This window comes from Microcebus murinus, chromosome 2, assembly GCF_040939455.1.
Source record: "Microcebus murinus isolate Inina chromosome 2, M.murinus_Inina_mat1.0, whole genome shotgun sequence".
NCBI lineage: Eukaryota > Metazoa > Chordata > Mammalia > Primates > Cheirogaleidae > Microcebus > Microcebus murinus.
In genome coordinates, this window is record NC_134105.1 from 43,314,363 (window position 1) to 43,436,258 (window position 121,896).

At 43.6% G+C, this 121,896-nt stretch overlaps 1 protein-coding gene across 1 annotated transcript; it reads right to left on the reverse strand.

Annotated features, from left to right (window-relative positions):
- Positions 1-26,022: 26,022 nt before the first annotated feature.
- On the reverse strand, positions 26,023-104,982 carry PLPP3 (phospholipid phosphatase 3). The gene is made up of 6 exons (XM_020289188.2): positions 104,262-104,982; positions 64,861-65,018; positions 51,035-51,315; positions 50,579-50,636; positions 40,014-40,190; positions 26,023-27,933 (listed from the first exon to the last, which is right to left on the reverse strand). The coding sequence occupies exons 1-6, from the start codon at positions 104,398-104,400 to the stop codon at positions 27,808-27,810; spliced, it is 939 nt and encodes a 312-aa protein (XP_020144777.1). The 5' UTR covers positions 104,401-104,982; the 3' UTR covers positions 26,023-27,807.
- Between the last annotated feature and the right edge of the window lie 16,914 nt (positions 104,983-121,896).

Consider the following 121,896-nt stretch of genomic DNA (forward strand, 5'->3'; position numbering starts at 1 on the left):
CTCCCAGCATTCCTCTCGGGACGTGGCAGAGGGCAGAAGGCCCACAGCACAGCCAGCAGACAGCGGGTCACCAAAGGTAACAAAGGCCTCCTCTTGCTCTGACGTTCACTGTAACTTTGATCCTGGCTGTCCACGTTGCCTAACAGTCCACCGTTCTGTCCTGGGACTCTGCACCCTCTTCAGGGCTATGGATCCCTATCTAGAGAGGTCAAGGTCAGATCCAGGAGTTGCAGTCAGCCCTGTCCTTTGTGTGAAAAACTTATTCAAGCTTACAAAACATTTTGGGGTGTAATATCTCAAAACTGGTCTGAAATCGAAGGCATGTACTCATTCATCCTCCTATGCCTGTTTCCACTCTTGTGTTCCTAATGAGCAACACTGATATTCACCCATCATTCAGCTAGAAAAAAACTCAGTATCTCATTCTACCTCTGTGTCAATCCCATATTCAAATGATGAGCAGAGCCAGCTGACTCTACTTGAGAAACGGCTCCCCAGCATCACTTCTGATATTCCTGGAGCATCTGCCCTAGCTCAGGCCTCATCACTGCTCTGGACCTTCTTATTGCAGCCGCCCTTCCCTCCCTCTGCCAACCTGCCCCACCTGTGGGGCATGACCTCCCTGCACCATTCACCTGGGCAGGTCAGTCACCTGCTCCAACTGCTGTGTCCCTATTTCCCTTGGGATATGTCCAAACTCTTTATCAGGGAATCTCCTTTCCTCATCTCCAGCCACTCCTACCTTTCATCTTTCTCTTCTGCAGCTCCAACTTGCTTGTAATTAAAACAACATGGTACCATTTACCATGGTACCCCATTCACAGCCTCATGCTATTTCCTTCCCCTGGAATGCCCTCCTTCCCTCACCCTCTCCCACCCACTGTCACCCGCCTAACTCTTGCTCATCCTCTGGGGCTCAGCCTAGGCATCACCTCCTTGAGGAAGCTTTGCCAGACCTCTCTCACCCCAACCCACCCCACTGGTATCAGTGCCTTCTCCATGCTCCTGTGGCCCCTTACAGCTGCACTGTGCACCCAGAGTGACAGTCACTTGTCCACGTGCCTTTCTTCTCATTTGACTGTGAGCTTCCTGAGGGCCGGGACTCTGTCTTGCTCATCTCTGTATCACCTGCCACTAGCCAAAGCCCTGGCAAGAAGGATGAACTGAGTAAGTGTGTAAAGAATAAGTGAATGAAGGAATGGCTGATAGACTCGATCTGATTTATGAGGGAAAGTGAGGAGTCTAGCATAACTCCAGGTCTGAGGATACAATGAGTTGGTAGATCTGGATGCTTCTCATGAGCACAGGACATACAGAATGAAGGAAAGTTTAGGAAGCAGATGGCTGCCCCTGCCAGGTAGAGGCATTCAGTAGGCAGTTGGATCTATGTACATATCTGGAGTTCAGGAAAGAGCTCATCTGGATGAGAGAGATAATTTGGGGAATCTCTGCAGTGGGAAAATTCTCCAGAGAGGGTCTAGAGCGAGAAAAACGGCTGAGGGAACCCTGAAGACACTGGCACTAAATGGTGGGGGGAGAAAGACGATCCCATGCAAACTCCCACCAGAAGGGAGGTGCCCAGAGAGGCAGAGTGTGGTGTCACCCAAACCCAGGGAGGAGGGCATTCCAATAAGGATGACCAGAATTTTTAAGTGCAGCAGGCACAGCAACCCTTCTTAAAGGAAAAGCAAGGCCCTTTATAAGCTAGGTCCTAAAGCAAGGCCCTTTATAAGCTAGGTCCTGGCTGTATTTCCTGCCTTTTCCTCTCAAGCTGTGGGTTGAGAGGAAAGCCTGTCTGCATGACTTCCAGTTCCCTGCATGGGCCACACCGTTTCACCCTCCTCTCTTTGCTCAGCCATTCCCTCTGCCTGCAAGGTCTACGCCCACTCCCCCCAAAATATTAGACACACTAAATACCATATTTAACTTTTCCTCTTGCAAAACCTTCCTCACCTGCCCCTGCCCAGTGGAGTGAGCTGACCACTCCCTCCCCTGGGCCTCTGTGCTTCCATGAACTTGGCTGTTACAATTGCAGGTGTTACACCACCTGCAATACTGTATTTTCATTCACGTGCCCATCTTCTCCATAGATTTGAGTTCTCTGGGGGCACAGGTTGTTTCATATATTTCTATCATGCCAAGACAAGATGCAGGGTCCTCCATAAAGTCGAAGTCTATATATTTCACGGAGTAAAAAGAACGAATGAAGGACTTTGCATATCAACATCAGAGAACAAATAAACAGAAGTGCAAACTCAAAATCTGGTTGGTCAAAGGTTCCTCTCTGTAGGGTTTTGGTTAACTGAGGTTCCCTTGGAAATGCTTGAATTAATATTACACAGGACACATCCCATGGCTTTTGCCCTGGCCTGTGTGAGCTCCCGAATGTAGCTGCAAATTAACTAAGCTGAGTGGGAGGGAGCACCTTCGGGCTTCTATAGAAACATCCGTTTGCCTTGAGGCTGCCAAGCTGCCTTTCCCTTGCCCCCACTGCACCCAGGGTGTCTCATAAACGTTAAATAATCATAATGGCCATGCTCAAGGGGGTGTCAGTGGTCATAAAAGCTAGTTCTTATGGACGCTTCCCTACTCTCTTGGTGGGTGGTTAGAAATGGAGCAGGCCCCATAGCCAGAGGTCTCCATACAGGCTGCATCTGAGAGACCTATAAGCTTGGGTGGCAAGAAGGAGCTCCAATCACAAGCTGGGACGCCCAACCATTCATTGAGAGAGGAGGGCCACCCACACTGTGCCTTCTGGAATCCATTGGTGAGTCATGGGCCAAAGATTATGTCTTCAATATGGGCCATCGGGCCTGATACCGAGGCATTTCCTGCTAACAGCTTAGGGGAGCTGTCCTTAATGAGGGTGATGACCTGTAGGTCCAAGAAACAAAAAGATGAGAGGAAAACCAAAGTCTCATTTACACCTCCTGGGACATGGCTTCCCTGGCCTTTTATGCTTGATTCTATATTCTCCAAGGCCTCAGTTTATATTCAATACATCACTCATCCATTGTATTCATTAATCCCGTGGTCATTAACTGACCACCTGGGCTAGATGTTAGACATACGACATGAACAAGACATGGTTCCCACCCTTATTGGGTCAACCATGGAGAGACGAGAGACCAATTCCTTTGTGATGTGCTAAGTATATAAAGCCATAGAGGTATGTACCAAGGGGAGAAAGGGTTATCAGGGAGGTGACATTTGTACTAAGTTTTGAAGGATCAATAGGATTCCCCCAGGCAGGTACAAGAGAGGAAGGACGGTGCCAGGCATCCAGGGGGTGGAGGAGACATTTGCCACAGTCAAATACACAGTGAGAGAAGTGCTGAAAGAAGGTCCAACTCCAGGGGAGTCTGTGGAGTCATGCAGTGAATAACCTGGTGGCCATGTACCCCTAGTGGCCCTAGGCAGGAGACCTGGGTTCAGTTCCTGGCTCTGCTATTAACTAGCTGGTTCATGTTCTACACACTTCTCAGTCTCTTTAAGTATAAAAAAGCTGGACTGGATGGTTTCCAAATATCCTCTCCTCTCTAGAGTTTTCTGTGAGTATATGAGTCCAGGCTGAAATAAAATGACTTGGAGTTGGCCAGGCCTGGTGGCTCACTCTTGTAATCCTAGCACTCTGGGAGGCCGAGGCAGGAGGATTGGTTGAGGCCAGGAGTTTGAAACCAGCCAGAGCAAAAGCGAGACCCAGTCTCTACCAAAAATAGAAAAATTAGCCAGGTGTGGTGGTGCACACCTATAGTTCCAGCTTCTAGGGAGGCTGAGGCAGGAGGATAGCTTGACCCCAGGAGTGTGAGATTACAGTGAGCTATGATCAATCGCACCACTGCACTCTATCCTGGGCAACAGAGCAAGACCCTGTCTCAAAAAAAAAAAAAAAAAAAATGACAGAGTTAAAGCTTGTCATTTCAGGAATGAATTAGGCATTGTTCTTGGGAATGAGACCTTAATCATTCTCCCAACTCTTGTTTTCTGTACATTTTTTATACAGGTTGGTTTAACATTGAGGCACAGACTATTAGAGCTAAAACTGAAGATCATGTAACCCAAGCAGTTCATTGCTGAGAAGCTGAGGCTTGGAGACAGAAAATGATTCACATGGAGGCAGACAACAAGTTGGGTCAGGACCAATTCTCGATCAGGATGGAAGTGTTCTTTGTCCCAAGCTAAATAGTTGTTAAGTGACCTCGATGCCCTCTGAGAGATTTTAACCTCCCTGGCCCAAGTTTCAGATAAATAAATAAATATATATATATATATATATATATATATATATATATATATGTGTGTGTGTGTGTATATATATATATATATATATATATATATATATATAGAGAGAGAGAGAGAGAGAGAGAGAGAGAGAGAGAAGCAGGAAGCAAAACCAGCATCCCATCCTGAAGCATAATGTTGCTAATGCCTCCTGCTAGTGGATCTTCCCCCTCGCCTCCTGGCCAGTCTGATTCCACTTTGCTGACTCCCAAATGGCAGGGCATTCAGTTGACTAAACCTATAGACCGAGCACCAAAGCATGCCTCCACCTGATAGTTATTTGAAATATCAGAAGGCCAAGCTCTTTTGTTCATAAGTAAATCAAATCCATGGATATATTCAAGTTACTTTAGACATATGGTCAAAATATTCCAAGTACCATTCATCTACCCAGGCACCAAACTAGCAACCCATGTGTGCTTCTAGCTACTCCCCTTCTCTGTCCCCTGCTCTCATTTAAGTTCCAAAACACATCCCTCTCTCTATCCCTACTCACGTACCTCAGGGCCACACCCCTTCTTACCTGGGCTATAGCATTAGTCATCCACCTAGACTCCCTCCTCCCACCCGTCTTCCCCATGCTGCCCCCCAGAGGATTCTGACTCTCCCCTGCTCCAAAGCAAATCAGGGGTGCCCCATGTCTATCAGATAAAGCCCAAACTCTTCAGCCTGGCTTGCCACGCCTTTGTGACTTTTTCCCACCCGCCTGTCATCACCCATCTCCCAGCCATTCTCCCTCTGCCTTCATACTCCACAAGAATGCACTGTTATGACTTACGGTTCCACAAATATATTGTGCTCTCTCAGGCCTCCCTACCTTTGCTGGGCCTATCTTTCCTGCCAGAAATGCTCCCTCCCCCAGCCCCCCAAATCCATCTGCCTTGCATTAGTCTGCTCGGGCTGCCATGACAAAATACCACAAACTGGGTGGCTTAAACAACAGAAATTTATTCTTTCACAGTTCTAGAGGCTAAAGTCCATATTCATGGTGCCAGGAAATTCAGTTCCTGGTGAGGGCTCTCTTCCTGGCTTGCAGACAGCCACCTTCTCCCTACGTTCTCCCATGGTCTTCCTTCTCTGCACAAGCATCTCTGGGGTGTCTTGCTTTTCTTTTAAGGACGCCAGTCCTATTGCATTAGGGCCCACCCTTATGATCTCATTTAACCATATTTTTACTTTCCTAAAGGCCCCATCTCCAAATGCAGTCACAATGGGTGCTAGGCCTTCAACATATGAATGAGGGCAGGGGGGGTAATTGAGGCCATAACACCTCCATTATAGCTCTTACCTCTTACCTCTATGTATTAAGATCATATGTTTTCACATCTGTCTCTTCCACTGGCTTTGGAGGGAATTTGATTTGGAATGTCTCTGAATCTGTAGCTCAGTTAAGACCAGTCCAAGTTTTGTAAGACTCCAAGGCTTACAAAATGTGGTGGTCCCTCATTGGGAAAAGGATTAAAAATTAGTTGTAGGCCAGGCACGGTGGCTCACGCATGTAATCCTAGCACTCTAGGAGGCTGAGGCAGGCGGATTGCTCAAGGTCAGGAGTTCGAAACCAGCCTGAGCAAGAGCGAGACCCCCATCTCTACTAAAAATAGAAAATTAGCTAGGCGTGGTGGCACATGCCTGTAGTCAGTCCCAGCTACTTGGGAGGCTGAGGCAGGAGGATCGCTTGAGCCCAGGAGTTGGAGGTTGTAGTGAGCTATGATGACGTTACTGCACTCTAGCCAGGGTGACAGAGTGAGACCATGTCTCAAAAATAAATAAATAAATAAAAAGGCTAGCAGTCATTTAAAAAAGAAAGAAAGAGAAAAACAAACAACAACAACAACATACACACACACACAGCACAAAACAAAAGAACACAGAAAACCCTCCAGGTAATAGGCGGAATAAAACATAGGAAAGCCCCAGAAATCTGACATAGTTTCACAGTGACCAAGACAGCACATTTATCCACTGCTCAGCAGCCCCCTCCTTGCTCTCCGGGGAGCAGAGTGTTGCTGGGGTCTGAACCAAGGTCTCACTGTCACCAGACAACTGCAACTCCTGTCAGGCCCCGGTCTCCTCCAGCTCAGAGCTGAAAAGCCAGTCCTCCAACTTAGCTCTGAACTCTTCACCGCAATCAATTAACAGAGATCTCATCAAAAACCCCAAGTAAGTTTGTTTGGCCTGACCTTGGGGATTCTAGTTAAAGAGACATCACTCCTCCTGGAAGAATCTATCATTTGCAAATGGCTCACACGATGGCTGAGGAATTCAGGGAGCCTGAGCCTGCCTCTCAGCACTCCAGAGCCGAGAGGGACCTTGGCACTTGGAGTCCATCTTTCACTACAGAAGAGGAAACCGAGGCTCAGAGACAGTGAATGACTTTCTCGAGGTCAAATAACTTTGTTATTACTGTTGTTAAAAGGGACTTTTAGATTGGTCTAGCTTTCTGCACGGTTCATTTAATCCTCACACTTGACCGTATTAGTGACTGACTCATAGTTCAAGAAGAGTTTCCCAGACCTTGTTCCAGTTCCAAATTCCACTTCGTATGCACTGTGTGAACTTGGGACAAGCCACTTCACCTTTCTGAGCCTCAATTTCATCCTTCACAAGACGGGATAATGACATTTATCTTACATGAGTGTTATTAAGATGAAATGCGGTAGCCTTTACTTAAAGCTGTTACTTTTAGCTTCATAAATGTCTGTTTCCCACCTTCTTCCTTTCTTCCTCTTTCCATTGCTTTTCTTTCTCCTTGCCTCCACGCCTTCTTTCTTCCCCTGTTCTTCATACGTACTGTGACCAATGCAAAGAGTTTAACACAGGCTCCTTGCTCAAAGGTAGCCAAACTCCAATTGGCCTTCAGTTTTCTCACCTATAAAATGTGAAAGTGGGACTGGGTGATTTCTCCAGATGCATCCTCACCCGGCCAATTTCCCTGCGGTAACATGTGATCACAGGTGTTCAGCACAGATTCCTGAGCACCTCTGCACGCCAGCTCCCGAGCTAAGCTGCACGGATCCACACGTGTGCATCCCTGCTCTCCAGGAGCCCACAGAAACACTGCAGCTGAAGACAAGGGGGGAAAACCCCACAATAAGCATGAAATTTATATAAATATTTTAAAGAGTTTAGAAGTCATGTAGAAGAAGGAGGAAATAGCCACGTCAGGGTCCAGCGATAAGTCAGCCAAAGGGGGAAACCCAAGAAGTACTGTAGTTCTTGTCTGATTGAAAAACAAGAAAAAAATGCTAAAAGGAAGTGCAAGTTCATCAGCCAGGACAGACTATTTCTGGGCACCAAACTTTCTTAAGAAAATCTAATGAATACCAGCTACTCGATGTATTTGGTCCTGTGATTAAGCTTAGTGGGGAAAAAATTACAAAATCATATGAGACTGGGGCGGTGGGGGGGAGAAAGAGAGAGATAGAAAGAAGGAGGAAGAAAGGAAGGAAACTAACTTTGGTTTATACTTCCATGTCCTAAGTTCCATGCCAGGTCCCTTCACTGGCATTATTCCATGAATGAAAGAAAAGGAGGAGAGAGGATGGAGAGGAGGGGAGGGAGGAGGAGGAAAGGAGGAAGAGAGGGAGGAAGAACGGAAGGGAAGGGAAGGGAAGGGAAGGGAAGGGAAGGGAAGGGAAGGGAAGGGAAGGGAAGGGAAGGGAAGGGAAGGGAAGGGAGAACAAAGAGTGGAAGGAGAGAAGAAACCTGTGAGATGGATATTACCTTCTTTTTAAACATGAGAAAACTAATGCCTAGGGGTGAAATGCCTTGAACAGGCCACCCAGTTAATAAGCAGCAGAAGTAAGATTTGAAGCCAGCTATGTCTGATGCCAAAGCCCATGCTTCTTTCAGCATATCCTAATCACCAGGGCAGAGTCTGGTCTATCCCCCAAATGATGGCATAATGGTAAGGTACAGTCTGAAGAGCCATGGCCAGAATGTCATGGGAATGGGAACGTAAAGAACCACAGGAACAAGAGCCTTGCCAGGTGCCCACTCAACCACACCACCCCCATGATTATCCACAGAAGATTAACTTGTCCCTTTGCTATTTACTGACTGAGTTAACCCTGGGGAAGTCACCAAATCTCTCTGGGCCACCAGTTGCCCTATCTGGAAAATGGGTCTATAATATCTTTCATCATTTGAGTCAGGAGACTGGATTAGCTAAACTCTTTTTTTTTTTTGAGACAGAGTCTCACTCTGTTGCCCAAGCTAGAGTGCCGTGGCATCAGCCTAGCTCACAGCAACCTCAATCTCTTGGGCTCAAGTGATCCTACTGCCTCAGCCTCCCAGGTAGCTGGGACTACAGGCATGTGCCACCATGCCTGGCTAAGTTTTTGTATATATATTTTTAGTTGGCCAATTGATTTCTTTCTATTTTTGGTAGAGATGAGGTCTTGCTTAGGCTAGTTTCGAACTCCTGACCTCAAGCAATCCGCCCGCCTCGGCCTCCCAGAGTGCTAGGATTACAGGCGTAAGCCACCATGCCTGGTCAGATTAGCTAAACTCTTGAGATTCCTTCCAGCTTTAAGCTTTAGATTCTACTCACATCACAGAATTTCAGACCTGGAAAGGACTTTAGAAATAAGTGTTTGTCAAGCTTGAGAAATGTCTAGACCATTGTGGCAAAGATTTCTATTTGCCCCCCTTATCTTTCCTCTTCTTTTGCATAGTGATTGAATTTTTAATTGGTCACAAGACTGTCTAGCTAAAGAGATTTTGTGGCCTCCCTTGCAGCTAGGTGTGGCCATATGACCAAATTATGGGCAGCTGGATGTGGAAAGAAGTGATGTGTGCAACTTCTGCCCCTAAAAAAAATGATGGGCTCTCCTCTGTCCTCCTTCTTGCTGGATGGAATGCAGACTTGATGGCAGGAGCTGCAGCTGCAATCTTAGATCACAAGACAGAAGTCATATGTTGAGCACTGCAGAGCAATGTGATAGAAAGAGCAAGGGTCTCAGTGATTGTGGAGCTTCATTCTAGCTGCACCACCTACCTGGACTTTACATTTGAGAGAGAAATAAATTCCTAGTTGCTTATGTCATTCTCTCCTAACAAAATACATCCCTTTAAAAAAAAAAAAATCACAGATTCCCCAGTATGAGAAACGCACCACATGGAAAATTAAATGCTAACACTCCAGATGTTTTCATGGTGCTGCCACAGTCATAAATAAGTACAAATTCAAATGGAGCCGTGAAACCTCTCTATAAATGGAAATCGCCTAGGTAATCCAGATTGTTTATAATGAATGGGGAGAGGGTTGGATAATCATTTCAATGTTACACAAAACTGTATAAGTTATTACAGAATTTTTAAATCTCTCTCACCCCTACCCTGAGGCTGGGGGCCCTTGGAGCCCAGTCAGAAGTAAAATGATCTAACCCAATAGCGTCGAATACGTTCCTCAATGACTCGAGGACATTCTGGCAGTGGCAGAAGTCCTGAGAGGAGGAGGCAGGATGAGGTGGAGGCTGAAGCAGCAGCAGAACCTGGTCCCCACCCTGCCACTCTGCACTGCTGTTTTCACCTTGTTTAGATGCCGGGGTTGCACGGAAGCATCCAAGGGTCTCTGCTGTTCAAGTTGAGTAAGTCTCACCTCTGGTTAAAAGAGGAAGGAGCTAGCGGCCAGAAAAGGGAAGTGGCTTGCCCAAAGGCACACAGTGAGGGGAAGGCCAAGCTCCCCATGCCTGGGAACCAGCCTCTTTCACCTGAATCAGACCTAGTGACCAGGCCAGATCTGGCTTCTAGCCTGGGAGTAACCTACAAGGCCTCCTGCAGTCCCTCAACCCATCTTTACCCCGTAGACAGAGCTTCTCTTCTGTTGGCGACTTTTTAGATGACTCTAGTCTCCATTTGTATTTCATCCAGAAGAAGAGCCTTTACCACAGCAGGGACCACAGCCTGAGGCTGAGCTGGTAAATTCCTAAGCAGGCGCCAGGAAGCCAGGTGCCACCCAGCCTTCTCAGCTGACTCCAACAGTTCCTGTGGCACCATGACCAAAGGTCTCTTCTTCCAGGAGGGGTCAGTTAGGTACCTGGTGTCAGGAACAGGCCCCTGGTTCCCAGGCACTAGTGTTGGTCACTCAGAGTAAGGCTAAAAGGGATTATTCATGGGAATGGCCCAGATGTTCCCAGTTCTCAACGGGCGTTTACACACATGATATCATTCAGGGGCTTGTGCAATGTTAGAGGGAAGGTGGGACATAAATTAATATGCCCTCTGGCAGGTTAATATGACACTGGAGGCCACCAGGATCTCACTGGAATCAGGGCATTTCATCTATTTCATTCACTACAATTTCCCTAGTGTTTATAACATTGAACTCGGAATGATGCTCAATAAATACTTATTTAATGAATGAGTAATAAATGGCCCCTACCAATCTTCCTAACTCATGTGTCTTCAATTCTCCCATATACCACACACTCTACCTGCTGGTCACATTGCACCATGTGCAGGTGGCCAAGTGTGGGAAGCTCCTTCCCGAACCAGCCAAGCCTGCAGTTGTTTTGCACCCTCTCTCCTCAGCCTGAAACGGAATCCTCCACCTTTGCCTTCTATTGGAACTTTATGTCTCCATCTTAACATTCCAGTCTGCAGACTGTTCACCAGTCAAGAGTGACCAGCCGAGGGGCCAACTAGAGGTGAAAAAAAATCTTTACTTGTGCTCTGCTTGCCAAGTGGGGGCATCCTGGCAGAGACCTGCAGTAAACCAGAAAAAGGGGTACCTTTTTCAAATTTTCACAATGGCTCTGCAAGAGCTAACTGGCCATGTTGACATAAGTTCCTCCGGGTGGCCTCTGTTCATACCCCAGAGCAGTGGAGGGTCCAGTCACAATCTCTGGGCTGGTGTATCTCCCCCAGGAAGCTGTGAGTTCTTCCACAGCAGGGGCTGTCTTGTTCGAAATTGTCCCAACATCAGTACCATGCCAGGCCCACAGCAGGGTTCAAGAAATGTTTACTGAATGCCAAAGTGAATGAATGAATGATGACTGAGGCCTAGAGAGGTAAAGGGACTTTCCCAGAGTGACACAGCTGGGACAGCTGGCAGTGCCAGAGCTGGCTGGAGCCCCTACACCTCCTGAAATCTAGTCCAGAGCTTCCCTCCACAGTGGAAGCCCTCCTTCCAAATATTCCTTCTGGAAGTCAAGTCCTCAGAGACACCTTCGTTAGCAGTGCGGACAAGCCAGATGAACACAATTAATTTTGAGCACGCTCATGCATCTTATCCACCGGGTCACTGAGGGTTACTGGCATACAGCAGTATTTAAGGAGACTCATTTTTCCACCCCCAATTCATATTTCTGCCTGCTCGTCACTCTTCACCCAGATTGAAGATGTGCTAACTAAGTTCCAACAGGCCCTGTGCCTTCAATAGCAGGCTGTCTTGACCTGGCTTTGTCCCTTAAGTTCTTAGCCTGCAAAGCTAAACAAAACTTGCTTTACCAAGTAGCCTTGCTAAAGAGCCCTCAGAGCCAAAAGCAACTCACATTTTGGTCTTTTGGGATAATGTGATCTGGATCCTACGGTGACATGCTGCATAGGAGCAGCGGGGAGTGTGGAAAATCACCCCACTGGCCGCAGGGAGACCCCAGTTCCGATCCCTGCCCTGCCACGCACACAGGGAGGCATTTAGGCAGGCGATTCTCACTGGAGAAGCAAATGAGACTTGGCCATACAACCAGACCACGGCTAGAGCTGCTTTGCCGGCGGAGGTCAATGCTCCCAAAGCAGAGCTACCTGTGGAAGATTTGAAAGCCCATCAAGAAAAAGAGAATTTTGATTGGCTGCACTGGATAGAAGTAAGGCGAACACAGGCATAGTCGCCAGTGCCAGCTCCACCACTTTCTCTATGACCTTAGGCAGTCATTGGACATCTCTGAGACTCAGTTTCCTCATCTGAATAAAGGGATAAAAACTCATAGGGTTTTTGGTCATGCCCTTGCTTTGTGGTCGTAAGCTGCCAACTGCCCTCTCCGGGCCTTCCTTCTTGCCTTCTCTACTTACGCACTATAGCAGCATAGGAAAGAACACAGACTCTGGGGTCTGCCTTGCAGCATGGTCTTGGGTAAGGTACTTCTCTTTGTCTATTTTCTCCTTCATAAAATAGTGTCTACCTCATGGAGTTGTTACAAGCACTAAAAGAGACAAAAGTACATAAACTGCTTGGCTCATTGTTAAGTGCTAAACAAATGTGAACTGTCTGACATTGTCACTAAGTTATTAAGACCACATTAAAGGGCAGAGTACCTGGGTCCTAGTCCCAGTGTTGTCGTTTTGTGATCTTAAATAATTACTTCTTCTTTGGGTCTTGATTTATGTCCTCAGTAAAATTAAGGGTGGGAATTCCCTAAAAGTCTTCCAGTTCTGACATTCTGTGGGCACCAGAATCTCTGTCCCTTTGAACCTGCCACTCCCTGGGCCTGAAATGCCCATCTGTGCTTGTGGAACAGTGTAACTTCCTGTGGGGATATTTCCTGGAGTCACACAGAAACAAACAAAGAAGAAACACCATTGTCTTCTTCTACTGCTTTGAGCATTTACCTGGACACAGCACTTGTCATTAGTTTCTCTAGTTCTCTCCCCGCCCCGCAAGCGGGGTACCTCTGGAGGGCATGGCCTGGGTGGAGCAGCAGAAAGTGCCTGGGCTTTGAAGGCACATCTGGGCCCCAAAGGGATGGGAGGATCCATGGATTATTGAGTCCCTGCTGGCTGACGAATGTTGCGGTTGGAGTACTGATTTTTCTTTTGTAAATATCAGCCGAGATATACGTGTATACACACACACGCATCTGTGTGCATGCACACTATATATAATGTAGTGTATATACACTACATTACATATACACCTATATATATATATACACACACATATACATACATATACACCCAAGATCACTTTCTGACTCCCCACTTCTCTTCCTTCTTTAGCAGCCTCCGCCGTGGGTTTCTCGGCGGCGGCGGTGTCCGTTTCCTGGGCGCTGGCCGCTCTACCGTTTGGGTCCCGTCGCGCCGGGTCTCCACCCCGTGGCCGGCCGCCGTCCCGCCACCGGAGGGCAGAGCCGATCGGACGCTCGCGGCGCGGCGGGCCCGTCCCTGTCCGCGGCCGGGAGGGCCGGAGACCCGGGGCGCGCTGGCCGCGGCCTCCCACCCGCGCGGGGAGCGGCGCCTTGTTCCGCGGGCGCTTGGACTCCATTCTCCGGGTTTGGTTCCAAGCCGGGGCCTTTCAGAATGCAAATGCTGGCTGCTTTTGTAGCGGCGCGTTTGTCTGAGAGCGCTGGGTTGGCCCGGGGTGACATCACAGCAAAAGGGTTTTGTTTTGACTTTTTAAATTCTTTCTAGGGGGAGCGCGAGAAGCCTGGGGGAGCTGGGGGCGCAGAGCTCCCCAGGGGAGAGGCCGCGGCTTCTGGCCCGTCCTGGTTTGGAAAGGAATCGGGTCTGAAGGGTGTTGGACATTAACTCTCAGCGGCGGTGGTTTACCTGTGGGGAGGCCTGGCGGGCGGAGCTTTGGGGTTTCCAAGCTGCTCCCCCGACAGCATGCAGTCCACTAACACCTTATTTCCAGTTAGTTGCCTTTGTGCCACGCCCTGGGGACATTTCTGAGGAGAAAGGCAACTTCCAGCTCTTTCGTGTCACTGCCTCTCAGTCTCCCCTCCTGGCACCTGGGTGTTCCGGGCACGTCATCCTCACCTACCCCAAGAGGTAGATAGTACTGTGTCCGTTTTTCAAAGGAGGCAGTTGAGACTTAGAAAATTGAAGTGACTTAGCCAACATCACCCATCTCTATTGCCATCCCTTGTTTGTTTCCTCAGGGTAAAAGTCCATGTTCCATCATTTTTTTAATTATTTGCACTCCCTTGCAAATTAATTATTTGGCTCCCTTGCCACTCGCACACAACAGTGGACACATCTGCCAATCCTTAAGCTTGTTAAATGCAGCTTGGCTGTCCCCCTTCGCCTACACCTGCCCGGCAGAATGTGGCAGAGAAGCACGCAGCCTTGCTGATTGGTTCCAGTAAATTCTTGACACCAACCCCAAGTGGGAACCTAATGTTGCCTAACAGTGCTACTACATTTTCCGAGTGGATTCTCCCCCACTCTTTGTCTCAAAAAAAAAAAAAAAAAAGAGTCTCTTGCTCTGTTGCCTGGGCTAGAGTGTCGTGGCATCAGCCTTGCTCACAGAAACCTCAAATTCCTGGGCTAAAGCCATCCTCCTGCCTCAGCATCCAGGGTAGCTGGGACTATAGGCACACACCACTGTGCCTGGCTAATTTTGTTCTATTTGTAGTTGTTTGGCTAATTTCTTTCTATTTATAGTAGAGATGGGGTCTCACTCTTGGTCAGGCTGGTCTCGAACTCCTGAGCTCAAGCAGTCCTCCCACCTTGGCCGCCCAGAGTGCTAGGATTACAGGCGTGAGCCACCGAGCCCGGCCTCTCCCACTCTTCTAAACAAATATTGCACACCTTCTCTCTCCTCAGCTCCCAGCACCTGCTCCACCACTCTTACTCACAACTGCTAATCTTGCTCATTTTTTATCGAGGAAATAAGCCAGAACTTCCCCAAGCCTTTCCCATCCACCCACCCAATCTAATCCTGGTTTGCCCTGTGCCCACCCTGTGTTCCCTCCGGCCTATGACTATGCGTGAGGTCACTGTCTTGCCCAGTTGTAGGCAGAAATCCTACTTGGGCACCATGCCCACACCCTTCATGGCAACCCTCTGAGAACCTCTTCTGTCCTGCACCGTCGCTTTTCCCCATTCTGGGTTGTTCTCCGAGGCACACAAACATTGTGTCATTTCTACTATCTTTAAAAACAAAAGCAGACGAAAACCCTTCTGGCTCCATACCTTCCTCCAGCTCCCTACCCATTTCTCTGCTCCCGTTTGTTTACAGGACAACTCATCAAGAACTGTCTACACCAGTGGTCTTCAAACTTGTTTGGTTCACCTACCTGCAGTGCAGAGGAAGAGAATTTTGAAAATATTATATACTCTAACACACATTTTTAAATGGCATCTAAAACTGTTCATTATAAATTTACTTCTAAGATCTAGGTGCAGCTGAATCACCAACCACATACTCTGAATTTTGTCATCATTATTATTTTTAAATGTGGGAAAATACATGTCACATAAAACTTACCATCTTAATCATTTTGAAGTGTACAGTGAGTAGCATTAAATATATTCACATTGTTGTGCAGCCCATCTCCACAATTTTTTTCATCCTGCAAAACTGAAACTCTAATCCCATTAAACAGTAACTTTCCATTTTCTCTTCTTCCCAGCCCTTGGAAACCATTATTCCACTTTCTGTTTCTATGAATTTGACAACTCTAGATACCTCACATAAGTGAAATCATAGGGTATTCGTCTTTTTGTGACTGGCTTATTTCACTTAGCATAATGTCTTTAAGTTCATCCACGGAGCAGTATGTGTCAGGATTTCTATCCTCTTAAAGGCTGAATAATATCCCATTGTATGTATAAGCCAATTCTAAATTTTATTTCACACTGAGGTGAAGTTTTTTGTTTATTCAACAAATATTTATTGAGCACCTACCATCTTTGTGGATATACATGTCTGGATGTACATTGTGAACCAGAAAGACACCAACCTCACAGTCTAACATAGATTTAAAAGGATGCCCACTCTCTTGCCTCATCTTTTCATCCATCAAGCAAGTGTCTGGGTCAGAATATCAAGTTGGCAGCTCAGTCCCAGTATTCCAGTCTCAGTCCCTGAGACTCCCAGCTCCACCCTCTGTGCCTACAACACATCTTCAGATCCTTCCCCGCACCGCCTCAAACCTCTGCCTCGCCTTTATTTACTCCCTCTTAATAGCTGCAGATGTGTCTGTCTCTCATGAGATTGTACACCCCTTTGCAAATAAGAAACAACTGTGGTTGAGTTCTGTATCACCAGTGCTTTAACAAGGTGCTTGGCACACTCTCGGCCGGGTGCGGTGGCTCACGTCTGTAATCCTAGCACTCTGGGAGGCCGAGACAGGCGGATTGCTCGAGGTCAGGAGTTCAAAACCAGCCTGAGTGAGACCCCGTCTCTACTAAAAATAGAAAGAAATTAATTGACCAACTAAAAATATATATACAAAAAATTAGCCGGGCATGGTGGTGCATGCCTGTAGTCCCAGCTACTTGGGAGGCTGAGGCAGGAGGATCGCTTGAGCCCAGGAGTTTGAGGTTGCTGTGAGCTAGGCTGACGCCACAGCACTCACTCTAGCCTGGGCAACATAGTGAGACTCTGTCTCAAAAAAACAAACAAACAAAAAACAAGGTACTTGGCACATTCTCAATAGTTGATTTTTAATGTTTACTCCTAAAGCTGGCCTTATTCATTTGTTTTGAATTATTCAAATAATTCAAAATTTAAATTCAAAATAATTCAAAAAATTCTTGTTTGCCTACTATGTGCCAGGCCTAGTTCTAAGCGATGGGGCTATACAAAAACCAAGACTAGCTTGATATATACTCTCATGGCACATTCTAGTTGGGTTTCAGGGAAACGACAATAAATAAAAACAATAAGAGAGATACCAGACAATGATTAGAATAAGGTGCAAAAGTCTCAAGGGCTAGCTTTATACTGCTCTATACCTGAAGATCAGGGAATTCCTCTTTGCAGAAGTATTAGGTAAGCAGCTATTTGAATTTCAAAAAGGATCCAAGGAGAGGAAGGTCACAGGGAAGAGCATTTTAGGAAGAAGGAACAGAGAGTACAGAGGCCCTGAAGCAGGAAAGTTATATTGAAACAGGTTAAAGTCATATTATTTATTTTTTAAAGATGTACAACCAAGTCTAGGAAGTATACAGTGATTTGCCCACCTCTCATAGAAGGGGTAGCTAGGCTGGGAGTTGTGTATAATCAGAAAGTAGTTATTGGATTTAAGGGATTTTCAGACATTTATCAAAGTAGTTTAATCCTCTGAGCTATAGAAGAGAAATAGACTAGGACAGGCCTCGTGGCTCATGCCTGTAAACCTAGCACTCTGGGAGGCCAAGGTGGGAGGATCACTTCAGGTCAACAGTTCAAGACCAGCCTGGGCAAGAGCAAGACCCTGTCTCTACTAAAAATAGTAAATATTAGCTGGGTGTGGTGGTGTATGCCTGTGGTCCCAGCTACTCAGGAGGCTGAGGCAGGAGGATCGCTTGAGCCCAGGAGTTTGAGGTTGCTGTGAGCTAGGCTGATGCCATAGCACTCTAGCCCGGGTGACAGAGCAAGACTGTCTCAAAAAAAAAAAAAAAGAAAGAAAGAAAGAAAGAAGAAGAAGACGACAAATAGCCTGAGTGAACTTGTTCCAAACTAAGCCCACTCCTCTCATTCTATACTCCCCCACTGGGCCATCTGTCTCATCCCCTTCTTGTAGCTTTCTTTTTACCTACCATCTCCAGGTTGACTCCTGAAAGCCTATCTCTAGCCCAGATGGCTACTGCAAACTAAAAGTTCTAACTCCCAACTAGAATGCAAGTCTATTCTATTTTATACATTGCTATGTGTTCAAAACCAAAGCATTGTCTGACAGTCTGGCACATTAGCTGCTCAGTAAATATTTTTGAATGAATGAATAAATGAGCTGCAGACTTATTTATCCAACTATTTACTGGACTTGTCCACCTTAAGGTCCCGTAAACCCTTCAAATTTAACACATCCAAAATAGAATTCCAGATCTCTACCACTCCCTCCTCCAAACTCCCCTTTCCCTTTTTTCCTTCCTTCTGAGATCAGTCCGTACTCCACTCAGTTGCCCAAGTCAAAAATGTGGACATCGTGTTTGATTTCTTTTCTCTGTTTTCACCTGTATCCAACAGGTGATGAAGTTTTCTCAGTTCTAACTCTTTATATTTCTAGAATCTACAACTGCTTCTCTATCTCTTTTGGGTGTGCTTTGGCATAAACCTCTTTTTTTGTTGTTTTTTTTTTCTTCTTCTTCCTTCTCCTCCTCTTCCTCCTCCTCCTCCTCCTCTTACTCCTCTTCTTCCTCTTCCTCCTCCTCCTCCTCCTCCTCCTCCTCCTCCTCCTCCTCCTCCTCCTCCTCCTCCTCCTCCTCCTCCTCCTCCTCCTCCTCCTCCTCCTCCTCCTCCTCTTCTTCTTCTTCTTCTTCTTCTTCTTCTTCTTCTTCTTCTTCTTCTCAGAAATTACAAATAATCCTACCATGCAGAAGTAACTACAGTTTTGTTTTGGATTTTTTCTTTTTTTTTTACAATTACTTCCAGTAGTTTGGTTGTGCAAATAGAGATTTCTTTTGCTTTTCCTTCTCTCTTTTAAACCAAAACTGAATTCTTTTCTGGCTGAAATTACTATGAATGCTTTCCTATACCCTTAAATATTGTTGAATACATTGAAACACTTTAAAATATTATATCAATTGAATATATTATAATTTGTTTAATTATTCCTAATTATTTAACATTTAGATTGTTTCTAATTTCATTATAAAATAGGCTTAAATTCTTATATATAATTTTTGTCATCTCTGATTGTTTCCTTAGAAAATTCCTAGAAGTAAAATTATTGGATCAAATTATAGAAGGTTCTTGATAGTTTCCCAAGTTGCCTGGAAGTAACTTTTTAAAAATGCAAATCTAATCATGTTAGTCTCTCTTTAAAATTTCTAAAGATAGATTTTTGAAACTAGTTCAAACTCCTTGGGTAAGTGTACTGCATGAGTTGGCATCTGTTTACTTTCACTTCAGCTTCTACCACTTCTGCACATGAGCCTCAAACTACCTAAAGGATCATGAAATGTGTCAGACCTTTGGACAGGATTGTGTCCTTTGCCTGGAATACTATGTTTCCTTTTCTTTATCTAGCCAACTTCTTGTTGCTTCAAAATTTAGCATTAAGCATCGTCTATATAAAATACATAATAAAATATCTTCCATTTAAATGCTTGCAGTGAGTCAATCTCTATGCTAAAAAAATCGTTTCATTTAATCATCACAGCCATTCTGCATAGGTATGTTATGTCCAATGTTCAGCTGAAGAAATGGATGTTCCATTAGCAAGTGGCTTATGTAGTTAAGTGATAGAATGGAGATTTAAAGCCAAGTTTATCTAACTCTATGCCCACGTTTATCAGTGCGATATACTTCCTCTGATCTTCCTGTCATTTCGACTCCTCTGGATTTTGCATATCATCCTGGGTTTACCTTTGTCTTTCTGTTTGTCCATATGTTAATCTCCCTCATTAGACTGTAAATTTCTTGAGGGCAGGAACTACATCTAATTCACAACGTAGGACTCAGTGAATATTCATTGGACTGAATGATGAATGAATAAACAAACACTGGTTGCACTCAAAACTCTGACCTCGGTTTTCCTTAATTTCCTTTGCTGTCACTGATGACGACTTCATGAGCTTGTCTCCTTGGGGGATCACTACTCATTTCCTCTATGTCTCGATTCATGCTGGGGTCTTCCAGCAGAGCCGGGTGACATCATGGTCATGGAACTCCTCTGCCAGTAAAGGTGGGCCCCAGATGGCATCCCATGAATCAAGCAGAGAGTACACAGCAGAAAGTTTCTGTCTGCCCACATGTGCCAGAGAATAAGAGGAAAGGAAATACAGAAATAGAAGGCAGAGGCTTAATGGGATAGAAAGAGGCCCGGGTGTACAGCAGGAACTGGCCTTAAAGGATTAAAGAGAAAATGAAAAGTGAAAACTTGGCACATAAGCTTCAGTTGGATTTGAAGAGATCAAGTTTATAGGAGCCATTGTTCACCGAGGCTGTTTCTTTGGTGTCAAAACTCATTCCACCCCTCCTCCCAACACCTTGAACCCAAAAGCAGTGTGGTGTTTACTTAGGTACAATGAATTCCACTCCCCGTAACAGGCACCTTCCATAGCCAGAGTTTCTCACTGAGAGCTGCTTGGACCACATATTCCATGGTTTGGCCACTAAAGTGGCAATTATCCTTTATTTCTCTTCTCCACTCTCACCACAAACATTGCAGCATCTCCACAAATGCCACCTGTTTTGTGTCACTCACTCAAGAGAAGCAGAGTGAACATACACATGCACACATATACTTAGACATACACACACAAACACTTGCACACACATCCAATCATATATTTGCAAATCCATATATATTTGCACATGTAATTAAACATACACACACACACTTTCACATATACAATAAAGGAGGGACTCTTCAGTCATCTATTCAATCAAAAGGTGTTTATTGAGTACTTACCCTGTGCTGGCTTTGTGCTCCTTTCTAAGGAATAGATAGAGGATAGATAAGACATTGCCAATGTCTTTATTCATTCAATATTCTTTTTTTCCTTTTTTCTACTTTTGTGTGTGAAGGATCATTCAATATTCTTTTAGTGCAGTTCACTCACATTGTATGTACAAGAGTCTGTTCATTTTCATTACTGAATAGTATTCCTCGTGTGAATATTTAACTCCACTATTTAGTTGGCCACTCAGTTGTTGATGGGGTTTGGGTTTGTTCCAGTTTTGGATAGCTCTGCCATGAGCATTCCTATACATGTCTTCTGCTGAGCATACATACTTTCTTCTCTTGGGTATATATTTTAGAGTGGAATTTCTGGAGCATAAGGTGTATGTATTATTGACTTTAGTAGATACTGGCAAAGTTCTCTAATGTGAATCTACCAATTTTTTTTTTTAATTTATACAAGAATGTCATAAGTATGCAGTGACATGTCATTGTGATTTTAATTTGCATTTCCTCACGACTAAAAAGTTGAGCATGCTTTTGTTAGTATATGTTTATCTCCCACTTGTATATTCTTTGTTATAAAGTTATAAAAATAGATTATCCACCATTTTCTTATTATTTATATACCATTTTTGGAATCAAAAGAAAACTACCAAGACCTACCTGATACTAACATTTATCTCTGATCATTCATTCATTCGCTGTCTTCTTTTTTCTTATTTCAGCATATTATGGGGGTACAAACATTAAGGTTACATACATTGCCCTTGTCTCCCCTCCCCCCTTGAGTCAGAGCTTCAAGTGTGTCCATCCCCCGACAGTGTGCATCACACTATGTATGTATATATTCATGTATATATACATGGATATATATATCCCTCTTCCCCCCTCTCACCTGCCCCACACCCGACAAATGTTTGTTTTTCTTTTTTTTCTTAACATTTTGGTTACATTTTATCATTCACTGTCTTCTTTTAAAATGCTGTCGGGAGGATCCAAATGTGATTGCATGCACTTAAGTGATTTAAAAACTGTAAATGGTTGTTAAAGGCATATTTATCACCACTGGAAGGGTTCATGCAAAAAAAAATGGCATTCTTTTTTCAGGGTTGGATGTTCTAGAAGGAATGCTAACACAAGGCAGCAAGAAGGTCCACCATGGAGAATAGCAAAGTCTTTCTGACTCATTCCATTTATGCTATCACAAAACTTCATAAAGGTGCCTCCTCCCATCCACACCAGTATTTATTTACTCATCTGTCTCTTCTCCTAGACCTGCGTTTGGCAGAGCTCTTTCCATGCATTTTGTTGAGGCAGAGGAGTGATGTAAACAGTCTTTGGCCCTAGGCGGATCTCAGGGAAGGTATCCTTAACAGGATGGGTCCTCCTGCTGAAAACTTTCCCAGCTTCCTATATTCTTCATTCGGAATGCTCCTCTCAGTTCATAATTACACACTTGGAATCGGATCGTTTGTGTTCCCCTCTCGACTATAAGCTCCTTGAAGCTGGGACACCATTTTATCCACTATCCTACCTCAAGTTCCTGGTACACAGGAAGTAATTAATAAATATTAGTCAATAAGTAGCTGAAATAGTTTGGGTCTGAATCCCAGATCTATCCCTTATTAGATGTGTGAATGAAAACAGGATTCTTAACTGAGCCTCAGTGTCCCACTATGTAAAATGGGGCTAATCCTATTTACCTTGTTTCTTTCCCCTTTTTTGCATTTTTTTATTGACATATCATGGTTGTACCTATTTTGGGGGTACATGTGATATTGTGATACATGTAAACAATGTGTGATGATCAAGTCAGGGTAACTGGAATAGCCATCACCTCAAATATTTTTTGTGTTGGGAACATTATAATTTTTCTCTTCTAGCTAATTTGAAATATATAATAAATTATTAATTATAATTTCCCTACTGTACTATCCAATACTAGATGTTTTTCCTTCTATTTAACTGTATTTTTGTACCCAATAACCAACTCCTCTTCATTTCCCCCCAAGTCATACCTACTTTTGATGAGGGAAACCCCCATCTATTACTTGGCCATCAGGCACCAGCTACCCCTACCCCTCCAGAAGACCCACATCAGCATAATACTAACCTGTTTCCTGGCCCATCAACTAGTCTATTGCCTGGCATCAGCGTAACACTAAAGCTATTGCCTGGCGAATCAGCATAATATTAACCTGTTACCTGACACATCAACTAACCTACACCTGATACCCCACCCCTCAGACCACCCCAACTTAATAAAAGTGGGAAAAATCGAGTAGATGGTGCTCAGAATTTGGTGGCGAGGCCCCTCTGAGCCCACCGGCAAATAAACTGATTCTCCAACTCTCTGTGTGTTCTCTTGGCCCGCTGTAACACTTGCTGTAACACTTTAACAGCTGTTTCTGAGGATTTAAATGAAGCAAACCTCCTATAAGTACCCAGGCCAGTCATTTGCACATAAATGGTCTTTTGAAAAGATTTTGGGATAAGATAATGAATATATGAATTCATTCTCACTGGCAGAAATCTTATGCAGATTTAGAGCTGGCAAAGATTTTTTTTCTTCTTCTTATTTTACTCTACCTTGGAAAAAACATAAGTCCTCACAAATTCTGAAAGAGAGGGACAATGTTTTACACTACTTGTATCTCAGCAGCCTGTTTAATTGGGCGGTTACCAACAGTCATGTGACTTTTTGATCCGGATGCTGATTAATTGGTTCAATTATCAGGAACTATTCAGTGCAAGGCAGGAAGGCAGAAATTGGCCAAGAGGGTAAGTAAGACTTGCTTTTGCCCCTGAAAATCTTACCATCTTGATACAGACCTTTACACATGTAATTTTGGTACACAGAGGTAAGAGGTCATTGATGTCTGCACAGCATGCACTGAGCCAAGCCCTGCAGGGATGTGGCTGGCAGGAGGGCACACCTGAACAGAATCTGCAAGTTCCTGGAGCAAAGAGTGGGCATATTTCTCAAACTTTATTGTGTCTTTCAGTCACTTAGGGCTCTTGCTCAAAGGGATTCTGGGTCGGGGAGTAGTGGCTCACACCTGTAATTCTAGCATTCTGGGAGGCTGAGGCAGGTGGATTGTTTGAGCTCAGGAGTTTGAAACCAGCCTGAGCAAGAGCGAGACGCCGTCTCTATTAAAAATAGAAAGAAATTACTTGGACAGTTAAAAATATATAGAAAAAACTAGCCGGGCATGGTGGCCAATGCTGTAATCCCAGCTACTTGGGAGGCTGAGGCAGGAGGATCGCTTGAGCCCAGGAGTTTGAGGTTACTGTGGGCTAGGCTGACTCCACTCTAGCCCAGGCAACAAAGTGAGGCTCTGCCTCAAAAAAAAAAGGGATTCTGATTCTGTAGGTGTGGGTGGGGGAGGGTGGCTTTCCAGGTCTGTATCTCTCCCAAGCTCACCAGGGATACAGATGTTGTTAGTCTGTGGACCACATTGTGAGAATCAAGGGGCAAGGCAGACAGAATACCGTTAGCAAAGAGGCGCGAAAGCAGGTCTCATAAGTCTCTGTCAAGGAACAACCCAGGGCTCAGGGAAGTTAAGGAACTTGTCCAAAGGCCATCACATAGCCAGTAAGGGGCAAGGACTTTGACCTGGGTCTGACTCCAAAGTCCACATCATGCTGCTCATCACAAGGGCATAGATATTGTGGGGTGCAACTCCATCTTTCCCTTACATCCCCTTGAAATGGGATTATTTCTTCCTGAGAATAGTTTAGTCTGTCAGGTGCTTTTGGAAAAGTTGAATGGGAAGACCAGGGAGGAGCATCACGAGACTTGGGTTCTGGTCTCCCTGTTCCTCCACCCCGCGCACCTTCCCTCTCCCACCTCCTCCAGCAAGTGTTATTCTGTCCCTCTGGACTTTTGTTCCTCAGACTCAGAAGTGAAAACTTGGACTCTGGCCTCAGAATCTCCCTGGATAGCCCGGGGCCCAAAGGTGCATCACCACTTAACAGAAAAAAGCTGAGAAACTGCTCAGCTAGTCCAGGAGCCCCAGGGGCTGCTTTGACTAGCAGCAAAGGACAGGCTGACCTTAATGGCGAGAGAAGAAGACTTGAGCCACTCAGGTTTATTTCTGGGCCTTGAAACCAAATGGAGCTTGCCCAGCTAGGTTTTAAAATTGCTTGGAAGTGATGATTCCTTTTTTCCTTCCACTTTCTCCCTCTTTGACTAGGAATGTCTTTAACTGTTATTCTAGGCCTGTCCCATCACTGAATTTTGGGAGCAGATAACTTGTTTCTCGAGTTTCATAGGTCCGCAGGTGAAGAACCATACCTCAGGGTAGATTAAACCCAGACCCTCATCCTTACTTAATTTGGATGGTTTAGTTTAGATGATAAGATCTGAGATGTTTGAGTTGTTAAGGTTTAAATAAAATTTTGGATTTTGAGTTGCTGCTGTCGTGTGTTGGGACTTTAGGGTGAACTTATTTTGCATGAGGTACAGATGTGAATCTTTGGGGGTCACAGGGTAAACTGTGGTAGTCAGAATAGTGGTCCCCCAAAGATGTCCAGGTCCTCATCCCTGGAATCTGTGAATGTACGCCACATGCACAGGTTAATTAAGGTAGCAGATGGAGTTAAGTTTGCTAATCATCTGACCTTCACATAGATGGATTATCCAGATTACCTGAGTGGGCCCCGTGTACATCACCAGGGCCTTAAATTTGGAAGGGGCACAGAAGAGGAGAACGAAAGACATGGCAGGGGGGACTCGGCCCAGGGTCACTGGCAGCTTTGAAGATGGAGGCAGAGGGCCGAGGGCCTGGAATGCGGCTGGCCTATAGACGCTGGAAAAGGCAAGGAAACAGCTTCTCCCCTAGAGGCTCCAGAGTTGCCAAATTATAACATGTTGTTTTATGCCACTAAGTTTGTGGCGATATGTTACTGCAGCCATAGCAAACTAATGTAAGACCTGTCCTGCAATTTACTGTTCTAGGATCTTAGACAAGTCATTTAATCTTTGCATTCCTTGGTGCTCCTTATTTCTCCAAACACGAGCTGTTGTGAGGCTGAAAAGGAACAAACAGGCAGAAATTCCCGGCACCCAGGTGCTCGATAATTGTGAATTTCTAGCTTCCAGGTTGGAGCAACACAAGGAAGGTAAGCAGGAGCCAAACGTTCTCAGCTGTTCTCAGCGGTCCTCCCTTTGATGTGGGCTGTGTACAGGCCTCCCTCATAAGCTCCCAGCACACCTTATCTAGACCACTGGCTCCTTATCTGCCTTCGGTGACCCACAGCTCCCTCCTCCCTGATAGAAAACCCCCCTTTAGAATACAAAAGCTCTTTAGAAGAGCCTGAGATGAGAGTAGAGCCAGAGCCTCAACCTGCAAACAGGCTTGCAGAGATGAAAGAGCAGAATAGACATCAGTCTCCACACTATGACCCCTCCCCCCATTTCCCATTGCAAGACCCAGGAGAGAGGCCAGCCCATTTAAAGAGGCCACCCCACACACCTGAGACAAACATCTCCTAAACACATCACGCTTCCAATGCCTCCATTAGTTGTGTTATGAGCTTTTATTTAAAAAGCACATTTAATACAAGTATAGTTTTGCAGATACAAGTTTTCACTTCGTATGCTACAAAAGTCTTTGAATATTATTCTCTTTACAAAATGGAACCTTACAAAAATACTGACAATTTAATGTTTTTATACAGTTTTCTCTAGTTGCAGTTATTTCTTTCATTACAAAACAAATGTCTACCACAGAACTACATTTTAGTTGATATTAAAAAAAAAATGAACTCAATGCTTTTTTAAGCAGCTAATGTAAATAACACAGGTCGAAACACAGTTTATAATCATAGTGGATATAGCTAAAATTGTTTCAGAAATAATATTTTACATAGTTAACTTTTAATGTTTTATACATTATTTATATAATATTTATATATAAAAATCATAGCTTGCTATAAGTTGAAATGAAAGGACGGATTCGGTAGTAAGGATGTGCATGTGGTTGATCCATATGGTTACGTGTAGCCCTTTGAAAGGTTTGCATCCAAGACCTAGAAGCATTTCTTCCTTCCTCCCTTCCTCAAAGGTTCAGTAGAAGGGATTCCTATCTACCGCCTACAGGGAGACCTTGCTTGAAAGACACGGATAGAGGATGAGAAAAACTCTCTACGGAGATTGAACCCCTGTGTTCTGCCCAGCAGAACCTACCAAGAACTGCCCTAGGGGTCAACCCCAAGACGATAGTGCTTTACACAGCTTAGCAAGAGCGACTCCCACAAAGACCCTCAGCTCTGCGATCTTGAAGGGCAGCCTCTCGAGCATGAGACCGCTGCTACTCTTGGCCCCTTCTGACTTGGAGCAGCCAAAAGGTTGGTTCCTTTTTCACTCTGCCCCCTTCCCTCCCCCATCTGTTGTACAGAAGGCTGCCTTCCATCAGCCAGTGGCAGACCGTGCGCCTTTGCTCATCCTCGGACCCTCACAGGCAATCCCGGTAGGCACCCGGCAAGGATGTCAAGGGAGAAAGTCTAACCCTCTCTAAGAGCGTGCAAGTGCCTGGTGACTGATGTGCACACAGCAGCATCCCGCAACGGGCATCTCAACGTCACGGGATGATGCGTCCAAAGAAGACACGTGAGGGCGCGTGCCCCCGATTGCTCCGGAAGTTGTGCTATTTGTGAAGTTCGCTCATCCACAAAGAGTCTCCTAATCACTAAAGTGAGGGACCGCGGCTGCTGGCCTATGGGCTGGGGAAGTGATGAGGCCTTAGCACTGGGCATCTGGATTTGGGATCTGATCGCGTGACTGAGCAAACTTGCTCTTTCCTTATATTTAAAAAAACAAGACTTCCTGAACCAAAGTCACAGGAGAGAATAGAAAGGGATGGACAGAGGGACGCAGGACGGGCACCCCTCCACGGCTATTTTCTCAGCTCAGTGCTATTTCTGGCTTCGTGTGCTACAATGTGAATTTGCGCTTTTCTCACAGGCCTGGGATTCCTCGGGTCACAAGAGGTGACCAGCAGCCTCTACTCGAATCATTTTAGTGTTTGTTCCTGAACAAGCCTGTGTTCACTAGAACATGAACACTTAAACTAATTGCACATCCAGGACTCTGGCACTTGGTGTTAGTTTGCTGTTGTTTCCACATAGGTGAACACTACCTATTTTGGAAGGCCACAAAGTAAAAACTTAATTTTTTTCCTTTAAAAAAAAAAATCAGTCGGGCAAAAATTTTTCCCTACATTCTACTGTCTGATGAGATTGGAGAGCAGCAAGAACTTGCTGTCAGCAGTCATTTTACTAAAACAGCTCAGGAGGTGGGCAGCACCTACACCATGTTGTGGTGATTGTTCCTGTCAATAATGTCCACAGGTGAGAGGATCTCCTTTCTGATAGTAGGAGGAGGCAGAGAGAGGCTCGTCTTAGTCTTGAAGAGGTCGGACACGAAGAACACCTAGAAGCACAAAATCAGAGATCCAAGTCAGTAACTGATGTCTGGGGTCTGAGTACAGGCAAGGGCGAAGGGAAGGTGCCAGGAGCACAGACTTAGGAAAAGGGACCCCACGTCACAGATCTTTGAAAAGCAAAGGACTATCAAGATCATACAGTTTAACTCTTATTGTACAGATAGGGAAACCGAGGCCCAGGAAAGGGCAGTGACATGCCTCGGGCTGCACAACAACCGTGGTAGGCACAGAACCCAGGCCCGGGGACTCTCAGGCCAGTGGCCTGTATCTGCCACCCGTACTTCCTTCTCAGGGCGCATAAACAGCAACGAAAGATAAGTTCCTAAGCACAGGAAGTAAGTCATAATTAGTCACAGTCATTAATTCACTCTACTTTCCCTTTCCTCGCACAGGAATCCTGGGTGTAACCAAAAAACATCAGCCAATATGAATTCCTCTCTGCAGGGGCTGCAGTAAGGAAGCGGCGGTGACCACGTTTTCCTGAAAACCGAGTGGTATCAACCATTTGATGGGGGTCAAGGAGCCAGAGTCTCGTTACGGAGGCGGTCAGCAACTGACCCGGAGGAAAGGGCGATGGAAAACCTCCTATCGCTCATTCCCAGCGTCCTTCCTCCTGCCAGGCATGTGACCTCACCGAGTCTTTCTTAGAATCACGGAGAAACATTTATTGAACAACCCACTTGCAAGGGTGTGAGGGGTGGCTCCGGCATAGTTCCTGTCTCAACAGCTTGTGGTGAAAGATTCAAGAACTTGACGAGCTACCAGAGTAAGAAAAATTTATGCTTGATATTCGATGGCAAAATAAACACGCAGACATCCACTGGAGCCATTTAGCAACAGGAGCCTGTATTAAATAACCAGAAGCGGCAGCTATCAGTCATGTAATTTAATAGGAACCACATGGCTGGGGTTCGAAACAGGGACTAAAATACTTTCAAAGTTCTTACGTCCAAAGCTTTCTGAATTGAAAAGTTTTTGTCCTGCAGATGGTAATGTGCTCGCTAATAAAGATAGCGCTGGGACTTCATTCTGGCTATATTGTAGGCATGAAAATGAAGTTTCTTAGTTAAGACTTCACCAAAACTAAGGCTCTAGCATCTAGGGCCCGGCCACAGTAAGGGACTTGAATTATTTGTTAAACCAGTTTCCACAATGTCCCTTCTATAGTAACACAGGAATCAACAACGTGCCACAAAGTCACAGCAAGAAACTGGTGACGCTGGTTACCCAGGGAGGGGAACCGGATGGCTAGAAGACACAGGGGAAACACAGACTTACTGCTCACTGTAAAACCTGTTGTACCTTTGGAATTTTGTACCCATTACTTATATTGAAACATTTAATTATTATTATTTTTTTATTTAAGAAAAGATAAAAGAAAGCTAGGCTGTCTGTATGCTACTACACGAAAATGAAAGATTAGTCAAGAAATGTAACATTTTAATACATTTGCAGCCTCGGTGCTATTGAATGCACCATTTTGCAAAGGAAAATATTAAGGCTTTCTTCCTTTCTTTTCCAAGGAGGTTTTGAACAGTGATAACTGTGGTATAGAAAGGTTTGTCTCCTAGTCACAGTCAAACTTGAAAATCAGGAAAGAAAAGACCTTATATATACAACCTCCAGGAAGCTCTAGGCTCCCCTGCTAGAAAATCCTTTATAGGGGGTCTGGGAAAAGATTTTCAACTGCCCCCAGTGTAAGGAAATGCTAACAGACATGATTAAAGTTCAATGTGAAGATAATTACACTTTGCAACACTTCTCTATCCCAAACAGACCCCTCTTTTACCCTGTTTCCCCGCTCCCCGTGGCTGTATTTCCTACTACACGAAAACGATATTATCATCTGATGGGTGCAGTGACATTGTCACCTCTACCTCAAAAGTATCCTCCCTTTTCTCCTTCACTTTGTCTTGGAGGAAGAGGTTTTGAGCCATGCCTCCATCACTGGCTTGCAACTCTACTTATTCCAGATTAGTAGCTAGATTCATGAAATATGAGTTCATACAGCCCTACTTTCTTGGAGATCTCTCTCCCAGACTCCATCCCATCTGCCAAGGGCAAATAAAGCAGGGTACAGCCCCCTCTTCCCCAGTAAAAGACTGTCAAGAGCTTGAATAACCTATCACCTCAATCTACTTGCTTTATTTCCCAACTTAATTTTCTGGGCTTCTGACCACACTACACGTTAGCTGTAAGATGGGAATAATGTACTTGAGAAAACCTAAACCTTCGTCTAGTACAAAGGCCAATACAAGGTGTTCCTTTCTCTGATGCTCTGGACACCAGAGTAATTACTGGGGCTGGAGCAGGTTACGCTCTCTCATGTCTCCAAAACTTTGCTTGTCAGCCTTTCTTCCTACATAGGAGGCCTCCTGAGGGTGGAGCCCCGTTCCTAATCAACCCGTGTCATCCATAGCACAAAGCTTTGGGCCTTGCACAAACTAGGAGCTAAATACATTTTTGTTGTGAAATTTCTAAAGTTCTCTCTACTTGCTGGGAAGCAAGCACTCTGGCCTTGGACCTCACTGACTGACATACAACTCTTATGGACTTCAGGAGGAACCACGGATTCAAACACCATGCACACAGCCAAGTGGCAAGATGAAAAGCTGAGTCCGGTCCCATGGAATCCCACTTTAAGCTGCATTTCGCTTTCAGCATGGCTTGAGGTTACACAAACACTTTTGGGGGATCATGAAACATAATCCTGTCAAGACTCAAACAGGGCTCAGTGTTTTTAATGTTTGAACAGCAGAACACAAAAAGAACTAGTAAAAGTAAAAACTTCTTCGGCTTGGAGCAGTTCCATTTCCTATAGAAGATGATCTCCACCCAGAAAGAAAACCCAGAGGCCCAGGCAGGGAAGGAGCTATATAAAGTTAAGTCGCTGTCTTAGGTCAATGGAATAAACCCACTCCCACCCACCAGCCCTACTCCACAGATCTTCTCTGCTATGGGAAATAACACATTATACAGTAAATACAGTCTCAGCAAACAAGAAAACTATACCATAAGCACCAAGAAGAGTTCTAAGTTATACTGCCCACGACATTTGCTCAATTCTATTTCTCTATTCAAGGAAATTCCATTTCTTTGAATTTTATAAATCACTTTTTTATTTTCAGCTACTCAGGATGCCAAGGCAGGAGGATCATTTGAGCACAGGCGTTTGAGTTTGCTGTGAGCTAAGCTGATGCCACAGCATTCTAGCCTGGGAAACAGAGTGAGACGCCTGTCTCAAAAAAAAAAGAAAAAAAAATCATTTTTTTTAAATAGAGGAATGCAATCAATAAACACTTATTAGACTCCTGCTATGTGTTAAGCTCCACTCATATGAAGATGAATATACATAAGACAGAGTCCTTTACCCCTCGGGAGCTAACAGGCCAATGAGGGAGAGAGCCAGGTACAGACAGACAGACAGACAACCACAATTCAGTGTATTAAGGATTATGGTGGGAGCCACGGTGTTAAGGAAGCACAGAGAATGTGTTATCCCACCCGGATTAAGAGGGTGGGGAGCGAGCCTTGGAATGCTTGTCCCGGAGGATGCATATTTGAGCTTAGCTTTGTAGGCTAAGGAGGAGTTAGCCAGGTGGTGCATGCCAGGAATGTTGTTACAGGCAAAGAGAACAGCGTCTGCACAGGCACAGGAGTGAGGGAGTGAGGCACGTTTGGGAGCTGTAGGAAGCTCAGTGTAGTGAGGCCAGGGCGGTCGATGAGGCCAGATCTTGAAAAGCCTCCTAGGACACGTTAAGCAGTTTAGACCTCATCCTTTTGGCCCTAGGAAATCATTGTCAAGGCTTAAGCAAAGAAGCATCATGTTGGAAAGACTCACATTAAGATCACGTTGGTATCTAAAATGGAGAAGGAGTCAGAAAAAGTGCCATGAGCCTAGAGGCGGGGACTGTAGAGTCTAGAGGAGGATAAATCCTGAACAACCACCATGTAGTGAAGACAAGAAGGGACAGAGTCTGAAATGTTGAGGATAGGACTGGCTGACAGCGGTGGTATATATGTGTATTTAAAACAGAGTCTCAGTCTGTTGTTGCCTGGGCTATAGTGCTGTGACGTCAGCCTAGCTCATAGTGACCTCAAACTCCTGGGCTCAAGCGATCCTCTGCCTCAGCCTCCTGAGTAGCTGGCACTACAAGCATGTGCCACCACACACAGCTAATTTTTTCTATTTTTAGTTGCCTGGCTAATATTTTTTCTATTGTAGGTGGGTATGCATGCAGGGGGAGGCAATATTTTTCTTTCTAGCTGTTTTCAATTCTAAACATTTTTGCACCTGTTCCCACAAAAAACTTAAAATTTCAGTGACTATGTTAGGGAAAAAAGTATACCTCCACTTTCCACTGCTTTGTAATATTTTGGCTCCCCCTGAAATTGTCTTGGGATGGTGATTCTGACCTTCTCCTTGGTCAGGATCCCAGGGTGGTCTCAGGGTAGAAGCGGATCTAATTTACCCAAGCACGCCAGACAATGCAATCCTTCCTTCAAGAGCAAGAGTACTCACAAATAAGGCATCTCTAAGCTATAAGAACCCCATTTACTGTGATGAAGAGATAAGAAAAAACTAGAAAAAGGAAAGAGGGGGAAAAATAGGAATAGCCCTCTCTCTCGTAACCCTACTGTCCTCAGTAGTATATTCTATTGCACATGTTTGCTTACATGTCTGTCCTCACTAGACTGGTCTCAAGCTATTAGTAAATTCCAACATTAATTTATTGGACGGTTTCCACCAACATTTTAAAAGGTTAAACAGAAAATACTAGAATGTCTCACACATAGTAAGGGCAGGTCTGATTTTGTGAAATATTTGTTTTAGTTATCTGTGGTTTAGTTTGGTTTAGCCTCTATTGGGTTATGATGTAAAATGTATTTCTTCTTATGGATCACGGTCAAGTCTTAGAAAGCTATTGCACAATTCTTTAAGAAGCAACTCCTTTTAGCCTTAAGGATTCCTTAAAACACAGCATAGTACTGATCACACAATATACATTCCATCAACATGTTGTATGTGCCAAGCACGATGCATCTTCTGTTTGCTGAATCATCAATCCAAAAATCATGTAAAGTATTATCATCCCCGCCACACAGAATAGGAAAGGTGGGAGTGAAGTGAAGTGACTTGCCCAATAGGCCTGACTAGCAAGTGGCAGGAATACAACACCCCTGTCTGAGCCTCTGCCCCATCAGCCCGCCCATATCAGTGGGGGAATAAGAAAGGAGGTTTTTGAAGTACAGTTGAACAACACAGGTTTGAAATGCACAGGTCCACTTATACGCAGATTGTCTTCTGCCTCTGCCACCCCTGAGACAGCAAGACCAGTCCCTTCTCCTCCCCTACCTCCTCAGACTACTCAGCGTGTAGACATCGAGGATGAAGACATTTATGATCATCCATTCCACTTAATGAATAGTAAATATGTTTTCTTTTCTTATGATTTTTTTTTTTTTGAGACAGAGTCTCGCTTTGTTGCCCAGGCTAGAGTGAGTGCCGTGGCATCAGCCTAGCTCACAGCAACCTCAAACTCCTGGGCTCAAGCCATCCTGCTGCCTCAACCTCCCGAGTAGCTGGGACTACAGGCATGCGCCACCATGCCCGGCTAATTTTTTCTATATATGTTAGTTGGCCAATTAATTTCTTTCTATTTATAGTAGAGACAGGGTCTTGCTCTTGCTCAGGGTGGTTCGAACTCCTGACCTCGAGCAATCCGCCCGCCTTGGCCTCCCAGAGTGCTAGGATTACAAGCGTGAACCACCGTGCCCGGCCTTATGATTTTCTTTATAACATTTTCTTTTCTCTAGCGTACTTTATTGCAAGAATACAGTATATAATATGTATAACATACAAAATATGTGTTAATTGACTTTATTCTATCATTCAGGCTTCTAGTCAACAGTAGGCTATTAGTAGTTAAGCTTTTGGGGAGCCAAAAGTCATATGCAAATTTTCAACTGTTGCTCAAGGTCAAATGTACTTTGCAAACTGTAGAGTACCGTAAAGATACTGTTATCACCTATTTGGGGCCAAAGCTTATTTTAACCTTTGCTTCCTTGACTACATCCACATTCCTGCCCACCTAAGCGTGGGGCCTGGGGTGGCAAGGTCAGCCTCAGGGCCTACTGGGCAAAGAGCTGGGCTTTTGCAGGGCCAGAGGGACTTGGAAGGTCATTGCACCATTCCCCTGTGCCCAGGTAGCAATGGAATAAATCTAAAAAGAATAGACGGGAATCTCCCCTGTTAGAGAAGGAAGAGCTCTTCCAAATTCATGACACGGACCAAGCATGCTTGGAATTTACTGTTTTAGGCCTTTGAGATGGAATCAAGAAACCGGGGATCTGGTTCCTACTCTGCCACTGTGGGCCCTTGGGCATGTCCCCCCTCTCTCTGCCCCGCAGCTTCCTCTTGCAAGGTGGTCACCACTGAACTCTTCCTCACACTGGTATTCCTGCTGGTCTCTTTTCCCAAGGTCACCCCACTGGGGCAGAGACAAAGAATGCCCTCGCCCTTCCCTGCATCTGGAGGAAGATTGCAGCACACAAAAGAGCAACCACTGGCTGAGCCACACCCCCGGGGAAGAGGAAAACCAGGAAAAACTCTGCTGTGTGTTTATGAAATTCACGAGCAGCTGCTTCCTCTGCTGAACCCACAGCAATGGCGGCCTGGCCCTCCCCTGACCCCTCCCAGGGACCCCTAATTTGCCATCTGTTAGAGGGTCAGGGAGGAGGTGACCAGATATGCAAGTTGTCACCAGACAGGAAATGAACTGATGTCTGTTCCTTAGTCCTAGCCCCTGGGTGAGTCCAACTGTAGAGTTCACATCTTTGGTAGGAGTGACTTTGTGCAGGTGGGAGGGGCTGGCAGAGTCAGTGTGTGCCTGTGTTTGCATCCATCTGTCGTTGTGTGTCTGTGGCTCTGAGTTCTGGTAAGAGAGAGAGACAGACAGAGACAGAGAGAGATAGAGAGAGAGAGACAGACAGACACAGAGAGAGAGAGAGAATATGGATGTCTACATGTCTGGGTGTAACTGGGTCTGCCCACGTGCCTCTCAGTCTATCCGGGCTGTGGCTCTCTGCCTCTGTCCATGAAGGTATATATTGTCGTGCAGGCCCGTCTGACTCTAAGTGCCTGTGTCTTCGTGTTGAGACCATGACACTGTGTAGGTTTTCCGTCTGTGCTGTGCTTCATTGTCTTCTCTTTCTGGGAAGCAGTCAATTAGTGAGCAATGGGGGAAGAAACCATACCCACTCCCAGCTGGCATGTGATTTTTGTCTAGACAAGTCCGCCTGCTGTGACAGGACCCACCCTCAACAGCCCGGGGTAAAAGTGCTTGGCTGTCACAGCCTGTCACCCGAGGCTCTGCAATGACTGGCCCAACATTCTAGGGTAACACAGGCACCAAAGTCAGTCACTACAAAGTCAGCTGCGCTGTAGAAATTCTGTGCAAAAAGGTCACGGAGCCACAGGGCTTCCAAGTTCAATCACAGATGAGGAAAGTAGGCTCAGAGCGGGCGTGTGTGGCCTGAAGCACAACCTGAGTCATCATTCACCACTTACCCAAAGCTCCTCCAGCGCCTACTGCCAACTAGCCTCTGAACTAGGCGCTCAGAATGAACACCCAGGAGGTTAACCCCTGAATTCTGCTGTAAGGCACCCCGCAATCTAGTTGGGCAGACAGACATGAGCGGGCATTCTACAGGACAGACCTGAAAAGCCACGGCAGGAAGAAAGAACAAAGGGCCGTGGAAGGAAGTGAGACAGCGCTGTCTTTGGGGACTGGAGAGGGTGTGGAAGCTGAACAATGTCCCCCCAAACATGTCCACGTCCTGTTCCTCAGAACTGGTTAATGATGTTACCAAACATGACAAAATGGACTTCGAAGACAAGATTAAGTTGAGGATCTTGAGAAGGAGAGATTGTCCTGAGTTATCAAGGAGGACCCAAGGTAACCAAAGGATCCTTATGAGCAGGAGGCAGGTGTTCAGGCGTGACAATGGAAGGGAGGCCAGAGTGAACGAGACAGATTTGAAGTTCTATGTGCTGGTTTTGAAGGTGAAGGAAGCAGCCACAGGCCCAGGAATACACGCAGCTCCAGAAAGCTAGAAAAAGCAAGGGAATGGATTTTCCCTAGAGCCTGTAGGTGGAACACAGCCCTGCCAACACCTGGATTTTAGCCCAGTGAGACCCATTTTCCACTTCGGACTTCATAACTGTTAAGGAAAATTGGGGTCGTTTTAAGCCACTAGGTTTGTGGTGATTTGTTACAGCAGAGGCAACTGAGGTTTCATCAGAGATGAGGTGAAACTGGAACTGCGCCCCATCAAAGGGGGACAGGTATCTAAGGTAAGCACGCAGGGTGTTGGAAAACATGGAGAAGTCTGGCGGCGGGTAGGGAGCTGTCCAGAGATGAGGCCCTTAGAAGCCAGGGTCTTGGAGCACTGGCTTCGTGTCAGGCTGCGGGGACTAACTCCAGCTGCGCTACCCTCTCTCCGAGAGACTGAGCTCTCAACAAACGTCAGCGAATGTTACACCTCAGTTAACAGCAAGTCCGCAGAGGCGTGGCTCAGGAGGTTACCTGGCAGAGTGGGAAATGGATTCTGGGTGTCTTGGCACCCCATGCAGTGGCTTTCGTACCAGATCGTGCTGTCTCTTTCCCAGGCCTCCTAATCTCAGCTGATGTCTCTGCCATACGTTCATGAGTAAGGGGAGAACCCGGCTTTTGCCAGGATTCCCTGGGACAGCCAGCCCCGATTCTTGGGAGAACATTCTGCTACATGGCACAGGCAAAGCAGAGGCCATGGACTCCTGCCCGGAATGTGAGAGCTACTTGCACAACTTGGGGAAAAACCCACAAGGCAGACACCCTTCATTCTCCCCACAATTCCCTCTCCTGGGCACCTGGTGTCCGCATCAGATGGCCTCTTGGCTCCTCACACCTCCTCAGGGACCAGCCCATCTCTGGCTCAATCCAGGGTCCTGCGCTTTACTTTTGTCTTCCTCACAGTCAAACCCTAGACAACAGAATCCTGATATTGTGCAATCAGAAAAAAAAAAAAAAATACACTGCCTTCTTTTCTCCCAGCTGAGTAGTCACAAACTTTCATGCTGAGTAGCCACAGCTTCCTGGCCCTTCCTTGCCCTGGCCTCCCAGATGGCTTCAGTGAAATGAATCGGCCAGTGCTGTGACTCTAAGCCAAGGGTCCTCCTGTGCACCAGGCTGAGTGTTAGGTATTTGAAGAAAAGTGATAAGATCGAGTCCCTGGCTTTGCATGTTCACAGCTGAGTGGGCAAAGACAGGGAAAGATATTCATCACCCCTTTCCAAACCATCTTTACATTGCAAAACAGGCTTTCAAAAGCAAAGCAATAACTGGATCAGCCCAAAGCATTGGGAAGGACCCCGTGCACACTTAAATGATACTCCCTGAGCAGGTATCTATGACAGGTCAACTCCAACTGGGCCTTCAACTTCAGCGGCCTCCCCTCCTTTCAGGGTGCAGAGGGCATAGCTTTAAATTGGCTAGAATCTTGGGGGCAGCTGTCTACTACCTCGTTGACCTTGACTTGAGTTATCTCTCTGAGCCTGAGTCACTTGATTGGTAAAATGGCCAGAGGAAAATGGCATTAAGTGGCCAGTAGGAGACAATGGGAAAAGCATCTAGCACAGAGCCAGGACCAAATTCCTATCCCTTGCTATAGTCCGTGATAGCCAAGTAGGATAAAAGTCAGCCCCTCATTTCACTCCTTGAAAACAAGCCTTGGTCCTCCCAAACACTCTGCCTAATTGCTCATTGCCAGTGCACTAGGGTATGGAAGAGAGGAAGGCTAGGAAGGATCCCCCCCACCTTTTAATTTTTTTAATTGGGGGTGCAGGAGACTCCAATTAGGGCAGTGGCGCCAAGGAGGAAACACAACAGCAGGCCCCCTCGAGCTGTCCTCCTGCTGAGAGCAATGCTCAGAAGGGCACAGTCAGCAAAGGGTTACTCCTTGGTGCAAACACCCATCCCCCACTGTCACTTCACATTAAAGGGCCAGGTACCAGAGAACAAGCTGGCCAGTGACAGCTGCTCTCATTAACGGTTTGCTCCCTCAATTTCTTTCCCTTCTGGCCTTTACTTGAAAAAAGAAAAGAAAAAGCAAGCAATGAAGAAAGCCATCAAAACAGCCCATCCTGGCTGGACCCGGTGGCTCACGCCTGTAATCCCAGCTCTCTGGGAGGCTGAGGTGGGTGGATCGTTTGAGCTCAGGAGTTCGAAACCAACCTGAGCAAGAGCAAGACCCAATCTCTACTATAAATAGAAAGAAATTAATTGGCCAACTAATATATATATAAAAAATTAGCTGGGCATTGAGTAGTATGCCTGTAGTCTCAGCTATTCGGGAGGCTGAGGCAGGAGGATCGCTTGAGCCCAGGAGTTTGAGGTTGCTGTGAGCTAGGCTGACGCCACGGCACTCACTCTAGCCTGGGCAACAAAGTGAGACTCTGTCTCAAAAAAAACAAAAAAACTCCAGCCCGTCCTTAGGCTAGGATTCCCGTGTCACAGGCCCGCACACAGTTCAGATGCTACTTTCTTCGTGCTGCCCACTCTGAGGGCTGCAGCTCCTTCTCCCTCTTCTCGGCCACTGCACACTGAGCCCGGCCCTCGCCACCAGCTGAAGCCCCCCCACGTCTCTGTTACAGCCCCCCATTGTACTGCCACTCCTGTGCTGGGCCCGGCTGTGCAAACTGCTGGAATGGGATTTCCTTAGGAGCGAGGGCTGGGCCTCGGTCATCCCTATGCCTTCCAGACAATGTTCCCTATAGCGCTCTCAAGAAAGGGTGGGTCAGTTCATGGATTCTAGCTTTTCGCTTATTAAGCACACATTTACTTATTCTGAGCTAGGATCCCAGAGTGGCCTTGGTAAGACAGGAAGAATGACATCTATCTATGTTACATACGGTCCCTGCCCCGTGGAACTTACAGCCTAAAGGGAGACACGTCAGTAACTTCACTCCAGCGTGGTGACCGAGGTCACACAGGAGAGGGGCAGAGGCTGTGGTAGGGAGGCACAGGCCTGCAGCCAGGCTTAGAAACCAGGAAAGGATAAGAAGCTGGTTTAGATCTCTCTATTCGTAATTCTTACTGTGAATGAGCAAGGATAATAGGAACGACAGTATGATCTACATGTGTGGCGCTTAAACTTCCAGCCATTCTTGTGTGGTGCAATTCCTGCCGGACTGGTGTGAGCTGCCCTGGGTAGGGTAGGGCCCAGGAAGGCACAATGGATCAAAGTAGATGCTCGGTCATGTTTGCTGATTAAGCCCCTTCAAACTTTTAGCAGGCAGGAAAAGCAGAGCTTACCGATGGAGATGCAGACAGGGAGAATGCCTTATCCCACCTTTACTGGGAGTTAGGGATGAAATACATGAAAAGGTAACCCATCCATTTGGGACAAATCAGCATGTGGCCCATCCCAAGTTCAGTCTCTAGGGAACCCTGTGACTTGATATGCAAGGACATCAGCTGGGGAGATGGCTTAAGGTTCAGCCAGCCTCTTCTCCTCCAGCCAACACTTAGTCTAGAGTCTGATCAAGTTACCCCAAGGGTCACAGAGGGAAGGGCAGACATTGCCCAAGAAGCTGAGAAATTCTGTTGTCTACTAAGTGTCCACCAAAGTAGCATGTGAGCACCATGAGTCAGGAGACTTAGATCTGCTACTACATTGACATGTGACCTTGGGCAAGTTTCTTCCCCAAATTTCCTCATCTACAATGTGAGCAAGTTGGAGAATATCTAAGTTCTCTTCCAACTGCAATATTCTGTGAGCCCAAACCTTCAGTGTTGACAGAGAAGAGGATGTACAGAACCTACAGGATCAAAACTCACAGACTGCAAAGAAGCAGGAATTATTCTCATTTTACTGTAAGGATCTAGGGCAGGGTGGCTTTTCTGATATCAAGCAGAGAACAGGAACCAGGGTTCCCTGGCTTTGGTCACTGAGCTAGAAATATTTAACAAGCAACAAGCAAGAGCCCAGGGCTCTGCTTGCATACTGAAGACAAGAGGTTACTTACTATGCAGCAGGCCACCAGGGCTCCTTGGGCAAATCCTGCCAGTACATCGCTGGGATGGTGCTTGTGGTCTGACACGCGGGACAGTCCCGTGTAGAAGGCCATCATGATCAAGGTGAATTGCAGGAGGGGCCGCAACAGGCGGGCACCTCGCCAGGTAAAGCGGGCTTGCAGGTATAGCTGGAGGGAAGAGACAAGAAGAACAAACACTAAGTGACTTCCCATTCACGTGCACTAAGACCCCAGGTGGACACATGCTATATTTCTGCTAAATGGAATTATCCACACCAAGGGCAGCATTTAATTTTATATGACCTTAAGCCAGTTATTTAAATGCAACTTTGTCAGCCTAAAAAATAAGAAAAAATAGTTTATCTAGGGAGATACACTAGGGAGAGCCAACCAAGATAATACATGCAAATGGCCTTAGCACACTGCTCAGCACATAGTAGGCACTTAATAGATATTAGTTTCCTTTTATCTTCTTGATTGAAACTAATTACAGAATAATAACCAGGATTAGTAAAGGTTTCTTTTTTTTACAATTGATGACAACTTATTTAACAACATTGGGGTGTTTCGCTGGGGATTACGGTTGTACAATCCCTATACTACCTGCATCTGAGCATTGCCACAAAAATGAAATACCCAACAATAAAGAAAAATTATTGTGAGATTCACAGAGAGATGCTTCTGCTTCACAAGAAGGACAAGTTTCTGAGTTACCGCTTGCAACTGTGGATTTTGAATTCCAATATAAGGAAACACATAAACCAACCAGACAATGCCAGAGAACTTTCAAGCAGAGGTTGATGGACAGTGGACTGGGTGGGGTCAAAGAGTAACCTGAAGAAAAATGGAAACAAAAAACAAAAAACACCTCTGGCTGAAGCAAAGAAGTTGAAATGACGTCAGCTGGGCATTGTCCCCTCGGAGTTATCTGGCTGCAGTTTCCGTTCTAACCTCTGGGCACAAGCTACTTCCCAGGTTCCTGTGGGAACTTGGGAAGTGAGGAGGAAGAGGCGAGGAGACAGGAGGAACTTCCCACTACAAATCAAAGCTCCAAGCGGCCAGGAGAAAGGGAGGACAGCGGAGGGGAGGGGACCGATGGCCTAAAGATAGACCCCGTGTGCAGGCAAAGGCGTGACTCTGCCCTTCCTGAGACAAAGGGACACTTTTTTGGGGGTGAGGAAAGAAAGAGCAAGCAGCGGCCAGTCTCAAGGAGACAGAAGAGTGGACGATCCTGGAGTCACTCTTGGCCGTCGTACAGCGCCCAGGACTGACTCCTCAACTACTCGGAGAACTATTTCAAAAAGGCTAGGCATGGAAAACATCAGCGACTTTATAATCATTTTAAACTTATATAAATGCATTTATTAGAAAATCTAAGAATAACAAAAACCTGGTAAGAGAGACCACATTGATTTTGTTGACGGTTGAACAAGTGGTAAAATTATTAATGGTTTTCTCATCTATAAATAATAGTTAAAAATCTAAAACAAGAGAGAAAGTCATAATAATAATAGCAAATATGATTAAATAAATAATAATTAACTGAGCAAGAAGTGCATGGGGGCCTTTACCAAGTGAGAGACACAAAGGACAATTTGGATAGAAGGCAAGCTAGAATTTTTATTTATAAGAACACTCCACTTTTAGATTCAGAAGTTGATATGTAAATTCAGTTGGATTCCCATGGACATCCTAAAAAGGGTCAATTTCTAAGGGGAAGGGATGCTTGACTTGAACCCTAAAGATGAATGGGTGTTTGCTGGAGTGAAGGGGACAGGAGTGAGGGGTATATATTCCAGACAGAGGGATGACTTTGGGGCTGGCCACCAAAGTTCCCATGAACTTCAAACAGTCCAAGATAAGTGGAGAAGAGGGTGTATGGGGGGAGGGGTGATGAGAAATGGGGTTATAGAGTCCAGCAAGGGCCCAGTTCACAAAGGACCGTGGGTGTCAAAGGAACTTGGCCTCTGTTCAGTAGGCCAGTCTTTGCCAAACCAGATTCCAAGGAATATTGCATGGAATATTAGGTGTGATTAAACAAGATTTGTGAATGCTCTATACTAAATCCTTATTTTTGTCACTCATAATGCTTATAAGATTACTAAAGGCTCTAAGAAGTCCTTGAGGAAAAAAGACTTACTTGACTTTTAATCACTATTTTCACAGAACACCTACCTATTGAATCACAATTGGAAAATGTTACTGCAAGCAATGGTGAAAATTAAATGGTTTGAAGCAAGGCACTGAGTATCATAAAAAACTAACCTGAGTGTTTTTTAAGGGCTGTAGGCAAGGTTGGGTCACAATAGGCAACACCAAAGTCATTGAATCCAAAGCTACAGCTGAAGGCTACTCCCTCATTTCAGCTGAAATGAGCCACCAGTGGCCTCTGCAAGCATGCATCAAAAGGTCCCTTCCATGTGGGAGTGGGGATGGAGATGATGGTGGGGATGGAGATGATGTTGGTCTAGCTCCAACTCAACACAAGTCTATGGGACAATGGCAAATTCAAGGACGTGGAATTATCCATCTGCAGTGTGCCCACTAGGGTCTGGCCTTCCTCCAGCTATTCTTGGCAGTGGACAGGGGTGGGGTGGGTAACAGAAACAGCACAGGTTTTAATCAGAAAAAAACCTCACTGTGCCTCAGTTTCTCACATATGAAATAAATGTAACAACTACTATCTTCCAGACTGGGTGTGGGATGGCTTGGTTGATAAACATAGATGAAGAGGATGGCATGACATTCTACTCAATAAATAGGTGATTTTATTTTTTAACCACTTTTCATAATTTGGACCTTGTAGCCTCAAGATTTGTCTTATTTCCCCTGCTGGAAAATCTACAGCTTCTTAGAAAATGCTTGTTACAAATCCTCCAACCCTTGCCCTGCCCCCCGTATGCAGACTTGAGGTCATAGGCCTTGGAAATCAGGGTGGGGCAGAGGAAGGGTGGGCTTCCCAACCGGACAAGGTCCACATCTCCCCTTCACTGACTCAGATACTTAAGGCTGCAGCTTAATAAAAGAAAAAAATAAATACAGGAGAGGAACTCAGGAGAGAGGAAGAGAGCAGTCATCAGAATAACTCCAGGAAGGGAGTGCTTATGAATGAGAAAGGAGCAGGCGGCCCTGGGAAAAGAAGTCCTTTGGGAAGCAGTCAGACTTGGAATTGCAGTGGGCAGATGGGAGCTTGCTCCCAGATACACATCAGTAACTAACACATTTGAGGAGGAACACCTCCAGGTCAGGATTGGTGTCTACAGGTAGGGATTTAGGGGATAGTACAATAAGAAAGTGCATTTTGGGGTGAGACAGCCCCGATTCCAGTCCTGGCTCTGCCACTCAGTAGTTGTGTGGTCACTTAACATCTCTAAGCCTCAGTCTCCTTATCTGTGAAATAGACAGAATAGTATCTCCTTCTCAGGGTTGCCAGGACCAAAGGAGGTAACACCGGAAGACCCTGTCTGCCACAGGATGAGCACTCAAGACACTCTTGAGAAATCTAGGTTACCCTTTTGCCTAGGTAAATGAGATTTGCTCAATGACCATGGTGATATCACCAAACCAAGTTAGTTGCTAAAGAATGAGATTGCACAATGACCTTCCACTCAGTGGCTTCATCTGATTTGAGAAGTAAGCTGGTGGCAACAGGCTTTGAGGTTGATCAAAGGATCTAAGAACGCCCTCCGCCAATCTCACTGCTAAATGGAGTGGCTTTTGCCAGTTCAGAGCCCAGTCACACGAGCTGTTCCAGGCCAGAGAGGTTTGGGCCTCACCAGGATCACTAAGTACGTTCTGGGTCCTAGGGACAATGAGTAACTCTGGAGGTTCCATTCATTCCCACTCAAAGGGCCAAGTATTATCTTACTCAAGAGAGAAAGCCAAACCCTGCTGACCAGACGGTGCCATGCCCCTATCCTGGACCAAGGAGACTTTCCCAGCCTTAGAACACCTGCAGGGGCTTCAGCAAAGACCCAGGCACCCTGAAAAAAGGTGCTTAGGAAAAGGGGGAGCAGAGTGGGACGAAACCAGAAAGTGAAACTCACTTTGACCTCACACAGGCTGCTGCTGGCATGCTGCCTAATCTGCGTTCACTTCCCCATCTGTGTCAAGGTGTCCAGGCTGAGAATCTGCCCCGGGAACCCACTTCCCAAACATCACTGCAGAAAGTGTCTGATTTGCACTCAGAGCAACTAGACTGGAATCTTTTCTCTGCTACATACCAGCTATGTGGCCCCGGACAAGTCACTCTGCTTCTCTGAATTTCTGTTTTCTCATATAGAACGTAAAGAAAAATTTTTTAAATGTATCTATTACCTTCAAGACTCTATGAAGGACACAGATATGAATAAGCTCCTTCACTAAAAAAGCGTATAATCTTAAAGACCTTTTCTTGCACAAAGATTTGCTTCCAACTGCTAAAATAAAACTGTTGAGTGTGGATATGATAAAGATTACAGTAGAACAGTGTATGTCTGCCTCTCCTCCCCACAAATGATGCATGTGAAAGTCCCTGGCATGTGGAACTCACTCCCTAAGTGGAGTTCTCTTCTCCTTCCTGGTCCTACCTTCCAAACTAGGGTCTTGTGGAATTCCAACAAAACCTCCTTACAATGGTCCGACTGAACGTGAGGCCCTCCTCTGGTCTGAGCCAGCAGAGTCCGATGTGTGTGTGAGTCACACGCGTGCTCTTGCTGAGTCATTTGTGTCTCATTACACGATTTGCATACTGGTGGAACAGGTCTGCCCTGTCCTCTCACTTCATTTCCATTGCTCTTGGGACAGCCCTGCTAAGAGTGAAAAGGAGGCTTTTGTCCTTCCTTATGTCCCTGCCTACCCTCTTCCTGACACCCACAGCCAGAAACTTTCTCCCTCCTCTAATCTCCTCCACGGCTCCCACTGGGCTCTGGTCCATGTGCCCGGTGGCTCGGTGGCTCACAGACATGGTGCAGACCCAGAACCTCTCTCTGGAAAGTCGTTTAGCAACTTTCAGGACAAAAAGAATTTTGGATTGACTTTTCTCCTCCTTTGGAAGAAAATCGAATCTTGTCTTCTGTCACTATGAGGAAGGAAAGAAAACTGCCCCTGTTCTAGACACTATGTTGGGTGCTTTAGATGACATTACCTGCCACTGTCACAATAATCCTGTGAGGTGGACACCATCGTGCCCATTCTACAGATGAAGAAACTGAGGCTAAAAAAAGCCATACCACTTGCTGAAGGTAGCACAGAGCCATGATTTACACACAGTAAGTTTGCCTCTGAGCCCACACTCAAAACTGGTTCGAAACTAGGGTCCTGTGGAATTCCAACAAAACCTCCTTACAATGGTCCACAGAACCAGTTTCCTTGGGGGATTATTGCTTTGCACTCAGTCTGGGTCTTTAATACTGGACCTCTGTTTTTGGAGAAGAGAAGCAAGCTGAGGGCACTAAAGGACAACGTCTAGGGGACATTTAGAACTTCAGGCTCCTCTAATTCACCTGCCACACACTTTTATAAACGCCCACGTCTGAAACGCAGGTGTACAGCTTTTGCAAGAGAGTAGCACAATCTCCGACCCGATCTTAAGCAGAGGGGCCTCTGTGAACTGACTCAGTATGTCTCAGAGTAGAGGTGACAGCCTCTCTCTCTGTGCTCCATCCCCTCAGCCCATCCCTAAGCAGAAAATGCATCCAACTGCTTTTGCAACTGTTTACTTTTCTTGCTTTGCACACAAAATTATAAGCCCTTTTGTGGGTGCTCACACAGGGTCTGACAGAAAACAGGTTCTCGGAAATGGGTGGACATGTAGATGGGTGAGTGAATGAGGTAGGGAGGGAAGGGAAAAACATCTGGTGCCGTGGTTTATTCCCCTTGGAAACAACAGTCTTGTTCCTGCAAGGGGTTTCAACAGACCAGCTGCGGGTATGCCCTGCGGGTACACCAGCCCCCAGGCTCTGGGATGCCAAACAAGTGGAACAAAACCTCAATGACTAACAAGCAAGGAACACGGCTGTCAGAGTACAGCCACTTCCCTGTTTCCTTGGCACCCAGCAAACCCTCTGACACATAAACCATTCTCACGGGACAGCACAGTAAAGAGTCAATAGGTAAACAGGTCAGTAAAGAGGCAGCAAAGACCTTCCCTCCACCACACAGACCCTTAGCGATCTACTGAGTCAGTGATGACGAGACAAAACAATTCCGATTGGAATGGAAAGGAGCATGGCCTGGGAACGTCAGAGTTTCATTCATCCATCAGATATTCACTGCACACTTACTAAGTGTCAGGCACTGTTTTGGGAAGTGGGATACAGTAAGTAGTGGATCAAAGACAAAAAAAAAATCCCTCTACACCCCAAGAAATTTACAATTTAGTTGAGGGAAATAAACAAGCAAATGAATATATAGTATGTCAGAGGGTGAGAAATCGGTGGAAAAAGTAAGGCTGCAAAGGGGGTTGGGGGTATAGTATCAGAGGAGGAGGCTGTCATTTTAAACAGGTTAACTCAGGGAAGACTGCTCGGACTAGTGACCTGAAGAAGGTGAGCGGGCAAGGTGCAGATTCCCGGGGCCACAGCAGCCAAGGAAAGGCTTTGACACCAACTGGCTGCTGCCTCATCTGAGTTGCAAAATGAGGAGCTGGGGCCCATGATGCCAAAGGTCTTTTCCACTCTCAAGCATGCCCTCTGCTCCCTGCTTCCCACCAGCCATCCAAGCTGTGCTGCACCGAATGCCTGCACTTCTCCAGGTCACCATTGTCCCTTTCACCTGGGCACCTCTCCTCCATCCTCGTGTGACTAACTCTACTGGGAGCCTTCCCTGGCTTCTGCCGCCTTCCACTCCCGGTTAGCTTGGGGGCCACAATTCTGAGTATCTATGATAAACTATACGTCCCCTCCCGCTGCTGCACCATGTACCAGACTATTATCATCGCCCGCTGCTGCTCTAGAAGGAATCCCCCAAGGGCCGTGACCATGCCTCACTAATCTCCACATCCTTATCTTGGTGCGTAAGTCACTCACTAAACATTTGCTGCATGCTGGATGAATAGGGAAGTTCTTTGAGGGCAGGGCCCACATCTGACTTATCTCAGCATCCCCAGAAGATAGCAGAGCACCTGGCACAACAGAGGAGACGCCAGGTGTGGTACGTGAATTGGTACCTGTCCTGGTGTTGGCATTTTATCCAGACAACCATGTCAGCCTCAATCCCTGACCAGGGAGGTGGAGGGCCAATCCAGATGTGGTCCTCTGGGGTTGAGGCCAGGACTCAGAGGCAGAAAGCACAGTTTATGCTTATATATGCTGTGGGGTTTTGGTTGTTGTTGTTTTTTTTTTGTTTTTTTTTTTAGAATTTGCATTAATCTCTAAGGAGTCTAAACCTTATCCTTAAGCTTCTGTGCCCAGAGATACTTTGGTGTTTGGGGCATGGTTTTTCCAAGTTGTGCATTTTGCGAACGAATCCCGATATGGAGTGCCTTTCAAAGCCATGTAGGCTCTAGAAGTGGCTGCCGCTGGAAGCCCTGGAGCGTAGATGGCAGGTGCTTGGGGTCTGCCGCTCTCTTTGAATTTAAGGGTAATGTGGCATAAGTTTGTCCCTGATGATTTCTTATCTTTCTTTATTTCAGCACTTTGGGAAGTTCAAACTCCTTTCAAACAGAGCTGTAGAGATTGAGAGATAAACAGACTCCGTCTGATCTCACTGTTTCATTTGACAGATGGGGAAAATGGGGTCCAGAGAGGAAAAGTGGCAACAACTCTGCCAAATACACATGCTCATCTCCACTTTACAGATGAGTAAACTGAGGCTCTAAAGCCAAGTGACCCGCTCATGGTTCTATAGCCAGTAATGGACATGGCCAGATTTGATTCCACATCAGTCTGACTCTAAAGGCAGGAGGGGGCAATGCTATGGCCAGCTGGCTCCAACGTGATTCTCCCCAATGCTCTGGGGAAGCTGTGAATCACAGGCTGCATGAACCAAAGCGCAGGGTGCAGGGGCAGGGGGGTGGGGCGGGCAGAAACTATTTGCCCAGTGCCAGCACTTCCTGAAGCCCAACATGAAAGCACTGGGGGAGGGTCTAAGGACTTCTTGGACAGGCTGCAGGATTTCCCACCTCCTCTGGCGGGAGCAAGGGTGTTCTTCAAACTTCCTTTAGAAAGTTTTGCAAATTGGACATTACAAGGGCTGGGATTTCACTGTATTATCACATAAAAACAAGCCCTGGCAAAGAGGCACTGTTTGCATTTTTTAGCTCTTATTTTCAGAGGTTGTTTTAGGGCAAGATAACCTTAGAGCTAAAAATAGAGCTCTGTGTGTGTGTGTGTGTGTGTATATATATATATGTTGTGTGTATATACGTGTGTGTGTCTGCGAGTTGTGAATATTTAACGTGTGTGTATGTCAGTTCCAAAGGTGCGGGTATGTGCATGACAGAGTGGTGGCGTTGGGGGTAATAATATGCTTAGGAGATGAAGGATTAAGAAGGCCTTCTTTTTCTCCCTCTGCCTTCCTTCCCTCTTTTTTCCTCCCTTACTTTCTTCCCTTCCTTCCTTTCAGCAACGTGAAGGCACTAGAATTTTTCCTCCCTCAGAGAGACGCACACAAACAAACCTTCAATCAAAATCTACTCCTCACCCGTCACCCCGTGAAGGTTTCTGGCTGTTACCACAGCTGGTAGAGAGGTGACGGTGTGGTTGGAGAGGGCAGGGGACATCTCAGTCATTAAAACAGAAGGAGAAAGGCAGGCCTCCTCCAAGTGACATTGAAATTAGGGCCAAGAGGTTATATTCTTTAAGTTTATCCTGAAGAGGTTTGTTTTTGTTTTCATTTTTTTTTTTTGTGGTGCAGTACAATGAAGAGAACATATAATGATGTTCAAATCATAAAGACTAGTGCCTTTAAATACCTTTTCCACCTCTTACTGACTGTAGAACTTTTGTGACTTCACTTTTAGATACAGGTTTGTTTGTTTGTATTTGACAATAAGATAATCAAAACACACACCTCATCAGGTAACCTGAGAAGCAAATGTTGTCACCTAATTGACCAGCACATGGAAGGCTCCCAAACTCGATAATGTCCTCACCTTTCAGGCAGCTGTCAAGGACACAGTGCCCACTGTTGGAGTCAAAATAATCCAGTATTTTTCTCTCGGAATAAAATGAAGGGACATGAAAGAAATGAACACATACCCAACTTCTCAGAGCACCTTTACAGAACACTGAAATTACATTTTTAAAATTGCTTCCAGCCCTGGGTAAAATATACACACGGAGCAGGAACCTAAATATCTTTGCTAAATTATTCTTTCGAAGAACAAAACAAAAATAACCACGCACACACACAAAAGAAGAACGAAGGGAAGTGCTATTTATGAATAAATAAAATCCATGTTTAGTGTTTTCACAGGAGGGGCCCACCTCTCAGCTCTGCGTCCTAGGCAACTGGAAGCCCAGAGGCCTCCAAACTTGGAAAAGATTAGGAAAAACCAAAACAAAACAACCTCTCTGCTGTTTTTTTCCAATTCCTAATTATGTTTTTTTAAAATACGTTGAAATCAAAATGTTCTTTTCCCAAACAGCTTACGCTGCTCTGAGCTACGTCTGACCTCGTGGCACCTTCTCACTCTGAACTCCATCAAAGCACCGAAAGCAGGAAGCGCCTTGGCACAGGGACTCGTGCAAGGGGAGAGGAAAGGCAGGGAAGCCCGTAGGTAACTGACAAAGAAAAACACAGACCAGCGCACGGTCTGCATGGCAGCTGGAGGGAGCGGGCCCTTCCCGCACTATCCAAGCATCTCCAGGAAATCAGAGCAGACGCAGCCTTGGAAAGGGCAACATGGCAACCACACCACGGTTCCACCACTAGGTGAGGGACAATAAACATGCCGCTTAACCTCGCCAGGCCTTGGTCTCTGGAGCTGAGAAATGGGGACATGGATCTCATACTTCACAGTGTTGTTAAGAGGTCACATGTTCTCATGAATGCATAAGTATTTTGCAAAACTCAAAATCACTGTAAGTAGTCAGGTAGTGATAATCCCTAAAGTCCTTTCATCAGGAGAACATGAAGGAAGGCTGACTCGGTGAACACTGCAAAACATTCGATCAGAAGGCCTGGATTTGAGCAACAGTTCTGGTGCATAAGTAAATTTTGGCAGTTCACTTGAATTCTCTGAGCCACTCTTAGCAATCTTTTCCCATAATAGAGATAATATTACTTAAAAGGTACTCTAAGAATCAAGTGAGTTCATGGGTTTTCAGAAAACAGTGCTTGTACCATCAGATGTTATACAAGTGTCTTTATCACTTTATTATTTCAAAAAGGGGCCACAATCCTTATCAAGCAGCCATAGCAAATGCCATTTTTATTTGAAAAATGGGACAGTTCCTGGAAAGTAAAACAACCTCTGCTAAGGCAGTGGCAGAGCTCGGAATGAAACCTAACTTTTCTAGCTAACTTTTTCAAGGGTTTCACAGTGAAGTCTGTCCCTAACTAGTCTGAGGGTTATGGGATCAGAAGTTTAAGCTGGGGCTGGACCCCACTAGAATCAGAGGGAGGGTACTTACCACCAAATACAGCATAGTGTACATGGAGAAGGAGGCATGGCCAGAGAAGAAGGACTTCCTGCAAGAGCAAGAGAGGGCCATGAAAGGGCCATATTCACATCCCTGATACACACTTGTCCGTCTGTCTTCCCTCCCTAGACTGTAACCTTGAGAGCAGGCACTGTGTCTTGTTCACTTTTGCATCCGTGGTAGTAGTGCTTTGGACACATGCCTGGAACATAGCAGGCATCCATGAATTCATGAATACACAAAAGAATGAATGAATGAATGGTCTTACCAATGCTATATCGTAATTATTTATTTACATATCTGTCTCAATCGTTTGACTGTGGGCTCCTCAAAAATAGGGACTACGCCTTATTCACCCGCCTACACCAGAGCCCAGCTAGTAAGTGCTCCCCGAACTATACTGTATTAAAGGGGCGCCTGCTTTGGCCTCGGGGAGGCGTGTCTCACCTGGCTTCCTGGACTTTGCTGTCATCGCCTCTGCACCTGTAGTTCTGAATGTAGCCCTCGGAGCAGTTGATCTGGCTGAAATCGGGGTTGCAGACGCTCAAGAAGTGAGGACGCAGGCGCCCTATGGACACTTTGGCAATGTCCGTGAAAGACTGGCTGATGGCGCAGCCGAAGAGGAAGCAGCCCACCTGCTTATAGAGAGCCGCCACGTAGGGATTCTGGATCGTTGACCGGGACTTCTCCTTCAGGTAATAGATGCGGTAGAATTCCCCCGTGATGATCTGAAAGGAATCCGAGAGGGAAATCAAGACAGATGCTATAAAGGATATCTAATGACATAGGAGAATATTCAGTATTTAACTTTAGGTTATAATCTATAAAATCCCAATTTCTATTCAAGAAGTGCACAGACACAAATAGGCACAAGGGGAATGATCAAAAGTTTTAAAATGATTGCTTTATTTTTTAAAGTCCTATGTAGCCACATAAAACCTTTGTAACAGGAAAAATATACAATCAAATATATTTATATGTAGATTTTTATTTTTAAAGAGAGCGACAAATAAGATGTTAGATGTAGAAAAAAATGTTAGATGAAGAATCGTGGACATGGATAAGGGCGGCCAGGATGTCAGGGGGTCGGACGGGTCTGAGAATATCTTGGATTCTGGGATTTGGGCTAAAGAGTCCCCAGCAATGATCTGGCTCTACTAAGTGTCTCAGGCGTCGCGGCAACATCACGTAGTGGTGGAGGCTTCCGTGTGAAGGCGTGAATACGCCACGGCCCAGTCCTGGCTCGGCCCAGGCTGAGAGCCCAGGCTCGGCCACCTGGCTGCTGTCTCTCAGCAATAACCTAAGCTCTCCAAGCTTCAACCTCCCTCTCTGTGAAAGGAGTCCACTCGCCTTGGCAGAGCTGTGGGTTTAAATGTGATAACCAGAATGGGAAATGACCAGGACCATAGACATGATGCTTTTATTTTACTTTTTGGAAGTATGGTGTGATGAGTAGGACACCAGTCTAAAGACTAAGAAACTTTTCATATAATACCCTTCAGTGTTGTGAGTTCCCTCACGTCAGCCTGTGTTGTCTTCTTAGATCCTAAAGGACAGTGAATAAGTCTTGATTTTCACACCCTGTGTCTACTACTTGATGCTTAAGGGAGATTTATCACTATAAAAAAAATTTTTAAAGCTACCAATTATTGATTACCTACTATATACCAGGCATTGCTTTTATATTCTTCATTTCATGAAATCCTCACGACAACCAAGAGATGGATACGTTGAGCCTCAGAGAGGAAGTACCTCGCCCGCAACTGCCTGGCTTTGTGTTAGGAATGGGGGTCTGCTGGTGCTCTGTAAGGCCAACGCCTATGATATATGTCTCGGTAGCGGATCGATTCCACCTTAGTGATGTCCAACCACAGCCCGCTGCCCTTGTCTAAACTCCGCAGCACAGTCCTGGCCACTTCCTGGTTGCAACCGCAGCCCAAGGACAGTGATGGTCAACTCATCACTCACCACAAAAGTCCCTTTCACACTTCCTCATGGGGCAGGATGCGGAGCCACGCTTGCCCTTTCGGAGAGCAGAGAGCATGTTCACGACCACAAGGGAAGCAATAGACAGACATATCCGGACACTCCTTTGCAAAGGCTCCCGTTACTCTTTTCCAGTGGGGGAAGGCATCGAGGCTCGGGGCCTGATCAAGGTCCTCGAGGGCTCCAGAGTCTGGGGAAGGACAGCCATGTAGGACGGAAACACCAGGATGAGCAGGTGCAAGAGTGAGAACGCTACGACCACTGCCAATGTTCACACTGGGACTCTGTTTACAAATGCTTTATATCTGTGAGTGCTACACTTTGTTTTCCCAGACCTACTGAGTATGAGTCTATATCACAGGGACATGGTCTAAGGCCAGTCTAGCCAGCATCCTGGCTTAGCCAGTCCCTGAGAGAACAGAACTAATATCTGACCTTGCACAGGTGCTCAGAGACTATTGGCTGAAGGAACAAATGAATGAAAGGGAGCAGGACAGTAGTCCTCAGACTATTGCAAAACTGGAAATATCCCCTAAACATTACCAAGAGCTCTTTGATAACACGTTGTAGAGATTAAAACAAGAGAAGCATGGCAAGTCATTAATGAAAGGGACCATTATACATGGAAGCCACTTAGGTCCAAATTAACTAACATCTAAAGATTAGACCCAGGTGTACTGACTCTGCCCAGCATTCTTTCCTGCGTTCATGATCTAATTCCCCTCTTGAACCTGTTTATACTTTTACCCTATGTAACCTTTCAGGCGAACAAGTTCCAGATGTTTATTACCACAACTATGTTCTTTTACACTTTCTTATTCTTCTTTATTTATAAATCATACTCATGTGACTTATATGTAGGGCAAAGAACACTGAACCAGGAGTCAAGTGGCCAGGGTTCGAGTCCCTGCTCACTTAGTGAATCTGGAATAAGCTGGTTTTCCACTTGCAGAATGAATGCATTAGACTCCGTGATTTATTACTTCATAATTGCAATGTCATTTATTCTCAATTCTCCTGTGCTACCTCCACCACCAGCCTGCCAACCAGGCAAAGGTAATAAGCAAGAACAGAGGAAAGTTACTCCCTGGAAGATGATACCACGAGCAAGGAGCAGAACCAAGGCCCCAGGCAAAATCCTTGCCCTTGGGTTCCTCCCAAGTTCCCTGAATCACGGACTAAGAAACAGACTTAGCTTGAGCATCAAGCAGCACGATTTCCTGTTTGATGCTAAGATAAAGAATGCCTGGGTTTCCATTGGAACTCTGCATCTCTTGCATGAATTTACTGATTAATCTCAGATGAGTCACCTCTCTGCTCCTGTCACTTTAGAGAGAAGGGGTTTATTACAACTCAACGACTCTTCAACTCTAACATCCCATCACTCTAAAATTTCAATTTTCAGTGTCATGGTCTTAAGAGAATAAAGTGCAAATTAAAATGCTTCTTCCTCTCATAGGAAGACAAAGAGGTAAGGAGAACATTTTACGGTACCTCAAATTCCTAGTAATGCGAATAATGGCAGCCATCACTTACATTTCTTTTGCACTTTAGTTTCATTTAATCTTCTCTATGAAGAAGACATGTCCATTCTACAGATGGAAATACTAAGCCTCTGGGAAGTGGTGACTTATCTGAAGGATCTGACGCTAGTAAGTGACAGAGTTAATTAACAACAAAGCCCAGGTATTCTGACTCTCACATTCAAAGACCCACAGCAGACTGCACTGAGATGATTTTATTATTTCTATATTTCCACTGTAGAATAGCAATTGCAGATTTTTAAGGAGAGGGCCAGGCTGAAGCCATTTAGCAGGCACATGACTCCAGGACCACATGGCTTCTGGGGCAGCCCTGACAGATTTTGGAGTTAATGAGCAACAAATTATGTATTTTCTCTGTCCCTTTGTACAGAAGGGTTGGGGAGTCGACAACACAGCCATAAATCATCATTATGAACCAGCCGGACTGGGCTTCTTGTAATCCTAACCCTTAAAAGGCCATTTAATGAAATTCGGGCTGTGAAAGGCAGCCGGAATACCTCACCTCTGCAGAAGAGACGAAGGCTTAAATTGTTCTCCGACACGTTGCACACCTAACTCTGGAGTCCCAGATTTACTGCTTTCGGACTTTATTCATTACTCACAATGTTTTTATTCCTGGGTAATAAAATAAGCTCTTCCCTCCCCCTTCCCCTACAAAGGCTCTGTCCCCAGCCCCAGATTCCAGGCCCCTGGAGCCCTCATTTCTGCCTCAGTCAGCAAGGTTCTGATATGTAAATTTCACTGCCCAGAAAAAATGCCTTCCATGTTGATCCCTTTCTGCAGCAGCAAGCAATAGATTCTGGGGGCGATGGCAAGCTGCCAGGCAAGCAGAGGAGAATTCTCCCCTACCTGCCTTTTAAGGCACTTGGCACAGAATCTGGAAACTAATAAAAAGGAAAAGCATTGCAATTAAGCTACAAGGGGACAGAAAAGGATCCGTCCTTGCCCACGAATGGCTGCAGTTTGGAGGGAGGTTGTCCCCAACTGCAAGAAAGCTCCTCTTCTTGTCTTTCTGGTGAAAAAGAGCTCAACTGTCCACATATTTCCATAAATATTAAACTGTTCTGGGAGAGAAAAGATGAAGAAACATTAGGATGGACTTTTGGGAAAGGACAGAGCAGGGGGTGGTGAAAGAAGCAGAAAAACCTCCGTCTGAATCTTGTCTATTACCTTAGGCAAGTGACGCCACCTTTCTGGGCTTAGATGTACTCACCTATAAAATATGATTAATAATATCTACCTGGCAGGATTGCCAGGGAATTCAGTAAGGTGATATGCCAAATGCCTTGCACCCATCAGGAGAGCCCTGCAAAAGTTAAATTCTTTCCCATTTCCATAGAAGAAGGGGAAAAACAAAAACAAAAAACTAACGCATACTTTGTAGAGAGTATCTCTTCCAAAATATTTTCCAACAGGGCCTTAGAAGAGAACATTCCAAATGGAAGAGTCTGGAAAGTGCCACCCCCCACCAAGAGAGAACCAGAAAATGTGTGGATGGATGATGTTGGTTTTGATCACTTTATCTAGGATGTCTTTTTCGGGGAATAAAACGGAAGAGAAGTCTAAACCCAACACAGAAAGAACAACCCTGCTGTACTGCTCTGTGTTATTTTTAACGTTCCACTCTATTATTTATAAATTATCCCAAGAAAAGTAATATTTTTGCACATAGTCTCCAAAAGGATTGTTGAGACACTGAGAACTCATCTTCTTCCCCTGCTAAGTCTGAAGGACAAACTTCCCTATGTTCTGATCTGCTTTAATAGTAATATTAGCACAGACCTTGACAGCTTACAAAGCACTTTCAGATCCACCGTGCTGCGTGCCTCTCACAACACACGATGAATTCCTAAATTGTTACCTACACTTTACAAATGAGTATGGTGAAGGCCAGAGAGGCCAGTGAATCAACCTTGATCAAAAATGAGGCAATGACAAGCTTGGACCTTCTCATCCTAATTCCTGAGCCCTTCCCGATGGCATCAAGTTGGCTTTTCCTTAGAAGTCCCAGCAGGCAACAGTGTCTATGTCTCCAGCAAGACAGACATACAGAGAATACCCAGTAAGGTCCCGTGATCTTGCAAGTCCTTGCACATCTAAGTCCTTGCTAGCCACAGAGGGCCAAGTTGTTCTTTCACTTCTCAGTTATGTAGGTTGATGAACCTCTTTCTGCCCGGAAGAGATTCATTCAACAAACATTTGATGATGGAGAATCAAGAAGGGAGAATCATTTTTCTCAGTTTATGTCTCAGTTCCAAGGGAAAGGAAAAATGTAAAGTATCTGGGTCCTGTTTCTAAGGATGAAGATAGAAGTATGGCTGTATTTTCTCTGGAGCTGAATGCTCCAACTACTGCAGAAAAGCATGATACCTTTAGTGACCAGAAATAATGGATTAGGAAGTTAACATTTGATTCTTCTCTCACCTGGGTATCTTTTTTTTAAATTTCAACATATTATGGGGGTACAAATCTTAAGGTTTCAAAAAAAATGCCCTTTTCCCCCCTCCCCCCACAAGTCTGAGTTTCCAGCGTGACCATCCCCCAGATTCACCTGGGTATATTTACCCTATTATGCAGGGGATCAATGCCTCATAGAAAAGGTAACAAGGACATACATCAGTCCAAGGCCACCAGTGGAGTTTCTGGGCTTTATGGATAAGTCAAAACTCCAATATCTATTAAACAGAATATGGACAGCAAAGAAGCCAGAGGGAGGCCGCAGGAGCTATTTATGGTCGAAATCAGCAGTGGCCACCCTGTGTCTACAAGACTTATGAAGAAGATGGTCTGAAGCATGAAGCATCATTGTTTTCCCAAAAGTCAGGGACTCAGAGCCATGGGCCTCCTAAATGGCCAGCCCTGCAAGTCCATGCAAGAATCTCCTGGCTCTTTTTTCTGCAGCATGGCCTACTCCCAAGCTCTTACTCCTTTTTGACACTGAATTTCCTGGGCGTCCTTAAAATCGCATCACCATGTTTTTCTTTCTGTTTCTAAACATGTTTCTCCTTCTTCCAGTGGTTGCATATCTGCCTTCTACCCCAAAAATGTGAGTCTTCCTTATGGTGGTGTCCCTGGTCTTCTGTTGTGATCTCAGCTGCTTTAATAGCTTCAATTATTATCTCTCTGAAGATGACCTCCAAAAGGACATCTCTCTCTCTCTCTCTCCAGCCTACCTCTTACCCCATCAGCCCTATTCCAATCTTCTGTTAAATCTCCCAACTCAAAATCAAACTGATGTTATTGGCATGCCAAACTAACCAAGTCTAAGATCACACCCATTCCAACTCCAGCCCAAACTTCACTTCTCTTCCCTCTATTTCTACTCAAGATGCCAACAGGCATATAACTGCAGAGATGTGGAATCTTAGACCCCTTCCTGTGCCCGATCCCACTATTCATCCTACTTTTGCAAGGTTTTCTCGTATCCGTCTTTTTCTCTCTATTCCCCTTGCATGGCCACCACTGTGGTTCAGGCCTCATCTTTACCTGGGTTAGGAAATAGACCGAGCTATCTTAAAATACTCTCATCTATCTCTAGCCAATTAATCGAAGTAAAAATTCCTTAGTGTTGAAGGACCTTCGCAATCTTGCCACAATCTTCTTTTCCTCCCGTAACTTTGCTCCCTTTTACTCTGTTTATCCAGCCAAATATTGATAAGTCTGCCCTGCATTCCCTGAAAGCCAGTTGTTTCAGAGTCTCTGCCATTGTTGAAGCAATCCCCTCTACCTGGAAGACGGGGATCTCTGATGAAAATCCCCTCCACCCTTCAAAGTAGAGCTCAAGTGGCAACTAAGATACTAGGTTAGAGTTGTAGGTCTTTCACTTACGAGTCTTGGACAACTGAACTCTCTAAGCCTCAGTTTCCTTATCCATCAAAATGAGGATGATGACAGTACCAAAAATGAAGATTATGCCAGTTCAGGGTTGTAATAATTAAATGGGATGCTCAGTGAATGATGATGATGATGATGATGATGAAGACTTGGCCTATGATAACAGCCTTAAGTGATCTTCCTCTGAACTCTCAAGCAGTTCATTTATATCTCAGACGATCTACAGTTTTTGACATGTTTTGTCCTTGAAGCTCTCACCTCCCTAGCACCTACCACCATGCACGACCCTGCCTGTCTTCTTATTCTTAGACTAATTCTTTCCTCTCCTTGAGGGTCTAATAGTGTAGTCAGCCTTATTGTTGCCCTGCATCCCCTCTAGACCACAAGCTCCAAGGGCAAGATCTGTGGTTCACACATCAGCTGATAGGCCAAGGTGCCTACCACAATGCCGGCTTCACCAAACATCTACTTAAATACAGCAGGTGATCGATCGCCTTCTATGTAAACCACTGATGCACACTGTCGATCCCAGGCAGTTATCTGCCCAGTGGTTTAGCTGTTTTATCTTCCTCCATACATTTAGCTCTCGCAGGCCAATAAGTAAAAGCTTTTTATAGCTAACTAACTAGAGAGCACTCTGCATAGCACCCAGCATACAGTGGGCCTTCCATCAATGTCTGTCAAAGCACTTGGGTTTGAAAGCCAGACAGACTTGGGTTTTAATTCCTGCTCCTCCACTCACCGAGCAGAGTAACTGCGAACTAGTCACTTCACCCTTGACAGCCTCTGCATAACCCTCCTTTGTGAAATGCGGTAGAGAAGAGGGTTTAAGATAAGGCATATTCGTTTCCAGTCCATTAAATAGCTCATAAATGTTACCCGCTTCTCCACCCTATCCCCAACAGGCACTGACTGACACAGAATGCATCTCTCGGTCTCCTAAGCATTACCACTTGGAACGGAGAATATTGTCACCTTCATGTTTTACATGTGTTTCAAATAGTCACGAGTCCCTAAGAGCTATGCATAACTAAGGAAGAACTGCTACTGTTCTGCGTGGTGAGCAAAAGGAACAAATGAAATCCTACCTAGACAGTGCAATCTCAAAGGCTGTGTCTGTTAAGTCACAAACAGATGCCCCTCCTGCCATCCCTCCAGGGATAAGAAGGTCTCAGAAGAACTCTGCAGCCATCTGATCAGGGGACAGGACAACACAGTTGCAGGATTAACGTGGCCTCTCTCTGTTGGTGGTCTCAGTAATTGCACAGATGCAGTGGATTGTAAACCAGGGGACTGGGTCTCCCACTAACGCACCACTGCGCCAGCACAGCTTCACTTTTTTCAGAGTTGAAAACTCGACTAACCTTTAATGAGGAGGCAATGTTGGGGAACCTTGTTTTCTTGGCAGGCCTTCTCGCAGATAAAGGGAGGTGGGGGATGGGGAGGAGCTAATGAAGTCCAGATGTGGGCAAACTGAAGCTTGATACTGAATAAACAAGGCTTGGAGGTATGAGCGCTTCTTCTTGTCTCTCCAGCAAGAAATCTGCCTGTGGTACAGAGTGTTCCCATGTGCCTCATGGAGCATATTTAAGATTTTAGGGAAGAAAATAGGATATTTTTCCCTGCTCCACAGATCCTCTGACATCTTCTGACCTAATGCCCCCAATTTACAGCCTCTTCATGATTTTTACAAACATACAGTGAGCACCAAGGTCTGTGCCTTGCACTAGCAATATCAGATCGAATCAGATCCGTCCCGCCCCTGTGCTGCTAACAAGGTAGCAAGGAAACAGACAAGGAAATAGACACGACTATTCAGCACAGTAACTGCAAGGTCAGAGGTGGGCCCAGGGCTCTCTAGGACCTTTGGAAGGTGGGGGAGGAGGCAGCCAAGGAATTCTTCTTGGAGAAGACGTCTGCTTGGTATTTATTCAGTGCCTACTGTGTGCTAGAGGGAAAGACCTGGCCTCTGTCTTCCAGGAACCTAACGTCTGGCTGGGGAGACAAGCCCTGTACACCAATCACACTACAAGGCAGGATGTATTAAAGGTGCCATCTGCCTGCTCGAGATGGGGCAGCCACTGGCACTTTAGTGACACGGGACAACATGCAGCTCGTTGAGCTGGAGTTCACCACTGTGTCCCTGGTCCTTGACACACTACAGGTGCTGTTAAGTCAGTGGGGAAGGCAGACAGGCTGCGGAAGGCAGCAGTAGGGTTATGACTTAAAAGGCCCCAGGAATCAGAGGACCCCTAGTCTTGCCTGCCACTAATTAGTTATGGAAGAGTCACTTAATATCCTTGAGTCCCAGTTGACTTAGCTCCAACATTCAGCCTCCCAGGATTACTACCAGGTGCAAATAAGAATGTGCACATAAAGGCCGTTTTGTAAACTGTACATTACAGAAATAAAAAGGATAATTCTCACTGATCACACACACTTGATTTGACAACCAAAACAAGCTTGTAGAGTTGGTGAACTACTGTCACCGATGTGCAGAAAAGGAAAGTATAGCTTCATGGGGTTCAGTGGCCTGCCTGAGGTTGAAGCACGAGTAACAGAATGAGTTAGCACAGAAGCTGGGATGCGAACCTAAGTCAGATGACAGCAAAGTCTGAGCTCTTTCTCTAGTTAGGAATATTATTACAGAAGTCAGATTCCAGCAGGGTCTGGGATAAAAAGGAGCATTTTTATGGCCCGAGGGAGAGGGGAATTCACCCATGATTCACCCGCGTTGTCAATTCCTAGATATTAAGAATCTATATAAATCGCTTTCTGGGTCTGACCAAGACAAGCACTGAGCCCATGTTTATTTAAAAAGAATACTGAACATTTTTTCCCTATTAAAATCTTTGCCCATAATACTCTTCTCAGTAGAGTGCAAGGCAAAACTGAGAGCAGGCGAGATAGGAGATGATATTTTACTGTTTGCCCCTAATCTCACTGCTGCTAGAGTCATTAAGCCTTTGCAAGGCAGGGATAGGAACCCTTGCTTTGTGGATTTGGAAGGAATTCCTCTTATGCTATAATTCCAGAATCTGAGATACATCTGAAAAAGAGGTCAAAATGACTAGGTTTTTCCATCTCTCCTGCCATGGAAAGGTGTCTGCTTTCTCCATAACTTCTGAGGATTTGCATCTCTAACCACACCGATCTCCTGCACTGCCACCTCGTCCCTTTGTTGTGGGGCCTATGCAAAGGGGAGCCACGGCATCAACCCAGCCAAGGCCACACTCACTTTTTTAAACAAACCTGACATTCGACAGGGGAAGGCCCAGGACAGCAAGTAGCAGGATGATTCAATTTCCAGTTCTGTGCCCCTCCAGCCTCCGCAACTGTCACTCATGCACTCTGATCAGAAGCAGATCCTGCATGGAGCCAGCCAGGCCCTTACAGCCAGGCAGCACGGGAAAGTGTGAAATGTGTTGTTGCTGTTGTTGTCTTTTCATTTAAGCTGTCTCGCTTTTCCCGAATTGAGTACAACAAAGCGAATGATTCCCTTTGCCTTTGAGGTCTCTGCTGTTCCTTTCTTCTGTGAGTACTCTCGGTAGCTGTGGCAGGTAAGCAGGCTGGTAGATTTCATTAGGAGCCCACATTTCACATGTGCCCCCAGCGGAAGCTCAAGGGCAGTTGGATCAGGAGGTAAAAGTACTATTGCAAAGAGGGGTGATAGTCAAGAGACTTGGGTTCTACCAAGTAACTATTAATACAAGGGAAGAGTGGGAGACGTGTAACCGAAGGCTGGAGTTCCTTTCCTGATTCTATTTTTACCAGATACAACCTCTGGCTAAGTCACTTCACCACTTTTTGACTGTCTACTTATTTATTTATTTTTTTAATTTTAAAGAGATTTATTCTGAACCAAATTTGAGGACTATGACCCGGAGCCACTGCCAAGAGGCCTTGGGCAAGTGGATTCCAACTGTTTACTTATTTATAATAAAAACAGTTCCTATCAACCGAGTATACTATTACTATAGGTGCCAGGCACTGAGTTACTTTATATACATTAGCTCATTTAATTCTCAAAATCTTAGTAAATAGATATACTATCTCCATTTAACAGATGAATTCGCTGAGGCTCAATGAGGTTAATTAACTAGTCACATGTTTCACAGCAGAGAGGTTCAGATGGGAACCAAAGCATATGCCCTTAACCCCATGCTCAACCAAAAACCACAAGAATACCCAGCTCTTGGGGTTTCTTCAAGGGGGCAATGCATCAACACAGTTCACATGTTTCTCTGGCACACAGTAGCACCTGACAAAAGATAACAATTATTGCAGTAATTTCTTGGCTGATGTTTCTCTGAACTATAAGAAAGCACTACCTAAAAACCTATTTTGCTGACATTGTAAGGAACGGGGAAGCAACGCTGTTAGACATCCTATAAACAAGGCCACAGCACATGACTGTTTCAAGGAAACCTGGGAGGTCAGGAAGCACTGTAATTAAAACATCAACATGACGCGAGCAAAGGGGCAAGACACAACTAAGCTCTCCAAAGCAGATTTTTCTTTAAAATGCTGGCATCCCTCGAGGAGAAGGAGATTAGCCTTGGCAAGCGGCAGGGGAAGAGCTGCTGATCTGGAGGTTTGCTTGCAGAAGGAAGGACGGGAAGAAACGCGTGGATCTCAAAGAAGCTACTTTAGCATTTTTCTTTGCCCATCCTGGAGTCAGGTCAGAAACCAGAACCACTCCCATCTAAAAGAATCTGCACATTCCAGCTAGCCCACTGCTACAAAGTGCATCGCCAGCAATTATTGCACGTGTTTGATTCTTACAGCAATCCCCTTGAGGGAATCCAAACGCCATTCCCGTTTTACAGATGAGGAAAATGAGGGTTAGAGAAACCAGTGATTGTCCTGGTTCCCACAGCTAGGAGACTCTGAAGAGTGTCTCTTTCCACAGCACTGTGACTGGGGGCAAGCCAGGAAAAACCCCATGGAAAGAGAGAGAGAAAAGCAGGTGACATGCACATCCCTGTGTTCTCTTATCTCACCACACTCCTGGGTGTACACGGCTCCCTCAAAGCATTCAATTAACTGATCTTCCAACTGTCAAAAACACCTGTTCAAACCTTAGTCTAAGATACGGTGCACTCATTTGCCTTCCATGACAAACGCCTTTTTCAGGGAAAGCCATTCTTCCTAGAGAACTCGATCCCACAACTGTCAATTTGTAGCAAACAGTAAAATTCGACCTTTCATTTTTCAGTTTTTGAACACAAAGATCCTTAGTCCACCTTGAAGAAACTACTACAGTTGCCAAATGGACTGTTTTTCTTTTAAAGGTCGGAAAGAATTCTACTAGCCTCCCCTCCCCCTCCCCAAATTCAAGCTGTTGATTGTGTGCCTGGTTTACGATGTTATTAAAAAACAAAGAGGGGTCTCAGAGTTTACAACCAACCCCTAGCATGGGCAAGTCAAAAGGAAAACTTCATGAAATGTGGTTCATGTAACATCAGCAGCTTACATTTGATCCAGAGTAGGCAAGATAAGCTGACTGCCTATCCCCCTGAGCAGTTCTTTTGGATAGGTTAGCCATCCTGAAATGTCAATGTGGAAGATGAAAAGTGGTCTTCGAAATAAGCCAGACACAGGCTTGGCACCCCATTTTTTACTAGCTTTGGACTTTGAGCATGCCATTTTAACTCCTTTGAGATTCAGTTTCTCTCTCTGTACAATGGGGATAATAGCACTTATTTCATATTTAAGTATTCTTAATATTAACTATTAATACCTTCCTTGTTGGCTTTTAACACAGGCCATAGATAAGTTTTCAGGCTGTGCTCAACAGAAGGGTGACTCAGGAACCGAAGATGGGAGTTTATGACCCTGGTGGGCATGATCTCTATCCCTTTCACCCACACGGTGGGGATTCAAGAGCAAAGAACAAACTTAGAAAATACTGGAGGTGTGGAAAAGATAGCTGTGAGAATGTGGAACTCACAAATTGTAAGAATGGATTTCAATTACCCTCTCCTTCCCATACCTCATGTGGACACATCTAAAACAGGGCAGTGACCTTCCACGTAGGGCCCAGGTAGGCCATACTCCAATTCCCGTGAGGCTACCATTGCTCACAACAACTCTGGTCCTTGTCAAAGTCCATGGCACATTTTTGCATTATCCTCAATGAGGATCGTACCCTTTGAGGAAAGGCCTGGACATGTGAATCTGGACTTTTGACCAGCATATGAGTAAACTGCTCAGCGATTCAGAGGTTGCACATTATTTTAACATCTCTGATCTAATCTTTTATGCCTTATTGCAATGCAGTAAAGAAGGTGGTAATCCTTGGTTGTATACAACGTGTTAGTGGAGGGCCATGGTCTAGAACCTATTTCTCTGGATTCCACGTCCTATTTACCTTGGCACCACAGCCAAGGGAACTAAACACTATGCCAGTGGCCTTATCACTATTATAGCGGCACAGGAATGGTGTGGAGAAAACATAGAAAATGCCTGCAGTAGCTGACGAGGTATTTCCCCCTCGCTGGGGCTCAGCTTTATAGCACAGTGGCTCACAGCTCCAACTCTGGGCTAAGAGACAACCAGGTCCAAATCTCAACTCTACAACTTATTAACCACATGATCTTGGGCAAGTTATTTTTACTCTGTGGATCTCCGTTTCTTGATTTGTAGAATAAAGATAAGAATATCTTGACTTCATTGGATTGTTGTGAGGTTAATGCATGTGAAATATTTGAGAAGGGTGCTTAGCATATAATGTATGTTTCACAGGAAACGTTGGTTTTTGGTGATAGTATTGGCTGCATAAAATGAATAGTATTAATCAAATGAAATTCTCCTTGGTACCAGTCTCTGTTGGCTCACAGGTTCTATAATGTCATAACACAGGAGGAAGTCAGACAGGATCGGCCGGGGCAGAGTCCGGACACTTACCGCGAGGATGGCGATGACGATCCCCACGGCGCAGAGCACAGCGTCATTTATTGTCTCGCCAGTTTTCAGTGGGTACTTGATGCTCTCATCGTTGCAGTAAAACCCTCGGTGGTAAGGCTTGATGGTGCTCGTCTCGATGATGAGGAAGGGTAGGCTCGCTGGTCAAGGTGGAACCAGGGCATATACCAGAAAAGAAGACAAGGGAAGAGAAACTGTCAATGCAAGGAAGCCAAAGAGTGGCAACCTACAGCAAAGACCACCCCAAATAACCCTGATGGTGGTATTAATTCCTTTCATCTGCAGCAATCTGCAGCCTAGAGAGAGCTCTCGGTAGGCGCATCACATCCCCTTTCCCCCTTTCGTCACCCCTAAGGAGAGGGTGGCATTATTCTCTTCTCTTGCCCAAAAGCTCAGAGGGAGGCAGGGGAAGAGCCAGAGCAGGGGTTTCCCTCTGTTCTACAACACTCTGCTAAAAATTAAAGCCTCATCCACATAATTACTAGTATAGCCCCGAATCTAATGATATCCCATGATGTCTCCAAAGCCATTCACTTTAAGGTCTTAATCATCTTCCATTTGAGAAGTGCATCCTACGGCTATGCTGCACAGCCTCAGAGTCAGATAACCTGGATTTGAGTCTAGATTTACCACTTCCTAGTGGTGTGACCTCTGGTCCCCACACTCCATCTCCTTGAGCCTCACTTTCCCCATGGTAAAATGAGCTGTGGTGATGACTAAGTGAGATCAAAGCACATAAAACCTCTAGCACAGTAGCTGGCACAGAGTAGCTGCCCAATGAATGCCATTTCAAGCCTTTTCTTTCGCTGTTCAAAGAGTTAACAAGACTGAGCAGAGCTGAGCTCAGCCCTGCTGCCTGCAGACCTGGACAGGAGCCCGGGGGCAGCCGGGAGCACCAGGCAGCTCTTGCAGCTGCTGCCGGTTATCAGTGGCCAGCTCAGATGCCATGTCTCAAAGGTCGTGGCAAATGGAGCCCATCACCTGCCAGGAAAAGTCCTCAGAACCCAGGGGCAAAAAGTGAAGGCCCACAATAACTCTTGCTTGGACACTCCAACAGCCTCCTAATCAGTGTCCTGGCCCCTTGGCCTCCTACCTATATGTACCAGTTTGCTTCCTGAAGGGCCCTGCCCACTGGCATGCCACTGGCTTGCTAAAGCCTCTTCAAAGACTCCTCATTGCATGGGGTAAGATAAAGTCTCTAAGTTCAGCCTTAGGAGTTCCCATGACCTGGACAGTTCTCCGGCGTCACGCTCTGCTGCTTCCTGCACTCCCACTCCAAGAAGACAGCACACAGAGACACTGTGCTGGTTCACACTAGTCATTTAGACAGAATTAGCCCTTCCTCCCCTGCTACCCAAGAGCAACACCAAGCTCTAATGCCACTTCACAAAGTAAAAAGACTAGGACTTTGACTGAATCTCAGGACTAGAGAAAACCACAGAAGACACCTTGGTAATAGCACTCACCATGTGTCAGGTACTTTAGATCCATTTTTGCATTGAAGCATTATTTAAGCACCGTCATCACCCACGTTCAATCAAGTGAGAGAACAGAGACTTAGAGAGAGTATTTAGCTCATTCAGGGCCTCTTAGTCCACCCTCCAAATGCCTAAATCCCCAATTTAACTTTGCAAATTGGTTTCATTCAAATGTGAATTTCATTAGCTGAAAAATCCCGAGATAAGCGGTTGCTTAAAAGATAAAATTCCATTTTCATGTTTTTCCAAAAGAACTAAATTCACATCATGTTGCTCAAAGCCCCAGACCGCCTCTAAAAAAATGTACCATGAACTCCACAATTTTTCAATTACTCTGGTCCAGACTGGCAGCGATAAAAATGCTCACTTTCTAAAAAGTGTATTTATGTATCACTGTGCATACACACATGGATTTATTTGGTTTTATTCTTCAGATTTATTTGAATTCTACGGCTATTTATTTTGTGACCCCCTAACTGCTTCCTGCTAGAACAACAATTTACTTTATCAAATGCATACTAGTGCTTTGAAAAGAAAGAACAGCAACACACCACGGTATTGTGCCTGACCTTCTCAAAGTAAACACAGAGGGGCCCTGGAAAGGCACTAGCCATTAGGTCTGCAATGGAAGAGGGGGTTGGGGTAGGCAGTGGATGAGTGTTCTGGCTTGGAAATGACAAGAGAAGTCAGCTGATCTTTTGGGGCTGGGGCCCTAGGAGAGCTGTCACATGGGCCCAAACCATCTTCTTCGTGCCACTGCTCAAACCTTTTGAAATGTGACCAAGTTGGCTATCAGAAGTAGCGGAGAAGCCAGCAGTATGATATTAATAGTCTGCTTTCAAAGCTCCACGTATCATGGTAAAAAAAGTTCAGCTGCAGCCTCTGCGGTGCCTAGGAGCCAAAGCGTTGCTAATAAACTCAGGAAGGGAACAGACCCCAAGTTCCGTACATTTGTGCTACACTCTCAGGCCCTCAGCTTCTCCTTTTAATAGTGTTCACATGATAGGCCTGTAAAACATATGTTTCTATGGACAATAAAGCACATATAAAAGAGCTTTGGAGTTAGACAGAACTGGGTTAATGATCTTAACACTGCTCCTCACTACTGGAGTGAGTTATTTCACATCTCCAAAGCTCTTTTTCTCATCCTTTCAGTGGGAAGAATGAAATCTAACTTTTAGATGTGGGGATGATATTGTAAGTTCATGTGTGCACTCATTTGTTTATGCAACAAATATTTATCAAGTCTTAACTACTACATATATGTTAAGTACAAGGAATACAGAGGTGACCCAGATCCTGGCCTCAGGGAGCTTACGCTCCATTAGGGGAGGACACATACACTCAGAGTCAGTCCAGGACGTTTCAGTTGGAAGAAAGTCAAGGCCACAGCACTGGGTAATGTCGGCACGGAGTCTGGGGCCCACTGTGGACACTCAATAAATGTGAATAGGGAGAAGGGGAAAAAAAGGTCCCCCAGAGATGACTAGGGAAGAAAATCTGTCTGGGGAGTTCTTTGCCCTCCCTCAAACTGGGAACAGTCCCAGTCCTTTTTCTTCCTTCTTTGCCTATGGGCAGGGGGAGGGTTTCCAGTTCTGATTATGTGGGTGATGACCACAAACAGACAAGAACTTGGAGCTGAATATGTCCGGTTTATTTTCTGGAAAAGGCATGCAGATGGCATTTAGAAAAGCCAGTGCCCTTTTCTTTCTCCCCTACAAACTTGCAGGATTATTGTGGGTGATGCCAATCAAATCTTGCCTTTGATTCAGGAGGAGAGTAACCGCAGATGCCCTGCAGTTGATGGAAAAAGCACAAACATTCCCCCAACTGGGCAGCTAGTCCTCCAGAGACACAATACTCTGCCTTGCCTCTCCAGGACACAGAAAACAGGATGTTCTTCTCCAAAGCACAGTCTCCATTTCCAACACTGGCACCATTTTTAATAGCAGCCACTATAGTCCCTTATCATTTCATTTCAGGAAAATTCCAGTGGGATTCTAGAGGTACTAGAATGTACTATGGATACATCATAGTAATAGCCCTTGAGAAGTTCACAGTGTTGTAAGAAAGTCACAAAAACAAGTGCACTAAAATAGTTCTCATGGGATGACTGATGTATATATAAGAGTACAACAAAGGCACAAAAGGCTGCTCTACTAGTGACACTAAAGGTGTCCCACAGGGCGTGGGAGGCTTGAGTAGACCTTTATATATGAAGAGAGGTTTCTGAAGCCCAGGGGCTAAGCACTTATGAAAAATCTGCAGTTTAGAGATTCCAATACTGGCAGTCACAAAACTGATAACTATTACAGAATACAGTTTTAAGCTTTGCTATAGAGCTGGAAGAGATATACAAGTAGATAATGAAGGGAAGAAAGGGAAAAACAGCACAGAGAATAATATTAACAGGTGACATTTACGAAACAACTATTCGCCACCTAAACCGTGTCGAGGGTCCCCACATAAACTATGCTTGCTGACAGACAAGGCTCCTACTCTGGCCTGGGTGCTAACGAGGCTGCTGAGACAAAGGAGGCCAAGTTCCAACCTTCAAGTGGCCCAAAGGCTGACAGGAGAAACAGCCATTAAAAACTAACATGTTAAGCCACCTGAAGGTTCATAGAGATTAAAGTGACTAGAGTCACTTTGCAAGGAAGTGATGAAGCTGGCCAGGTTTCAGATGATCTTGGGTGCTTTCAAAAGTAAGTGAGTCACTTAAAACAGAGCATGAAGCACCTACGAGAGTTAATAAACTAACCGATGCTCGGCAAATCTCATGGCTTCTGAAGACAACAGGGCACTACTGGAAACAGTCGAGGCAACAGCACTGACTCATGTACACTGAACATTCACTGTGCACCACACATGTGCTAGGTATCTAATTTAATCAAAACTCTGAAGCCAATATCCGAAACCTGAAATTTAGGTTAAGGTACATTACGAGATTTTTGCAAAGCAGGACAAAAAAAAAAAAAAAAAATCCAAAAAAACAAAAAAGTCTGGTGAGAGACCCAGACCCAAACTCAAGCATTTCTCCTTCTTTTAATCAAGGATCAATTAACTTTCTAGACCTTCGGGGACTTCCTGGGATATGCTGGCTGCAGAGGAGGTGAAACACGAACTCACTGACAAACACTCAATGGGCAGAAAATCAAAGCGTGAAGAAAGGCCCCTGTGTTGGGTTCAGGCCTTTGAAACTTCTCCGGCTTTGAAAAACTAACACTTGGGCAGGTTGGGTGGTTTGGGGGTGGGGTGTACAAAAACACAGGCTAGGTTTTCGTGGCCCACCCATTGATAAAGTCATGTGGGAAGTGTTACTGAAGTGACCCAGCCCCAAAGCCCTGCTCCCTGCAGCCACAGCTTCACCTTTGCACAAAATTAAAGACAGCCTCCTGTTCTCAAAGTGCTTTCTAGAAAGCCCTAGGTGAGGGTGGGAAGACAGTGGGGGGTGAAGGAGAAATCATTGCACTTTTCCCTGACCAAAATCAGAGCACCGGGGAGGGGCTTCCCATCTCCCCCATACGCAAAGTCCTTTGAGTGCTGCTCCAGGGTTGTCCAATTTTCTGCTTAAATCGATCTGTAGTTACCTTAAAATGATCAAAGTCCAGGATCTGTGAGAGTAATAATTAAACTAACATCTGCGAAAAGCCTGCACACCTACCCACAAAATAATACTGGATGCACAATTCGTGTGTAGGCATCGGTATAACATAACTGCTCAGATCAGGCAGCTATGAGGACTCTGTGACAGGCTGTACACATGTCGCCTACAGCACAGAGTCACGAGTAGGCATTGTTCTACTCATATCACAAATGAAATAACTGAGGATCGGAAAGGCTAGGCAGTTAACCTAAAAGGCAGAGCTAGAAAATGGTCTCAATTTGAACCAGATATTAGAAATACAGATTGAAGATCCTAGACTTCTACTTTCAAGGAGTTTAGGCCAGGCGATGTGGTTCATGCCTGTAATCCTAGCACTCTGGGAGGCTGGGGCAGGAGGAGTGCTTGCGGTCAGGAGTTCGAGACCAGCCTGAGCAAGAGTGAGACCCCATTTCTACTGGAAATAGAAAAACTGCTGGCCAGGTATCTTGGCAAGAGCCTGTAGTTCCATCTACTCAGGAGGCTGAGGCAGGAGGATTGCTTGAGCCCAGGAGTTTGAGGTTGCAGTGAGCTACAATGACACCACTGCACTCTACTTGTGGTAACAGAGCAAGACTCAAAAAAAAAAAAAAAAAGTTTAGAGTTTAGGAATTAACTTATCTAATCTCCATAATAGCTGTGAAAAGTTATGAGTTATTATTTTCATTAGTGCCCAACAGAAAATGGAGGCCAAAAGTTTTATAACTTGTCCAAGGTCCCCAAGTGAGTAAATTGGTCCCTGGATTTTGAACCCAGGTCTGTCTGTCTTTCAGCCCATGTTTTCTTACTCTGTGGCCTGACCCTTCCCTTCTTTATAAATGTATTCCCTGTTAAAATATGGCCAACTGATTTTTTTTTTTAATCACTTAAGGCCAGAATGGTCAACCCAACTACTACTTAGAGGTTCAAAATACAAATATTTATATTGCTTATAAGTGACAGGGCTTCTATTTAAAGTAATTAATTGCTACTGGTCTTAGAAGTGTGCAAACTTTCTTTGGTTTACGATATTTGTCCAGATTTTTAGACTGGACACAATCCAGATGAGACAAAACTAAGTTTACTATGAAGGCGTTTTTCCACCTTTTGAAATGGGCTGCCATGAAAAACACTTGCTGTTGGCTCGTGTGAACACGCAATATTCTGGGTCTGGAGGTCTTCCTTGACAAATGCTCATTCTTCAGTACTGGAAAGTTCAGGCCCTTTCGTCACAAAAAGAAGACTGTCGGAACCCAAAGCAACTACTGGTAGAAATGAAGAAATTGATGGCAGATTTAGTCCTGGTGCTTGCGTTTCCTGACCCCAAGTCCAAGGTCTTTAGTTCAATTTGACAAACAAGTACGGACAGTTTCTGACTCCTGGGCACTGTGTAAGGGTGCTGGGGACACAAACATGAGCAAGATAGTACACTGGGTGTTAAAGAGAACCTTGGATGGCCTTTCTTATGTGAAAGTTCTTAAACTGAAAACAATTTATTTAAAAAAATAATTAATATCAGACTCCTTAAAACCCCCAGCTCTGGCTGTTTTGGCCTTTTCGGTTGGGTTTTTAAAGGGTTGCCACATTCACCTGCAAATAAAACAAATTGACCAGCAACCCAGGGTTCTTTCATTGAGCGCTCCAAACCTCTTTTGTTACCATTTTATATGTACAAATGAGGTATTTTATTTCCAGTAAAACACAACTAACACAGCCAACAGGACTTATAACCCCTCCACTCTAGCTAAAGCTGAGTCACTTCCAAGACTTCTTTCACTTCCTGTTTTAAATAAGGATGAGAGTAAATTTACATACACTGAGTACCTACTATGTGCCAGGAGCTTTGGCTATATCAATTGATTTAACTCTCAAAGCAATCATCTAAATTAATTATTAGGATATAGCCAAACTACTGAGGGTCAGAGAGGTTGTCTCAGTGTTCGCTCTGCTGATAAGAGGCATAACCATGATACATAACAGAACAGTCTGATTCTAGAGTTCATTCAGAGATGGGACCGGTTAGCCTTTATTGCTAAGTACAACATGAGCTTTGCCTATGCAGGTATAAGCAACCTAGAAAGTCAACTACAAAGCTCTTCACCTTGAACAAGGACAGAAACCAAGGCTCTACCTTAGCTGTTGAGATGGAACTATACAGATCCAGCCATTCTCACTCTGCCTCAGTCTCCCTTGTGACTCAAATGTGTTTATTTGCAATATGGCTTCCAGACACAGCAAGAATCATATGTGTACACAGCATGTCATAGTTCTTAACATAAATAATCACATTTGATCTTCCTACCAACTCTAGAAGGTAATGTTTTTAACATCTGGATTAAAGTACCACTGGAAAGCTCCTATTTATCCTTCAAGACTTAAATATCTCTTCTACAAAGGATTTTCTGAGCCATGTAACCCAGCAGGGCTAGTTGCTCCTTTCTTTTTTCCAATTTATACATGTACTTAGGAGTCAGGCACACAGGATTTCATACCCCATTTCTACCACTTGTCATGCTTGCTATATGACCTTGGGCAAGTTACTTTACCTCTCTGAACTTCCTTTTCATCTCTGCACAGTAAGATTTTGTACAAGAGTTACCAATGTACAGAACTGATTGTGAGAACTAACACACAGTTTATAAAATGCCCAGTAATTACCTAGTTCAATAAATGTTAGTTCTTGCTCTTATACATGACAGAGACCCACCTAAAGCTTTTACGCAGTGGTAAGATGTGATCAGAGTTCTGCCCAAAGCTCACTCAAGTAGCCGTGGGGCCACCAGCTACTTTCCAAATGCAATCTGATCTCCAGGGAAAAGTATGCTCATAAAATCTTATAATTCCAGGGAAGTATTAGGATCAAGTGAACAGATAGGGTTTTGACAGTGATCAGCAAGACCTGGACCCCCAATGCAGGGAAGAAATATCAGTAGGTACCCTGTCATACGTTCTCAAGTCTATAATAACAGTGAAGAAAAACATTTATTTTTATTTTTCTAGCAGTTAAACATTGATTTGTCAGCATGTGCTCTCCCATCCAAGCCATGCTACCCAGGTGTACACAAAACACCATGTTCCCATGGCAGTAGAATAAACAGCGTGCGGACTGGGAGGACATTAGACACCTAGGAGGGCCAAAGTTTGAGACGGTCAAAAGGCAAGACTGGAGCCAGATGCAGTGCCAAAAAACAAAGAGTTGGAGCATTACTGGACACCCTGTGAGAACAAAATCATGCTGGTAGGCAATCCAAGGCATCAGGGAACTCCAAGGTACCCCATCAAGCTACATGGTCCCAGTTCAAGGTCAAAGGTCACAAAGTGGCAGCCCGTAGTCAAATTAGGCACATAGAGATGTTCTGCTTGGCCCACCAAAGGTTTAACAATTTTTAAATTAGTTGTTAACATTTAATAATGGGCAGTCTCACAGAATGTCCAGATTCCCAGCCTCTGAAGCCAGCTCTGATGCAGGCAGCAGGAACAGTGGTTCCCTTTCTGTAGGCAGAGCACACATTCTCCAAGGGCACCATTCCCTGTTGCCTCCCTGACACTGAGGCTGCCCGTGGGCTGTCATTGTCATTGAGCTCGTGTGCTCAATTTTCTTATACCCAGTCCACGTTAGTCATTTATATTAACTGCCTGGCCATGTAGACATTTGACTTTTCTATCCCTGCTCCAGAGAATAAGGGAGTCCTTAGTTAAACCTATGAAAATACAAATACTTCTTTATTGAATAACATCTCCCATAGTATGCCATGGCCACATTAGACATGTGTATGTGTATATGGGTATGTGTGTGTGTGTGTGTTTATGTATATGTCTTAATCTTAACTCAAGACCAAGCCTCCTATCTATGTTCTCAATCATAAATTTAAGGATCTTGTCAAGTCATCAGTGCAAGGCAGTGCATTTTTATGTTTTGGATATGGGGAAACTGAGGCTCAGAAGCTTGCCAAAGGTCACACAGTTAGCGAAAGGAACAAGGATATGACATGAAGCCTTGTTAAACTGCAAAGCCCTTAGCACACTGACTCCATGAGGTTGGTAATGAAGCCAGATAAAACTACGTCTGTGTTAGGACATTGCATGGTTATGCTTCAGAGGACATGAGTGGACCCCACTTATACCTCTCTTAGTATATGTGATACTAAGTGGGGTTATCAGAAAGTTCTGTTTTTAAAGGCAATAGTTATCTAAAATCAAAACAAAAACAACTTCTTTCTGATAGAAGCTCATTAGTTTTGAAGAGTAAATGCAAGGTGAGAAGGGGCTTAAAAATTAGAGTCCATCAGATGTTTGCATTATCACAAATCTTACTTGAAATGGAGTTAGGCGCATGTCAGTAATATCCTGATAAAATCTTAGAACTACCAGAAATCTTAGATGTCATTTACTCCATTTAATAGATGGGAAGACTGAGACCCACCACATTGTAGCAGTCTAATTATTCCTTTCCCTTTAGCCTCCTGTACTAGCTGAGATCCTTTTCAGGAAAAGGTTTGTATGTTATTCATCTCTGTATCCCTGGCACAAAGAGTCATTCCTGGCACACAGTGGGAGCTCAACAAATGTGTATTGAACAAATGCACAAGAAACAAACTAGAATCCAGAAGACCTGGCTCCCCACCAAATACACTGTATGACCTGCAGACTCTTTCTTCCCCCTTCTGAATTTTAATCTAATCTCTCTCATATCCCAAATCCTGTTTTTCTAACGCAATCCACCAAAACAACACAACAGCACATTTCCTAATAATGAGTAGACAATTCCATCAGGAATTACTGGAGGGGAACTAACCAGCTCCAAGTCTCAAGTGGATGACCCTTAAGACCCTTCCCTTGGGGTTGGGGGGGAAAAACCCTTAATCTTCACAGTTTCCCACCTGGCGACACTATTGGAAAATACTCTGCAGGACCCTCTGAGGCAGGCTGAGGAGGCTGCTGCCCTGCCGCACCTGGCCCAGCTGCCCAAGGGCTAAGAGATCATTCCAGCATACCCCTAACCCATTTGTGATAAGCCTCTTGGAAATTTCTGCCCTACAGTAAGTTCCAAGTAAGAGGAAGAGCACAGATCTCAAGAAAGCAACTCAGATCTGGGTTTGAAAACCAGTTTTGCCACTTCTAATCTATGTGGATCTTCAGCAAGTTGCTTAACTTCTCTGAGCCTCAACTGTAAAAAGAGGATGCCAGTAATTCCCATTTTGAAGAGCTGTGAGGATGAAATCTCCGATGGTAGGTATTTAATAAAAGTTAGTTCGCTTCCCTCCCAGTCCTGAAAATCTACCACCCAGCTGTTTACAGGATGCCAATCAACTGGTTTGACTGGTTTCCCCACCGAGGGGGCTGGACTAACCTGGACCGGGCTTGTGTAGGCTCAGACAAGCACTGTCACTTACATTGAGCAAGACTGAAGCCATTCCAGGGTGCTGCGAATAAGACAACCCTCACCCCAAGAGTCTCACCACACTCCCCGTTCCCAGCCCTGTCAATGTTCCTTTTGTAAAACACAGAAACCTTCTTCAAATCTGACAGCTGGCACCTGCACAAATAATTCGGGGATGTAATTTTGTAACTGAATACAAACCCTGAAAGCTGAAAAGTTTGAAGTCCAAAATAATCCCTTTGACCTTCTGCCTAAACACTCACTAATCACTTTTTAATTTGTAGTTGATTTCCTCTCTCTGTGCTGTCCTTACAGGCTACATTTTCATTTTAGAAGTATCCAGGGAGTGAATGGCATTACAAAATACCTGATTAACTACAGCTCAAACTTCTTTCCCAGACATCTAAGGCTTAGTCCATGCCCCAGTGAGTTTTCCAAATGGCACTGGGTGGCAAGGAAATGAGGGAGAAAAAGGCTGCTTTGAAGGAGAAAACTCCTCCCCGAGAGAATTATGGGCAACAGAAATTAATAAGATGTGGTCCCTGCCCTCAAAGAATGTATACTCTGGGGACAACTACCCATTCGCCACATGACTGGAACTTCTATAGAGGCATTACTAAAAGGGGAGCACTTAGGACACCCTCCGCACATGAGCTGGCAGCCACTTGGCATGCAATACCCGTTTGCCAACTAGCCCAATAAATGTATTTCAAAGATTCCTTGCTGTCATTTGAATACCAATGATGTACTTCAGGCTATACCAAAAAACAAAAAACAAACAAATCCCCCCCCCACCAAAATCCAGAACTGGGGTTTTCTTCCAAGAAGTTAACAAAACTGCTGCCTTGTTCCACCCTCATCTCTTCCCCAACCTTTAACCCTGGGGGAGGGGGGGACGACAAACAAACAAAAAAGAGAGAAAAGTACTTTGAGGGAGCCCATCTAGTTCCTAAAACATAGATGCCAAAAAGATGCATGCTAGAGGGGAAATAAACTGGCAGTTACAAATGTCGTTAAATCCAGAAGAATTTTCTTACTTGGGAAATAGGCGTCTACTTTAATCTTCCCTGGGATTACTGTAAAATGAAATGAGTTGAAGCTGAATAGGATCGACTGCAGTTATTCTACTTTGAGTGGCTAATCCTAGCAAACTCATCCATCTTTCTGAGTACTGAGAGTCTCAAGTGATCTGAGCTGGGTCGGCTCAGCCAATACCCTGCAGAGTAAAATAAGTCAACATTAGTCTTTGGTGCAGTGAAAAAAAAAGTCTGATACCAATAAGATTACACGAGCAAATAGTCAGCAATAATCACTTGTGTTGATCCGTCTCGGGGCTGCCAGTTACTCCCTGTGTGACCACAGGAGCCCACTGCCATGTCTGCTCGCGCTGGCTCTTTTTCTTTATGTGCAAACTGAAAGGGGCGATTTTAACAGCTGTTTTGTGGACTTTTCTAATTTTAAGAGTTTTCTTCTTTATCCAAAGAGTGTAGTATACTTTGTAAACAAGAAGGCTTCCTTTCCATGGTATCCTTACAGGACAGTTCACCTATGCTGGGTACCACAGAGCACATGGCTTATTTTCAAGTTAGTGAACGTAGACTGGTTGAGCCGAGGCCTTGCGATTTCAAAGATGCTCATGTATAAAGAACAGCCCCCCAGAAAATACCCCTACAGCTGCAGACCTTCAGATAAAAAACTAAATGAAAGTTTGGCAGCTCTTGGCTCTGTCAAAGTAGTAGGCATCTGCAAAAATGGGGGGTGGATTGAGAGAGGTGGGAATTGACATTAGCTACTGCTGCAAACTGGACACTATCTTAGGTGCTTCACAGCTGTGCCTTTGTCCTGTCCGATAATCCTTTCCAGGAAGGCGGTCGGACCTGGGTTTTTACCAAGGCTGGAACTGAAGATCAGACACAAAGTCACAGGGCAGGGAGTGACACTGGCTCAGGCCAACTTTCCGTGGAGCTGTGTGACCATCATGTTTTCTATCTTTAGGTGCTTTGGGTTGGAACTGAGAAGGGGAGCCACTCACCAACTGCCAGCCCTCTTCCTGCAGACAGAAAGCCAGATACCCTGGGACCACCCTCGGTTGCATCCCTGCCCTCAGTGGCACCCCCACCCTTTCCCCCACCAGGATGGGATAAAACCTGCTGCATTCAGATGCACTGGGAGAACTGGCTGCAGTGCACAACTCCTAGGTGGCTTGCTATAGGAACCCTATTGTTCCAGAGGGAGGCCCTTTTGCCAAAACTCTCCAGGAAGCCACTGCTCTGTGATGCATTTTTCAGCTGTTGATAGAAAAGAGGAGTTCCTGGGATGTTTCTTCAATGGTTCTGGAAGCCAGGCCCTTAATCCTCGCAAAGCAGCAAGGAGCCAGCTTCCCTCACAGGGACAGAACGTCTAGAGTCCCTCTTCCAAATCAAAACATAAAGAACTCCCCAACTTCCCTTTTACAACCTCTCAAAATGTGTGAATCAGGCAGAGGAGGAGAAGAGGGCTGCAAAGCCCAAGGGGGCTCAGGCCTTCTCCACACCCCCGCCCCTCCCGACCCTGCCCACCTGACCCCGATTGCAGTCAATTACAAAGCCCCCACTGTTCTCTCTGCCCATCCTCCTCCCACCCCCACCCCCCACATGCATACACTTTTTTAGAGGGCGAACTGCCAAATGACATTATTCCCCTTCACCATGGTATTGCCATGAGAGCTGCCTGGTATGTTTGCCTGAGAAATGGAAGGTTTTCATGGAAGTATCAGCTTCCACTACAGCTCCCCCTTTGTGGAAGTGGACTTGAAAGGAAAGGGAAGGATCTCCAACTGGAATCTAATTGGAAGGAGAAGAGAGGCGAGCAAGGCCCTGGAACTGCTCAAAGGCCTGAGGACTAGGTATACCTGCCTGTGCGTTTGGGAGCCAGCAGGCCTTGGCGCACTCTGGCAGAGCTACTCGCTCGGGCCTCCCTCTCCACCCCTCTGCGTGTTGCCCTCTGTCATGGGCATCCTCACGGCAGAACGGGGACTCTTATATCATGCAAGAGGGAGGAGTACCTGTATTACCCACAGATGCAAACAGGCATCCCTGTGCACAATGTAAAATGTTTCACAGCTCAGATTAATCAACTGAACACCAAAAAAAAAATCAAACATGGTTTTCTGGGTTTGGCTTCGTTTTGCGGCAGTGTGGAAATAACAGACCTACATCCAACTCCCTCCCACGTCTGCCAAGTCCTGTCAGTGTGAAACTAGATCAGTGACTTCTCAGTTTCCTCACCTGCAAAACAGGTCCTGCAGGGAGGACTTCCCCAGATGTGTCAACCAGCCTGCCACACAGCAGGTGCACACCAAAGTGTCTTCTTCCCCTTTCCCCGAAAAGGAAAGTGATGATTTCTGGGAACAGGACAGGATCCGTGAGAAATAATCTCTCCTATCACACTCGAAGCACTGCTGAGAGCAAACTGCCTATGTGGGCTCCGGCTTGTCCATCAAGATGACAGAATGGGTCTTGGGGAATTAATTATTCAACAAACTTGCCCTTCACAAATCCCATCTAAAGAAATGGTTTGATGCCTTTCAGTACACTGACTATACAAAATACTGAAAGACCAGTGCACTTCAAAAGCCTCACAAAAACCCAGGCCTGGGCTTGGCAGGAGTTCCTCAGCCACTGGGTTTTTCTGTGTGTGGTTTATAATAACATGCAAACCAGATGCCAAGTTCTAATCTATTAAGGGACTGCCAATTAGCAGGAGGCTTAGAGCTGCAGGTTTGAGAACCAGGGAGCAGGTCTAATTAGGTTTGCAAATCATTTCTCTCTATCGTCCCTCACAATGTGACACAAGATATACTGGTCAACTGTTCCGGATATGTCCTTTCTATATTCCTGTGCACACTGTTTGTTTGCTTGCTTGCTTGTTTGTTTGTTTGTTTGTTTGAAGGTTCTAGACCTGAAGGCTCATGCATATTTTCATGTCTTCCTCTTAAAGAGTAAAACTGGGGATTGAACATGGTTATCCTCTGGACCAAGATTCTCAGATTTGGTCATTCATCATCAGGGCACTTGTTTTTTTTTTAAAAAAAATAGACCAACTCACTCACTCATAATCTCCCCAGGAGGGCCTGAGAATTCTGATTTTTAAAAAGACCTTCAAGTGATTCTATCTCAAGGGGATTTGGGAATGAATCACTGCTCTAAGAAGTAAAAATTTCATTTTTGAATAAAAGGGTTTTTTAAAAAATTAACACATAATATATATAACATGCATATTTACATATGCATATACCAAATAAACATCATTTTAAACCATATTGAATATCCAGTGTTTACTGAGCACCTTATTGTGTGCTGGGAGTAGGAAGTACTGAAATGACTAAAACAGGGTTCCTGCCCTCAAAGAGTTTCCTGTCCCAACAGGAAAACCAATCTTCCCTGGGCAGGGACCCTGCAGAGCTCAATCTGCAGTTCTCTCCCTTTCTCTTTTGCCTAGTTGGGAAGTTAGCTTTCCAGTATTTTTGCCAGAACAGCTTCAAGAAAGAAAGGGGATGCTTTCAGATGCCAAACATCAGAGGCCTATTTTAGAATAGGAGAAAAAGCTTGAGAAACATATGGCTTCAAGATACAGAGAAAACATGTGCCTTAGGGCTGCCTGGTCTAAAGACAAAAACTGAGAGAGGGGAATAGAATTGGGAGGCCCTTTGTGCCTGGCAGGCCCTTGGGAGCCCAATGCTGGATTATTCTGTGACTTAAGAAAGTCCCTTTTCTTCACCGGGCCTCCTTATCTATTAAAGAGAAGAGGCTGGACCAGTTGGCCCCATCCCAAAGCAAACTCGGCATGCACATTTCACCCTGGAGCCTTCATCGAAGTTTACCGTTGAGTTTTAGCAGGGAAATGTACAACCCAAAAGAACCTGGGTTCTCCAGAGCATTCTCTAAGAAGTGCTGGCCTGAATGAGCTCTCCTCGGCCCTAAAACGATGATCCGTGTGTGTGGCTCTCGAACAGGACTGATTTTCTTGCCAGCAGGGCCAATGATTAATATTTATCATCCAGGCAGTGCTGGATGCACAGCAGAGACTCCACGCACGACTGTAAGGGAGTGGCACGCCAGGCTGCCGCGTGGAAGATGAGGATGGACCAGGGCACGGGGCTTCAGAGAGCTGGCTCCTGCTAACCGAGCTGTGACCAACCACCTTCCCAAGGAAGAGCCTCCGGCACTTTCAGACACATCCTGCCCACCCTGAATGAGGTACATTAAGGTGTCTCACGGCCGCAACGCCACCAGGGCCTGGACAGCACAACTCAGATACACGCTGCCTGCTCCCCAGGAGCGTCAGGGCGGTTCCCTCTTTGCTTCGAGCACCTCCATGAAACTGACCGCTGCAGTCTCCCTGCGCAGACTCCCTCAGGCCAACTCTAGCAAACAGCACCATTCGGGAGCAGACCTGGGTCTAGATTAGAACCAAACAGCCACAGGCGGGCAATCTACTTGTTGGCAACTGAGGTCCAACAGCAGCAAACAGCAGCACGTGGACCTCTGCGTGTGCGGATTTTGGAGCCAGACACACCTGCTCCCTAGTTTCTAGCTGAACAAGTCAGTTAACCTCTCACTGTGATGTGGGAGGAACAAGATCAGGTGTGTAAAGATGGTTCGTACGACGCCTGGCACACAGAAGATGCTCAGTAAGTGTTACTGCCGTGAACTTGAGATGCTGTGCCTTCCGTGAGAAGGACAGAGACAAGTGCTGTCTTGGCCCATGTAGAGATCCACTATCATTTCACATGCAGTGACTGAATAAGTGTTATGAAAGTCACCAAGCCTTTGGCTTTTATTATGAGACTTGAGTGGGTGGCTGAAAATATGGATGTCACCAAAAGCACAGGCTTGGGGTTTTATAGATTTGCAGTTAAAGCTTTGATCTGCCCTTTTTAAGTGACATCGAGCTGCTAACTGCCCTAGGACGTCTGTAAAATGGGTTAGTACAACCAATCTTCAAGGGCTCCTGTGAAGTTTAGAGATACATACCATATATGAAGTGTACTCAATTCATGGAAGCTATTATAATGGTTCATGGTCTTCTCTACACAATACACTAGAACGAAAAAAGAATGAAGCAGGATGACTAGGGCAGTTCTTTGTCCCCATGTAAGAGTTTTTTCTTTCCATAAAAGCAGGTAGAGACAACAGCATATGAAGAGTTTTTAAAATACCAATGTCTTCCCAATGTTTACTTCCAGCTAAAAGGAAGTAACGGGGTTTTCTTAGCACAGCACGCTGGTTTGAATGAAATGCACCTTGGAATGTCGTTGGTGCACTTCACACTGGTGGTCAGTCCCCATCTTTGTCCCATGGTAGTATTTGTTCACTCTCCCTTCATTCATTTCTTCCCAACAAGTATTCACTAAGTACCTACAACGAACAAAGCACAGACTTAAGAGCAATGAGGGATACGCTGCAGTCACAATTCAAATGCTTCGGGGGTTTTTATTCATGGGAGGAAATTAAGAAAAGGAGTGGTGATCTTCCCAAGGGCACACAGTGGAAAGGGGACAGAGGTGGCTATGCCCTGTACATCTCTGAGGGACACCACTCACAGGCTTCAATCTCAGTCGGGGCTGCAAGGACGGCTACTTCAACTCCTCCACGGGGTGGGAGGAAGGCTGAGCAGGCACCACCCAAGCCCGTCTGCTCAACGGCTCCAGCAGGGGCTTCTGTCTTTCTTGTGAACGTGGACACCCTAAGGACCTCGGACTGGCTGGCTGCACTAGGTGGTTACTGCCATACTGGTTTTAGCCTTCCCTGAGGCCTACTGGGGCATGTGGTTGTAATTTCGATAGTCGCTTATGCAGGAGACAGAAAACCAAAAACTAAAAGAAGGAATCTACCAAAAAATAAAGAGAGAGAGAGAGAGAAACAAGAGAAAAACCAATGCCCAATACCTAGTATCAACTGGTTTTGCTAGGGTTCTGGAATGTGGTTCAATTACCAGGGAATGATTGGGATGTCCTATAGCCTATAGGCCACTGTTCTCCTGAGTAGAACAATCTGTACAACAGGCTTGGCGGATGCTTCATAGCAATACAAAGTTGTAGCTAAGCCTATTGTGCTGCACTTAACCTGGTTTTTAAATAATGCCATGATGTAGGCTTCAAATGGCCAAACTCAGTTAAATTTAGCAGTTTATAACCATCAAACATTGTCTCACGGTAATCAAGTTCAGATCAAGGAAGAAATCTTTTCTCCCTGTTCATAGTTATTTTCAATCCCTGAGTAGGAAACAGGATGTGATACAAATGCACCATTTCGGCGTCAGGCCTAAATTCAAACCTCTAGCTACTTGGCCTGGGCCCCAATTTCCTCACATATAAATGGGGGGAGGGGCGTGCTAATGTGTTGCATTTTGTCCCCCCCACCCCCGCAAAAAAAATTCACATGTTGAAGTCTTAACCCCAGTACCTCAGAGTATGAACTATTTGTAGATAGAGGTCTTTACCAAGGTAATTAAGCTAACCCTGAGGTCATTAGGCCAGGCTCTAATCTGCTATGACTGATGTCCTTACCAAATTGGGGAATTTGGAAGCAGAGATATGCACAGAGGTGAGACAATGTGAAGGTGCAGGAGACAACAGTTAAAGTGTCATTTGGTTAAGTAAAGATAAGATAATCTTAATCAAGCAGGCTATTAACAACATAGAAAATCATATGTATATGATAGGAAAGGAAATCAAATATAAAAGACTAAAGGAAATATACCAAATAGGCAACAGCGTTTATGTTAGGTGGTAGATTATGGGTGATTTTCCCTGTCTTTTCCAAATTTGGGGTGATATAGTTTAAAGCATGAATAATGAAAGCAAATTTATCTTTAAGGAAAAAAAAAAGGTAAACAATGTATGCTAGTGTCAAAAATGACTTGAGTTTTTCAATTTTGTTCCATTTTTATTAAACAACTTATATGTACTAGGCTCTATGCTAGCCACTTAGGGATATAGTAAAAAGATGTCTCTGCCTCAGATTTTACTGTCAGGGTTCTACATAAACCCATACTTATTATCTGTTCCTCTCTAAACATACATAGAAATATTGCATTTTCTCCAAACTTTACCACGCAAGTATTCTCATTCAGAGAGAAAAAAAGTTGTGTGGGTAACCCAGGTACCTATAAACACATCAGAAAGTTTTCTTCTAAATGTTGTTCAATAAACCAGTCAGCCATGTAGCCTCTTTTATAGGTGCAGTTGTCAAAAATTCTACTTGCAGTGTGAAGCCACATTGGGGTTTGAAAAACCATTGCTACATCACATGGCAACACCTAGCTAACATGAGGCCATCTTGCAGACTCAAGGCCACAGGACCTCTGAATTCAAGTGTGTGTTTGCTGGTTGTCAATGTACCTTTGGGGCACACCGCAAAAATGTCAGATCCCTAATTTATTGAAACAGTGTCTCTTCTCACCTCATATGTCTGAGCCAAGTCTATTCAGAGGAATTAATTTTCCAAAAGTGTGACCCAAAGCCACCATTCTTCTTTGGTGACAGTGCTCAGTCGATACAGCATTCCCAGCATAAGCTCTGTTGTCACTGGCCCTGCCAAATCCACCCTTTTCCTTCTGTTACTGCTGCTGTGTGACCTTCCCACCCCAACCTCACCAAGAAGTTGACAGAACGTGAGTCTTTTCTGGTGACCCAAGTTTTTGCTTAATAGGTGAAGTTTAGACATAAAAAAAAATGGATAACAGGGAAAAAAAAGGAAGAATAGAATCCACCAGAATTTAAATTATTTTCTCTTCCTTGAGTTACCTAATTGAGTCTACTCCCACATTTATTACCCATATCTAACTGAATCGTCTCTGCTGAATTCCTGTTAGGCGGTTTGCTCCTGTTTGGAGTATCTGTGAAGATATATTAGAAATTTCACTTCAGGGAAGGACAAATTTAAAAACCAGTTTGGGTGGTCGAGGAAGGAGGGGCAAGTGTAGGCGAAAGTGCGGTGAGGAGCACTCATCCAGAAAGACTGCCTCTCCTTCACTTCAAGCCCTCAAGTTTATCTCAACTAGACTTTGAGCTCCTTGACTTAGAATCAGATCTTTCTAACTTCATAGCTACATCAACCTAGTATACAGCAGACAATTGATAAATGTTGTATGATTAAGTAGGTAAATGGTTTTGTTTTTTCTTGTTTTATCTTTTTTTTGAGACAGAGTCTCACTCTCTTGCCTGGGCTAGAGTGCCGTGGCATCAGCCTCGCTCACAGCAACCTTGAATTCCTGGGTTCCAGTGATCCTCCTGCCTCAGCCTCCTGAGTAGCTGGGACTACAGGTGCGCACCACTCTGCCCGGCTAATTAAGCAGGTGAATGAATGAATAAATGAACACAGTTGCTTTGGGTCTTATAAGAAACCAGTGGCCTCCAGGTCAGATGTCGTTACCATCTTTACTAGAATGGTAATGTCTACATACCTTCACGGACCATTTCCCTTTCCTGCTCAAAAACATACAATGTTGTCAAGTCCACGTTTTATAGCCACGCTGATTAAGCTGACAGAGGAAAGATAACAGCTTCTGAATCCAATTTTCGAGGGTTTTGAAATATAAACCCTCGCTGTATGGGGAAACCTTATACTTCCTCCATCGATCTCATAGTGCCTCTTCTCCTCGGCAAGTCCCAGGGCGCTTTTCCAATCCCACATTGCTCTGTGCTGAAGCCAAAGCCCAGTTTCCTGCTTCAAAAGGCCCTTTGTTTGGGCTCTCTTTCCAAATCAGCGTATCCTGAGCCTGAACCTCCTTACTTTTGAGAACTCTGATGCCTTGGCAGCGGCGCGCTCTGCCAGCAGGTTTGTGGTCCTTAACAGCTTTCAGAAACCTCAATGTGAGGGCATGTCTATAGCTAAGAAACTCTTTTCATGGAAGGGAGGAGAGGGAGTATTATTTTAAGAGCTGCAAAAACAACTTCGAATTGACTCTTTAGTCTTTAATTGCTACCAGAAGACTGAGACCTTCTTGTTCTCTTGTATTTTTAATTAAGATGATAGTTTTAATCAACTTGAAATGATATTGGTTCATATGCTCTGCTTAATCTCTCAGGCAGGTTTTGCCTCCGAACACTGGAAGGCATTAAAGACAAATTTCCAACATGCTCCTTCCCAATTGGAAAATACCCTCAGCAAGCACAAATGGAAAGGTAGCTACGTCTGTGCAGCTGCCATATGATTCTCTGGAAGGCCTCCAAAGTTACTTTCCAAAGATCAGATAAACTGTGTCTAATCTGCACTTTGTACTTACACATGTTAAAAATCCAGGTAGTACTCTCCTCGTGTGTTTATTTGTTCTAAAGTTTCCCAATTATCTATGACAGATAACAGTTTCCAAACACTTAGGGGTCAGGGTATATTAATGACGAAGAGCCTACTGTCTGCAGGCATTTTCTGATCTTCAGACACCCTGTAAAGGAGAACTCATTATCCCTACTTAGAGGTGAGGAAACTGAAGTTCAGAGAGGTTATGACACTTGCCTCAGGTTATAAGCTAGCAAATGACGGGGCCAAGATTTGAACCCGGAACGGTCTGGCCCTAAGACATAGGCTCTTTCTCGTGTGCCACACTGCTTCTTAGAGTTTAAAAACTTTGACTCTGGGTTAAAATTGCGGTAGCTTGTGATGATGAATCTGTTTGCCTTTCCTCCAGTTTGCACCCTGTGACAGCATTCAGCAGTTCAACACAGTCAAGACTCCAACCATCAAGCACTGGTTGGAGGCTCCAAGGCATGGAGTCTTTTATACTTGACCTCTGCAGGTCTTAAGGACCATCTAATTCAACTGCTCCATTATTTAGGCAAGGAAATGTAGACCAACAGAGTGCAAGCGATTTGTTTAAGGTCACTAACTAGTGCCAAAACTAGAACGACTTGAGATCAGGAGGTGACAGCACCCCAGGCTGGAGGCGTGAGGAGGTACCGAGAGCAGAAACCAGCTTTAAGAACGGCTGCTCTTCACGTGGGCAGAGAAGGAGAGGTGAAAGAGCACGAACAAAGGCCAGAATGCAGACATCTGTGTGGTGTTTCCAGGAAGCAATGAGACCAATATGGATGAAGGTGGATGGAAATGGGAACACCTGCACGTTCCCAATAAGGCTGGCAGGAACCAAACTGTTAACTGTAGATGCCGCTGGAGAGTGCAATTTAAAGGATGGTGAGCAAAGGTTGTTCCCTTGGGGAATTTTTTTTTAAAATAAGAACATATTACTGTGTTTTAGGGGTGTTATGTTAAGGTTTAAAAGGCTTTGTAGATTACTGACACATGGAGCCAATATCTGATTTGCAGAACAACCAAATCCATAGTGTAAACAGATGCTTAAAACTATGGTATTTACTGGATTTGAATTTGAACCTACACAAGATAAGAGTTTAGTTTCCTCTGGATTTTACCCATTTTCTAGGTCAGTCAGTCTGAGCCTGGTTTTCCCATCTATAAAATGAGTGTGAGGAAGGGAGGACTCTGGATGCTTGGCCCCCTCCACCTCCCACATTCTAAGATTATTCTAAAGGATTGTCATTGGTACTGGCCAGAGCTGAGGCAAAGGAACCACTCTGCTAACAGGACTTCTCCAGTGCAGTCCCTTCCTTAACAATGGTGCCTGACAGCATTCTCCTAACAACTGGGACGTCTCCAAACAACTGGGACATTATTGCTTTTAGAAGCCTTCCCTCATCACCCGCCCATCCTCAAACGTAGGTTTAATAATTCCTTCAATTCTGCTACCGCTGTACTGAATACACATATTTCTACAACTTCACCTGTCCAATGTCAGCTCGAGAGGATTCAAAGAGCTGAGACCACATCCTATTCATCATTAGATCCCAACACCTAGCACAGTACCTGGTGCATTAAAAGTGCTCAATGCATATTTGGTGAAATGACTCATCACCACCATTTATTCAGGTGATTTTAATTGTAAAATTGATAGATGCTATTCTTAATGCTAATACACACTTACCAACACTGTACCAAACAGCTGGTGCTCTGTTAAAATTATAGGAAGGTTAATTTTATATCAACATTAAGCTTTTGAACAATTTGAACTGCCTCCGAGGAATAAACTCACCGTCACTGGAAGTATTAAGCAGAGGCTTGATATTAACCAAGAGAAGGTTTAGAGGGGTTGTACCCTGGATGGGGGTGGGACTGGAGGATTGATTAAATTGTAATGAAACCTGAGTTTGGAAATAAGAAACATAGATCTGATGTTAATTTCTAATATTTAACCTTTTGATGCCTCAGTTTTTATCATCTGTAAAACTGGACTAATATACCCATTCCATGAGCATATGGCAGGGATCAAATAAAACATGTGAGGCATCAGGAACACATTAGGTGTTCTATAACGTTAGTGCTTTTCTATCCTGAATCAGGTAATTTGGTATTTTAGTCTCAGCCCTATCAGAACTATGAGAAGCAAGATTGACCCAGACATACTACACGATTGTTTTTAAGGGGTTTTCCAACAGGTAAAAGCAATGAACTAAATACTTTTGAAGTGACAGAAAAAAGAACAAGTATGGCCATGTGGTCAAATAAGAAAAGGTTAAAGAGAAAATCATTCCCTTCTTCCCTTTCAGTGTGAACTTGTTCTAAGTAAGGGACAGAGATTTCAGAGGAAGTGCCCAACTGGGCAACAGAACTAGAGAATTCTTCATGCTGGAAGATTTGACAGTCAAATTTCACAGAGGAGGCAACAGAGTCACAGAGAGAGAAAGTTATTTGGCCAAGGTGACCCAGGAAGTCACAATGGTGTCTTAGTCCATTCATGCTGCTATAACACAATATCTTAGACTGGATAACTTATAAACAGAATTTTATTTCTCACAGTTCTGGAGAGTGGTAAATCCAAGATCAAGGCAGCAGCAGAACTGGTGTCTGGTGAGGGCCTGCTTTCTGTTTCACACATGACATCTTCCAGCTGTGCTCTCACAAGATAGACGGGCAAAGGGACGAACCAGCTCCCTCAGGCCTCTTTTATGAGGGCACCAATGCCATTCATCAGGGCTCTGCCTTCCTGAGCTAATCACCTCCCAAAGGCCCCCACCTTTTATTACCATCACCTTGGTGATTAGGGTTCAGCACGTGAATTTTGGAGAGATACAAACATTCAGACCATAGCAGTCAGGAACACAGTTAGGACATAGACTCAGATTTCTTGTCTCCCAGCTTGGGTATCTTTGCCCTCTAGGAGGTTTTCCTCTCCCCTCGGAGCCCTCTTTAAGGCAAGCACTAGGATGAGAAAGATCACTCCTTCTAAATACAGCCCTAGCTTTTAGGGTAGGTTAAACTTTTTTTTTTTTTTTTTTTTTGATAGAAGCTATCATGGTTAACACAAATTTCAGTTTGTCGACCATGTTCAAAACACCCGATGAGTACAAAATTGAATTAAAAATACCTAGCTGCTCTTTAGTTGCATATTCTTCACCCTCTAGGGTTAGTTCATACTTTATTAGGGGCTGTTACAATCTCTTGAAAGAAAGGTTTTTTTTTTCCATTTCATCACACTGACTTACTGGAAATAGGTCTTAAGCACCCAGTGTTTAGCTTTATAATTACACTTAATAATAATTCAGCTATTTATAGAAAGAAAAGAGATACTATGCCAGTGGCTACCTCAGGATTGTGGTATTACAGGCTATAAAAACTTTATTTTTCTTTTTGTTTCTTATCTATATTTTCTAAAATAATTTTAATGTGCATATTTTCAATACAAATTTTTAGCACCCTATTATATATAAGGAGCTCAAAACCCATTGACAGAACTATACAAATCTATAAAACAAACCAAAAGTTTTGATATTAGAAAGGTTAACACAAAGGGCTAGGAGTCCAAAGAAAGACTAATTCTGCCCGGAGGAAATCAGGAAAGGCTTTAGACAGGGTGCAGGTGGTACCAGAATGACCTGGCAGAAAAGTGCCTAGAATAGCCCCAGAATGGAGATGTCTGGGAGGATGGTATGGAGGCAGGGAGGAGTCAGGGATGAGAAGCAAGAATCTGGAAGGATTGATTGGCGCTCGGTTCTGAAGGGTCTCAAATACACAGAGAAATATATTTTGTAGTCAACGAGGGGTCATAAAAGTCCTGTTCTGAACAGAAGGGCCTGTGTGATCAGAATTGCAGTTTTGAGAAAATGACTCCTGTATACGCGTTGCATAAAGCATGTATGGGGGAGAGAATATCACCCTAGAAATAAAATCTGTAAAGAAATTTTTTTCAGATCTGGGTGCATGCTAATGTATGTCCAAAGCAGAGTAGAAATGGGGAGAACGGAGAGGAGAGAGCAAATTCCGAAGAGAAAAAACATTATATTCATAAGTATTTGCCTATCCAGATGAGACACCGTGCATTTGGTCTCAACAGCTCTGTGAGGTAGGCAGGGAGTCAGCATCCTGATTTTATCTTTTATAAGGTGGCAGCAACTTGCCCAAGGACAGCCAGCTAATACAGCAAAGCAGGGACTGGAGCCTAGATTCAGCATCAAGCAGCCTCTTAGACTGTATGTTTTAACAATTTCATGTAATTATCAGCTCAAGACATCTGGCCATGTTTTTTTCCACCTCATGTTTGCGTATCTATCTTCTCATCTTCTCACCTGCATCTCCAGGGTAGGACCCACTTCCTGTATTTCTTTGAATCCCCCTCAACACTTTGTATTTAGCTCCATAAATACTGAAAGAGAGATAAGATAGGCAGCTGACTCTTTTATGACAAAAAGAGAATGGTCAGCCACCAAGGACACACTTTCCCATTGCTCCTGCGGGTATTTCCTATTCATCCTTGGTCCACAGCAGAAGAACAGCCCTTGCTGTGATTCCTGTGGTCTGAGGCAGCCCGAATGCTGCTCTGCATTCTAAGTGCAAAGGATGTGTACAAAACGGGCTTGCTCTGAGTCCTATTGAACTTTTCCATGGGTTTGTGTTTGTCAAAGCTTCATGCCAGCTCTGTCAGAAAAAGAAATGCCACAAAACTTCTTTTAGGAAAGGGAAAAAAGACCTATTTTATACACTTGCTCTCATGCTAATCACACCACCATTCAAATCCCAACTGAATAGGGGCCCTACAATAGCCTGGGAAATACACAGAGCATTTTCCAAAGTGCAAGCTCCTTCACTTAAAATGTTTCATTTCCCTGGCTTTTTAACTCCTTGGGAGAAGACGGATAAGAAGAATTAACAATCTCATTTGAAATTGCTATCTCTCTGCAGAAAAGTCATTCTATTTCTATATAAAACCAGCAAAGTATTCTCCAGCTACAGCTTCTGATTTTTCTTCTAAGCTGCTACAGACTTGAAGCTGAGATTTTCTTTGATATATTTTCAGTATTAAGTGCATGCACAACCCAAGTGACCAGCTCAAAGCAAAGTCTAGCAAAACACTTTCCCTGGAATTTTAGTAAATGATATCTGCTAATGATTAACTAGTTGAATTATTAATACAGTGTATCACCACCTACCAATAAGAGTTGAGACAGGCACTACTAACCAAGTTCTGAGAAAACCGAAATGAACACCAACCTCCTCCTTCATAGGACTGTTGTAAAATTCAAGTAAGTTAATAATGCATGAAAAGCCTCTAGCTCACTGCCTGCCACATAATGAGTATTCAGTAAAGTTCATATCTTTCCCTTCTAGCCTAAAAGTTTTGCATCTACGTCTATCCTCTAGGAATTTACAAAGAAAGAGGAAATAATGAAATGGGCAAAAGCTTTTAAACCTCAAGTCAAACTTCAAAAGTTTACAAGTCCTGATAATTTCATTTTAGAACTTTGGTTTGCAGACACGTGTGGTGGCTCATGCCTGTAATCCCAGCACTTTGGGAGGCCAATGCAGGAGGACTGCTTGAGCCCAGGAGTTTGAGACCAGCTGGGACGACACAGTGAAAACACTGACTCTACAAAAAATAAATAAAATTCAAAACTTTTAAAAATTAAAAAATAAAAACTTTCTGGTTTGCTTGCTTTCTTCACATGCTGATTACTGAAAATAGTAGTCAGTGAAAACTCAAATGCCACCCTTTGTTCTTGGAGGAAAGAGCATGGGTGTTGGTTGGTTCATGTCCTAAGAACTCCACCATTTTCTGGTCCCAAGATCCTGAGCAAGGCCCCCAACCTCTCTGAACAGATTTTACAGACTGCCTCATCTGTAAAATCAGCTAGATGAGTATCTCTCCTTCAAGCTTGCATGATTTGATGAGATCCATGAGTATGCCTCACAATAGTGTAAGTGTGTGTTCATATCTCAGCCTTATCCCAGTTGACATGTGGAGAATGATATTCCGGGTGTGGCGGTTTTGGTGTTTTATTTTGTTTGCTTTTCGGGGCTATGTAGCTAGAGATCTACAATGAGAAAAATTGTAGAATATTTAAATTCAAACTTTCAGATGCATATGTTAACATCTAGTAGAGATGTTCAGTGAAAGGGATTATTAATTAATAATAAATTATTGGCTTTCATAGCTGAGGCAAACACAACTGCAAACAACCGACCTAAGGCAAGATCATAATTAAAGGTTCCTCAACTCCACTGATAGCTTTAGGAAAATTAAACCTAAAATCAAGACAGATTATTTTCTTCTGGGATTGAAAGCCCTGTATTTTTAATGCGTTGACGCAAGAAGTACCTTTTCATTGCTCAGCCAATCCCTAAGAATTCTGCATTCATACTACATCTATGGTACTGATCTCTCAAAGCAATCATTCACAAAGGTGGGTGCAGCCCACCAAGCCCCCTGCAGTGTCATTGGGGCGACTCTCACCAAACAGATTTAAATGAGAAGCCCACTAAACAGAAGACTCTCTACCAGGTTGGTAACAACTTTGGAAATATTTTAAAACTCTCAGCTTGCTAGAAGATCCTTTCTATGATCACAGTATGTGCAGTTGCTTCAAAAGAAGACACTGTGCATCTAATAAAAATACCCATCAAGGCCACGGTGACATCAAGGCAGATGCAATGTTGAGAACTATTATATTAGGCCATTCCTCCCCAGAACCTTATAGAGGCCAAATTGACCAAAACAGCTACTTTCTCGGCAAGTGTCTAATGAAATCTGCTGTGTGGCTGGGAAGCATTTCTGCCACTTCCTGTCAGTGGTTGCTAACTTCACAACAATGTGGGTCATTTGTGGGGAAGAGGCCACTGGTGGAAGTTCCATTTACTGCATTTAATGAAGGATCTGCATCCGCAGCCACTAACCAGAGGAGCTCAAAATCTCTCAGTGTGACCCAAAGGTTACGCCAAACCACAATGACAGCAGACTGAGCCCATGGTACAAAAAGGGTCATGAACAGAGTGACCCATTATTGCTGCCTGATGTAAGTGACAAACGGCCTAGTTCAAGTCCCTCTTCCCTTTAAGAAGCGCTCTCATATAATCCAGGACCCAGTGGTCTTACTCTTTAAAATTCACAGAGCCGCTGGTCCATTCTAGGGTGTCTGACCTTTTTCACCCACAAAGATCCCTTGCAGTTCCTTCTTGTCCCCCTGTGACACATCTAGAAGATGTCTGTACTTACCAAGTGAAGTATATTTTACAGCATTTCTTCATTTTTTATTGATCAAAGCGTAGAAAGTACCAATCCCATCTCTTGATTAGTGGAAATAACCAGCAAGACCAGAGTGAACAGACAGATGTCATCAAATCACAAATGTAGAATGCTGATGGTTTGACCAGTCTAGGTAGAAGCTGGTGCCCTGAGTTAGTCTTGCCAAGTTAATCATTGGTAAAAGTCCAGTATACAGATATATTTTTGAAGTACTGAAAATAGCATAGGATGCCCCATGATTGCCCTAAAAGACTTGACAGGTCCAGAGAGCCCAGGATGAGAAACACAAGTCTAAGTCATTTTGGACAATTCTGTAGGTGCTGCCGATGTGAGAGCCAGCACCGGGTAGCAGGGGAAAGCAGGGGGTCTCACCACACCTGGAGAACTTAAGCAGTCAGGCCTCGTGGTTACGAATGGCCTCACCAGGTCGACTTCTGAACCCGGCTCTCTCAAACTCACTTGCTATACAACCTCTGCTAAGTTATTTTTAACCTCTCTGAACCTCAGTTCTATAAAATGGAGGTATCAGTAATAAGCACTTCCTAGGTTCATAGGAAGTACTAAACAGAATGCATGCACACTGCTTAACCTGGTGAGAGGTATGTAGCCAGCATGCAATAAATAAATGTTAGCTACACTCACCATTTAGGCAGACTTGAGTCTAAATTCCAGCCCCAATACATATCAGCTGTTATGAACTTGCGCAAATCATTTACCCTGCCTGAGCTGCAAAACCAGGTAAGCAACATTCACCTTATTCTGTCATTGGAAAGATTAAGTGAGATATCATGTGAAGCATTTAATAATAAATACCTTTTCCTCACCCTCATATAATATTTGTGGTTTAATTTTTCACACACTTATAGCTTGATTTTGAGTGTATTTATAGCTCAATGCTCCAATGAACTCCTTAAGATTTGTGCTTGTGTCTTATATTCTTTACTGTCTCCTGGCATCCAGCACGTGAGTCTAAAAGATACATGGCAATTCTAATTTCTGGGATGATAATTACACATACAGCCATCTATTTAGAGGGGGGAAAAAAGGGTGAATAATGAACCTTATTGGAAACGGACTAAATGGATTTGTTTCATGGCCTTTAACCTATTGTAAGCAGATCCTAGGAATATATAGGTTTTAATATTTGCACTTTCAATTGTTTGCAAGGTACCCTGAAGATCATTTTGTGGAGACAAGCATCTGCGAGTCGCAGCCTGCTCTGTGGAAGTGTTACTCAGCAGAAGTCTGCAGGACGACCTGGCATCCACTTCTGAGTCAGCTTATTGTTCTCTGCTCACTCATCTGAAACCCAGAGACACCACTGAACTTTGTTTCTTGGTGGAAAATGCCCCTGAGAACAAAGTGACACTCTAGTGGTTTCATGAATATGTTGATTCCAAAAATCTTACGTAAAACTTTTGCATTTTTTCCTTACCTATCTGTATTCATCTTAAGATAGTTCTAAAAGGGTGAGCTACTATGGAAAACAGCTCAGCAATTCCTCAAAAAGGTAAACATGGAGTCACCACATGATCCAGCAATCCCACTCTTCAGTATATAGACCCAAGAGAATTAAAAGCATACACCATCAGAGCAGCACTATTCATACTAGCCAAACAGTGGAAATGACCTAACTGTTCATCCAGGGAGGAGGGCATAAACGAAATGTGGTACATCCATCCATACAATGGAATATTATTTGGCAATAAAAAGAAATGATGCTACAATATAGATGAACCTTAAAAACATTATACTAAGTGAAAGACGCCAGTAACAAAAGATCATATATTAGATGATTACACTTTTATGAAATGTCCAGAATAGGCAAATTTATAGGGAAAGAAAGTTGATTAGTGGTTGCCATGGCACGGGGGAAGGCAGAGGAGGAATGAGGAGTGATTGCTATGTGTACATAGCTTCTGCAGTGATGAAAATGTTCTAAAACCAGTGGTGGTGATGGTTACCTAACTCTGGGAGCACACTAAAACCCAGTGAATCGTGAGCTTTCAATGGATGAATTGTATGGTATGTGAATTATATCTCAATAAAGCGGTTTTAAAAATACCATTACAACCCAAGTAAAACCCTTTCTCTAAACCAAGAGGATTTATAGTCCTTTTATTTTAAGGGGCATTTGAGAAATTTAAAAATTCCAGACGGGAGGAAAAAAGATAACAGAACCTCATCTTCATAATAAGGCTATGCACATAAAGAAGCATTAGCTAATCACATCACATGGGTTTCACAAATCTTCTATGAACACTGTATCTAAAGTGTTCATGGAGGGCGTGACCTCACTACAGTTCACAGGCCCCCAAGCAGGAGGGCCGGAGGGACCTGCAGCGTCTTTCTCACTCAACTGTCTCTTCTCCAGTCACGGGGCCCAGGCTCCGCTCCCACTTGCCTTCCAGCTGGCCTGGCTCTTCTGCCTCCAGTTTGCCTACTGTCCAATCCAATCATCTCTCTGACACCCGAATCAGCTTTAGATAAATTCCCTTCTCAAAACTTTTCACGAATATGTTCATTTCCAAAGGCCTTCTGTAAAACTCTTGTATTTTTTTTCCTTGCATATTTTAACTAGCCTTATGATATTTCTAAAAAACAGGGCAGCCACCATGAAAAACAGTTTGGCAGTTCCTCAAAAAGTTAGACAGAGAGTTGCCACAGGACCCGGCAATTCTACTCCTAGGTATATGCTGTGGTTGGCTTCTAGATGAAATTTTCCCTAATAAAAAGAAAAACGAAAACCAAAATAAAACTCTATTTGTGGTGCTGGTTCTCCGAAATAAAGTTCAAATTCCTTAGGTGCCTGCCATTTGCAGCCCCCTTTCACAATCTAGCTCTTACCCATCTCTCCAGAAACATCTTCAACATCCTCCTTTCTTTTCCTACACAATGCAAATACATAACACTTACATGTCAGCCTCCAGCTGTGTTTCTATGGGCCCTTCCTCAAGGCTGCAAGGGCATCCTTCAATATAGTGTTTGTCATTATGCAAAAGTCTGTTTCCCTCTCACCAGCCTGGGAATTATAAGGGCAAGGAAATTCTGGGGCCGAGCACATAGTAGGTGCTCAAGAAACATCTGCAGAAAATGAGACTTATACTTGAAAGACAGATACAAACATAGACTTAATTAAATAGCCTCTCCAGAAATTATACTGATTGATACCGCAAACTAATTTGGGGGCCAGATACAAAAAAAAAAACCGTCAACGAGAACAGCTTCCTTCGTGTCAATGTAATCATGTGTATTATGTGCTTTAGGGGATACATAAACAGGGACCAAAGCATACTGCTTATTATGACAAGGCGTTTACGCTGATTTGCATTTCTTTGCAAAACTCCCTAGGCATATAATTTTGTTAATTTGTGACAAACCTCAAAAACACACTTACCACCAATACTCTGATTGCAATATATACTTTCAAAGCACACAGAAATCATGTTCCTTTCAAAGGTTTCCAAAAGAGTCTTTCTGTGTGTTGTTTTGTTTGGTTTGTTTTTTAAATTTGGGGATTTTAATGCAGATCACAATTTATAATTTAACCCGGGCCTAAAGGAAGAAGAGTTTTCCAAGGATGTTCAAATACCTGACTTAGCCTTCTTCTGAAGGTTGGCACTGCCAATTAACGCATGACCTTGAGAAATTGTTTAATCTGAGACTCAGCTTCATCCTCAAATGAGAATAATTCCTACCTCAAGAGGTTGCTGAAATGCTTTAAAAAAGGAAAAACTTCGAAAACATGGGTTCCCTTTCTTCTCTCCTGAGATGCATCATTTGGAAAAGGTGGCGCCTGCTCAAGCTCAAATCATTCAGCACTGATCTTTGGTAATTAGCACTTTCTAGAACAAAGACCAGTTTGAAAAAAAGTAAGATAGCAAAAACTGCCTAGTCCTTCGAATTTGCCCCATGTACCCTGGCCTCACTCAACTAACATCCACTGATTTGGATTAAAAGTTAAACCTGTTTGTCTTGTTCCTCTTTCAATTGACACAGGCAAGAGAAGACAACAGAGCTCTCTGGAGAACTCTACCTTGTGAATGACATGGAATTTCAAACTTACAAGTAAACATCAGAAAAGCAAATGGTATAAAGGCAAGACCTTGGTTCTAGGTCCTGCTCTTTCACTATCATGGGACAATTACTAACCAACCTAGGCCTCAGGTCCCCAGATATAAATGGAGGGTGCTGACCAGGACATAGTGACTATGATGACAACAGCAACCACCTGTTGCACATCTGTGTACCATGTGCTGTACCAGGCATGCCCTCACCCCGTCACAGTGCATAGCATCCCATTTTGCAAATGAGGAAACTGAGGCCTCAGAGAGATTTAGTAACTTGCCTAAGCTTCTATAGCTAATAATAGCAAATTCCGATCTGACTCCAAAGCCTGTGCTATTTCACCCCTCAGACCTCCCACTCTTCCACAGCTCAAAAAGCTCTATTTTTCTGAGCTAAAAAATGACCTTGGTACTGTTGATAATTAAATGTCCAAAGTACTTCCAAATACTAAAGAGTCCATGAACCTAGGCAATGAAGAACTGCTGCAATGGTATTTTCTTTATTATGTCCAGAGAGGCTTATTCATCACACTTTAAGCTGTTTTGCAATTATTTATGTATAACTTTGTCTACTCTGCTGCCCAATAATATCTTTAAGACTCATATGTGTGTCTTATAATGGGCCCTCTAGAACATACTGTACATATTTGGACTCGATAAAATTGAAATAAATGAAATGGAAAGAAATAGAAAAAAGTGAGGCCCGGCACAGTGGCTCACGCCTGTAATGCTAGCACTTTGGGAGGCTGAGGCAGGAGGATTGCTTGACCTCAGTAGTTTGAGACCAGCCTGAGCAAGAGCGAGACTCTGTCTCTACTATAAATAGAAAGAAATTAGCCAAACAACTAAAAATAGAAAAAATTAGCCGGGCGCGGTGGCGCATGCCTATAGTCCCATCTACTTGGGAGGCTGAGGCAGGAGGATCACTTGAGCCCAAGAGTTTTGGGGTGGCTGTGAGCTAGGCTGACACCACTGCACTCTAGCTCAAGCAAGAGAGTGAGACTCTGCCTCAAAAAAAAAAAAAAAAAAAACAAAAAAAACAAGAAAAAAGTTAGTCTTCGTGGCATGAACTGCGCGCTGAAAGTGGGCAGCAAGGTAAACTGACAAGAGCTTTGGAAAACTTGGTGACTACTTTCTAACTGGGTAGGTACCTAATTAGTAACTTAACCTCTCTGAGCTGCAGTTTTCTCATCTACGAAAGGGATCTCATAACTATACCACATGACTGGCCTGAATAATAAATATGGTAACTGACACAGTAGCTCCCTTCCTCAAGAAGTATGGAGAGTGCCCGGGTGACAAGTGTATTGAACGTTTCGAATCATCGCTGTTCTTGTAGTTAGGTTTTCTCCTGGGCTGTCCAATGACACAGATAAAAGTTCACCCTAAAACAGACCATTTGTCCAAATTCTCTCCCGCCCTTTCGAAGGCATATTTGTCTTTCTCTCAAGATGATGTGGCCTTCTCCCTTTCAAAGGGGAATAATGCCACCGCCAAAGGCTTTTGAGGTCCTTGGACTCTGACTTCCCAGACAGGGTCAGAAAACCTGCCACTGCTTTTCTGCAGCTAATGGAAAACATTTGTGTCCACACTGCCTGGTTTTTTTCTTAGGATTCTTCTCAGAATTTTTTTCCTTAATATATATTGCTGCCAAAAAAATAAAAAAGGATTTTATAGAACCATTGAGGAGCAAGGAAACTGAAAAGGAAGGGAAAATACTCCTATTACCATAAATAAGAGCAACATAATACCCACCTGGTAATAAGAAAGTGTTTTTTAACTTTTCAAAGTGCTTTCAGATTCATTACCTCAGCCAAGCTTCACCATACAAGGGTGTTACTAGATTTGCTTATTTTAAAGATGAGGAAACTGAAGCATGGAGAGATTTAATTATTTTTGCCCAAGTTACACCTATGGTGTAAGCTTTATGTCAGGACTCAAACTCAGAGCTGGGTAAATCCAAAGCTAGTATTGTTTCTATAATACTTTGCCAAACTCACTTTGATCTCTTAAAAGGTCTGTTTAGGAATCTAATTTATTCCTGTTTCACCTTTCACTCATGCACAAACTTCAGTATCTCAAAAGAAAATATTTAAAGCTAATACCTCATTTATCCAAAGTGGTCACTTGGCTGGCAACTTCAACTACATAGAACTCAGTTTCTATAAAATAAATAAAGATTCCAGCCTGTTAGCAATTAGAAAGAAGATCAAGTCCTTGCATTAAAAGGCATAGGACCCCTTCAGGCCTGCACATCTCAGAGATAATTTTTCCCTTTGAAAGAATTCTAGCAACCTTGATTATCTTTACCAAGAAAAAGACAGGTGCACTGACCACAAACAAAAAAAAAAGTACAGACAACCTAACAATGCAGCAAGTACTAGAACATTCAGTGTAGGGACAAAAAGCTCACTACGCAATTCACTTGCCCTTAAGACATCCGCTGTCCAACCACATAGTGCTTCTAAAATTGACCTGATAAGAATCACCCGCAGCTTTTATGAAATACAGAATCCCAGGCCCTGGCCCATAGCCTGATGCATCTGAATATCCCAGGAAGGAGTCTGGGAATCTGTATTTCCTACCAGATGGGTTCCTTATTAGGTTAGTTTATGAAATACTGACATAGTAGGCATTCCCAAAATAATAATAATATTACCCCTCACATAATGTATACTGTATTGGCACATAGGGTAGGGTTTCCCCATAAAAATAACCACCCACACAGGAGGAATTCCTTGACTTTGGTCTCACTGGCATCACGCTGTGACTGCCCCAAACAACTGCATAGGAAGGGGCAAAGAAAGAATCTAAAGTTGACAGGTAATCAAAAGGGCTACACAAGTAGAAAAGGCCACCAACTCTGACCTTACCAGTCTCCCCCAAAGGCAGCTACCCCTGTGGAATATGTCTTAAGTATAAGAGAAAGTTAAGGAAGAAAGAAAAAACAGCTAAGAGAGAGAAAAAAAAACAAACAAAACTAGCCATTTTGGACAATGAGGAAATAGAGGTTTTCAACCACTGAGAAAAGTCCACAGGGCTTACCTACTAAATGGAGGCTCCCTACTTTATGGCAATCTATGAAGGATTCTTGGCTGAGCAGTTCACCAGTTGTTCAATGAAAATATGTTTCTATACTCTGTGGTTCTCCTGGTGAATTATCAAAGCTATTGAGTTATTACAAACATACTTACAGAATACCATAACTGAGCAACAAAAAAAAAAAAAGAGAGAGAGGAGAAGTAATGCCTTGTGCTTGCTTACTTGTTTGTTTTTGATTATTACAAATTTCAGGAAGCAGGTAAAAGGACACATCTGGCAATGGAAAAATCTAGCCAGTTTCTCAGCATATTGGATTAACTCTAGTAGAAGCAGTGCTTACCTTCCCTCCAGAATTAACAACAACTTAATCTAATTTTCAGCATTAATTCTGTGGTCAAACATATAACGATTCAATTAATGGGTGCAAGAGAAGCAGTGACTAGGTTTCTACATCACACGATTTACCAGCCTAGCCTCATAAAACTGTTATAGCTAGGAATCTGAGAGATGATCTAGAGTCTCATCTCTTCCCTTCATTGCAGTAACAAAGAAACTGAAGCCCAGAGAATGCAAGTGAATTTTTCCAAAGTTGCACAACATCATAGTGGCAGCACAAGACCAGAACTCATGTCTCTAGGCTGGTCATTTTTGTGATGATTCACAGAGCGAATGTATGTTGAAGAGCCCAGCAGAGTGGATGCATGAGGCAGACATTTAACAAATGTGTCTTTTCTTCCTACTAGAAATTGGTCACAGTATGGTTGATGGTGACCTTGGACATTAGGCATAATCCCATCCAACTAGTCATCTTGCAGAGGGGAAAAAAAAACAAAACCAAGACCCACAGAAAACCCACTTGTCCATAGCTACGCCAATTAGATAGTGGCATTGGCCAACCTGGAACTCAAAGCTTCTAACTCCAAGTCTCTCTTTCTATTCACTATACCACATTGTTCCATCTCACTATTGAAAGTAGAGTTAATAATAATACGTGACGACTCTATCCCATATATGGAACCTGTTCTAGAGTTTTATCTCCACTATTTAATTGCAAATCAAAAATGTCCCAAAACATTCTGGAACAACCAAATTAAATAGCATTTCTGACCACCTAAATTCTACATTACTGACCAGACGTCTTGGACCACCTTTATTCATCTGTTTTGATGCATATGTATAACTGGGAAATGTGGAGAGGCAGGACTTTCTGCAAACTGAGCTTCAGGATTTTCTGATGTAAATCTGAGTTTCAAGAGTCTTCAGAGGGGGAAAGGACTCCACTCAACTTGAACTGAGAATTGCAGATCAATTCATATTGACCAATGCACAAAAAAACAGGAGGTAATAAATATTACTTAATTGAAACGAAAACAAAATCAATTTCAGAAAAACTATCATGCAAAGATTCTTAACTATTTAAAAGCAATTATCCAGCAAAGATAGCTAGCTGTTCAATGGGAGATAAACTCCCATTGGTGTTATCTGACACCAGATTCTTTTGGTCTTCAAACAAGAGTGGACTTTTGTTTTTTCACCAAGAATTTAACATTCCGAAAAGGTATGTGAAACAAGTTAAACTACTTGCATATTTCCACTTACATAACACTTACATAGCACATCAGCTTTTATTTTTTCCAGATACTAGGAGATGAAGCTTGGTATATATTCCTATGGGAGAATAAACAGAAAACTGTCTTTCTTTTCAATATATTAGTGCCCTGTAATCCAGACCATATGATCAATAAACTATATAAAAATTAAATCATACTGACAGTCTTAGGCAAAAAGTGAACTAAGTAGAAACAACTTTTTTTTAGAACTGTGGTGTGTGGAATATTAAAATCACATGTCGTGATATTAATTTTTCTTTTGGAAGCCAAATAGAGTTCTCCAGCATAAATATCTCAAGTAATATTTATCTTACAAACAGATTTTCCTATTAAAGGCATTAGAGAGGCATTTAATTAGTGATACTATCATTTGGCCTGTGCTTTGGGGAGACACTGATCAATAAGTCACTTTGAAAATGACTTTGTTGCCATAATGTCTCCTTAAAACAGGGAGCTATGTGCCTCTTATGATAAAATACATGGTCTCCAGTTCTGATACCTTACTGCTTTTGTAACATAAGACCAACAGTGAATAAACATAATAAACAGATAGGTTTAGAATCTTAGCTTGAGGAGACATGGGGATAGTTGGGGCAAATGTGCACACACACCCCCCTTACCTACACTTTCAGTGCACAATACAGAGTACCTTGGGGTTTCTATGTCCCTGACTAAACTACAGCTGGTGGGTGTGTCTTTTGACAAATTCCTTTACACTGCTTTTCTTTTTTCCTTAATAAGAATAAACTATCTCTTGGGACTGCCTTCCGAAATCACAGAGTGGAAGGGAAATTGTACAAAGGCTGTCAAGCATGCTTGAGCTCTGCTTTCCTAATCACAAAGTAGGAGGTAGGAGGGTACCCTGCCCAGGCAGTCTGGAAAGCTCTTACCCTACCACCAACAAAACGCACTCCAAACACTGGAAAGCCCCAGGTGAGTTTATAGCAAACAACTTCAATGTGTTTAGTGCTTCCCTGTATTCTCCCTGGACCAGGGAGGGTCTTTTAAAAATTCAATAGCTTGGTTACAAGACTTTAGGTACTAATCCGTCCCACTGTGCATGATAATAAGCCAGCTGCCTTCAGGAAGGCAGATCACCCAGTGACGATTCTTTACACAGCATCTTAATGTCAAATTAATATTAAGAGAGGTGGAAATGGGATAGGCCACCTAAACTGCAGGGACCTTTCTTCCCTGCACAGACCACAATTTCACCTTCAGCTGTCTCTCCTCATCTGAAGGGGGCCATTCTTATTTTTAAATTCTAAGGCTCCCACTTTTCTTCCACTCTCATATTTACTATGGCCGGTCAAGAGGACACCGTACAATAGGGACCCGGTACAGAGAGTCATGGACACCATTGGAAGTATAACTCCAGCCTAAGAAGTCTCTGGTTTGCACAGTCTGCATGGACAAATCCATTTCAAGGGGGCCTTAAGTCTCCATGCAGGAGTTCTATTTTAAGGGAACTGAATTGGGAACACAGATGTTTCTTCAGTTAGCAGAGCTGGCAGAACAGCTCCTGGACCAAGTCCGAGTTCTTAATGCAGGAAGGGGCCTTGGAGAGCATCTACTTCAACATACTCATTCAACTGCTGAGGAAACTGAGGCCAGTGCGGCAGTTAGGTGGCACACCCAGCAAGTGGTAGAGTGGCAGTGTTCTGATGACAAGTACTCTGCACTTTCCATTACACCATGATTCGCTTAAAAAAAAAATTCTATGCTGACTTCAACCTTGGAACTCCTGTACATGCGTGTCAATAGCTTTCTCCCTCCCCCTACTGAGTTCATAAATCCTCCTCACCCTCCCACTCCAATTCCTTTCACTCCCACCGTTCTTCTAGCTGTGGCTTCTATCTTTGGCAAACAGACTCAACTTTCTGCGAGTGCAATTAAATTGTGGTCCCCAAACAAGATCGTGACTTGCCGTCCTAGTAGTGCCTCAGTGTGCTCACCGGTGAAATGGGGCTCCTCGCCCCTACTGCACCCAATCAGGGAGAGGGCAAGTTACAACTGATGCCCGGGAAACCGCCTGCCACCTGGCACACAGTAGGCACTCAGGAAGTGACTGCTGAACCCCTGCCCCGCACCAAGCCCGGGGAGAGCACCTTCAGGAGAGAAGCAAGTGAAAAGACCGGCTTGCCAAGCCTGGCCAGGCCAGGCGGCAAAGGCGGAAGGGTTGGATGTTTACATACAGCCAGGGGAAGATAGCTCGGCTCCAGGCAGGAGCCTGGCTCTCCGGGAGATCCATTCGACTAGGATGGAGGGCGACCAGCTAGCTCTACGCTGGCGCTAGATCTCGGTCCAACCAACTTGCCCCATGCTACACGAGCGAACCCACACCCTCCGTGAGATCCCTGCCCGGGCTTCCAGCTGGAGACGACTTCCAAGGAGCTGGTTTACAGCTGCCTGCAAACGCACAAGCACGCCCGCACACACTCATTTGCAGGCCGGGAAGTCGGTGGGATCGGGGAGGGCGGGGGCCCCGGGGCGCGGGCGGCGCGCGAGCAGGCTCCCCGGGAAGGCAGCGGGGCCCCCGGAGCTGACAGCGCGGCGCGGCCCGGGGCCCGGCTGGGGCGCGCGCCGAGGGCCGCGCGGCCGCGGGGCTGGGCTCACCCATGAAGAGGCAGAAGAGGTCGAGGCAGATGAGCAGCACCCGCTTGCTGCCGCTCTTCCTCGGGTTGTTGTTGAGCGCCGAGCTGCCGCCGTTCTTGCTCTCCGGGACGATCGCCTTGTCGTACTTGTAGTTTTGCATGGCGCTGGCCGCGGCGCGAGCCTCCCGCGCTCCCGAAGACGCCCGGCGACAGCAGCCACACACCCAGACGCCCGGGTCGCCTCGCGGCCGAGGCTACTCCGGAGAGCGGCGGGTCGGCCCCCGGCTCCGGGCTCGGGGCGCGGCGAGGAGAGTGCAGCCCCGGCTGCCTGCTTCCGACTGCAGACGGTGTTTTCTGCGTCCCCCTGCGCGCCGCTGCTCTCCTCTCTCTCTCAACCCCAACTCGCTCGAAAGTCCGCGGGGAAGAGAGCCAAACCCCGAGCAGAAACTTTTGCAGAGCGGCGCGGCTCGAGACGCGCCGGGCTGGCGCGCGCCTGTGTGCGGGAGCGAGAGAGCGGGCGCCGGGCGCCTTCCTCCGCAGCTGGCTACTTAATGAATGGAGCTCCAGCGACTGCGGAGCGCTGCCCCGACTCCAACTTCGCCGCCGCCGCCTCCTCCTCCTGCTGCTGTTGCTGCTGCTGCCGCGGCGGCTGCTGCTGTGATCGCCCGGGTTTGTTTTCTGCACTTTTATTACACGAGATCCTTTAAAAAGAGAGAGCGAGCGAGAGGGAGGGAGGGCGAGGGCCCTCCTTACTTGGCTCCGGATGGGATTCCGAAAGCACAGCCCCTTTCTTAAGCTGCCTAAGACGTAGGATAATTGAGGCCACATTTCCCCCACCCCCTTCCAAAAAAAAAAAAAAAAAATCCTAAAAGGAAAAGTTACTCTCAAACCAGAGAATCCGGGAGCCCCTAGCGTTCAGAAACACCAAATTGTCCAGAAAGGAAAAAATATATATATAAATAAAGAGAAACATTTTCTTGCTGGCCTAGGGTCTGGCACAAGTTGGAGTTGTACAGCTAAAATGCATATCTTCTCCCTTACAAATGTGGGAATTACAAATGTGTATTGTGACTTTCATTTTATTATCCGGAAAATACAATTTTCAAGGAAAACTGGCTTTTAAAAGATCTTAACACCCACCACTGGGTACTGTGCTAAGTTCTGAGCATACTAAAATGAAAAAGACTGCACAACTCTGGCGCCACATCCCCTGGATTTGAATTCTAGCTGTGTCTCCGTGCCTCAGTTTCCCCATCTGTAAACTAGAGATAATAACTTTTTCTCCTAAATGGGTAATTGGGAAGATTTAATTAATCCAGGTAAGCTGCTAGAACAGTGCCCAGGACATAGGAAATGATCTCTAAGGGTTAGCTATTGCCCTCATCCCTGATTCTGGAGTGAGGGAGTCCCAAGTCGTCCAACCTGTCTGCAGGCCTCAAAGTACCTGTACCCCTATGGGGAATTCCGAAGCAGCAGGAATGCCCTCCTGCTTGAGTTTCGGGCAATCCAAAGCTTTTCCTTTAGAGACTGTCATACTTTTAATCATTTTGCAAGTTAATCTTTCTTCTAGATAGAGAAAAAACACTTCCAGGGCAAGGGCCTTTTCTTATCTTCTATAGTGCCTAGCATGGAGCTGGGCATACAGTGAACAATAAATGGACATTTCTTCCAGATGAGTCTTTTTGTGCATCTAGAAATGGAAATCGTTGTAGCTTTTTGCTACATTGCATGGATGGTGTTTTTTCTTACACTGACTTGTTGTGGAGTCCGACAACCCTGAATGCAGTCACCGTGTCAACCACTGGCTCTTCCTTAGACAGTCCTCTCACACTCCACAGCCGTGCTCTCCTGCGTCCCCCGCTGCAATGCACGCCCTTCCCTTCTCTAGCTAGCTTTCCTGGCCTTGAAACGTCACCTCCTCTGTGAGCCCTTTCTTGACCCCTGCACAGAATTAACTTCACGCTCAACACTTTGTTTATAACACTCTTGTAACACTTATCTCAGTCTGATTTGGTGTCATAGTTAGTAGTAACTAGTCAGCTGTATAGATTATCAGCTCCACAGCATCCCTCTAGTGCCTAACACAAGTTTTGGTGTCCACTGGATTGAGATCAAGTTAGGACTGGTTGGCAAATGGGGCTGGCAAAATTGCTCTCTTCTGGAAGCAAAAGTAGCTGACTCTCCAAAGCAGTTTTGGAGCTCATGCGAGCAGCTGCCAATCAAACACAGCAGCACTCTCTATTCAAATAGCAACAGGTAAAAACCAAGGTAAGTAAGAAGACTGATACGTCAGATAGCTTTTCAGTGAGAAATACCTTCTCTGTGCCATAATTATTTTGCATTCTTAAAGGCATTCAGGCTTCCAGTATTTTTTCCTTGTCCACCCAACCCTTTTTGTAATTATAATCACCCTTGAAATTCTAAATCATCCACCCATGGCTTTGGAACTCCAATCTGAAAATAACTGCAAGCTTCCTCAAAACTGTAGCCCTCTCTGATCTTTGGCTCCTTTGAGCTCCAAAAGTCTTTGAGCATCTGTGCCACTCAGGTTAGCCACTTATATTCCACTGTATATGTCTTATTTCACCTTTCACAAGTGGTTGTCATTTATCTCTCAAAGATGGTTAGCTCCATGAGGGAAGAGGCTCGACTTTGATGCCCTAAGAAATAGTGGTAAGATCCAAAGTCAAAGAGAGGGACTAAATAAATGTTATAGTTACCCCTTTTATACTTATGTTTCCTGTCTGCTTTTCCTTATCTGTGAAATTATTAATTTAAGAATAAACATGTTTTTAAAAGTCAGACTTTTACCATAGTTAAATGATATCATAACTCAGCAATCATTGTTTTGTTTTGTTTTTAAGGTTACTGGATAAGATTGTTAACTTTAGCTGGCACCAGATTGAACACTCGGAAACTTTTTCTTTAAGATTCTCTGGATTAAACTCAACTACCTATTAAGAAGGATAAAAATCTGTTATTCCAAAAGCAGATAAAAGGGAAAGCCAATGGATGTTTAAATAAGGGTTTTATATGTCCATTTATAAGGCTCTGTGGGCTATTTTTTTCATAACTAAAAGATCATAGTGTTAATTGGTACATGTAGTTCTATGCAAACAAGTATTATATTTGGATAACTCTTCAAGGGAACAGAACATTAGAAATACTTGTTAAAATGGACTTCAACTAGTCATAAAATACAGTGTCAATATCATTCTTTAGATAATGGGAAATAACACTGCCTAACCAGATACACAAATTTTAAGGCCTCTTGGTTTTAATTGCTAAAGTTGAACAATCTTACCATCAAATAAAATGCAATGGAACAGACTTGAGAGCTTAGAATGGTGTCATTTCAAAGTAATTAAGTAATTAGAATTCCTGGTAAACATAGCTTACCAAAATTCACACATTAAAATGACATTCCGTTGATTAAACTAGTCTGCTCGAAAACTATAACATCAGCAGGGATAAATGCCTTTTTAAGATTAACTTATTATGTGTGGCAACAACAGCACATCATTCTTGAATAACTGATACCTCCCAAGAGATTTAAATGGACTTCATTTCTAAGATCTCTTGTTACCTCATAATTTTCTTTCTCTCCCTTTTTAACTCCCTAGCATTTAATAATTAATCATCTTTATTTTAGAAAAGGTATGAATTGACTCTAGAAATATTTAAGGGAAAAGTAGCTGAGTCCTTTTATATAAAATGTGTAGTCAAAAGGTCAGAGCTCAAATTTCTTAAGCCATTGAAATTAATTTACGAAGATACAGAAATATTGACTAAGTAGTATCCATTTATTCAAGTTCTTCAAAACTTACATTAACATCCCACCTCTGGTTTTTAACAAAATAGCTGGCTTGCTGCTGTCAATGTTGGATTCGATATCATGAGTGCTTCCACAGGACTGAAGGGAGGTGTCCACAGAAACACTCTTGAGAAAAGGCAGGAAGGAGTAGAGGATTTGAGGTCAGAAAATCTTGAATCTGCTGTTTGACCTGAGGCAACCCGAGTAACCTCTCTGAACCTCAGTTTCCTTAACTTTTTAAATGCAGCTGACATTTTTCTATAGTTCTGGGGAGAATTAAAAATATATAAAATGAAATAATATATTTTAAAATTCCTGGTACACAATAAGCAGTCAACAAACATTAGTAGAATGTTAATATTTTAAAGGAACACTTTATTTCTACAATATACGTAAATACGGCTTTTCAAAAAGCATTTATCGAGTACCATCTCTGAATATACCATTTAACTGTAGCCACCCTTCTGCAAATGAAATAACACCGTCAGCTTCTCTGTCCCTAACTATCCTTTTTAAATGTGCAATTTCTTCAGGTTTCTGAAGGTAGTAAATCAAAATGCTTATGTTCTTAGACAATTTAGTTATATATTGTTTTCGTCAGGAATGTTGTGAAATCCAAGAAAAGCTATTTGCTTAAGCTAAATATCTTGTTCAAGTGAGAGTGCTTTCATTGTAAGAGCACTTTCACGTCTATTATCTTATTTTATCCTCACAGCTCACTGAAGTAGGTGGGGTTGCTATCATTAGTCCCATTTCACGGATGAGAAAACTCAGGCAAGCCCATTTAACTGGATAGAACTGGTTTCTCCATATGTAAAATGGAAATGATTCTAACATTAGCTCATGCACGGTAAAATGTATGATGTTTTAGAATTTTAATATTCATAACACAGTTATAACCTTTACAGTTTATAATGCCATTTACATTCACTGATCTCATTTCCAAGAAGGTTAGGCAGAGATTATTATCCTTGTTTTAGAAATAAGGAAAGTGAATCTTGCAAAGATAAGAGATTTGCTTAAGGCTGGGGGTAAAGAGATTCCTATATCACCACTATAGTCCAGGTCTCTTCATTTCTAAAATAATATATTTTTTTTCTTTACCCCACAAAGTCTCACTCTCAAAGGTGCAACAAAATACAACTTCTCTGTCTTTAGTAAGAGACAGAGAAGTTATATTTTGTTTTGTTGTTTCTTACAGGCTTGGAAGGGAACAACATTGTTGCACCTTGTGTCTCTGAAGCAGGAGATTTGGATTTATGATTTGTCAAACAGTCTTTTGTTACAAAAAGGGAGCTTTCAGAACACAAAACAGTGGTGGTACTGTAAAGTAGTCTTGGATTCATCTCAACAATTTTACCTTTCTACAATCTTTTCTTTTGCTAGAAATTAGAGGAGTTAAGAGGTAAGCTTAAGACAATTCAAACAGTTAATATTTTTCATTAAAAAAAAAGAAGAAAAAATACAGAATCTGGAATGGCTGGAGAAACTTGCAAATGGATGCTGCAGAGAATCTCTAGAACTGGTTAAACTGGAGCTTGACTCGTATCTCAAAAGGAGACTGATGCTGCCACCTTGTGTCATTATAGGGAAATGCCATGACTCCCAAGGTGAAATTTGCAGTCATTGGGGGATGGGAAATGATTAAAATGGGAATTGAGAACTTTTGTATCATACATAAAATAGTAGCCAACAGTTATTAGATTTTAATTATCCGGACATTGGTCATTCATTACATAGATATTATAGATATTTGTTGGAGCATCTACTATGTACCAAACACTCTTCTAGGAGCTAGGGATATGGCAGTAAATAAAACAGACAAAAATTCCTCTACTCATTGAGCATTTAGGCTTCTAACTCATTTAATATTCTAAACAATGCTATGAGGAAAGTTCTCCCATTTTACAGAGGAGACTACTGAGGCACACAGAAGTTAAGGAACTGGTTAAAGATTACGTGGCTGCTTAGTGATGGAACCTGGATTTGAACCCAGGCAGTCTGCTATAGGAGGCACCAAGACTTAAAACATTAATTGATACTGGATAAACTTTGTCCTCTAAGGTACACAGAAAAAGAGTAGTGGTTTCTGAAGTAGTACTTTAGCCGTGTATGCCTGAGAGGAAAGAGTGGAAGGGTGTATGTGTGATGTGTGTATATATACATATAAATGAGGTGTATTTATTCACTCAATTCATATGTATATATAGTCTATATATGCTTACTGTATACATATATGTCTATTTATTCACTGTATGTGTATGTGTATTTATTCACTCATTTAATCACTCATCAAATTTCATGAGTACTTTTTCTATGCTAGGATTTATGCTAGGTGCTAGAGAAAATCAAATTAAAGCTTATGACCTCTTTCTTCAAATAACTCGTTTTTAGTAGGAGAAAAACATTTAAATACTTGAAATATTATTATAGCACTTATTTTATCATAAATTTTAACTTTTTTTCAGAACTCCATAATTTCCTCTAGACAGAAACCAAACCATGTACATAATAAGAATTCAAAAAGTAGTTGTTGAATGAATGAGTAGAAGAAAGTTATAAGCTCAACATAGGAGTATCAGAGAAAACTTCAATGAGCAAATAAGTCATAGTTGCATGATAAAGTTGAAACTGGTGTATAATAACTTGAGTACATAGAAACGAAAGTATAAAACTTCTACTTCACATCATATACAAAACTTAATCCCAGATGGATCATAGACATAAATATGAATAATAAAATAGGACTTCTAGAATAAAATGAAGTAGAATATATTCATAATCTTATGACAGGCAAAGACTTATTATATAGGAATAAAAAGCATTAATAACAAAAGAAAAGATTGTTAAATTGGAATTCTTTAAAATTGAGAACTTGTATTTATAAAATACACCAGAGCTTGCCAAACTATGAACTGTGAACTAAACCCAGTCTGCCATGTCTTTGTGAGAGAGAAAGATCCCATTTCTAAAAAGCAAATGAACAAATATACAAACAAAACAAAAGCAAAAACAAAAAAACTCCAATTTTGTTTAAAAGGGAGAGACCAAAAGCCTTCAATAGGTACTTCCCAAAGAGTATATTTGATTGCCCAATAAACATGCAACAAAGTGCTCAACATCATTAGTCGTTAAGGAAATGCAAATTAAAACCACAATGAAATACCACTATATGTAACTATATGCCCATCAGAATGGCTAATATTACAAAGCCTGACAATATCAAGTGGTAAGGATATGGACCAACTGGAGAGAAAACTGGTATAGCTACTTTGAAAAACTCTTGGATAGAATTTGCTAAAATTAAACATATGCCTATTCTGTAGCCCAACAATTCTACTCCTAGAGATATGCCCATAAAAAATGAGGGCATATATCCACCAAAAGACTTGTACTAGAAGATTCATAGCAGCTTTATTCATGATAGCTCATAAATGGAATTGTGAACAAATTAACACAAATTAGCATTACTAGACAAACCATGATATATTAAACAATGGATACTATGCAATAGTGAAAAAGAGTGAACTACAGCTACACAGAAGAACTTGGGTGGATCTCTCAGATACATTGTTGGAAAAAAGAAATTTACACAAGAATGCATACTATATGGCTTTATGAGAAGTTCAAAGCAGGTAACTAGTTTACAGTAATAGAACTCAGAGTAGAGGTCACCTTTGTGGAGAGGATTATAAAGTGAAAAGAAGCCTTCTGAATGCCTGATTTAGATGGTTGTTACATAATATATACATATGTAAACATCAATGGCATGGCATTGATATGTGAACGTAAAGGTTTTTCACCTATTGCATGTATGTTATACAGCAACAAAGACTTAACCTATAAAGAAGTAGAAAAAGTATGACTGAAAGAATGAATAAGGAAGGCAACTTAGCTAGTATGGTATGCATGGGAAAAGGGATAAATGGAAGAATTTCTTCAATTTTCCAGGTTGCGAACATTGATTATATTTATCCATTTGATGTTTGACCAACAAAGAATTAATAATTATTTTGCAAGTTTAACCCACTTACTCATCAAAGCTCCAAAACAGATGACAAACCCACCTTTCTCTTGGACCACATTAATGGCTATGGCCATATGAACATTTCTACCTCAGATAATTCTCAGTCATCTACCTCACTTAGTTCTGCATAGACACTCTCTCAAGAAAACAAAAAAGAAATAAAAGCGTTTCTAAAAGAACAACCTTTCCATTTGGGAAAAAAGGAGGAATGTGGGAAAGTTTATGACAAGGGCAAAAGAAAACTAAAACACCTGTGTTGAGTATGGTGGATTTAATGGTAGACCTCAGAATGGTATGTTCATATCCTAATGGCCAGAACCTGTGAATGTGACCTCATTTGGAAAAAGGGTCTTTGAAGATGTAATTGAACTAAGGATGTCTAGATGAGTGCAGCCTGAATTACCCAGATGGGTCCTAAATCCAATGACAAGTGTCCTTACAAGAGACAAAAGAGGAGAATAAAAAGCCACACAGAGAAGACTATGTGAAGATGGAGGCAGGGATCGGAATGAGATAGCCAGAAATGCTGAGATGCCCTCAGAAGCCAACAAAGACAAGGAACAGGCTCTCCCCACCAGCTCCTCAAGGGATGTGGCCCTGCCAGGTTTGGACTTTCAGCCCCCAGAACTGGGAGAGAACACACCTCTGTTGTTTCAAGTCACCCAGTTTGTAATAATTAGTTACAGCAGCCCTAGAAACGAATACATCAAGTTACTAAGTACATTATCTTCCTCAGTCTAATAGAAACTTTTTAATTTCTTTAAACTTTGGAGGATGGGAAAATGGGATACAAAATGACAGGGACCTAACAAGCAGGGCCTTGGCATGAGATGTTCCCCATGTTGGAATCCTCGCCCCCTTCAGGCCCTTACCTGATCCACCAAATCTGCATCTCTGTGACGCCCTTGCTTTATTTTTCTCCATAGACTTTGTCTGTCACAGCACATTCTACTTGTTCCTTTCCTGTCTTCCCCCTCTACGCTTCAAACTTCATTAGGATAAGGACATTTTCCCTCTTCTGTCTCTTTAATGCCTGATGCTCAGTAAATATTTGTTGAGTAAATTAGAAAATAAACGAATGAGTGAGTTAGTAAATGAATGAAGGATTTAGCAGAGATGGCTCACAAAAGGCTTCAGGAAGGGTTCATGACACTTTCAGATACTGTCAGATTAGAGTCCCCGCTTGAGAAGGCTTGCTTCAGGTTATTCATTAGATAAAACACATGGCGGTTTGTCTCATAGCAGCAGTGCTCCAACCCAGCCCCACTTTTCTCAGGAATTAGACAGTCTGCTTCCCTACCTGCACCCAAGTCCGTGTTTCCTGATTGCATTCTGTCTCCTCAACTTGGATCAGGCCTCCTACCTTAGACATTTTTTCTCCATTTTCCCTTCCTCAGGCAATGTTTACTGGTCTTTATCTCCCATCTTCAACTGTTGGACAATTTAGTGGGCTTTCCCTTACTGAGAAAGTGTCTAGGCTAATCTAATTCAAATAAAAGTTAAAAGTTCAATTAAGACAAAATTCAGGTGGAAAAATCAAGAAGGAAACTTTAGACACATTCCTTGAACATCTAATACATGCTGGTTCCTTTCATATGCATTATCTCATCTCTTCATGTCAACCCTGTGAGATAATAGCATTAGCTACCACTTATATCTGCTTCCCATGTGCCAGCCTTAAGCTCCTTGTGTATGTTATCTAATGCATACATTATTTAGCAACCCTGTGAGATAGGTGCTATTATTATCCCCATTTTGGGATTAAGAAAATGAGACTCAAAGAGATTAGGTAACTTGCCCAAGGTCATACAACTATAATCATGTTGGAGCCAGGATCCAAATGCAGGCAGTTGGGGGTCCAAAGTCTGTGCTTTTAATCAATAGGTGTAATTGCCCAGTCGATTATTATTCGGCTATCATAGGTTATGTTATTGCCATTTTACAGATGAAGGAATCAGGAAAAAAAATAACTTTTTTCAATGTCACATAGCTAGTAAATGGCAGAACCAATCTTTGAACCCAATCGAAACCACATATCAAACTGTCTGTGTACCTGTCTACTTAGTTGTCTTCAAAACCATCTCAAATTTAGCATGTCCAGAACTACACCACTCAAGACCACTCTTCCCCTGGGATCTCCATCTAAGTAAATGAACTCTCCATCTACCACATCCTTCGTGCCCTACATCCACTCAGTCACCAACCTCCATTGATTCTCTCTCCAACATAGATCCAAAGCCCAACTCTTATCTCTGTCTCCACTTCAACAATGCTTTCTTCCCAATCCAATGCAATAACTTTTAAGTGCTCTCCCACTTCTACAGTTGTCCATGTCAAATTGTCCACACACTATCCAGATAGTATAATTTTTTAAATGGAAATCTGATTATGTCACTTACTTGCTTAAGTCCCTTTAAATCTTTTTTTGGGGGCTTCTGATCAAATCTTGAATCCTTCATATCAAGGTCCTTATCTAATTCTCCATCTGTTTTCCCCCTTGTTCATGTGGTCTGGGGATGTTGGCCTTCTCCTCATTCCTCATAGATAATAAGTTTCTCCCCAATTTGGGGCCTTTACACACACTGCTTCTTTTATTACGTGCCTCCTCTCCCTTCTTTTACCTAACTCCCTTTTTAAAAAAACAGATTTATAGAAATGGAATTCACATACCATAAAATACACCCATTTACAATGTACAATTCAATGGTTTTCACAAATTCACAAGGATCAGCTCCGTCACCACAGTCAATTTTAGATATTTTTATCATCCCTAAAAGAAACCCTATACCCATTAGCAGTCACCACCTATTTTCCTCAACCCCTCCTGCCCTGGTAGTCACTAATATACTTTCTGTCTCTATGGATTTGTCTATTCTGGACATTTCATATAAGACAGTCATATCAATACAATGTGTGGTCTTTTGTGACTGGCTTCTTTCACTTAGGATAATGTTTTCAAGGTTCATCCAAATTGTAGCACAAATCAGTTCTTCACTCTTTCTTTATTGCTAAATGTTATTCCACTGTATGGGTACAACACATTTTTGTTTATACATTCATTTGGTGACATTTGGGTTGCCTCCACTTCTTGGCTATTATGAATAATGATACTCTAATCATTATTGCCATGGAAGGGTCTTTAGTGTTTTTTTTTTTTTTTTTTTGAGACAGAGTCTCACTTTGTTGCCCAGGCTAGAGTGAGTGCCGTGGCGTCAGCCTAGCTCACAGCAACCTCAAACTCCTGGGCTCGAGTGATCCTTCTGCCTCAGCCTCCCGGGTAGCTGGGACTACAGGCATGCGCCACCATGCCCGGCTAATTTTTTATATATATATCAGTTGGCCAATTAATTTCTTTCTATTTATAGTAGAGACGGGGTCTCACTCTTGCTCAGGCTGGTTTCGAACTCCTGACCTTGAGCAATCCGCCCGCCTCGGCCTCCCAAGAGCTAGGATTACAGGCGTGAGCCACAGCGCCCGGCCTGGGTCTTTAGTTTTTATTCTAAATAAAGAAAGAGTTCGTTTTAGACCATAGGTCAGAAAAGTGATGATCTGACTTAAGTTTTAAGAAAATCATTCTGGTTATTTTGAAACTAGACTGGGTGGGGACAAAGGTAGAAACAAGGAGTCTGGTTTAGAGACTATTGCAATAACCCAGGAGAGAGGTGGCTGTGGATTGAATTAAGGTGGTAGTGGTTGACTAGGTGGGGAGGGTGGTCAGTTTCTGGATATATTTTGAAGGTAGAGCCAACAGGATTTGTTGATAAAATCAATATGTGGTAAGAGAAAAGACAGCTATCAAAGATGACTCCAAGGATTTTAGCTTGAGTATCTAGAAGGATGGAGGAGTTGACATCAACAGAGATGAGAAGGACTAAGAGTGAAGCAGATCTGGAGAGGGAAGATCAGGAGTTCAGTTTTGAGAAAATTAAATTTTTGAGATAAAGTCTCACTCTGTTGCTCTGGCTAGAGTGCTGTGGCATCAGCCTGGCTCACAGCAACCTCAGACTCCTGGGCTAAAACAATCCTCCTGCCTCAGCCTCCTGAGTAGCTGGGATTACAGGTATGCACCACCATGCCCAGCTAATTTTTTCTATATATTTTTAATTGGCCAATTAATTTCTATTTTTAGTAGAGATGGGGATCTCACTCTTGCTCAGAATGGTTTCGAACTCCTAACCTTGAGCAATCCGCCCACCTCGGCATCCCACAGTGCTAGGATTACAGGCATGAGCCACCGCACCTGGCCTTAAATATCTATTAGATATCCAAGTGTCGAGATGTCAAGTAGACAGATAGATACATATTAATATTATAGATATCATTTTATTTGTCCTGACAACATGTAATAACTAGCATTACTAATTTAACTTTTATTCATTCAGTAAACATTAATGAGTATCTATTCCACATAAAGTGCAACTGTAGATATCCAATAAAGGTAATTAACTCTGCTTATGTCTCAGGTAGTATTCTACATGTTGCCAGCCATCAGTGAAGCAGTGTGGGAGCTGAAGACCTCTACATTAGTTCTGTCTCTATTCTGACTGATTATGTGATCTTGGGCAATTATCTTCACCTATCTAGGCCTCAGTTTCTTCAACTTTAAAATGGGCAGTTGTGCAAGAAGGTAGCCAAGACTCTCCCCCTACCATACACACACACACACACACACACACACACACACACACACATACATACATACACTCCTAAAAATACTTCAATATGCTTATCTCAATTGAAAATTGTTTTTTCCCAGGTGACATCATTTCCTTGGAACTTTCATAGGGAAGGCAACTCCTTTTCCTTCTGCTGTTACTTCACTTGACAAGGAAAAAGGAATTTGGTCTATATATCCTAACTCTCCATGGCCACTTTCATACTGTTGTTTCTCTACCATGAACTTAATAATCTCTCTTCTTTAAACAACAAATAAATCTTTTATTATTATTATAAGATTAATACATATTCATTGTAAACAAGAACTCAAATTATGTTGCCTTTCCTTTTCCTTAGCTAATTTCTCATAACTCTGTGCTCATATATTTGATATGGCCTTTGTAACATTCTGTCTGCTGTCATAATTATTTGTGGGCTCTGAGATTGTATATTTCATGATGCCAGTGATTGTCTCCTACTCATTTTTGCTATTCTCATAGGGTTCAGGTCAGGGCCTTGTCAGTAACAAAATATTATGCTGAATTAATGAGTGAGCTGAATTAATAAACCATCTATAAAATAAATTTTCTAAAATTTAAAATACAATAAAATAAAATTTTCCAGACTGAAACTTCTGATATCTGGGGGTGGATTTTTTGCTCTTTTGGGCTCTTCTGTATTATCATTAAACCCCCTTTGATTTCATACACATCAATGAGGTCATTGGAATTCTCTCTGGCACATGCAAGGTATTTTTAACTTTTTTAAAAAAGTAACATAGTGGAAAAATAATTGTAATTAGAATCAGCAATCTGTATTCCAGATTTGTCACTAAAGAGCTATATGCCTTTGGGTAAGTTCCTATCTCTCCCAGAGCCTCAGTTCCAATGTGACAAAGTAAGAATTACAGACCTTATACACTAGGTTGATGTGGGAATACAATGAGATAACAAATGTGGAAATTCTTCACAGACTGAAATGACTATTAAAAAGCATCTTTAAAAAAATAATTTCTGAGAAGACATTATTATTACATTATTTTTACTGTTAGAATGATCAAAATTCTACAGTAGAATAATTTAGCAGGCTCCTAGTTTAATGCTAAGATTTGATAGGAATTTAACCTGAGAATCATGCTCTGTAATTTTTCAATTAAGGGGACAGAAAAATATATCCATAACAATTTTAGAAATTTAGGGCTGCCACATGTGCTATAGAGCTCCAAGATCTCCATCCACAAGGACCTCAATCAAGCCCCCTGGAGTGGTACAGTACAGTGGTCTTGGTGGTTCTCCATGCAGTTAGTTACAAGAAGAATTAAGAGACTAAGTGTGGATCACCCAATAATCTGAGTGTTTTGAGTTATACTGTGTATTCATAATGAATTCTTAAGCTATCTATGTTCCTCTTGATCATCACTAATACTAAAAATGTGATGAAAAAGCATTGAGTCAATTATCCAAAGGATTAAGTTGAGATGGGATAGCTAACTAGATAGAAAGAGAGAGATAGGTACAGATATAAATTCATCCCTCGTTGGCCTAGGGTCTTCACATCATTTTATTAACATAGGTCTGGATCTCATTCTCCATTAAGAAGTGTTTTAAAACAATGGTGTGAGGCCGGGCGTGGTGGCTCACGCCTGTAATCCTAGCATTCTGGGAGGCTGAGGCGGATGGATTGCTCGAGGCCAGAAGTTCAAAACCAGCCTGAGCAAGAGCAAGACCCGCCTCTACTATAAATAGAAACAAATCAATTGGCCAACTAATATATATATAGAAAAAATTAGCCGGGCATGGTGGTGCATGCCTGTAGTCCCAGCTACTCGGGAGGCTGAGGTAGGAGGATTGCTTGAGCCCAGGAATTTGAGGTTGCTGTGAGCTAGGCTGATGCCATGGCACTCACTCTAGCCTGGGCAATAAAGCAAGACTCTGTCTCAAAAAAAAAGAAAACAAACAAAAAAAACCCAATGGTGGTATGGTTATAATTTGTTAAAAATTAACATATTCCAATAAGCCAATTATAATGTCTAAAATATATGCAAATGTATTACTTAGGTATATTTAAATATATAAATGCTACGCTACACAACTTTTCTTATGTTACATAGCTATTATGCATACTTACCAGCTATGTTTCGTGGATTTACCCGTTTATTCAAATGCACATCAATGGACATTTACTCTGTGTTAAGTACTAGAAACAAATTAAAGAAAAAAGAGGGAAAAGGTGATGATCATTCCTAATTTTTATGGGACAAAATCAATCTCAGGTAGGAAAGAGTTAAGACACATGAGTCAGTGTGGTATTCAGGTTGATCATTTGACAAAAGGAATTGTTTTCAGCAGGACATTGAGCCATTACCAAATGTGTTTCACTCCAGCCAGGGGGAATAAGTTTTAAAGCTCTTTGTGAGCCAGATACAAAGCTATAAATGCTGGAAGAGGAAGATCCTTTTCCATTCCCTGGCAGGTCCAGTGATACCAGTAAGGGAAGACGCAGCAGCTTTGGCAGGAGCCCAGCAAGTGCCAGAGCAGCAAGGACACCTGGAGCAGCAACAGCAGGAGGCAAACTTCATCCAGGATCCCAGGGAAGAAGGCAGGCACTTGGGCAGCTTAGGATCCTCATAACTCCACTACAAAAGGGTTATAATATCAAAGGTAATACCATAATAACAAGAAAAAAGAGTTGCACAAAAGGACTTTGTTATCCTTCAATCTCTTACAAGAATGACAAGCTTATTTATCCTTAAAAAAATAAAAGAAGGCTGGTCCGATGGTAGTGGGTTATCAGAACTTATTCACATTAGTGTCACTAAAGTTGGTATTCAACCCCCCACTGCTAAATTTGACTGGCTTTAAAAAAAAAAAGAAAAGAAAAGAAAAGAAAGCTCTCCTTTTTAACAATATTACTTAAACTCAGACTTTCTATTCATTAACCCAGTTCACACTATCATAATAAAGAAGATATTATTTTAAAGTGGAATCTGGGAGAAAAATTTTGTCTAATGCCCTAACCTATGGACTAGAGTGAAGGTGAAGGTAAATATCCCAAGGTAATCACATAAAAGTACATTTATGCTCTTGAGCATTCTTTGTAGGTCACTCTTCAGGGATAATGAGTAATTATTCAGGTTTCAGGATTTGATATAGACACTCTCACTTTAAACAGGATGGGAAACCCAGGGAAAAAATGTTAGGGTTAATGTTTGAGGAAGTCTCTTAACTCATAATAGACATGTTTCTGGATTCTTTTTTTTTTTTTTTTGAAGGGAGTGGCTGTCCTCCTTGAATTGCCTAACTGATTCATTTGATTCATCCTGACATTGTTATAGTTAAGAGTTTGGAGTCAGACAGACTACTATTTATTTACCAGCATGTGTAGCCGTGGGCAAGTTACTTCAGCTCTTTGTTCCTGAGTTTCCTGATCTGTTAACCGAGGAGAGCTATATCTGCTTGCAGTGTTCCTGTGCAGATTAAATAATGAATGTACATGAAGTGTTAAATAAAATGCCCAATTCATGGTGTTTTATATTTCAGCAACATAATAAGACTACTCCTTAGAAATTGCTTTCTGTAACAGAGGATTAATTTCATGTTTGGTAGTTAATCAAAATGCCTAAATTTCTAAAATATAGACAAATTATTAAAAAAAAGTATAGTTGTCTATATCAGGCAAGCATACTCTTCCAAACAGAAAGGGCTAAAGATAAAAACATGAGACTGGGAGGTCATATAGGCCAATAAAAATCTTTATCTGAAAAAGCTCAGGAGGCTGTTTAAATTCTTCCTAGGCTTTGTCATGCTGACCCCTGGATTATTTGATTGCATCTAAATAGAAGGAAGGGTGATAGAATCTAAACTCCTCCCTTCTGCAATTTACAAGTTGCAAAACTGGTCTAAGTGTCCACCTTTGCCACAGAAAGAAAGCACCTCAGCAAAATTATTCCTTTAATGTATAAAAATAATTGACTCTCAGAGCTGGAAAGACTCTTAATGGTGGCTTGGACCACTGCCTCCTTTTACAAGAAGGAGACTAAGAGACAGAGAAAAAAAAGATCCCAGATCTTCTCATTCCTGTGTACTTTCCACTGTACCACATAGTTTCTATTTTGTTTCACATATGAAGGATTCTGTTTTACCAAAGAATTAGAGGCAAGAAAGAACCTTCATGTATCTATTCCTACACTTCCTAATCCATAAGGCATTTACATGTGGTTTTCAGCCAAAAATATTTGAAAGCATGTGATAACATTTTTTCATATTCTCTGTGACTGGAGGTTACTGTATTCACATAGTGATTGGGAACCCAGGAATGTTGCAAAATGCAGCATAATAAATTATCATGCACAAATGCAACAGTGGTCCTGCTGGAAAAAATATATATATATACTGAATATATCCCAGGCAGTATGCTGCTGCGTGCTTAAATACATTATATCCCATTTAATTCACATAATAAAAAAGATACATGCTATCAAAATTTCCATGTTACAGAGTGGGAAATCAATGCACTGAGGGGAAGACCTGTATGTATATACACATGCATATATGTATATCTATGAATTGGCATTTTCCTCAAAACCAATTTTTAGGATCAAAATAAAGAATATAGACATACTTCATTTTTTTGCATTTCACTTTATTATGCTTCACAGATATTACCTTTTTACAGATTAAAGGTTTGTGGTGACCCTAAGTTGAGCAAGGCTATTGCTGTAATTTTTTCAACAGCACATGCTCCCTTGGTGTCTCTATGTCACATTTTGGTAATTCTCACAATATTTCAAACTTTTTCACTATAATTATATCTGTTATGATAATCTTTAATCAGTGACGTTACTATTGTAATTCTTTGGGGCCACTACAAACTGTTCCCCAATAAGACAGTGAACTTAATTAACAAATGGTGTATGTGTTCTGACTGCTCCACTGATCAGCTGGTCCCCCATCTTTTCCCCTCTCCTTGGGCCTCCCTATTCCCCTGAAATACAACAATATTGAAATTAGGCCAATTAATAACCCTACAGCGGCCTCTTAGGATCCATGTAAAAGGAAAAGTCACACATGTCTCATTTTAAATCAAAAGCTAGAAATGATTAAGCTTAGTGAGGAAGGCTTGTTGAAAGCTAAGACAGGCCGAAAGCTAGGCCTCTTGCAC

What these genes read in the sequence shown, in the direction of transcription:
- PLPP3 (XM_020289188.2), bottom strand. Translation starts at nt 104,400, where the DNA reads ATGCAAAACTACAAGTACGACAAGGCGATCGTCCCGGAGAGCAAGAAC. An exon ending in AGCAAAGTCCAGGAAGCCAG is followed by an intron (nt 50,637 to 51,034) that starts GTGAGACACGCC and finishes TTGCTCTTGCAG; the next exon opens with GAAGTCCTTCTTCTCTGGCC. An exon ending in ACACTATGCTGTATTTGGTG is followed by an intron (nt 40,191 to 50,578) that starts GTAAGTACCCTC and finishes TCTTCCCTCCAG; the next exon opens with CTATACCTGCAAGCCCGCTT.